Source organism: Thamnophis elegans, chromosome 13 (genome assembly GCF_009769535.1).
Source record: "Thamnophis elegans isolate rThaEle1 chromosome 13, rThaEle1.pri, whole genome shotgun sequence".
NCBI classification, from domain to species: domain Eukaryota; kingdom Metazoa; phylum Chordata; class Lepidosauria; order Squamata; family Colubridae; genus Thamnophis; species Thamnophis elegans.
In genome coordinates this window covers 13,270,421-13,403,373 of record NC_045553.1, presented here as the reverse complement: position 1 = coordinate 13,403,373, position 132,953 = coordinate 13,270,421, and the positions used below count along the sequence as shown (strand labels likewise).

The following is a 132,953-nucleotide window of genomic DNA, read 5'->3' as shown; positions in this document are numbered from 1 at the left end:
TTTTCTTTCTCGCTTTGTTTTTCCATTTTTATTTTTTCCTTTGATTTTTTTTCCTTCCTTCCTCCTCCTTCCTTTCCTCCCTCCTTCCTTCCTTCCCTCTTCCTTCCTTCCTTCCCTCCCTCCCTTCTTCCTTCTCCCTTCTTCCCTCCCTCCCTCTTCCTTCCTTCCCTCTCCCATATCTATCTATCTATCTATCTATCTATCTATCTATCTATCTATCTATCTATCTATCTATCTATCTATCTATCTATCTATTTTAGTTTCCATTGTGTTTTATCCTCTTTTTAAAGAATCCTTAATCATTGCTATGCATCAAAATTGCATGGACATAATGCATTAAATAAAATAATCTGTCTGAGTGACAGGGCACTGTTGAGGTTAGGGTAGGAAATAGTGACTATTTGCATTATTTGGGGTAATTTCACCTGCAGCTCTATACAGATACACAGATACTCAATTAGGGATATCTACCGTAGATCCGTCTAGAAAGAGTGAATTAACCATCAACCCTAACAAAATTATTTGACTCTCTGCCGCTACGGATTCCCAGCTCGTTCCCTTCACCGAACTCCAGAAGACCCAAAATCAAATTTGAACCGAGTCAGCCAGTTTTAACTCTGCAGCGTTTTTTTCCAAATGGAAAGAAAAAAAATGACGTTAAAAGGGTTTTTTTTTTTTTTTAAAGGAGTCTCTTTTCTCAGTGCAAAGAACGGGGATGAAAAAAATTTAATTTCCTCTTCTTGTCAGCTGGAGTTGCCAAGGTAGTTTTACACACACACAAACACACATACACAAGCACACACTCCATTCCCTGTGGTGAGCAACTGCATTTTTTAAAATAATAATAAAAAAAATGAATTTGACTCTATTGGTCCAAAGCAGCCAATAAAAAAGACAAATCCATCTTGAAAGCAGAACTAGATAAATGCTACCTATCGGAGAATGTCTTTTAATGATTTCCTGCCGGTAACACAGCGAGAACTCTGGCCGGGGGGAGCGAAAACAACTCAACTCATCTGTTGAGCGAAGACCCATCTTCAGACCGGCTGATCTTATTTATTTATACATTCTTGGGGAACAGTAGATACCTCAAAATAAAACAGCCGTTCAGCTGGATTTCCTAAGCAAGAATGTTCTTCCCGCAAGCTCATTTGTATTGGTTACGTAGAGCAATTTTGGCTCTTTAGTGTATTATTCCAGACTTCTAAATCCCTTAGTCATTACTGTGGTTCGATACACGTTCGTAAGATTTGTCTCTCATCCCCCACCCATCCCCCAAAAAAGCAATTAAAGGAAGACCCTTTGGCCCATAAATCTTAGAGCAAGCATGATTCATTTTTCATTCACGGTAATACTGGGTTTTTTTTCAATGCTTGCAAACAAAACCATTCTGGAGTTCTGGCTTTTAAAAAACAACAACAACAACAAAACTTGTTTTATGTTGGTTCAATAAAACCCCACTATTTTGGCTTGATTCATCTGGGCTACTCTTGGTCTTGCGTGTTTGAATATTGGTTGAAATATGCTAATGAAGAGAAGGATTATGGGGGACGTATAGCAGCCTAAGAGATGCGGTGGCTCAGTGGCTAATGAATGGAATAGAATAGAATAATGACAAAAGTAATAATGGAATGGAATAGAATATGGAACACAGTGGTTCAGTGGCTAAGACGCTGAGCTTGTTGATCAGAAAGGTTGGCAGTTTGGCGGTTCGAATCCCTAGTACCGTGTAATGGAGTGAGCTCCGGTGACTTGTCCCGGCTTCTGCCAACCTACAGTTCGAAAGCACGTAAAAAATGCAAGTAGAAAAATAGGGACCACCTTTGGTGGGAAGGTAACCGCGTTCTGTGCGCCTTCGGCATTGAGTCATGCCAGCCACATGACCACGGAGACGTCTTCGGACAGCGCTGGCTCTTCGGCTTTGAAACGGAGATGAGCACTGCCCCCTAGAGTCAGGAATGACTAGAAAATATGTGCTCTTTGATTTGGAAAAAAAAGCAATTACACCACTCTTTAAAAGAGATTGTCCCCAAGGAGGGTTTAAGGGGATGAGAATATCTTTGTTGTGTAGCTACAAGAGAAAGGGATTGGATTACGCTCTATTTCTCTTTGAGAAATACTACATTCGGCCAGTCATGGTATGACAGCCTCCTTAACTTTTGGAGCAGGTGGGGTTTTTAATGCCGGGTGGGGTGCAATGCAACGAGGATGCAAACTGGGTGAGGCTGGGTTTTGTGAACAACAGGTAATCAACTTATGGACGTGGAACCAAAATTGCCATTTTGTAAGGTGGTTTTTTTAATGGGACGCGGTGGCTCAGTGGCTAAGAGACTGAGCTTGTCAATCAGAAAGGTTGGCAGTTCAACACAAATTAATGGTCAAACACATCATGACAACCGAGGACAACGCAAGGCATCCATAAATCGCCATCAGCCTCACAGGTTCAATTAACCTCTCCACACCGTGCGTCCGTATTTCTAAAGCTCTCTGAAATGACAGCAGTCGGGGGCCAATTGAATCTCCAGATAATACAATGAAGTGGTGTCACATAATAAGACTAATATCGCTAACAAGGGGCACGGTGGCTAAGACGCTGAGCCTGTTGATCAGAAAGATCGACAGTTCGAATCCTTAGCATCGCGTAACGAAGTGAGCTCCTGTAACTTGACCCAGCTTCTGCCAAACTAGCAGTTCGAAAGCATGTTAAAAATGCAAGTAGAAAAATAGGAACCACCTTTGGTGGGAAGGGAACAGCTTTCTGTGCACCTTCGGTGTTGAGTCATGCCGATCACATGACCAGGGAGACTGTCTTCTGACAGTTTCAGCTTTGAAACAGAGATGAGCACGGCCCCTAGAGCCGGGAACAACTAGCACATATGTGCGATGGGAACCTTTACCTTTAACTATAGCAGTCCTCTGATATTTGAGGAGCTGCCACAAAGAAGAGGGGGTCAAATTATTCTCCAAAGGACCAGACAAGAAACAATGGATGGAAACGAATCAAAAATAGAAGCAATCTAGAATTAAGGAGAAACTTCCTAACAGTGAGGACAATTAACCAGGGGAACAGTGTGCCACTAGAAGTTGTGGAAGCTCCATTACTGTAATATTACAGGGGTGGGATTCAGCCAGTTCTGGTGAGCATTTTGCCCTGCCCACCCACCCCTGCGGTTTCCTGTCCTATATTTCCCTGTTTTTTTAGCTCAGCTGATTCACATGGCACAGGGGATTGCCACGCATCAGCTGTTTTACATGTGCTGACATAGAAGTTAAGTTTTGAAGCTTAAAAAGGTCCTACTCACTGAACCAGTTGTTAAACCAATTGCATCCCACCACTGTTAATGTGTGTGTATTATATCATATCCGTTTCTAAGTCAAAGAGCCAGCGCTGTCCGAAGACATTTCCGTGGTCATGTGGCCGGCATGAATCAATGCCAAAGGGGCATGGAACATTGTTCCCTTCCCACCAAAGGTGGTTCATGCTTTTGAATTGCTAGGTTGGCAGAAGCTGGGACAAGTAATGGGAGCTCACTCCGTTACGCAGCACGAGGGATTCAAACCACTGAACTGTCGATCTTTCTGATCAACAAGCTCAGCATCTTAGCCACTGAGCCACCGCGTCCATATATATATAGAGATATAGATATAGATATTTGATTTGTATCCTGGATGTTTTCGTTCATGCAGTGATGTTTTCCTTGTGCAAAATGTTTTAAACAAACAGAATAAAATTAGGTATTTAAATTCCACCTCGCCCCAAAGAGCGACCTTGAGGCAAGGCTGAAGTGAGAGCTGTCCCCCTCCCCCACCCCAACGCACATACATTTTTCAAGCTGGTTTTGTCTGCTGCAAAAATTATCATTCTGACTTGTTTGTCAGTCCACCGAGTCCCCCTTTGCTCCTCCTATTTTTAGCAAGGCCAAAAGCTCTCATAGTGTTATAATTATTCCAATCAAATCCATCACGCTAGGAGGGGGGGGGGGGAGATCTTGCTCCATTGCCTTTTCTGCAAATCGGATCCAGGTGGATGTGACTTTTTTTTTCTCTCGGGGATGGAAGAAACCAATTCCCAAATGTTTTTGGGGGGAGTAGGTAATTTTCAGGTTTTGCCAGAAGTGGGAGAAAGAGCATTGGGCATTATTTCTGGGGGAATTGGGTGAACTTCCATATATGTTCGAAAATAATGGTCTACGAGAGAAGGACTGGCTCAAAGTCACCCAGACAACTTTTATGCCTAAGATCTAACTAGAACTCCCAGACTCCTGGTGACTGGCCCAAAATCACCCAGACAACTTTCATGCCTAAGGCAGAACTATCTCTTCCAGGCTCCTGGTGATTGGCCCAAAATCACCCAGACAACTTTCATGCCTAAGGCAGAACTATCTCTTCCAGGCTCCTGGTGATTGGCCCAAAATCACCCAGACAACTTTCATGCCTAAGGCAGAACTATCTCTTCCAGGCTCCTGGTGATTGGCCCAAAATCACCCAGACAACTTTCATGCCTAAGGCAGAACTACCTCTTCCAGGCTCCTGGTGATTGGCCCAAAATCACCCAGACAACTTTCATGCCTAAGGCAGAACTACCTCTTCCAGGCTCCTGGTGATTGGCCCAAACTCACCCAGACAACTTTCATGCCTAAGGCAGAACTAGAACTCCCAGTTTCCTGGTGATTGGCCCAAAGTCACCCAGCTTTCTTTCATGCCTAAGGCATGATTAAAACTGCCAGACTCCAGGTGATTGGCCCAAAATCACCCAGACAATTTTCATGCCTAAGGCAGAACTATCTCTTCCAGGCTCCTGGTGATTGGCCCAAAATCACCCAGACAACTTTCATGCCTAAGGCAGAACTAGAACTCCCAGTTTCCTGGTGATTGGCCCAAAGTCACCCAGCTTTCTTTCATGCCTAAGGCATGATTAAAACTGCCAGACTCCTGGTGATTGGCCCAAAATCACCCAGACAATTTTCATGCCTAAGGCAGAACTAGAAATCCCCGTCTCCTGGTGATTGGCCCAAAATCACCCAAACAACTTTCATGCCTAAGGCGGAACTAGAACTCCCAGACTCCTGGTGATTGGCCCAAAATCACCCAGCTGGCTTTCATGCCTAAGGCAGGACTAGAACGCACAAACTTTGGGTGAGTGGGCTAAAGTCACTCGCCCTGTTTTCATGCCTAAAATGGGATTAGCACTCAGTTTTTAACTGAGTGCAAACTGGAACTCATCAACCCCATCCTGCAAGTCAAAAGCCCAGAGAGAGTTGGCATCCAGCAAGTCACCCAGAGACCAAACCAAAGCTGTCTCTCTTTCAACACCCGGCCAAGTTTTCACCCAATCCTTCCGAACGCCACTCCCCGCCTGCAAGCATGAATTTTAAAACTGGCAAAATCTTCAGCGTCTCTGAGGCCCCCTTTAGCCGCAACCATAGAAACAGTGAGCAGCAAAAAATGCCGAGAAATGTGGCTTGTAGGTCGGTGTTGTGAAAAGGACATTCTCTCCCCCTCTAGGGGACCCTGTTTGCAGACCATATGTTCCTCCTTCGACTGCATCCAAACGAAGCTACGAGACACTCATTCCCGAGTCATAATTTAGCATCGTAACACATAACGAACGTCGTTAGGCTGGGCTAAGGCGTATTACGCGGCAGCGTTCTTGCTTGCAAGCGGTTTTTTTGATCGCTGTTCCCTCTGTTGACGGGAGAGCGCGCATCGTTTGATGGTTACTATTTTGGGAAGCTACAGAAGCCGACGTGCTTGCAGGGCATGTATGGAGGAGGCGAGAGCTTCAACCAGGTGGTTAATTAATGGCTGCTGTCCAAATTAAGTAACGCTCGGATGATTATTATTATTATTTTTTAATAATAATCCAGCAGCCTTTTGGAATTCTTTTAACTCTCTGGTTCGAAAGGCAGGAAGGAGCTGCACGGTTCAACTCTGGAGACCTGAACGTCAGCCGAATAGATGAATAATTGCTGACGCTTATAAAAAGGGCGATTTTTCATTCTCTTTTCTTTTCCCCCTTCTCTCCATCTTATCTTTCCTGCAAAAGGAGGAGAGGCCTCTCCGTAGAACAAGTGGACATGTCAATCTGCTTTTTTGAGAAGGTGTTTGGATTCAGAATGCTGCAAGGGACGAGGGACATTAAGCTGAGGGTTTAAGGCTTTATCCTGGCAAGATTCTGTCTATGGTGTGTAAGGAAACAAAAATCCGGACACTTGAATTGTTCTATGTCCGTGATGCCGAATATATGGAGCCATATTCACTGCCACAGCAGCCCTCGGCCGCCCTCTGATCTGGCACATGTTGGCCAGCTGATTTTAGGCCTTCTGAAGGGCTGGGGGGGGGCGTTTTTGCCCTCCCCAGGCTTCAGGAAAGCCTCTAGAGCCTAAAGAGGGCAAAAAACAGCTTTCCTGTTTTTAGGCCTTCTGAAGGGGGGGGGGGCGCGAAATAAGGCCCAACGGGCAAACTGGAAGTTCGGGAATGAACTTCCGATTGGCCCATTGGGCCTGTTTTTTGCCCTTTCCAGGCTCCGGAAGTTTTCCTGAAGCCTAGAGAGGGTGAAAATGGCAGTTTTTATCCTCCCCAGGCTTTAGGGAAGCCTCCGGAGCCTGGGAGGACAAAAATCCCCCCCCCGTGCACAAACGTATGCAGGTAGGTGGGTCGCTTGCACCTGCATAGGTGGGTGGGCACACCTTTAGAAAAAGGTTAGCTATCACTGTTCTATGTAATTTTTGGGCTTTGCCCGGCACTCCTTCATGCATACAGTTCAGAGGTGGTATTCTGCCAATTCGCACCATTTTGGGCGAACAGGTTGTGGCAGCGGTGCAGGGTTCCACTCACCCTCACAGACCTTCTGCGCATGCACAGAAGGTTCTGGGCGTGCCCAGATGTGCGTTCTCCCACCAGCGAACCGGTAGTGAAGAGTATGCCATTACTGCTGCAGTTCCATAATGCAACCTCAACACGTTTAAAAAACACAATACAACACAGAGGTATTGTTTCCCTACAAAGCTTTCCTGCCTGGTCCTTTTTCCTGCATTCATGCCGGCGCACAATCCCTGTAAATTATAACACTCGGCCTAACGTTTAATTGTGGGAGATATTTAAATCTTGTCAATTAATGGCTTTGCCAATTACCTTTTTTCCCCCTCCTCCCTCAACAAGGTGACAAGGTGGTCACGATCAATAAATTAAAGGAAAGGCCCACTTTTGCCTCCCTCCCGATTAAAAAAAAGAGAGAAAGAGAAACGGTAGCTGGGTTGTTTATTACCCTTATTACATTATCTGTGGCAGCCAGGCAGAGAGGAGGGAAGGAGCGAGCAGTGTCAGGATGCTCCGAAATTTAATGAAGTGGTTCCAAATATTAATAAAGCGACTGGATAATGGAAGTGCACATTTTTCCCCGAGTCCTCTGACAATAACTATAACGAGGCCTCCCGGAAGCCGTGAGATGGATTGGCAATGAGAAAATGCCACTCTGGCATATTGCAAGGCCAGGAATACATTTGGCCGTGGTAAATGGAGATATTATTTTAATTCGGTGATTCTTTAAGTCCAGGAAGGGAAGAAGGTGGGATCAGGTGGGAAGCTTGAAATTTTGGGCTTAGACAACTTAGCCACCTTCAGTCTGAGCGTAGTACATAAAATTATCTGCTACAATGTCCTACCTGTCAGCGACTACTTCAGCTTCAACCACAACAATCACAAACACACAATAGACACAAACTTAAGGTAAACCGTACAAAACTCAATTGCAGAAAATACGTCTTCAGCAACAGAGTGGTCAACGCCTGGAATGCTCTACCTGACCCTGTGGTTTCTTCCCCAAACCCCCAAAACTTTAACCTTAAACTGTCCACTGTCGACCTCACCTCATTCCTAAGAGTCTGTAAGTGCCTACTTTCCCTGTCCTACTGTCCCCACTTATTCGTATCCATTTCATGCATTCATAATCTTGTATATAATATCTATTATTTTATACACGCCTGACAAATAAATAAATAAATACAAATAAAATACAAATAAAATAAAAATAAAATAAAAATAAAATAAAAATAAAATAAAAATAAAATAAAAATAAAATAAAAATAAAATAAAAATAAAATAAAAATAAAATAAAAATAAAATAAAAATAAAAATAAAATAAAATAAAAATAAAATAAAATAAAATAAAAATAAAATAAAATAAAATAAAATAAAAATAAAATAAAAATAAAATAAAATAAAAATAAAATAAAAATAAAATAAATAAAAATAAAATAAAAATAAAATAAAATAAAATAAAAATAAAATAAATAAAAATAAAATAAAATAAAAATAAAATAAAAATAAAATAAATAAAAATAAAATAAAAATAAAATAAAATAAAATAAAATAAAAATAAAATAAAAATAAAATAAAAATAAAATAAAATAAAATAAAATAAAAATAAAATAAAAATAAAATAAAATAAAAATAAAATAAAAATAAAATAAAAATAAAATAAATAAAATAAAAATAAAATAAATAAAATAATAAATAAATAAAATAAATAAAATAAATAAAATAAATAAAATAAATAAAATAAATAAAATAAATAAAATAAATAAAATAAATAAAATAATAAATAAAATAAATAAATAAAATAAATAAAATAAATAAAATAAATAAATACAATACATAAAACAATGCATAAAACAATACATAAAATAAATAAATTACAGTTGCTTCCGTCCTTCACGATGGGCAATCTGATTTTCGCTTACTGGGAGAAAATTGACACAAGCCAGTCCTTAATTGGTGGGATTTTTGTTAGGTCCGGCAAGACAAGAATTTGGAATCGACTGGATCACCGAATCTGGGGAACAGATCTAGGGTGGATTTTTCAAGGCTCGAGTGCTGGTTCTGAAGGTGTGGCAGTTTCGTGTAAAGTCACCTTGTGGTCCAAAGTCACCTTGTAGGGGAAATGGCAGCATAAACGAAACAAAACGAAACGAAACATAATAAAATATAATAAAACAAATAAAATAAAATAAATAAATAAATAAATAAATAAAAAATAATAAAGATAAAAATGATAAAAACTAATAAAACAAATAAAAATGATAAAAGAAAGAAAAATAATAAAATAAATAAAAATAATAAAAGAAAGAAAAAATAAAATAACAATGTGATCTATGGGTCTATGGTTGACTGAAGCACGCTCTCACCAACACTGGCAGGACAAACTACTGTATACATATTAACAAGGAACAAAACCAATACATTCTCACACTGATGATGTTCCCGAGTTGGGTCATGAAACATCTGCAAGAAAACAATCAAAATCAGAGAGCCTCAAGGACCCCACAGTCCTCCTATTTTTCTCCTTCTCCACTCCACAAAGTCCACTTCCTTCTAGCACTGATGTTGTCCCCTAGTTGGGTGATGAAATGTCTGCAAGAAAGCGACCAGGCTCAGGAGCACCAAGGACCCCTCAGTCCTCCTCTTCCTCCTCTTCTCCTTCTCCTCCTCTCCACAAATCCCACTCCCTCCTAGCGCTCATGATGTCCCCTACCAGCGTTGGGAAATGTCTGCAGGCAAACAACCCAGCTCAGAGAGCACCAAGGACTCCACAATTCAACCCTTCGGCTACAGAGACACCCTTCTATTGGAACAGAAGTCTCCCTGAGTCTTCACCTAATCCCACTCGACTTTCATACATGGTCCCTGGTGCCCCTTCCTCTCCACTGTCTTTCTAAAGAGGTTTTTTTTTTCAACAAGCATTGGGGAAATTAAACTCCTCAAGAGCTGCGGAAATCCAGCAAGCTATTTTGAGCTCAAAGTGTGTGTGAAGTGAAAAAGTTTCTGGCGATCAAACGCAGGAAGGGAGGACAAGGATGAAACAATCTCACCGGGCGAGCAAAAACCTAGCAAACTAAGTGGGGGGGGGGGGGAGAATTAAAACCAGAAACTGGCCAGCACGAATCTCTTCCCTTTCGATTCTGCGAGGCTGAGTGTCATCCCCCCCATCGGAGCCTGAATCTGGGGGAGGGGGGGGGAGAAGATGAGCTGGAATTGGAGACGGCTTCGTTGGCTTTGGAGGAAAATGGGGAAGGGCTCAGGCGAGGAGGCTCCCCTCCTCCCAATTGAATGGCAGTATCACTTTTAGAGATCTGACAACAGGGATTGAGTCTTAAGCCTAGCTCGAAGCGTCTGTCGTAGCTTCTCATTTGAAGTTTGTTATAGCCCTCACAACACAACACACACACACACACGCACGCACGCACACACACACACACACAAAACAGAACTCCACTTACAGCTGCAAATCACCGCTGGGATGCTTGACTCTTTTCTCCGCATTGCTTCATTTCTGTTTCATCCATTACCTGAACGAAGTGTGAAAGCATTTTCTGCACTTACTTACCCCGGCACTGAGAGTGTGCGAAGTCCATTCGTCTTCATCATTAGCTAGCTGGAGAAAAAAAAACTAAAGAATTACTCTGTTCCTCAAATGAATCTGTTGCTTGCCTCGAGTCCGTTCTCCAGATCAATGTAGATGATGATTAACTAGCGGTTTGGGTGAGAAATCCCCAAAAGAAAAGACTGCCTGTGCGAGAGATTCTTTCTGAAAGCATTAAGAGGTTCCCCAGGAGAGTCTCTGGAGGTACTCACTCATCCAGGTCCTTGTTGTCTCCATGGGGCTTTTTCAAAAGGCAATGGGACTGTTGGTTTCTGGAGGAGCAGGAGGAGGAGGAGGAGGAGGTGGTGGTGGTGAGGAGGAGAAAGAAGAAGAAGAAAAAGAAGGGAGAAGGAGAAGGAAGAAGAAGAAGAAGAGGAAGAAGAAGAAATTTCGCTTCTCATCCAAGACAAGATTGGGTGGTCCACCTGCATTTGAAATTTTTTTTTGAAGACAGCAAAGTCCCATATTTTGGATAGAGAGGACTGCTGGATTGAAAGAGGGGTAAAAAAAAATCCATTTATGTTAGAATTGATGGGGAGCAACATGACACCACCTATCTTGCAAGAAGATTCCACAAACAATTGCATCCCGATTTAGGTGACCCTGAGGGCACAGATAAACCCCCAAGTGGCCTCAAGAACCTGCTAAGGACCAGATGACTACAAAGAAACACAATCCTTCTATTCCGCCATCCACCCACCTCCATCCTATCAGAAGATATCCATCCACCCACCATCAGAACTCATGAGGCTTCTTGAATGAGAAGCAAACATTGTTTTTTCTTCTTCTTCCTCCTCCTCTTCCTCCTCCTCCTCCTCCTCTTCTCCTCCTCCTCCTCCTCCTCCTCCATTTCTCCTACCCCTCTTTCTTTCTTTTCTTTCTTTCTTTCTTTCCTTCCTTCCTTCCTTCCTTTCTTTCCTTCCTTCTTTCTAAAAAAAAATTGCCCAGTTGCCTTTTGCCTTTTGAAAAAGCACCTCTGAGGTCCTAGGACTTCTGAAACATTTGCTTTGGTCTACATCCTGCATTAGATTCCGTTCATATATGCAAATTCTTCACTGGTGATTAAAAACCACTAGACATATGCAAGATATTGAAACCAATCACCTACTGTATCTGAGAATTCAGCATTTTTATGAAGCATTGGAGAAACATTAACCTTCTCCCATTCTGGAACGTCCAAAATGCTGGAAGCTAATCCTGATCATTTCTACCTTGAATACAAAGACCAATCAAGCTCCAGAGTTAACATCTCTGGTTCCAAATAAAAACCAATTACAGAGAAGTCCATAACTCTCCAGCTTCCAGTCAGACCTGCTCGTGTTCCAGAGATATGGTGGTGAGTTGTTCTAACTAGTCCACCTGTCAAAATTCCCCCTCCCATATTTGGAATGACAGAGGGAATTTCAGAAATGGGGAGATAGAAAGGGGCAAAGAGAAAGGCACTTGAGAAAGTTCAGTCAATCTTTCCTTCTCTTATCACCAAAGAAGTCCATGAGGAATAGAATAGAATAACAAAGTTGGAAGGGACCTTGGAGGTCTTCTAGTCCAACCCCTTGCTTAGGCAGAAAACCCTACACCACTTCAGACAAATGGTTATCCAACATCTTCTTAAAAACTTCCAGTGTTGGAACATCCACAACTTCTGGAGGCCAGTTGTTCCACTGATTAATCGTTCTAACCGTCAGGAAATTTCTCCTGAATTCTAAGTTGCTTCTCTCTTTGATTACTTTCCACCCATTGCTTCTCATCTGCCCTCGGGTGCTTTGGAGAATAGCTTGATTCCCTCTTCTTTGGGGCAGCCCCTGAGATATTGGAAGACTGCTATCAGGTCTCCCCTAGTCCTTCTTTTCATTAAACTAGACATACTCAGTTTCTGCAACCGTTCTTCATATGTTTAACCTCCAGTCGCCTAATCATTTTTGTTGCTCTTCTCTGCACTCTGCTCTGCACTCTGCATTCAGATCTGTTGCAGAGAGCCCTGTAACACCAGATCTTTACCTTTTTTTTTTTTTTACAACTCCACTTTTTCTCCAGGGCCAAATTATTTAGTTACAAAACACATTGTATCTTGATTTTTGTGGGACATGGACCTGATCAGAACCATAACAAGACAAATCTGAGAGAAGAAGGTGAGTTCTCTAATTTTGGACGCCCCTAAATATTCTGTGGTGCTAAAATTCCGTGCTGAAGTTCTAGGGGAAAAAAAAAAGGATTCCTAAACACAGTCTGAATGTGACAAATGGCCACAGAGTTTTATTTAATTAAAAAAGGAGGACACTTTTATATTCCCCTTGATGAAGGCTCGCGTTGCGATCTTTCCTACTAAATCACTTGGTAAATCTTCTTTGGGGGGGGAAAAAGAATGAAAGAAAATAGATAAATACATTCCACATTTTTTGGCAATATTTCTGGCGAGAATTAGAGAAATGAGAAGTACCAAAGTAATCCACCTTACGATTTTGTTTCTGCTGGTCCTTGTGGCTTAGACGTTTCCTCCATCTCACGTGGATTGAGATATGGCCTTCAACTTTTCCATTTTTCCCTCTCGCCCATTGCCCCCTCCCTCCCCCAAACATAAGATCCAGGTGCCAAACCTGAAATACTGAGAATTAACCAGCTTGAAAGTGTCTAAACCAGCATTTACTTTTGGGTCTTGATTAGGAAGGAGCAGCTCAAAGAATGAGATCTTAATTTGACTTCTCCTTATTTATTTATTTTTTTAATTTTCCCTTATGTGTTGGCTTCAAACACCTCTCTATAAGTCACATTGTGTGTGTGTGTGTGTGTGTGTGTGTGTGTGTAAATAAAATACACACACACACATATATATACATACATACATACATACATACATACATACATACATATATACATACACACACACACACACACACGAAAACCCAACAAACCACAGTTGGGTTGTGCCCTAAGTTCTATTTTTTTCCTTCTCTTTCTCTCTATGCTCCTCATCTTTGACTAGTTTCTCAACGTAAAGGCAGAAAGGTGAGTGGGCGGAGGGAAAAGAAGAGATAAGAAAGAAAACCAAATCTTTTTCAGCTGTATTGTTACACTTTTTCATGGAGCTGTTCCATGTAGTTCCTTAGTTCTTTACATCCCCCCAAGTCCATGTCTTGACAAACCCATTTGATATCGTCCTCACTGCTGTTCAAAATGGAGTTGACCGTTGGGTAGCCACCATCAGAAGAGATGGTGGTGAAGGTGGTAAATTGGACTCGTTTCCGTTTGGAGGTGGGCGAGGTGGTTTGTTCGCTCTTCTGCTCCTTCCTTTCTGGGGTGGTAGCAGAATCTGTGGAAGATCGGAAGACTTGGCCATTGAGGTTCTTCTGAGGGTTGGCACTGAGGAGATATTTGCTTTCTTCTAGATCCATGCTCCGGTCAATGGCCGTAATGCATTCCTCTTGTTGGGTGGAGAAATTGAGGTGATTCTCCAGAAGTTCAGTTCTATTACTCAGTCCCACCCAGTCGTGAGAATGCCTCAAGCCTTCTTGTTCTTCAAACGGAGCCTGCTTATGCCTGTATTTCAAGGCAAAGGTGACACAGTTAATGAGGAACACCAAGATGGCCAAGCAAAAGACACCCAGCAAAGCATACATCCCAATTTCCAAGTCACTTAAGCCCCTGGGTGTCTCATCGGGATCATCTTCTTCCAAATCCCCATTGCTTCTGGGCAGGTCTACCTGAGCTGGAAAACTGGTGAAGTCTATCGGGAGATTTTGCATATGACCGTCATCATCTAGGAGACTCTCGCGATCTTCTTTCTTACTCAAGACGGACTTCTGAGTGCTAGTTGTCCTGGTTTCTTCGTGTCCCATAGAGGAGCTGTAGTAAGGTCCCTCAGGACGAGATCTCTCTTGCAGGCTTGTCTTCTGACGGCGATCAGCGGTCCGGTTCTCCAGATGGACCCCGTCTCTGCCATGCTTATTGTCACTTGGGTTGGGGACAGTGTCATTCTGGCCAAACTTGACCTTGATGTTCCCGGTACCCACTGCCAGAACGCTCTTCCTTTTCGACTTCTGGCACGATTCGCTGATCACCAGCTCGACTTTCACCAACAGACCCTGTCCTTCAGACTCGGCCACAAGGAAAGGCCATTTAAACTTGGGACTCTGGTGGATGGACACCACCTTCTCATCCAGAGATGTGGCCACCAAAGAAAAGTCCTTAGCGTCGTATATATCTAAGGGCATAACTGCTCCGTCACTGAACTGGATCCAGCAACTCATCACGGCTTCCTATTTTGGGGGGCAGAAAGGAGACAGAATGATACTGGGACAAACCCATCAAAATACATGGTCGTCCTCAACTTACAACAGTTCACTTAGTGACCGCTCAAAGTTACAACAGCATTGAAAAAAGTGACTTATGACCCTTCCAGTATCCCCATGGTTACGTGACCAAAATTCAGGCACTTGGCAACTGGTTTCATACTTATGACAGTTACACTCTCCCGGGGTAATGTGATCATCTTTTGCGACTTTCTGATGAGAAATGTCAGTGGGGAAACCAGGGTCACTTAACTTGGTTAGTGTTAGTAAGGGATTCACTTAACAACTGTGGCAAGAAAAGTCATAGAATGGGGCAAAACTCACAAGAAATGTCTCATTTAGCAACATAAATTTTGGGCTCAACTGTGGTCTTGTCAAGGACTACCTGTATATAGTCAGAATGCAGACTTTTGAATAACTTACCATGTAAATTAATAATTTATAAAATTAATAATTTATAAAATTTATTGGGCACCCATTTTACCATATATATATTTCTAGAGTCTCAACATCTTTTTTATAGGGTGGTGACCAAAACTGGATGTAGAACTCAAGGTGTGGTCTTACTAGGGCTTTATAGAGTGGTTAACGGATTAACGGAGTTGGAAGGGACCTTATAGTTCATCTAGTCCAACCCCCTGCCCAAGCAGAAGACCCTACACCATTTCTGACAGATGGCAGTCCAGTCTCTTCTTGAAAGAAGAGAACTCCCACACCTTCCGAAGATAACTTCTGTTCCATTGGTTGATTGTTCTCACTGTCAGAAAGTCCCTCCTTATTACTTAGTGGTATTTGCTCTCTCTTTGCTCTCTCTCAATCTTTCTCCCTACCCACAGCACTTTTCTATCCATCTCCCCCAAACCACCAGGCAGGCAAAATCACATCTGGATGGTTTCCATGCTGAAGGACAAACAAGGTTAAGAAGTTGCTGAAATGGCTAAATTGACTCCTTTAATCAGAGGGGGGAAAAGACAATATCTCAGTTTATTGCTGACCGAAATCCCTTCTAGCCTTTTTTTTTTTAACAGTGAAAAACAGAAACGAATGAACTTGTGATTTACGGTTAGGATGATTAGATAGGATAGATTTTAAAAAGGAGAGGGATGTTGTAACCATGGAGGAAGAGATAAATTGATAATTGGACTTATAATTGACATAAAGAATATATTACATACTACTCCTTTGTAGCTTTTCTCCTTTTTCTTTCTTTTTTCCTCTTCTTTGTCCTTTGAGCTTTCTTTTCCTTTTCTTTTTTCTGCCTACATAATTAATTTATATTGTCTTTCAATCTTACTCTCGAAAAACACCTTTAATAAAAATTATATACATAAAGAATGAAGGACAGCCAAGGTTAAGGAACAGCTAAAATTGCAGTGCAACCCAAGTGTATAGAATCCTCTTCCCCAAAACATGTATTTTTGGCAGGTGAGCAGTGCGATGTTGTATTATTTATGAGAGGTTACCAGAAGAAGAAGAAGAAGAAAATACCTATTTTTTTTTTCACCCAGGGCTTGCTCTAGTTTTACCGCCCTATTTACTGGAACAATGCTTCTCTATTTAGGAGCTTGGTGGCCTTCAGGGATGAGCACCTATAAATCTAAAATGTCCTTTTAGAATAATATTAACAATCGCACAAGGACAACAGCGGTAGTTCACCTGCTCAGCTGGCAGTAGAGATTTGGAAAATGGTGGACCATTGCCAAGGAACACTGAAGGTTTGGCATCTTCTCTCTCTCTCTCTGGTTCTCTCTCTCCCTCTCTCTCTTTCTCTTTCTCTCCCTCTCTCTGGTTCTCTCTCCCTCTCCCCCTCTTTTTTCTCTCTCCCTCTCTCTGGTTCTGTGAGTGTGTTGTTCCCATTTACCCAATTCTATTTCTCTCTTCTATTTTCTTCTGTTTGGAAACTTTGGGGGATCTTGGTGGGCATGAGTCTCTATGATGGGAAGTGTATTGTCAGAGTAAGATTATGGCAGATTATGGAAGATGTTGACGAAGAGGAGGAAGGGGGCTGAAGGAGGGGAGTTGAAGTAGGAGAATAATATTGGGAGGGGGAGAAGGGAAAAGCTAGGGAAGGAACAGAAGGGAAAGGGATTAGGTGAATGGGGAAAGGAAGAAAAGGGATGAATGGGGAAAGGAAGGGAAGGAAGAAATGGGGAAGAGAAAAAAGGGAAGGGTTCAATGGGGAAAGGAAGGAATGGGGAAAGGAAGGAGAAAAAAGTAAGGAAGGGATAGAGGAAGGAAGGGCAATGGAGGGAGGGAGGAAAGAAGGAAGGGAGGAAAGAAAGAAAGGAGGGAAAAAATGAAATGAAGTGGAAGGGGGCAAGGAAGAAATAGACATTAACACACTGCCTGATTCTCCATTTGGCTGCCTGTAGTTTCCTATGGGCCTTTGAAACACTCCCAATGAACTAGATTCTGCATTCACCTAGGGCTCTTCCAAGTATCAATGGAGAAGTAACCGCTTATGCTTTAGAAAGAAATGTGCTCAGGTGGGACACTGGAGGCCCAGCTGGAGAAAAGGAACTTCAGGTGTGAGGCTGCTACCTGTTTTTCCACTTGAAGCACTTCGTGGGCGATTGCCGTAGCGAAGATGGCTCTATTGCTCCCAGAGCTCAGCTGTAAGGAGAGTGAGAGGCCCGATACCAGCTGGACGCCCAAGTCAGTGATGGTCACCTTCTCATCCAGGACTGTCACCGTCTTCTCCGCCAAGATGGCATCGGAAAGTGGGGACAGGATCTGCAGGAGGAAACCAAAGGGACAGCTCATCTCTACACTCCGAGGAAATCCCTTTTCCAAACAGTCTATGTGTGCCTCACTTTTATCTATGTAGAGAGCCTTTATTTCTTGATTTCCCCCCAGAAATCACCACATTGTTAATCAGATTGCATCCTTCTAAAACAACAACAATATGTTACAAAGAGGGATTGACTTGGGAGTTAAGTTTCAGGAAATGGGGATTGGGAAGGAAAGAAGGAAAGGCAGGTGGGAGGGAGGGGGGTAAAGGAGGAGGAAAATGGGAGGGAAGGAAGGAAGAGAAGAAAAGAAGAGAAGAAAAAGAAGGGAAGAAAGAAAAGAAAAAGAAGGAAAGAAAAGGAAAAAGAAGGGAGGATGGGAAGAGAGCAAGAAAGGAAAAATAAGGAAAAGGGGGGGAGGAAGAAGGGAGAATGGAGAGAGAAAGAAAAAGAAGAAAAGGAAGGAAGGAGAAAAGAGTGGAAGGAGAGATTTGTTGGAAAAAAGGAGGAAAATGAGAGGGAGGGAGGAAAGGAAAGAGAAAAGGGAAAGAAGAGATAGGTTGGGAAAAAGAAGGAAAATGGGAGGGAGGGAGGGAGGGAGGGAGGGAAAAAAGGACAAAGGCCACCAGGGAACAATCTGTTCAAGGTGAGATGATCAGATGCATTCATCTTATTTTGTTTTCACACTGAAACCTCTAAAACACGTTCATCATGAATACACCTTCTCCAAAATCGCACATTTCTACTTGTATTTTTCCTCAACAGATAAATCTCTAAACACACCTTATCTCCAAAACCATCCATCTCCCCCTGCGCTCTCTCAGAATGAGAAAAAGAGAGAGAAAGAGATGGAGAAAGGGGGAGAGAGAGAATAAGAGACACAGAGAGAATGAGAAAAAGAATGAGAAAGAGAGAATAAGGTAAAAGAAGAGAATGAGAGAGAGAATAAGACAGATAGAAAGAGAGAAAATGAGAAAAGTGAGAGGGAAAGATGGAGAGGGAGGGGAAAGAGAGAGAAAGACAGTGGAAGAGAGGATGAGAAAAAGAATGAGGGAGAGAATAAGACAGAGAAAGAGAGAATGGGTAAAAAGAGAGAGAGATGGAGAGGGAGGGAGAGAGAGGGAGAAAGAATGAGAGAAAGATTGATAAACATGGAGCAATCCAGTGGACGAGATCTTGGCACTCCATATATATATATATAGATGACTTGGACGAATTCTTGGGAGACAGGTGACAGGTATTCTTCCAAGTGAATGGACCAACTATCAATTTGTCACTCACTTCCTTCCTGCATTTCTCTCCCAAATATATTCTTTGTATTTCCGGACAGAAGGCAGAGTGAAGAGTTTCTGCAACTGATAAATGTCTTTAGAAAGAGTTGCCGAGTGATGCCATTCTAACAAAGGCCCCCTTTTTAATATATATATATATAAAGACTGATAAATTGGCTCAATGAAATGCACAGGGTTGCCGAGTGCCATAAAAGCTTTTTGCAATGCAGGAGTGAGAGGGGGGGGAAAATCCACCCTCCTTATCTGTAGCTAATCCAACAGCATAAAATGAATTTTTTAGTGCTTTTCGGGACATTCTTGAAACATAAAACGCTTCTTTTGGCTTTGTGCTATCATTTCGGTTTCTTTCTAGCAGAGTTGTCTGTTCCTTCCTGTGTGTCCTCCTTCTCAAAGTAAACAAAGATCGGATTTGGACTTTTTTTTTCAAAAGAACGGTGGCTAAATATCCAGCATTTTTACTGCTTTAAGAGGCTCTTCTGGCTGTGAAATGTACCCCAATTTCCCTATCTGCTTCAGGGGTGGGTTGCTTCAGCATTACTGCCAGTTCAGTGCGCGCAAAAATTTTGCACACACACTGGCTTCACTTGCACGCATGCCTGAGGCACGCTCTGCATGCATGCACGTATACACAAAACCCAAAACATTTTAAAAAGGGAAAAAATAAAATGTGTGCAATTACAATTGTTCTGCGCATGTGCAGAACTGGAAATCAAGATGGCGGCCCCGTAGAAGAACTGGTTTGAGGGCGTGGCAGGCCTGGGTCGCTACCGGTTCCAGTGACCCAGGCCACCAAATCAGCCGAACCAGTCCGAACCGGTAGGAATCCCCCTCTTATCTGCTTTCTCTGGGATTGATCATTCAGCAAGACTCAAGAAATTGGAAGAACGGTGGCAGAATTGGGTATGTCTAGTTAATGAAAAGAAGGACTAGGGGCAATGGTAGGATTCAAATCATTTAACAACTGGTTCTCTGCCCTAATGACCAGCTGGATAGGCGGGGCTCGGTGGTCATGTGACCGTGTGGGCATGGCCAACTCAATGTCACTCAGGTCAATGGGCACTTCGCCTTAACGGTTATAATGGAACAAGGATTAAGCAGAGAGGCAGTTTCTGTAAGCAGGGCAATAAAGATTAGGCTAGAAATAACACCAGAATGTTTCCTTCCTTCCTTCCTGCCTTCCTTACAGGATTAGCCCTGTAAAGTGGAAACGATTTCTTCCAACAACCGGTTCTCTGAACTGCTTAGAAAGTTAACAACCGGTTCTCCCATATAGGTGTGAATTGGCTAAATCACACCACTGACTAGGGGTTACATGATAGCACTTTTCCAATATTTGGGGAGCTGACACAAAGAAGAGGAGGTTAACCTATTCTCCAAAGCACCCAAAGGCAGCACAAGAAGCAATGGGTGGAAACTAATCAAGAAGAGAAGCAACCTAGAACTAAGGAGAAATTTCCTGACAGTGAGAACAATTAATCAGTGGAACAGCTTGCCTCCAGAAGTTGTAAATGCTCCAACACTGGGAGTTTTTAAGAAGATATTGGATAATCATTGTCTGAAGTGGTGTAAGGTTTCCTGCCTAGGCAGGAGGTTGGATTAGAAGACCTCCAAGGCCCCTTCCAATTCTGTTATTCTATTCTATTCCATTCCATTGCATTCCCTTTGCTATCCTATCCCATCCCATCCCATCCCATGCCATATTCTGTTCTGTTCTGTTCTGTTCCATTCCCTTTCCTATCCTATCCTATCCCATCCCATCCCATCCCATCCCATCCCATCCCATCCCACCCCATCCCATCCCATCCCATCCCATATTCTATTCTATTCCATGCCATGCCATGCCATGCCATATTCTATTCTATTCTATTCTATTCTATTCTATTCTATTCTATTCCATTCCATTCCATTCCCTTTCCTAGCCTATCCCATCCCATATTCTATTCTATTCCATTCCATTCCATTCCCTTTCCAATCCCACCCCATCTCATATTCTATTCAATTCCATTCCCTTTCCTATCCCATCCCATATTCTATTCTATTCCATTCCCTTTCCCATCCCAACCCATCCCACCCCACCCCATATTCTATTCTATTCTATGCCATGCCATGCCATGCCATATTCTATTCTATTCCATTCCATTCCATATTCTATTCCATTCCATTCCATGTTCTGTTCTATTCTATTCTATTCTATTCTATAGAGGAGTGGGTCAACCTATTTTCCAAAGCTCCCGAAGGCAGGAGAAGAAGAAATGGATGGAAACTAATCAAGGAGAGAAACAACCTAGAACAAAGGAGAAACTTCCTGACAGTGGAAACAATTAACAAGAGCCAAGGTGGCGCAGTGGTTAAATGCAGCACTGCAGGCTACTGCTAGATCAGCAGGTCAGCGGTTCAAATCTCACCGGCTCAGGGTTGACTCAGCCTTCCATCCTTCCGAGGTGGGTAAAATGAGGACCCAGATTGTTGGGGGCAATATGCTGACTCTCTGTAAACCGCTTAGAGAGGCCTGAAAGGCCTATGAAGCGGTATATAAGTCTACTGCTATTGCTATTGCTATTAATGAGCAGAATGGCTACATTTCAGAAGTTGTGGGTGCTCCATCACTGGAGTTTTTAAGAAGAGATTGGACAGCCATTTGCCTTAAGTAGGGGGTTGGACTAGAGGACCTCCAGGGTCCCTTCCAACTCTTCTGTTATTCCGTTATTCAGTTGGATGGATTGTGCACTTAATGAAACACACCAATTCACGTGCCCAGTATCCCTGAGCAACATGTGGCCTTCGTGTCTTAGTTGTGAACATCTCTAGAGCCTCCAGTTCGATGAAGATAGCTATGAATCATTGGGTCTGATCTAGGAAGGAACCCGTCTTTTCACCCAGCCCTTCATTTTGCTCACCTGTAAGGTAGTCATTCCTAACTCCTGCCCCATTAGCACCTGTCCATCTTGCAGCTTGGCGATCCTTGGCTCTTCCACTTGCATGAAATTTTTTACCAGGTCGGTGATGTCCACTTGCCAGTCGGAGCCCAGCAGGTAGGTAGTTTGGCCACTAGAGTCCAAGGGCTCAGCTACAAACTGGGTAAGGACCCGCACTGTGGCATGTTGGTACTGGAGAGTGCAACCTCTCCCCTTCCTCTCATCCTCCTCTTCATCGTCGCTGTCTCTAACCGGCCTGTGAAGAGATTCAAGCCAGAGGGTCAAGCAAAACTGTCAGGCCTGCCTCTGTTCAAAACCCAAGAAAGGAAAAACCCTCGACTCCATTAAAGTAGAGAAGAGGTACTTTGACTGAGGTTGAAATGATAGCTGCGGAAGCAAGGCAAGATCTGATTCAAAAGGAACAAAAGTTGCAGGTTGAAAGTTTCCCCAAATCCCTCCCCTCAGGGGTCCCAGGCTGAATGTCCAATCCACGTCCCACAGTGACATGTGAAGCTCATCTTCAGATATTTCATCCATCTGGAGTCCTAGGACGGTTGGCCTGGACTGGGTGTAAACAACTCCACTCAGCAACCCAGTAATTCTTGAAAGCAAACCTCCCTTTCAGTTCACACAGGCCTTTACCACATCAGCTCTCTTCCCAAACCCCAATGTCATGCCTATTCTGACTGAGTCTTCCCAAGAGCACGAAGCAAACTCCATGTCCTGACAAAAACCCTTTTATTAATTGACTGTGAATTCTGCTCATTCACATCCAGTAAAATCTTTCAAGGGAGAATTTACAGTCACAGACCTTATCTGGCTTGGAGAGCTGCCAGGCCGATATCTGCAAAACTTGGCCAGGAGTCTCAGAGAGTCACAAACCAATTAAGCAAATTAATTGTCTCCTGCAAATTCCACTCCCCTTTCTCTCCTCTTTTATTTTCTCTTGGTGACGCTATTCATTGTCCACCTGTGACTTTACTCCCAAGTCGACCCCTGTTCCTTAGTGTTCCCTTCGTCTGGCAACTCTGTGCATGCGCACACTGGGACAGGATCTCTCTCTCTCTCTCTCTCTCTCTCTCTCTCTCTCTTCCATTCCCTCTTCCTTGATGCTTACCCTGACTCCCACGCCACCTCCTCCTCTTCCTCCTCCTTGGATTTGGCTTCTGGAGGGGCCGGTGGTCGACAGGCCACAATAAACAGTCACAACCACAAACAAATTAAACTATAGTGTGAACCCAGGTTAACCAGATATAATATCCTGCCTGAGCACAATTTATGTATTGTTGCTTATTGTCAATAAATGTACATTATATCTATCCACAAAAGTTGGATCTCCATTAGAATGGAAAGTATTGCCAGTTGTTCACACTTACTAGCAACCAGGGTAGACGGAGGCTGATTTCACACAACACAGAAATGCCATGTGAAAAAAGATGGTTGGCTAGTTTGAGGAACACACTGTTGTGTGAATGAAATCAATCAGTTGTTTTAAGAAAATTATGGAAGAGGAAAACAAGGCACAGCATGGTTTGATGAGAGCTCAGCTAGGAAGGTTCCAAGGGATCTCACCTCTTGTTAGAAACGATGGGGATCCTCCAGCCCTTGATCTGATTTAACTCCGTGTCAGAGACTTCAATCTGGAGTGGGAGGCGGGGAACCCACACAGTCAGTTCCAAGGGGCTGTTCAGATGTTGGTATGTAAAATGGACCACTGCGTTCACTTTGCCTTTCATTTCCTTCCCGTTGACGAATACATAGTCACATCTTTCCGACACCTGAAACAAGAAAGAGAGAAAAGAGAGAACAATTTAAAAGAAAAGAATAATGGGATAACAGAAGAAGAGAGTTGGAAGGGACCTTGGAGTTCTTCTTCTCCAACCTCCTGCTCAAGCAACAGACCCTAAACTATTCCAGATGAACGGTTGTCCAATCTCTTCCAAAAAACCTTCAGTGATTATGGTTCACTCCACAACTTCTGGAGCCAAGTCATTCCACTCACAACTTCTGAAATGAAGCTATTCCACTGATTAATTGTTCTATCACTAAGTTTCCCCTTAGTTCTAGGTTGGTTCTCTCCTTGATTAGTTTCTTTCTGTTCACCGGCAAACGGGCAACCGACAAAAGCACGCCCGCCGAAACTGCGGTGACAAAACCGCGAGTTCTAAACCGCGCCGACGAATGAGCGCTGAAGCACAATGACAACAGCGTGCCAACAGAAGAGTGCTCTAACCCTAAACCTAATCCTAAACCTGACCCTGACCCTAACCCTAACCCTTACCTTAATTTAAATCGCGCTTCTGTCGGCGCGCTGTTGTTGGCGCGCTGTTGTTGGCGCGTTGATGATGTCGCGGTTTTAGTGCCGCAGTTTTGTCGGCACGCTTTTGTCTTGCACGTATTTGTCGGATCACGGTTTCTTTCCATTGCTTCTTGATGAATTGATTCTATGAGCCAAGGTGGCGCGGTGGTTAAATGCAGCACTGCAGGCTGACTGCTAGATCAGCAGTTCAGCGGTTCAAATCTCACCGGCTCAGGGTTGACTCATCCTTCCATCCTTCCGAGGTGGGTAAAATGAGGACCCGGATTGTTGTCACCAATATGCTGACTCTGTAAACCGCTTAGAGAGGGCTGAAAGCCCTATGAAGCGGTATATAAGTCTACTGTTATTATTGCTATATTATTTTATTTTTCTTTATGTACACTGGGAGCCTATGCACCAAAGACAAATTCCTTGTGTGTCTAATCACACTTGGCCAATAAAAAATTCTATTCTATTCTACTCTATTCTATTCTACTCCATTCCATATTCTATTCTATTCTACTTTACTCTACTCTACTCCACTCCACTCCATTCTATTCTCCAGCCTTCAGGACTGCTGCTTTGGAGAATAGGTTCACCCCCTCTTCTTTGTGGCAGCCCCTCAAATATTGGGACACAGTTATCACGTGTCCCCTAGTCCTTCTTTCATTAGACTAGACATGCCCAATTCCTGCAACTGTTCTTTTATGTTTTAGTCTCCAGTCCCTGGAGAAATAATGAAGTCTCAACAAAATGAGGTACATCAGTAGAACAAAAGGGGAATGTTTGACATAAGGACTCCTAGCTGCTAGGAATTTTGGCATAGGTATTACTAGATTGTATCTTTATAAAATATATACATTTTCCCCATCCTTTCTTACACTGGTCTAAAATTATAGACATTGTGACATTCAAACGCTTGTATCAGCACAAATTAAGCCCTGAATTTCTGGTGGGAGTGGGAAATGTGGCTTTGAAATCTTTGAATAACTTTCAGAGATAAATTTCCTGAATCTACTGGAATCTCAACCAGAAGGTCTTCGGGAGAATCTTTCAAAGCTTCAGAGGGAAAGAATAAAGCCATGTCTTCCTCGTCCCGTTTTACTCACCAGGGCTTAACCTTTGGCAACTTAAGATCTAGAGGAAGATAAACTGGGCAGAGAAGAATTGGGAAACCTCTGAAGCATGACTGGAAGAGCGGAGTGGGGTTTGTTTACTGTGGGGAAGAGAAGATTAAGAGATCAACCATCTTCTAAGGGGCGAAAGGCCCTGAATATAGATGTCCCCTGTGGCTTCAGAAGTATGAAAATAGTAAGAGAAGCATCTTAACAGAAAAAGATCATAAAGGGGCACGGTTGAGTTGGCTTCACACAGTTCTTATCCTCTTGAAGGATTAAACTAGAGCCAAACACGGTGGCTCAGTGGCTAAAATGTTGAGCTTGTCAATCAGAAAGGTCAGCAGTTTGGTGGCTCGAATCCCTAGCGCTGCGTAACGGAGTGAACTCCCATTACTTGTCCCAGCTTCTGCCAACGTAGCAGTTCAAAAGCATGTAAAAATTCCAGTAGAAAAATAGGGACCACCTTTGGTGGGAAGGTAACAGCGTTCCGTGCGCCTTTGGCATTGAGTCATGCCAGCCACATGACCATGGAGACATCTTCGGACAGCGCTGGCTCTTTGGCTTTGAAACGGATATGAGCACCGCCCCCTTGAGTTGGGAACGACTAGCACATATTTGCGAGGGGAACCTTTACCTTTAAACGCTAGAGCCTGGACATCTCTTGTCAGAAATCCTTAGTTGCAAGAGGTCCATGTCAAATAAGGGAATGGGGCTAAAGAGCTCTTAAAATCCCTTTCTTAAGTCTTTGATCTTAGAATCACTGAACTGAAAGGGTTGTGTGGAAACTCTTAAGTCTAATCTCTCACCCTGGCCAAGAATTCCAGACAGAGGATCTTTGATCTTGAAGAGATCCAACAAAACGAAGCCACCACACTATCAGTTTTTGGTTCTTTGGCCTCGATCTTAACAGACTAACACAGTTGGAAAGGACTTGGAGGTCTTCTAGTCCAACTTGCTGCTCAAGAAGGAGACTCCATATCATTTCAGATAAACAATTACCCAATCTCTTCTTGAAAACCTTCAGTGAGGGAGCACTCATAACCTCTGAAGGCAAGTCGTTCCATAGCCATCTGTAACAGAATAACAGAGTTGGAAGGGACCTTGGAGGTCTTCTAGTTCAACCCCCTGTTCAGGCAGGAAAGCCTACACCACTTCAGACAAATGGTTATCTAATCTCTTCTTGAAAACTTCCAATGTTGGAGAATGTACAACTTCTGGAGGCAAATTTTTCCATTGATTAATTGTTCTAACTGTCAGTAAATTTCTCCTTAGTTCTAGGTTGCTTTTCTCCTTGATTAGTTTCCATCTGTTGCTTCTTGTCCAGCCTTCAGATGCCTTGGAGAATAGGTTGACTCTTCTTCTTTGTGGCAACCCCTTTGTGACAACCTCTTGTCAAGGTTGCTTCATTCGCTGAGCTTCTTCCCAATGTCAGTTCAATTATGACTTGGTCCCTTGGCTACTAATAAGTTTAGATGTTCATATCTATCATTTTCCAGGGCTTTTTTGTCCATCTGCCAGCAAAGATGACACACCCCTCAGTTAAACCCCAGGAGCACATATGCATATCCAATAATTTATTAACTCCCATTTTACAGTGGCGATGATTTGAAGGCACTATCTATTAAAACTCTCAGCTGCTTCACTCTTTCTGTTTTTTTAAAAAAATCGCCATCCATTACGAACTGGATTTTTTTTCCGGCGTGCTCCATTATGTTCAGTACAAGTTCATATTACTGACTTTGGAATATGCGTGATTTTGCCCCTATGCGAATTTAAGGCCCTTCCCCCCCCTTTTCTGTTTAAATGCAGATCAGATCTAAATCTTATTGAAACATCACGATCTGCAGCAGCATAATTTATGCCTCCTCCCCCCCCCCCTTCTTCCAGCCTCGCAGGCGGAAAAAGGAAATTTATGCATAGATCCTTGGTTTGTTATTAACTGCAGAAAGTCTGGTTCGATAAAATTTTCAGACTGTGTGTGTGTGTCTGTGTGTTTGTGTTACAATATTAGCTTTTATTCATTCCTAAGGATTCTCTCTACTTTCAGCACACATCACTGCTTAGTTCTCGTTTTGGAAAGAGACAAAAAAAAATAGCACTAGGTTTTCCTTCAAAGTGTGGACAGTCGCAAAAGATTATTGTACAGCCAACGCCGAATCAAGCTTTGACTAGCATCACTAAGCCAGCTCATTAATTCCCATAAATGTAATTAACCACCCTGGGGAATTTCAAGAACAGGTTTTTCCCCCACCCCTCCAACTACCCCCCTTTGGAGGGCAAAACACAAAAGCTATTTTAAATTTAGTAAGGTAAAGATTCTCCTTGCACATATGTGCTAGTCGTTCCCGAATCTAGGGGGTGTTGTTCATCTCAGTTTCAAAGCTGAAGAGCCAGCGCTGTCTGAAGACGTCTCCATGGTCATGTGGCCGGCATGACTCAATGCTGAAGGTGCATGGAACGCTGTTCCCTTCCCACCAAAGGTGGTTCCTATTTTTCTACTTGCATTTTTTTAAAAATATTTTTTGTTTTAAACATTTAAAAATAGCAACAAAGACAAACATATAACTTAAAAACAATATAGGAACCGTACGTTCCGTCTTATAGCAGTTACTTATATAGGTTAATCTATAAGATTCCAGTTTTTCCTTATTTCTTAGTCTTTTCCTTGTACAAGTCCGTGTTTGTTCATATTTGGCCGTTATTATCAGACAATCATAGTATCTATGTTATATTGTATGTATATTTCTTACATTAATCTACCCATTATATCTTAATTTTACATTTCCCAATTTCTCATTGCATTTTTTATGTGCTTTCGAACTGCTAGGTTGGAAGAAGCCGGGAGAAGTAATGGGAGCTCACTCCATTAGGCAGCGCTAGGGATTTGAACGCTGAACTGCCGACCTTTTCATAGACAAGCTCAGCATCTTAGCCACTGAGCCACTGCGTCCCTATTTAAATTTATTACCAAGGCTTAATTGTATGGCTTTGGTGGCTTAACAGAAGTAATGCAATAATACAAATGGCTTAGCGTAGGCTTTGGCTATCTCTTCCCCCTTTCCTCCCTCCTTTTTTCTTTCATGGGTCGTATGAGTTCTCAGCTTAATACTTGGCTTATTTTAATTAGGGTTCCGTATAGGCTTGGTTGTCTTGGAGGATGTTGTTTTTGGCAGGCGCGGTTAATGGATGCGGTTTATTCCAGTGTCAATATTGGCTGTTGGCGTTTCAGGTTTTATTCAGTTGGTTTTGCACTCGCGCCTTCTGAACAGTGCCACACCTTGGTAAAAGTATGAATTATGATGATGGTGATGTTAGCAATAGTCTTTAGACATATATACAGCTTCACAGGGCTATGCAGCACTCTCTAAGTGGTTGACAAAGTCAGCATATTGCCACCAACGATCTGGGTCTTTGTTTGATCAACCTTGGAAGGATGGAAGGCTGAGTAAACCTTGTGCCAGTCAGGATCGAACTGCTGGCAGGGGACAGAGAAAGAAGGAAGGAAGGAAGGAAGGAAGGAAGGAAGGAAGGAAGGAAGGAAGGGCAAAGCAATAGGAATAGCACATATACCACATCATAGTGCTTTACAGCCCTCTCTAACTGGCTTATTAAAGTCAGCCTCTTGCCCCCAACAATCTGGATCCTCATGTTATGCACATTGGAAGGATGGGAGGCTGTGTCAACCTTGAACCAGTCAGGATCGAATTCCTGGCCCTGGACAGAGTTATGAATGAACAAAGGAAGGAAGGAAGGAAGGAAGGAGAAAATGAAGATCAAAGCAATAGGAATAGTACTTGTATACCATTTCACAGTGCTTTCCAGCCCTGTCTAAGCAGTTTACAGAATCAGCCTATTGCCCCCAACAATCTGGATCCTCATTTTGCCCACCTCATAAGGCTGAAAGGCTGAGTCAACCTGGAAGGCTGAGCCTGGTGAGATTCGAACTGCCAAACTGCTTGCAGCCGGCAGTCAGCAGAAGTAGCCTGCACACTAACCACTGAACCACCTCAGCTCGGTGTGATGATCAATGACAACAGAATACAACTCAGATCCTAATCGATGCATTAAAACAAATACCTTTTAAAAAATTGTACGTGAACTATCTTGAAAGACTTTGGGGGGGGGGAAGACTTTGCTGGAGAAGAATTCACTGTAAATGAAATAAAAGGGGTTTATCGGGATGAGGACTTGGCTTCATGCTGCTGGGGAAGCCTAGGTCAGAACCCAGATGTTCTCCAAGATAGTGACATACCAAGCCATCAAGACAGGGGATCATCAACACCTTGAAATGGGATTCTTTCCCTTCACATCCAGTAATAAGAAGGCTACCAAAACGGAGATGGGCTTGGAAATCCTTAAATAAGTTCCTATATCCAAATCCTGAAAACCTTGTTGTTGAGCCTCGCTCAGCACAATAAGTCCATTAGCTAAACCTTATTTCTGAGAATGCTCAACTTTGCTCAACAACACGGTCCATAAAAATTCAGGTCCAGAGAATTGGTGTGTGTGTGTGTGTGTGTGTGTTTGTGTGAACTTCTGCCAACCTTCTTGCATGCTTGTATGCACACACACACACACACACACGCCCGTGGAAGTCAATTTAATTGGGAAGCATCAGGGCAGAAGAGGTGAGAAACTGCCACTCACCCAGTCTGTAAAAATCAGAGCGACAAAGCATCACGATGAATTATGGATGGCAGGACAGATGTGGATGAAGGAGACGGATGCCGCATTCGAGGCAGGGAAGAGCACGAGGTTTGGGAAAATACTGCAGAGAAGCAGCATCTGTCATTGTCTAGTTAGACATAAGGTAGGTGAACATGAGAGGAAATGTGCTGGATGATACATCCCAGCAACCCACAACATCTGCTTGGGGACTTCGTTCTCCTCTGTGAAAGTTGTCACCCACTGAGCCAGATTAGTGTCTTGTCTAGCCATTCCTAAACTGGTCCTGTGCAGGACCTTGGACAGCGGCCAATGACGGTTGACTCAGATTCTCAGTCATCCAGGTTATGGTTATCCCAAAGATGCTTTTCAAGAAGCAACTGGACTTTCTTTAAATATTCCTTTGCCTCTTGAAAGAGCATCTTTGGGACATGCTGGTTGGAAGCGTGGTGAGCCCCCAAAACTTACTTTGTGCCTTCTATGTAGCTTGCTCTCTCTTTAGATCAGGGGGGTTAAATTCAAGGCCCGTGGGCTGGATTCAGCCCATGGGATGTTTAAATTTGGCCCGCGGGGCTGCCCTGCAAAAATGACAAAGGACCAGCAGTGCTTCTGCCAGCACAGGAAAAAGAAAAGAAAAAGAAGGGAAGGTGGGAAGAGAGTAAGGAAGGAAAAATAAGGAAAGAGAGGAAAGGAAGAAGAAGGGAAAAGGAAGAGGGAAGGAAAAAGAAGAGAAGGAAGGAGGGAGGGAGGGAGGGAAGGAAGGAAGGAAGGAAGGAAGGAGATTATAATGAAAGTGAGAGAGAGTCTCAGGGAAGTCCTGCCTTAGCACTTGGCCATGACTGTCAGGCCTGCAACCATCTTTCCTTTTGGATCTTTGATCTGCCATACTTTCTATTATTCTAGTTAGATGCTATGTAGCCATAACAAAATTCTTTCTAGGAAGCCAAGTTCATCCTTTGTCTTTGCACCTCTGCACCTGACCAGAACTGGATAGGTAGAATTGCCAGCATGACAGTGGGAGATTGGACCATGCAATGGGCTTGTGGGTGTTGGGGGCAAGATCTTGAACTTTCAACTGAGTGGGGAAAACTGGGAAGTTTCAAAGTTTGGGTTTTCCCAGATGTGCCAATATGGCTCTCTTAATCAATTGGAACTTTGAGGAATACTTTGGCTTGGACTCTTGATTTACTTTTGGATGCTATTTGGAACCCTGACAATGACAGGTCTCCCCAACACGAGTCCTGTGTCATGCCCACCATGACCACGCCTACCATGGCCATGCCCATGTCCACCCTCTGGCCTTCCGAGGTCAAGCACAACCCTGTTGCGGCCCTTCGTGAAATCAAGTTTGACAGCCCTGCTGTGGACGGTGAAGATGTTAAAGAACTGAGGCCAAGTGGTTGTACGTCAGGAAGACACATTGCCTCCACCTTTGGAGATTCTTCTTCATCCATCACACTTTGGATGCTTACTTCCCTGCTTTAAGCTGCAACCTCATTTTTGAGACGATGCCAGGTCTGCCATGCACCGAAAAGCAGCCCATAGGAAGGGACCCAGTTGCATGCCTAAAAAGGCTCGACACATTGAGAAAACTGTCGCGCTCAGAGATTAGTTTTGGGGAAGCTCTTGATTCCAGGTCTCCTGAGAGAAAACTGCCGAGGAGAAAGATGTTGTTTCCATCAGATAACCCTGGATTTCAGGAGGGTTTTAGTGTGCCGGGGACTTTAATCACCCTGCTTGGCTCTTGAGGTCATCCTTTCCCGGCACAAGCTCTTTCTGCATCCATAATGTAGTCTCCAACAGCAATTCTCTCTCTCTCTCTCTCTCTCTCTCTCTCTCTCTCTCTTTCTCTCTCTCTCTCTCTTTGGCAGGCTTACAAGAGAGAGAGAGAGGGAGAGAGAGAGAGAGAATGAGGGAGAGAGATAGAGAAGAGATAGAGAGCCAGAGAGAGGGAAAGAGAGAGGGGGGAAGGAGGGAGAGAGAGAGAGAACCAGAGAGAGAGGGAGGGAGGGAGAGAGAAAAATAGAGAGAGAACTAGAGGGAGAAAGAGAGAGAGAGGGAGAGCGGGAGAGAGAGAGAGAATGAGGGAGAGAGAGAGAGTGAATGAGAGAGAGAGAGAAGAGAGAGAGAACCAGAGAGGGAGAAAGAGAGGGAGGGAGAGAGAGAGAGAAAGAAAGAACCAGAGAGAGGGAAAGAGAGAGAGGGGAAGGAGAGAGAGAGAAAAAGAGAGAGAGAACCAGAGAGGGAGTGAGAGGGGGGGAGAGAGAGAGAGAGAGAAAGAGAAAAAACCAGAGAGAGGGAAAGAGAGAGGGGGAAGGAGGGAGAGAGAGAGAACCAGAGAGAGGGAGGGAGAAAAATAGAGAGAGAACCAGAGAGGGAGAAAGAGAGAGGGAGAAAGAGAGAGAGAGAGAGAGAAGGAGAAGATGCCAAACCAAACAGAGTTGGAAAGGCCCTTAGAGCTCTTCTAGTCCAACCCCCTGCTCAGGCAGGAAACCCTTACAGACAAATGGTTGTCCGATCTTTTCTTAAAAACCTCTGTTGTTGGAACACCCACAACTTCTGGAGGCAAGCCGTTCCTCCAAATATTTTGATTTTTTTTTTAAAAAAAGATTTCATTTTGATATTTATTAACCTAACGGCTGTAATAAAGTTACTTGATTTGACAGCAGGATATTGTTCTGTTGGTTCTTTTTAGCAGCTGGCATCTGGTGCTCCTTTTTTGTGATTGAGAAGGTTGAGAATATGCAGCCCTCCAGGCGGTCAAGCTTTCTGTGGCTCTGCCCATCTGCTCTTAAAACTGAATGATTCCATGGCCATCATCCCAGCCAATCAGAGTGAATGCCATACCTTCAACTTCATGCTAGATGATCAAGATTTCCTTTCATTGATCCTGAATCCCCCCCCCCCCGTGCCAAAAAAGGAGAGAGAAATTCATAAATTTGCTGTGGTGACTCAGACGACTGTACGAGCCAGCCCAAAGATTCATTGTTACGGACCGACGTTTTAATGGACATCCGTTGACTCTCTTTTCTTCAAATGCAAATTTTCCTTGGATACATTCTCAGAGAGGGAAAGTGGAAGAATTGTTCTGACCCAGCCTTAGCAGAAACAAGAAACAGACTCCTTGTCACGAAAAAAACCCTCTTTATTTTACCTCTTGTGAATTCATGGCGTTAACCCACCAAAAAGTCCAGGCAATAGTCCTGCAAGGAGTTAACTTCAGTACAGATCTTATTAGTTCTTTGTGATAATTGCAAGGCCGTGAGCTCCTAGACCAAAGGCTGCAAATTAAGTTCTGGCAAGTAGTCTTTGTAGCACAAAACGCAATGAGCAAAATCTTCAGAAATACGAACTGTTGTCCCCTACGACCACCACTCTTCTTTCCTTCTATTTATTCCCCAGCTAGGGAAAGGCCATTCAGCGTCCATGTGTGCTTTGCTTCCCGAGTCAACTCCTTGTCCTCCATTGCTCACCTCTCCTAACAGCTGTGCATACACACATCTGGAACTGGCCCCAGCTGGTCTTCCTCCCCACTTATCTCAGCCTCCAAAGGCAGCTGCCTCTCCGGTGGCTGAGAAATGTTGGATGGCCCTGGCTCTATCTCTGCGTCTGATGCACAGCATCCATCAGAACCTTCCCCAGAGTCCAGAACTGGCCCAGGTTCCTCCCCAACCTCCTCATCATCCGAGTCTGCTGGCAGCTGGCAGGCCACAACAAGAAGACGGAAAGAAACTCAACTCTTCCTCTAAATTCTTGTGGCTTATTTTTAAACATTTTTTTTCTCAGCATTGTAGTTTCCATCCAACGCTTCCCCCCCCCCAATCAAATGGTCCATCCAAGTGATATATGGAGCAGCAGATGCAAATGGGCAAAATTCTGGGCGAGCGTCCAGTGTGAGCCGTTAATCCTCAAATACCTCTGGAATGGATGCTCCTGACCAAGGACTCCATTATTATCTCCAGATGAGAAGGGGACTTAATGAGTGACCATTAGTTTTTGTTGTTGTTGTTGTTGTTTTAATTCTCTTTAGGAGAACCCACTCTCTTTCTCTCTCCAGCTTCCTGAGGCTAGATCTTTGATATATTTCCACCAGAAATATTTCTACTTTGGCTTGCATTTTTATTAACGGTACGCTTCCCACTATTGATGTCCAACCTATTTGGAAGCCAAACATCTGAGGGGGAATAGAAGTAGGGCTTCACTGGCAGTTTGCGGGAATATCAAGGCTGCATCCCATCCGCACAGCTCGAGTTGAGAGGCTTGCTAACTTATTATGGGCAATTATGTTGATTGAGTCTATTTCTAGCCTAAGGAACAGGGACCTACGTGGCTTTGAAGCATGTGGGAGACAGGCTGTTGCAAAATCAGCCAATGTGGTTGATGAGGAAGAACAAGCCTTTGAGCTATGTGGAAAAGCATTCGGCAGATTCCAGATAATGACCATCCGTGTGCGTAAAATATGTCCCTGAACAATCGGAAAGCCGATGATCAAAGCCACCTTCGGTTACCCACATTCTGATCTCAGCTGCAGCCTTCAACTAAGTTCTACAAGAGAGGCCAACACGTTCCGAAATAGTCTTTTCTTCTCAAGGTTGCTTGTTACGCTAATTAGACTGTTTGGCTTCGTGGCCACGGTGGACTCAGATTAACAGAGTTGGAAGTGACCCTATAGGTCATCCAGTCCAACCCACTGCTCAAGCAGGAGACCCTACTCCATTTCTGACAAACCGCAGTCCAGTCTCTTCTTGAAAGCTTCCAGTGATGAAGCTCCCACAACTTCTGAAGGCAACTTCTGCTCCATGGGTTGATGGTTTTTACTATCAGAAAATTCCTCCTTATTTCCAGGTTGAATCTCTCCTTGTTCAATTTCCATCCATTATTCCTTGTCTGGCCTTTGGGTGCTTTGGAAAATAGCTTGACTCCCTCCTCTCTGTGACAGCCGTTCAAATATTGGAAGACTGCTATCATGTCTCCCCTGGTCCTTCTCTAGACTAGCCATACTGAGTACTTGCACTTGGAGGTTTATCTGTATGCTCAGGGTCACCTGAGTGGTGCAAATGGTTCCTGTATTCTGAATTTCCCCCCCCCTCTTGAAATCCATTCCTCCTCCCACACCATTCCAAGGGTGTTCATCCCAAATTGCATAGCTAAAAGTCTATAGAGATTCTCAGTCATCTAGGTCATGGTTGTCTCAAAGATGCTTTTTTTCAGGAAGCAACTGGGCTTTCTTGTTTTTTCTTCCATTCCATCCTTTCATTCCCCACTATCCTCTCAGAGCTGAAAAGGATTTTGTGTGTGTTGGGGGGGGGGAGGTATTAGAGAAGTCTGAGAGTTTCATGCATTGTCTATAGAGATTCTCAATCATCCAGATCATGGTTGTCCCAAAGATGCTTTTTTTTTCAAGAGGCAACTGGACTTTCTTGTTTTTTCTTTGAAGACGTTTCACTTCTCATCCAAGAAGCTTCTTCAGCTCTGACTTGGATGGTGGGAAATGGAAGGATTGATACTCCTTGCAGACTGATGGTCATTTGCATCCTTTTGGATGGTTGTTGAGGCCACTTGGAGGTTTCTCTGTGTTTTCAGGGTCACCTGAGTGATGCAAATGGTTCCTGTAGTCCACATTTTTTTCTTCTGGAAATCCATTCCTACTCCTGGCACCATTCAAAGGGTCTTCATCCCAAATTATATGGCTAAACGTCTGTTGAGATTCTCAGTCCTCCAGATCATGGTTGTCCCAAAGATGCTTTTTTTTTTCAAGAGGCAACTGGACTTTCTGGTTTTTCTTTGAAGACATTTCAGTTCTCATCCAAGAAGCAGCTCTGAGTGGATAGTTGGGAAGGGAAGGATTTATACTCCTTGCAGACAGCTGGTCATTTTCATCCTTTAGAGAGTTGTTGAGGCCACTTGGAGGTTTATGTGTGTACTTGGGGTCACCTGAGTAGCACTCCGGGGTTCAGACTACATTATAGACTACAGGAACTATTAGCACTACTCAGGTGACCCTGAGGATAGAGACAAACCAACCAACCTTCCTTCCTTCCTTCCTTCCTTCCATCCATCCATCCATCCATCCATCCATCCATCCATCCATCCATCCATCCATTCATTCATCCATCCATGTTGGCATAATGGTTAGAATGCAGTATTGCAGGCTAATTCTGCCCACTGTCAGCAGTTCGATCCTGACTGGCTCAAGCTTGACTCAACCTTCCCTCTTTCCGAGGTGGGTAAAATGAGGACCCAGATTGATGGGGGCAAGAGGCTGACTCTGTAAACCACTTGGAGAGAGCTGTAAAAATCCTGTGAAGCAGCTTGTAAATCTATGTGCTATTGCTAAAACCAAAGTTTTTAGGATCTCGCCAAAGGCCAGCAGGATCCAACTAGATCTCATTGGGTTGGTATTCCACACTAGGACACAACTTTTTTTTTTAAAAAAAAACTTCCATAGGGACAAAGTAACTAAAGTAGACAATTGTTGTCTTTCTAAGGAGACCTGGGATGAACCCCATCTCCACCACCAATCACTCACCATCCTGGACAAAAAACGTCTAATTAGAAGAACAAAGAACAAAGCCCGTGTAATTGTGTACCTCGTGTTTTCTTTTTTCCTTGACAGACGCGTGGGTAGAGCGTGAGGCACATTTCGCAAACAAGTCAAGGTGGCAATAACTTCTTTTTTTTCCCCTACACCCCCTTGGGATGATGTGCCAGACGGAGCTTTACATCATCCACAGATGACGTTTGGCTGAAGCTAAATCCAAAAGACTTTGTGGGGAAAAAAACTCTTTGGGAGGGCGTAAAAAGAAACGTTATTTGCAAACGGCTTCTGCTCCTGTTGCTAACTTGCTTTTCCAAGGGGTGAAGCAGGATAGAAACGGCCTTTGTGAATTTGAGTCAGTCCCTAGGGAGAAAATACACAAATGGTATTGACTTTGGCCTGATAAAATATCTCATTTTCGAAGCCCAGGAAAATGGGATCCCAAAAGAACTCCGGTGGAGGGAATAAGTCCTCAGCTTATTGACATTTCGTTTAGTGACCATTCAAAGTTACAACAGCACTGAGAAAAACGACTTAAGGGCTTTTTCATACTTAGGAGTGTTGCAGCATCCTTGTGGGACTTTTGCTTCTCATCCCAGAAGCTTCTTCAGCTCTGATTAGATGGTGGAGAATGGGAGGATTTATACTCCTTGCGGACAGCTGGTCATTGGCATCCTTTTAGAGGGTCCTTGAGGCCACTTGGAGGTTTATCTGTGTCCTGAGTGGTGCAAATGGTTCCTGGAGTCTGCAATTTTTTTCCTCTGGAAATCCATTCCTCCTCCCATACCATTCAAAGGGTCTTCATCCTAAATTGTATGGCTAAAAGCCTGTAGAGATTCTCCATCCTCCAGGTCATTGTTGTCCCAAAGGCGCTTTTTCAAGAGGCAACTGGGTTTTCTTTTTTTTTCTTTTGAAGACATTTCACTTCTCATCCAAGAAGCTTCTTCAGCTCTGACTGGGGGGTGGGGAATGGAAGGATTTATACTCCTTGCAGACAGCTGGTCATTTGCATCCTTTTAAAGCAGGAGTTGGCAACCCTAAACACTTAAAGTGCCATAAAGGTCCTAACTGGAAGCCTCCTGTTCAATTCTGGAGCCAACCAAAGTCCTGTTTCCCCTCCATAGAGTCTCCGCCTAGCGTGGAGTCCTTTTTCCTCTGCTGACTGGAAGTCCGGTTCCCCCACCATAGAGTCTCCTCCTAGCGCAGCATCCTTTTTCCTTTAACTTACCAGTGACAGGGAGCCACAGCAGAGGGATGAAAGAGCCACATGTGGCTCCGGAGCCGCAGGTTGCTGACCCCTGTTTTAGAGGGTCATTGAAGCACTTGTCTGGAATAGTAAAGGGTCCCCTGCTTAAAACAGGGAGTTGGACTAGAAGACCTCCAAGGTCTCTTCCAACTCTTTTCTTCTATATTCTCTGTTGGGCAATGACATTCAGATCCTTGGTTTCACTCCCAAAATTTTTGATACTCCAAGGGAAGGAAAAACCACTGAGTGTCAGATCCCTAAAAGTGATACTGCCATTCATTTGGGAGGAGGGGGGGCTCAGGGTTAAATCACTAGCTGTACCTGTAACAACTGAGTTTTACAACTTTACAACTGATTTCCTGTCACCGGAAGACTGAAGGTCCCAACACCTCTGGAGGGATGTTTATGATGGCCATGTGGGATATCTTACTTTAATGTCTAACTAGAGATAGCCATGGGAACGTGTGTTTTATTTGACTCTCAAGGCAGAAGAGTTAAAGAAACATCTTCACACTTGTGTATTGGTTAGAATCTGCATTCAGACAAAGGGGAGGGGTCATTATCAGTTTAATCCCACTTGTATTGCCTAAAGGTGTTCAGATGCTGCTTTGCCTCTAATGGTTTCCATCCTGCTTGATTAAAGGTTCCTTTTGAAATAATCCGTTTCAAGAGTCTACTTTCTTAAGTTAGGAGAAGAGCCATTATACTGAGTTTTCTCCAGTTTCGGGGTGGGGGGGATGATTATTTTTACCTTCTTTTTTCTCTAATGACAACTGTATTCTGCACTTCTTCCTGCCCAATGGTCAATGATTGCCCAGAAGGTTTTCCACCCCTTCTTTCAAATGTTTTCCCTTTTTCTTTCTTTACAGAGGGAGACTACAAATACTTAAACATGTACGTTAAAAATAGAAGAAAGATCAAATACAGCAAGCTACACATCTAATCAGAGCCATCGTGAAAGTTGCTGCCGTATTAAATGCCAAAGAACCATAGCATTATAGGAAAGTTTGGCTATTCTTCAGGAGGTCAGGAAAGATCTAAAAAGAGATAAATATTCTGGACTATTGTGGCTATTGATTAGAAAGAGGGATCTTAGGTCTGCTCACCAGACTGCATTAAAAAGGCAATTCAGGAACGAGAGAGAAATGGGCTCTATTTTTATCGGAGGGCAAAAAAATATTCTGGCATGGGAATGTTACTAAATTTGCCTCTTGTAAGGAGGAGGACGGAGCATTGAGTGGGAAGTGTGAAAACTCTCCTATGACATCAAATGTTGGCTAAGTAACTAGATTGTGGCCATGAGATTTGGACCGCAAGGAAGGCTCAGCACTGAAGAATTGATGCTTCCGGGTTGCAAGACTCTTGAGGTTCCGTTAAATGTAAGATACAATCAGTCAATCCTAATCCTAAACCCTAATCCTAAAGGAAATGAGAACCATCAACCAATGGAACAGCTTGCATTCGGCAACTTCATCACTGAAGATCAAATGATGTACTAATACCATTCTATAAATCCATAGTAAGATGACACCTAGAATACTGCATCCAATTTTGGTCACCACATTATAAAAAAGACATTGAGATTCTAGACAGAGTTCAGAGAAGAGCAACCAGGACAATGAGGGGCCTGAAGGCTAAAACCTATAATGAACAGTTGCAGGAACTGGGCATGGCTAGTCTAGTGGAGAGAAGGACCAGGGGAAACACGATAGCAGTCTTCCATTATTTGAGGGGCTGCCACAGAGAGGATGGGGGTCAAGCTATTTTCCAAAGCACCTGAAGGCCAGACAAGGAAGAATGGATGGAAACTGAACAAGGAGAGATTCAACTTGGAAATAAGGAGGAATTTTCTGACAGTGAGAACAATCAACCGATGGAACAGAAGTTGCCTTCAGAAGTTGTGGGATCTTCATCACTGGAGGCTTTCAAGAAGAGACTGGAGGACTGCCATCTGTCAAGAATGGGTGTAGGCAAGATCTCGTGCTTGAGTGGGGGATTGGACTAGATGACCTACAAGATCTCTTCCAACTCTGTTAATCTGAATCTATCTAAGATGATCAAAGGCCTGGAGGATAAAACACACGATGAACGGTTGCAGGAACTGGGCATGGCTAGTCTAATAAAGAGAAGGACCAGGGGAGACACGATAGCAGGCTTCCAATATTTGAGGGGCTGCCACAAGAGGAGGTCGCTGTTCTTCAAAGCATCTGAGGGCAGGACAAGAAGCAATGGGTGGAAACCAATCAAGGAGAGATTCAACCTGGCAATAAGAAGAAATTTTCTAACAGTGAGACCAATCAACCGATGGAACAGAAGTTGTCTTCAGAAGGTGTGGGAGCTTCATCATCAAGACCAGGGGAGACATGATAGCATCTTCCAATATCTGAGGGGCTGCCACAGAGTGGAGGGGGTCAAGCTATTCTCCAAATCCCTGGAAGGCCAGACAAGGAACTTCTGTCACACTTATGACTGTTGCAGCTTCTCCGGGGTCACATGATTTACATTCGGACACTTGGCAACTGGCTCATATTTATGACGGTTGCAGTGTCCCGGGGCTCACATGATCCCCTTTTGAGACTAATTTAACTGCAGTGATTCACTTAACAACAGTTGTAAAATGAGGGAAAACTCATTTAACAAGTCTCACTTAGCAACATATATTTTGGACTAATCATTGTAAGTTGAGGACTACAATGGTCGTTTGCGGTTTGGTCAATCTGCACAAATTCCCAGTGAGAAATAGACTCCAGATTAACAGTTGGCATTATAGCCCAGTTGTACACCGATCCGTTCCATTCTCTTCTATTCCCTATCAGGCTCTTCTCCCCAAACATCCTTCTAATATATTGATTACACTTCTAAGAATCCACAGCCAAGAGGGCCATCCAAATCCAATTCCAGTTTTGGTCACCACACTATAAAAAAAAAAGTTGAGACTCTGGAAAAAGTGCAGAGAAGAGCAAGCAGGATGATGAGGGGACTGGAGGCTAAAACCTATGATGAACGGTTGCAGGAAATGGGCATGGCTAGTCATCTGAGTTGAGGACTCCCTGTATCGCTCCCCCATTTCAAACAGCATTTGATTATGTGGCCCCTTCCTCAGGGCCTTCCCTTTCTGCCTCCAAATTACATATCCGTGGGACGATTTGCAACTGACCCAAAATAAACCAGGGAGCAGATGTCAGTCCTGCAGCCATCTTTTCTTTTGGATCCTTGGCCTGCCACACTTTCTATTATTATTTTACTATGCATTTTCTATTGTAGGAAAATGGGAGGGGGGATTGTACGGAGTTAGAGGTTATGTAGCCATAACAAAATTCTTTCTAGAAAGCCAAGGTCATCCTGTGTCTCTGCACCTCTGCACCCAGTGGTGGGTTTCAAAAATTGTTCAAACCTACTCTGTGGGTGTGGCTTCTTTGTGGGAGTGGCTTGCCACCCATGTGACCAGATATGAAGTTGCCGACGACACTTGTCAGAACCACCTTAAATTACCTCACACACAGCACTGGCATGCATAAGAATATGATGCAAACTTGTTTTTTAAAAGGCATCTTTGGTTTGCATTAAAACAACTTCAACACACACAATGTTCTGATTGCGCCACAAACGCAGTAGTCATCCTTACCTTTCACAGAGGCACTGAGTTTTATAAATATGAGCATGATCGTGTAGAATAATCATATCCAAGGACCAGTGGTGGGTTTCAAAAATTTTTGGAAGCTCTTCTGTAGGTGTGGCCTGCTTTCCGGGTCCACTGGTGGAACCTCTTCTCACCAGTTCGGTAGATTTGATGAACCGGTTCTACCGAATAGGTGCGAACTGGTAGGAACCCACCTCTCTCTGCACCTGACCGGAATTGAATGGGTGGAAGCTGCCAGCAGGGCAGTGGAAGATTGGACCATGGGATGGACTTGTGGGTGTTGGGAAAAGATCTTGAACTTTCAACTGGGTGGGAGAAACGGAAGCTTTCAGATTTGGGTTTTCCCAGATGTGCCAACATGGCTCTCTTAATAAATTGGAACTTTGAGCAATACTTTGCCTCGGACTCTGATTTACTTTTGGATCTTATTTGGAATCCTGACAATGACAGGTCTCCTTGCCAGTGGTGGCCAGTTCAGACTGGTTCAGGTGAACTGGTAGTTGTTATGCTGTCCTATTTAGCCTTGTTTTTGATGCCACACGCATGCGCGCAAAGCGCACGAGTGAGCAAAGCGCATGCGTACAAGGCAAACTAGCAAACTGGTTGTTAAGGTAAGTGCAGCAGCCCACCTCTGCCCCACCCTCTTTGCTATTCTTCTCCCCCCCCTGCATTTCTTCCCTCTTGTTTGCACAATAAAATCAGGTAGCCTGTTCCCCAAAAGGGGTGTTTAGTATTCATACAATTTTAAACAGGCTTTATCTAGTCTGAGTAGAGCTGTCTGTGCTTTGTCAGCCCAAGGGATTCCTCGACAGACGAGGAGGAGATTATCTTCTGCTCCCCCTGTCCCTCTCCCCCCTTCTTCTTCTTCTTCTAACACCTTCAGCTGCTGAATTTCATATCTGGTATTAAATCCCATCTCCCTTTCATGATATATCTTCATGTCAACGCTCCCTTCTATTACAACGTCCTCCCCTCCTCTCTTCAATTTTCTCTATTATTCATATTTTATCCAGTAATAACATCTGGGTAGATTGAGGCAGGGACTGCCACTTCATATTTATGAACTCAAAGATGCCGGATCCTTATTACTGGATGTTTATGGAAGTCCATGAACAATAATGCAAGAGGGAAAAGTAGAGAGAGATGATTCTCTTTCTCTCAGGGTCATTTCTTCTAATAGTCAACTCAGCCAGAGAGAGTTAGCAGACCTGGAGAGAAATCTGGCCAGTGAAGAACAAGGCAGAGGTATCCTTTACTCGGGGGAACATTCAGTTGCGCCACAACAGAAATAGGCATCTTTAAAGACGACCCACCAGTTGGAAAAGAAACAATAAAGCAAGCCTCATCACCTGCATTCAGAAAACTTGATTCAGATTAATAGAAGTTGGAAGGGACCTTCTAGGTCATCTAGTCCAACCCCCTACTGAAGCAGGAGACCCTACAATATTTCTGACAGATGGCAGTCCAGTCTCTTCTTGAAAGCTTCCAGTGATGAAGCTCCCATAACGTCCAAAGGCAACTTCTGTTCCATTGGTTGATTGTTCTCACTGTCAGAAAATGTCTCCTTATTTCCAGGTTGAATCTCTCCTTGGTCAGTTTCCATCCATTATTTCTTGTCTGGCCTTCAGGTGGTCTGGAAAACAGCTTAACCCCCTCCTCTCTGTGGCAGCCCCTCAAATATTGGAAGACCGCTCTCATGTCTCCCCTGGTCTTTCTCTTCTCTAGATTAGCCATGCCCAGTTCCTGCAACCTTTCATTGTATGTTTTAGCTTCCAGGCCTTTGATCATCTCAGATAGATTCAGATTGGCAGAGTTGGAAGGGACCTTGTAGGTCATCTAGTCCAACCCCCCACTCAAGCAGGAGACCCTACAGCATTTCTGACAGATGGCAGTCCAGTCTCTTGGAATTCTCAAGTGATGAAGCTCCCACAACTTCCGAAGGCAACTTCTCTTCCATGGGTTCATTGTTCTCACTATCAGAAAATTCCTCCTTATTTCCAGGTTGAATCTCTCCTTGTTCAGTTTCAATCCATTATTCCTTGTCTGGCCTTTAGGTGCTTTGGATAACAGATTGACCCCCTCCTCTCTGTGGCAGCCCCTCAAATATTGGAAGACTGCTATCCTGTCTCCCCTGGTCCTTCTCTTCACTAGACTAGAAGAATTCTGGAGGTAGGCAAAGATGGCTGCTGTTTTCCTTGCATATTATGCAATGTTGCTAGACATTAATAAAATAGATATGCAAATTTTATGAATTCATCAGCAAGATAGCTGGGAAGAAAAAGGTGGATAAATGCCACAGGGAAGAAAAGATTCAAAATTTTCCCAAAGGTGCTTTTTTTTCAAGAGGCAACTGGACTTCCTTGTTTTTTCTTTGAAGATGTTTCACTTCTCATCCAAGAAGCTTCTTCTGCTCTTCAGTTCTCCAATTTTCCAAAAGTGAAGAAGCTTCTTGGATGAGAAGCAAAATGTCTTCAAAGAAAAAAACTAGAAAGCCTACCTGGCTCTTGAAAAAAGCACCTTTGGGACCACCATGACCTGGATGACTGAGAATCTCCACCAACATTCAAGAACTTTCTTTCACTCTTTTCTGGCCTCTGTGGTTATCTGGACAATGGCAGCCCAGATATAGTAGCCTTGGCTAGACAACTTAAGAGTTGACAGCGCCGAGCTCCATAAATAACGTAGCCTTCGTAGAGCAGGTGGTAGAAAGTCCTTTGACAATCATAGCCAAGAACTGAGGCTGTGAGGACATTCAGAAAATAGAAGTTGGTTGGAGGGAGTGTAAATAAAATGTTCAGAGCCTCGACTGAAACCTAAATCAGGAAGCAAGAAGTTAGAACTGGATCTCACTATGTTTACTTTTCAGAAAATATTGCTCTTCAAGGATATACTCATGCTAATCAGGAGGACAATTCTAGGGTTATCTCAGGGACTTCCTTGCCCCAGTTTTTTTTTTTTTTTGGTCCATTCTGGCTCAGTAGAGAACCAAACTGTCAAAATATTCATGAACCGGCCGAGACATGGTAACAAGGTCAGCCAATGAATAGGGCTTAATAACAAGGTCAGCCAATGGGAGTTGAAATAGCTTGGAGCCTGGGCGTGGTTTAGCCCTGCAGCTCTGAGTGCTATGCTGATAATTGAAACTGAAACTAGTCTGTCTTCAACGCTGAACTCTGAACAGAAAAATGAAACTGTTCTCTGCTGTTGGTATTGTAGATGTGTTCTTATATATAAAGAAGTTTCTTATTTAAATGAATCCTGCTGAAGTTATCTGTGTGCTTTCTGGATTTGATTTTTGCAACAAACTCAGACACAAGACTTCTCTACTTTGAAACATGCTGTCCTCTTACAGTACATTTGGTTCTTAAGAGGGTCCCCCAAACCTTCCTTAGCAGATGAGATTCCCTTTAAAGACTACCTTGGTTAGCCATGAAAATTCTGGTCCCCATTATGGCCATAAGTCAAGGAGTATCTGTGAACATATACACATGGGGCAGGCTGCCTTCAGATGCAGCCGCAACAGCTTCCAAAGAATGTTGGATGGGGACAATCCTCTGTGTGTATTTGTGTATGTGTGTATGTGTGATGACAACATTGCAGTTGTCTGGTAGTCTGATCACTACTACCACCACCACCTCCTCCTCTCCACAAACCTAGCTCCCTTCTAGCATTGATGAGGTTTCCTAGTTGGGTCATGAAATGTCTGCAAGAAAACCACTAAGCTTAGAGAGCACCAAGGATCCCACAGTTGTCATCCTCCTCCTTCTTCATCTTCCTTCCTTCTTTCCTTCCTTCCTTCCTTCCTTCCTTCCTTCCCTCCCTCCCTCCCTCCATTCCATGGTGCACAATGATTACAGTACTGCAGGCTACTTCTGCTCACTGGCGGCTGCCTGCAATTTGGCAGTTTGAATCTCACTGGGCTCAAGGTTGACTCAGCCTTCCATCCTTCCAAGGTGGGTAAAATGAGGACCCAGATTGTTGGAGGCAAAAGGCTGGCTCTGTAAACCACTTAGAGAGGGCTGTAAGACACTGTGAAGCGGTATATAAGTCTAAGGGCTATTGCTATTGTTAAACTAGACAAAAAGAACTATAATGTCCCAGACAAGACAGAAAGAAGAGGCTTCTGGGAGCCTATGGAGGATGAGAGAGAAAGGCACTCTGGATACGGGGTTGAAGAGGCTCTCTTATTATTTATCAATCAACCCAGCAGACAAGGATAAAGAAGCTCTCAAGATGTTCTTCAGTCAGTACAGTTGAAAGCTCCAGAGGCAAAGTGTGCAACATGCTCTTCAACCCAGAGTAAATAGCAATAAGCGACAGGTAATGGGGCCCTTCAGCTACTTGAGGCTCAATGCTTGGATTTCTGTGAGGAGAGGGATGCTCAAAGAACACCTGAGACTAACTATGAGATCTTCTTTATGAAGCCATGGCTAAGCCTCATGGGGAGCCATCTCACTTCACAGTCCCAAGGAAGGAGGAAATCAAGAACCATTTTTTGAGTGGCCTTCAGTTTTCCGTCCCTTTGGGATGATCAAGAGAAACGCCTTCCTGTTTATACCTAGGTGTTCCTTGAACCCTTATCGGGGCACTCTTGGACACAAATGGAATGACAAGGAGGAATGATGCACATTGATGACCTGTCTACTGCAGAAGTCAAAAAGAGGGCTACAGACCCCTCGCATCCTGGACATAAATTGTTTCAGCTTCTACCCTCAAAATGATGCTATAGGACAACAAGACAGAAGGACAGCTTTTTCCCAAATGCCATTACTCTGCTAAACATTGTCAAATTATTTACTATTTACTATAACTTATTTACTCTTTAAGACTGTATTATTATTAAAGACTGCTCTTTAGAAGGCCAGATCCTGAAGATGAAACTGAAATAGTTTGGCCACGTAATGAGAAGGAAGGACTCCCTGGAGAAGAGTCTGACGTTGGGAAAGATGGAGGGCAAAAGAAGAAGAAGGGGACGAAAGAGAAGGAGGTGGCTGGATGGAGTCACTGAAGCAGTTGACATGAGTTTAAATGGACTCCAGAAGATGGTAGAGGACAGGAAGGCCTGGAAGAATGTTGTTCATGGGGTCCCGAGGGATCAGACACAACTTCACAACTAAGAACAACTACTGTATCTATCTATCTATCTATCTATCTATCTATCTATCTATCTATCTATCTATCTATCTATCTATCTATTGAATTGAATTGAATTGAATTGAATTGATTTTATTTGTAGGCCGCCCTTTTCCCTGAGGGGACTCAGGGCGGCTCACAGAAACCAGGGAGAGGGGAATACAAAACAATACAATACTAAAACAACAACACATAATAAAATAATACACAACATGCATACAACATTCGGGCGGGGCAATGGTCCTTATCCCCAGGCCTGACGGGCGAGCCAGTTCTTCAAGGCTATGCGGAAGGCCTGGACGGTGGAGAGGGTGCGGATCTCTACGGGGAGCTCGTTCCAAAGGGTCGGGGCCGCTACTGAGAAGGCCCTCCTCCTTGTGGTTGCCAGCCGGCATTGGCTGGCCGATGGGATGCGGAGGAGGCCTAACCTATGAGATCTTATAGGCCGTAGGGAGGTAATTGGCAGAAGGCGGTCTCTCAAGTATCCAGATCCACTGCCATGTAGGGCTTTATGGGTGGTCAATAGCACCTTGAAGCGCATCCGGAGATCGACAGGTAGCCAACGCAGCTCGCGGAGGATAGGTGTAATGCGGGTGAATCGAGGTGCACCCGCGATCACTCGCGCGGCTGCGTTTTGTACTAGCTGAAGTCGCCGGATGCTCTTCAAGGGCAGCCCCATGTAGAGCACATTGCAGTATTCCAGCCTAGAAATCACGAGGGCCCGAGTGACAGTTGTGAGCGCCTCCCGGTTCAGGTAGGGTCGCAACTGGCGCACCAGGCGTACCTGGGCGAATGCCCCCCTGGTCACAGCCGCTATATGATGGTCGAATGACAGCTGTGGATCCAGGAGGACTCCCAGGTTGCGAACCCTCTCTGAGGGGTGTAGAATTTGACCCCCCAGCCTGAGTGTTGGATTAATGGCCGAATTTTTGGGAGGAAAACACAACAGCCACTCGGTCTTTTCTGGGTTGAGCACAAGCTTGTTAATCCTCATCCAGTCCATGACGGCTTCGAGCCCCCGGTCCATTACGTCAACCGCTTCATTGATTTGGCACGGGGCGGACAGATACAATTGAGTATCGTCCGCATATTGATGGTATCTAATCCCGTGCCTACGGATGATCTCTCCCAGCGGTTTCATGTAAATGTTAAATAGTAGGGGGGATAAGACCGAACCCTGCGGCACCCCATATTTTAGGGGCCTTGGGGACGATCTCTGCCCTCCCACTAACACCGACTGCGACCTGTCCGAGAGGTAGGAGGAGAACCACCGTAACACGGTGCCTCCCACTCCCACCTCCCGCAGTCTTCGCAGAAGGATACCATGGTCGATGGTATCGAAAGCCGCTGAGAGGTCAAGGAGGACCAGGATGGAGGGATGTCCTTCATCTCTGGCTCTCCAGAGATCATCCATCAATGCGACCAAGGCGGTTTCAGTGCTGTAACCGGGTCTGAAGCCTGACTGGAAGGGGTCTAGATAGTCTGCTTCCTCCAGGGACCGTTGGAGCTGGAAGGCCACCACCTTCTCAACAACCTTCCCCAAAAAGGGGAGGTTGGAGACCGGGCGGTAGTTATTAAGGACAGCTGGATCTAGGGATGGCTTCTTCAGGAGGGGTCTCACCACCGCCGCCTTCAGTGCGGCGGGGAAGTTCCCCTCCCGAAGGGAGGCGGTTACAACCGCCTGGATCCAGCCTCGTGTCACCTCACTGCTGTTAGAAACCAGCCATGAGGGACACGGATCCAAAGCACAGGTGGAGGAACTCACAGCTCTCATGGCCTTGTCCACATCCCCGGGGGTAACCTCTTGAAACTCAACCCAGAGCTGTTGTACTTGGTCCCCCTGAGTCTCGGCTGGAACTGCAGATGTGGAGTCCAAGTCCGTCCGAAACCGAGCAATTTTGTCCGCTAAGAATTGGGCATATTCTTCAGCTCTGCCCTGCAAGGGTTCCCCCGCCTCCCTTTTGTTCAACAGGGAGCGGGTTATCCTAAACAGGGCGGCTGGCCGGGACTCTGCGGACGCAACCAGGGAGGCTATATGTGATCTTTTAGCTGCCCTAAGTGCCCTAGTATATTCCCTGGTGCAGGTGGTTACCATTGCTCGGTTCGATGCGGACTTATCGGACCTCCAACGGTGCTCTAGGCATCTCCTCCGGCGCTTCATCTCCCGGAGCTCCTCGGTGAACCAAGGTGGTCTCCGGGATCCGCCGCCTCGGAGGGGCCGCAGTGGCGCAATCCGGTCGAGGGCCTCTGACGCTGCCGAGTGCCACGCAGCAGCCAGAGTCTCCACCGGACTGTGGGTGAGAGTATCAGGAATAACCCCAAGCTCTGTCTGGAACCTTACTGGCTCCATAAGACGCCTGGGGCGGAACCACCTGGTCGGTTCCTCCTCCCTACAGTGGGGGTTGGGCTTCCGGAAGTCGAGCCTCAGTAGGCAATGGTCTGACCACGACAGGGGTATGATGTCACTCCCCCTCAGACCAAGATCACACATCCACTGCTCCGAGAGAAATACAAGGTCAAGCATGTGTCCCGCCGAATGGGTTGGGCCTCGGATTACTTGAGTCAAGCCCATGGCTGTCATGGAAGCCATGAACTCCAGCGCCCCGTCAGAGTTTTCACCGAGCGTCGGCAGATTAAAGTCCCCCAGGACCATCAGCCTAGGGAACTCAACTGCCAGCTCGGCTACTGACTCGAGGAGCGAGGGGAGGGCTGCTGCAACGCTGTTGGGAGGCAGGTACGTTAGCAGCAAACCCACTTGACCCTTGAGGTCCAACTTTAACAGCAAAGACTCACACCCGACAATCTCCGGAGCAGGGACCCTACGAGGAACTAACGACTCCCGGATGACAGCGGCCACACCCCCACCCCTTCCCTGGGCTCTCGGCTGATGCAGCACCTGAAAACCTTCTGGGCACAGTTCTACGAGGGGGACTCCTCCCTCTGGGCCCAGCCAGGTCTCAGTAATACATGCCAGGTCTGCCCTCTCGTCTAAAATTAAGTCCCGGACGAGAGGTGCTTTATGTACAACAGACCTGGCATTTAGCGACAACAGCCTGAGACCAGGGTCCTGATTACTTACACCATCTGGTCTTGGAGTGGGACTCCTAGGGCCGGAAGGAGGGATCTCTGTGATGTAGCGAACCCTCCTTCCCCGGTAATGGCCTGCCCTAGAGTCCCCGCCGTATCTGCCCCTCCCTGTCACGACCGCAATACCCCGACCCTCTCCCGTGTCTTTAGCCCCCTCAGCCACCCCCATAGCCCCCGCAATTCCCGGCAGGTCCTCCGAATCAAGCACACTCATTTATACACTCAAGCAGTCCCCACGTGATAATTAAAACACATAAAATACAAGAGTCATAGGGTAATAAAAGTGGGATCATCCAATTCACACATACAATCACATGCACTCGCCATACCATTTAAGAGTGTGCGCAGCGTGCGTAGATCTTATAAAAGAGTATATATAGAAGGGGGAGTAGCCTTCGTCCCTTCTTATGTATTTGGGAAGGTCCCAAAAAGTCCAGGCGATTAGAAGAAATCGTTAAAGCTGTTAAAGTCCGATTTATCGATAGTGTCAGTGAAGGCAAAGTCTGGGCAGTTAAGATGGTTTCCCTTGGGCGATAAAAGATAATATTGACCAGATGGATGCAGTTAGTTCGTACGTGCAGAGGCCTGGCAGATGTAATTATAGATGTAATTGTAGGTGGAGTGAGTAGGTGGTAATTAAGAAGGCGGTAGAGATGGTAAAAATGATGAAACCAGCCAAGAACTAGAGGAAGCGCCAGTAACGGCCACTGGAGGGAGTCAGAGGTCCACATATGCTGCCTTTCCGGAGTAATGGTGTCCAATACAAGATGGTCTGGTAGACCGTTTTGCCTGACGTGGCACTCCTGAGGCAGCAACAGCAGCAGATGGTACCCAACACAATAAAAAGTTTGTTGTTGCAGTCCTGGGATCACAGTCCAGGAAGGTAGATGGTGAATAAAACCTTGCAAAGCCCAGTGAAAGCAGCAGCAGAACCCAAAGGAGATGTCGTACCAAGGGGAAAGAAAGCAGTCAACAGGGCCGCAATACCAGACAGTACAATTGTGGTGGGGGTAGAAACCAAGTCCTCCGGACCAAACAGGCACTTCCATGCAGCTCCTTACCCTCTGATCAGGGCACGGAACAAGCTCCCCAGGGTAGCGGGGCAGCTTCTTGGGACAGCGGGGCCAAAGCCACCGCCGCTCATGCAACGCCGCCACCACCGCCACCCAGCTGTTCAAGAGGGAGCAGTCAACAGGGCCGTAATGCCAGGCACCAGAATTGCGGTGAGGGTAGAAAAATAATCCTCCAAACCAAGCAGGCACTTCAAAGCACGGATCCAGCCTCCCAGGATAGCGGGGCAGCCTCCTAAGGCAGCGGGGCCGAAGCCGCCGCCGCTCGCGCAACGCCGCCACCGCCGCCGCCCAGCTGATCGAGAGAAAAGTCACCGAGGGAGGTAACGCCGTCCCGGGACCACCCGCAGGCAGCCCCCTCCTCAAAAAGTTACCTTCCCTGGAAGCCTGACAGCTGATCGTTTGCGAGGACCCCTCCGTTGTCATATTCGGGGTCCTCGTCGCCTGGATCTATCTATCTATCTATCATCTATCTATCTATCTATCTATCTATCTATCTATCTATCTATCTATCTATCTATCTATCTATCTATGCCACTTACCTGGCATGATGAAGGGGCCCATGGAGACTCCTGGGTCAGGGCAGGGTGGCATTTGGGGGTTGACCGAACTGGGCAGAATCCTAGCTAGAGGATCACCTGAATGCTGTGCGAACCCCCAGCAGCCCCTGGGTGCCTTACTTGGAATGCTGACACCATAATGAGATCCCAAGGGCTAGTCTTAAACAGGAGCCAAGGTGGCGCAGTGGTTAAATGCAGCACTGCAGGCTACTGCTAGATCAGCAGTTCAGCGGTTCAAATCTCACCGGCTCAGGGTTGACTCAGCCTTCCATCCTTCCGAGGTGGGTAAAATGAGGACCCAGATTGTTGGGGGCAATATGCTGACACTCTGTAAACCGCTTAGAGAGGGCTGAAAGCCCTATGAAGCGGTATATAAGTCTACTGCTATTGCTATTGCTATTGGTCTAGCTTGGTTAGAGGGCCAGGGGGTTTATATGGATTGATTTTAAGAACTCGTCAGTGCAAACACCCACCTTTTTAAAAAAAAAACTAGATTTTAAACACATAAAGAACACAAAACATAGATTAAAACAACAAAAGAAACAAACAAAAGTCAAAATTCCATCATACAGCAGTTTGATATCTATATGGAACATTACAATTGCATTACATTACAATTGGTGTCCCCCCCCCCTATACATTCATGTCTCACATTTGTGGTCCCTTTGTTATTTACTTATTTGTGTATACTATTCCATATTTATTTATACTTAACTGTTTACATCAGAATATCACTTTACATATATTGTACATTGCATACCTGCTGTCATTGGCTACTTAACATTTCTACAACTTCATTATTTCATATATCCCTACGTCTTGTTTCTATCTTCTAACCACTTATACCATTTTTTTCCATGTCAAATAATATTCCGGTTCCTCCTTTCCTTGTATTTCTTTCGGCAGTTTGCCAACGCCTACCTTAATCACGTCTTCATCAGAGGACCTGCACTCCACAGATTCTACAAGATCCGTCACGGTCCCATCTTCTTCCACCGAGACCACCTTAACAGGGACAGCCACTGTCTTTCCCGTGAGGATGGCGGTATTTAAGATCTCTGCTTCCTGAAAGACAAAACGTTATCAGTTGAAAATTGATCTTCAACCTCTTTTTTCTTTTTTTAGTTTTTTATTTATACATTTTTCATATATAAGTGCTTTACAGAGGCATCACCCGGCCAACAAAAGTGTGTCTAGTCAAGGCAATGGTTTTCCCTGTTGCAATGGATGGTTGTGAAAGTTGAACCATAAGGAAGGTTGAGCGCCCAAGAATGGAGGCCTTTGAACTCTGGTGCTGGAGAAGACTCCTGCATTGAGTCCCTTGGACTGCAAGGCGATCCAACTGGTCAGTCCTAGAGAAGATCAACCCTGACTGCACTTTGGAAGGCCAGATCCTAAAGAGGAAAATCAAAGACTTTGGCCACCTAATGAGAAGGAAGGACTCCCTGGAGAAGAGCCTCATGCTGGGAGCGATGGAGGGCAAAAGAAGAAGGGGGCGGCAGAGAAGGAGGTGGCTGGATGGAGTCAACGAAGCAGTCCGCGTGAGCTTAAATGAACTCCAGAGGATGGCAGACAAGAAGGCCTGGAGGAACGCTGTCCATGGGGTCACGATGGGTCAGACATGACTTTGCAACTAACAACAACAGCCGCAGCAACAACAACATGCTTTATAAGCATTTTATTGTCTGAGTCAATTTGCACATAGGTAGCAATAACAATGGCCACATTCTTTACCTGTCCTTCCTTCCTTCCTTCCTTCCTTCCTTCCTTCCTTCCTTCCTTCCTTCCTTCCTTCCTTCCTTCCTTCCTTCCTTCCATGGTGTGCAATGGTTAGAATGCAGTATTTCAGGCAAACTCGGCCCACTGCCAGCAATTCGATTCTGAGCAGCTCAAGGTTGACTCAGCCTTCCATCCTTCCAAGGTGGGTAAAATGAGGACCCAGATTGTTGGCAGCAAAAGGCTGACTCTGTAAACCGCTTAGAGAGGGCTGTAAGGCACTGTGAAGTGGTATATAAATCTAAGGGCTACTGCTACTGTTATTGCCTTTCCTTCCTTCCTTCCTTCCTTCCTTCCTTCCTTCCTTCCATCCATCCATCCATCCATCCATCCATCCATCCACCCATCCATCCATCCATCCATCCATCCATAGTGCACTGTGGTTAGAATGCAGTATTACAGGTTAACTCTGCCCTACTGCCAGCAGTTTGATCCTGACCAGCTCAAGGTTGACTCAGCCTTCCGTCCTTCTGAGGTCGGTAAAATGAGAACCCAGATTGTTTGGGGCAAAAGGCTGTAAAGCACTGTGAAGTGGTATGTAAGTCTAAGTGCTATTGCTATTGCTGGTGAATATAAATCACCCAAATCACCCTCAAAGTCCTTAATTGCTCATCTAAACAGTTTTCACTTCCTGGTGTTTCAAGTTTGACCTGATTTTACTTGTAGAAGGGAACATGACATAAAAGGTTGGGAAGGAGGCAGTTGACTTTTCCTACCTTGTGTCAGTATATATATATATATATATATATATATATATATATATATATATATATATATATATATATATATATATATATATATATATATATATATATATATATATCTATCTATCAGTTTTTCTAATCTAACATGACACGGAGAGAAAGCTGTGATACTTTAAAGGAACAGAAGTTCTTTAGAGCACTTCAAAAGCATGCTGTTGCTTTCAGAGAGATACAAAGCAAGGCCTTTTTTTCCTTTCAGCTCTGTTTGCCTGTTTTGGGATTTGCTGCTTCTTCTCCTTTTTTGCAGAAATGTGACAGATTTGCTGAATTAAATGGCAAGAAAGTCTGCAAAATAAAGTGGATGCCAACGAACGCTTTAAACAGTCCAAAACTGAAAAAAACAGGTTAACATAGTTGGAAGGGACCTTGTAGATCATCTAGTCCAACCCCCCCCCCCAAGCAGGAGACCCTACACCACTTCTGATAAAAGTCTCTTCTTTAAAGACTCAAGTGATGAAGCCCCCATAACTTCCAAAGGCAACTTCTGTTCCATGGATTGATTGTTCTCCCTGTCAGAAAATTTCTCCTTATTTCAAGGTTGAATCCCTCCTTGATCAGTTTCCATCCATTATGCCTTATCTGGCCTTCGGGTGACTTGGAGAATAGCTTGACCCTCTCTGTGGCAACCCCTCAAATATTGGAAGACTGCTATCCTGTCTCCCCTGGTCCTTCTCTTCACTAGACTTGCCATGCCCAGTTCCATCAATTGTATGTTTTAGCCTCCCTCATCCTGATTGCTCTTCTCTGCACTTTTTCTAGAGTCTCAACAACTTTTTTATAGTTGATCAAAACTGGATGCAGTACTCTAGGTGTGGTCTTACTAAGGCTTTATAGAGTGGTGTTAGTACCTCCCTTGATCTTGATTGTATCCCTCTGTTAATGCAATTTAGGACTGCATTGGCTTTTTTGGCTGCTGCCGCACACAGCTGGCTCATGTTTAATTGGTTGTCCACTAAGACTCCAAGTAGTGTTACCAACAAGCTCAACATGTTATAGACATGATAAGGAACTATCTGGACATTCCTTGATGGTTTGGTAAGTTGTAACATGGCAGAATGTTTTTTACAACGAGGTTTGTGATCCGTTTTGGAATTTTAAAAAGGGAGGATTATGATACATAGTGGAGTTCAGACTGTAGTGTAACCTGGATAGAGATTGTTAGCAAACATTTTTATAAGACTTTTTTTTATTAGATAAACATTAAAAACTTTGGACATAGTGGGGACATTTCTGGCATACATAAACGTTTCCATAGAGTGATTAGATCTTACAACAATTACATTTTATATCCATCACATGGGTATGTGTAGTCAATCAGGTTACCTGTCCGTTGATCCTTTCTTTGATATAATTACTAACTGTACAAATGCATATTCAATTCCTATCACACCTTCTTAATACCATATTTTCCGATTCTTAACTTGAATGTATTTTTCTGTCCTTGCCTTTTCCCCTCATTTCTGACCATCGGTACCATTTGTCTCAGATTTCATGATATTCCGTCTCACCCTCGTCTTTGAACTCTAGAGTCAATCTGTCCATTTCTGCGCACGTCAATATCTTATTTATTATTTCCGAGGGAGTCTCTTTATTTTTCCATTTTTGTGCAAAAACTAGTCTTGCCGCCGTTAAAATATACAGCATTAAATATAGTCCAGCTTTGCCATGTTTTTCTTTTGTGATCCCTAGTAAAAATAATTCTGGCCTCAACACCATCCTTTGATTTAGCATCTCTTCCAAATACTTTCTTATCTGGTGCCAATCTGGAGATTGTTAGCAAACTTCATGCCCTTAGTTTTAGTTTTCAATTTCGGTTTTCGTAAACTGAGATAGGAAGAAGTCGAGGTACCAAATAAAGGAGAATATTTGTACGTCGGGATTGAAATGAGGGTGCTCTCTGAGCTTGGGGGTTTTCTTGCAGACGTTTCATTACCCATCTATGTACCATAACCCATTACCCATCTAGGTACCAGGGCTTTCAAACAGAAGCCCCAATTATAGGCAGTCCTTGACTTACCATGTTTCATTTAGTGACCATTCAAAGTTACAACGGCACTGAAAAAAGTGACCGGTTCACAGTCCCGACCTTTGCAGCCTCCCCAGGATCACATGATCAAAATTCAGAGGCTTGGCAACTGGCATGTACTTATGTCGGCTGCCATGTCCTGGGGTCACGTGATCCCCTGCTGCGACCTTCTGACAAGGCAAAGTTGGTGGGGGAAGCTAGATTCGCTTAACAACCATGTGACTCACTTAATGACTGCAATGATTCGCTTAACAACTGCAGCAAGGACGGTTGTAAAATGGGGCAAAACTCACTTAACCAACGTTTGGTTTACTTTATTGTCATCGCACTTCGTACAACGAAATTAAATGCCATCTTTAGTGTACATTATAACTATAAAAATTAAAACACAAGCACACATCCTTCATGTGCTATTTAATTGAAATTGAAAACCCCTGATATTCCATTCATTTTGCACTCTGCAGTAGAATCCAATATAGTTACTGCTCTGGGATAGAAGCTGTTTTTCAGCCTATTTGTCCTTGTCTTTATTGCCCTGTACCGGCTGCCAGATGGTAATAGTTAAAAAAAAAAGGGTGCCCAGGATGAGATGGATCTTTAAGAAGGTTTTGGACTTAAGAAAGTCCAAAAAAGGCAGCGGGAGCTATAAAGCTCTTCCAAAGAGGGGAGAGGGCAACCCAAGATCCTCTGGGCAATGACGTTGACCCTCTGGAGCGCTGTCCCATCTGCCCCGGTGCAATTGGCAAACCAGACACAGATGCAGTGAATTAAAATACCCTCTATGGTGCAGCGATAGGTCACCAGCAGTTTTCTATTCAGTTGTTGTTTCCTGAGAAGTCTCAGGTCATATAATCTCTGCTGGGCCCTTTTGACCAGGGCTGCAATGTGAGATGCCCCAGGTCAGCTCCTCTTTTATGACGACACCCAGAAACTTAAAACTGGCCACTTGCTCCGCTCGGTCTCCATTGATCAGCAAGGGCTGGATGTCTGATCTATTCCTTCTGTAGTCCACTATGAGCTCTTTGGTCTTGTTGGTGTTAAGGAGCAAGTTATTAGTGAAGTGTTAATACCACTTTATCAGTGACGTGCGGTGACGGTTACCGTTGGTGAGGCAAGACTGCAGCAGCGGCGAGAAGCAATGTCCCCGGCCCTGTGTCCAACAGGCGTCTCACATTTATGGCGGACATAAACGCAAGACGCCTGTCGGACACAGTGGCGGGGGTGTTGCTTCTTGCCGCCGTCGTGCTCCACCGCCTTGCCCCCCGCCTCCTCCGATGAACAATCCTGCTGCCCCGGCCTGCAGCCAGCCCACCCACCCCTCGCCCGACCTGCTCCCTGCCTGGACTTACCGCTCTTCTCCTCCTCCTCCTCCTCGTTCCCGTTCGATGCTGGGCTGGCTGCAGGCCGGGGCATCAGGATTGTTTGTCGGAGGAGGCAAGGGGGGGCAAGGCGGGGGGGCAAGGCGGTGGGGCAAGGCGGTAGAGCGCGACGGTGGCGAGAAGCATCTCAGATGGAGCCGGGACACCCGGAAGGCAAGCCGGCACTTCGGCATGCCTTTAAGTGCCGGCTTGCCTTCCGGGTGTCCTGGCTCCATCTGAGATGCTTCTCACCGCCATCGCGTTCCACCGCCTTGCCCCCCCCCCGCCTCCTCATATGAACAATCCTGCTGCCCCAGCCTGCAGCCAGCCCACCCACCCCCGCCCGACCTGCTCCCTGCCTGGACTCACCGCTCTCCTCCTCCTCCTCCTCCTCCCCCACTCGATGCTGGGCTTTAAAGGGGTCTCCCCTCCCCAGCCAGCCAGCCCACCCAGCCAATTCCTCCCACCACCACCACTGTGTCCAACAGGCCAGGTGTCTCGCGTTTATGGCGGACATAAATGCGAGATGCCTGGCCTGTTGAAACACAGCGGCGAGAACGTCCCTGCCGCTTCCGTGCTCCGCCACCTCGCCCCCCTGCCTCCTCCGACCCCACCGCTGTGAAGAAAGAAAGAAAAAACGCACACAAACCTCACAATAAAAAATTAAATTTTTTATTAAATTACAAATTACAAATTAAATTATAATAAATTTGAATCCCCCCTTCCCTCTGTCCGATCCACCTTTTCCAGCTGTGGAAACTCTCTCAATTCTCCTCTTGTCCGCCCAACGTAAGCGTGCTCAACGTAAGCGTGCTCTTAAGGCATGATTCGCTGCTCCCCGATCAGGAGGTGGGAGAATCAGTGCCTCTTTTGCATATGAAAGTGTTCAGTTTTTAACTCCTCCTTAACTTTTAAAAGGCGAACAATTCCTTAGGCAAAAGAGGCCCAGAGTTCTCTGGCCTCCTCCCATAGTTAACACTGAGAGCAGAGACCAAGCCACTGTGACTTTGAATCTGGTAGCAACTACCCTGGCTTTAATTATTTTTTAAAAATTATTTAAAATTCTTCCTTTCCCTCAGGAGACTGGTGAGGCCCCGCCTCTCTAGTGACTGCACATCCCTGCACTTTATAATGCCTTGATAAGGCCACACTTGAAATATTGCATTCAGTTTTGCTCACCACGCTGTAGAAAAGATGTGGAGACTCTAGAAAGAGTACAGAGAAGAGCAAGAAAGATGATTAGGAGACTGGAGGCTAAAACATATGAAGAATGGTTGCAGGAACTGGGTATGTCTAATCTGATGAAAAGAAGGACTAGGGGAGACATGATAGCAGTGTTCCAATATCTCAGGAGCTGCTGCAAAGAAGAGGGAGTCAAGCTATTCTTCAAAGCACCTGAGGGCAGGGCAAGAAGCAATGGGTGGAAATTAATCAAGGAGAGAAGCAACTTAGAACTGAGGAGAAATTTCATGACAGTTAGAACAATTAATCAGTGGAACAGCTTGCCTCCAGAAGTTGTGAATGCCCCAACACTGAAAGTCTTTAAGATGTTGGATAGCCATTTGTCTGAAATGGTATAGGGTTTCCTGTCTAGGCAGGGGGTTGGACTAGAAGACCTCCAAGGTCCCTTCCAACTCTGCTATTGTATTGTATTGTATTATCTCCACACCACAAAAGCAACCTGCCCAGCTCATCTCAATAGGCAGACTCATCCCTCCAGCCCCAGAGATGAGTCTCCATGAAGAGCAGAAATTTGGTTTTCAATGGTGGTCGTAAGGTGAGGACTAGCTGTTTTCTTTAAGGGGATGTTTGCTCACGCTTGCACAAAACATAAATCTCTCTTTAATTAGCCCGTGTGTTTGAAATTCTCCCCTCTCCGCTGGGGAGAAGAGAAATGACAAGCTCTCTGCCCAGATTAAACAGCAAGGGGGGGGGGAAAGATCTCCCACCAAGTCTTTTAAGGCTGAGTGGATTCCAGGATACCCCCCCCCAAGGGAAAATACTTAAGAAATTATTTCATTTGGAAGACCCAACACAGAATACTTAAGAGAGCTTCCACAGAGATTTATAGGTCACTTCCCAGCGTGTAAATGAATTCAAAAAAAAATCTAGGACGCTGCTAATTTCACAAAGAGAAAAAAAGAAAGAAAGAAAAAGGGGGGGGGGAGAGGGGGGAAGATACTTAAACTGTACCAACCCTTTTGAAAGAGGACTGCGTTTTCAGCCATAACTAATACAGGATTATTGAAATGATTCGGCTGGTAGAATGAATAGCCTTAAGTGTGATTATCCGGTAAGTGGCAAATTCTGCAAACAGTTGTATTTTTTTTTGTTGTTGTTAAAAAAAATTGAAATGACCCCGAGAGTCAAGACAGGGAAATCAATTTTGGCAGACAAAATATTATACCCATCGGCTGAACATGGAATACAGATTAATAGAATTGGAAGGGACCTTGGAGGTCTTCTAGTCCAACCTCCTGCTCATGAAGGAAACCTTATACCCGTGAAGGTGAACCTATGACACATGTGCCACAGGTGACACGCAGAGCCCTTTTGGGGAGGAAAACAGGGGGGGGGGATCTGCCTTTGCCTCCCAGCAATTTGCCTCCTTGCAGCAAACAGAAAACACCCTGTTTCAGTTTCAGTTTCATCACAGTTTGATCAGCACAAGCAGCTGGTTGTCAGTTGGATCGGACTCCCGACCATCAGTTGTTTCAGGCTGCAGAGATTGCCATAGCCTGTTGCCGCCTTCTCGCACCCTATTTTTCCCCTGTTCTGGGCAGGGAGGATCACTATGGGTGGAAAATGAGGTATGCAGAGACCAAAAACAGGGCATACAGAGGCTGAAAACATGATGTGGAGGCCGAAAATGGGGTGCACGGAAGTGGCAATAGGCAGAGGCAATCCCTGCAGCCCGAAACAGCTGATGGTCATGAGGCCGATCCAACTGACATTCAGCTGCTTGTGCTAATTAGGCTGTGCTGAAGCTGAAACTGAAACAGGCTGTTTGCTGCAAGGAGGCAAATTGCTGGGAGGCAGGGGCCAAAGGGTGGGGGCTGGCAGGTGGGCAGGGCTACATTCAATGTATGACACACCCAAATTTTCAGCCTCTTTTAGGGGAGAAAAAGGTGCATCTTATACTCCGAAAAATATGGTATACTCCAAAAAATACAGTATGTATGATTGCAGCAGAGTTATTATTAATATATTGGGGCGCCTGCAGATAAGCCTATTAGCTTTAACTACAATCTAGTGCTGCTCTTTGTTTCCTTAATTCAATACCGAATTAAAGAGACATTAAAATGCCATCAAAATGTTTCAGGACATTAGCGGCATGGTGGATTTTCAACACATAATTTGCAGGCGTTGGGGGGGGGGGTCGGGGGAACTGGTTCGGTAATATACTCCCATCAAGTGCCATGGAGGTTCTGCATGAAGCATCAAACATAGCCTGTGCCACGGAAAGAAAGAAGGCCACGTTAACATTTACCGAGAGTTGGAGTATTGCATCCAGTTTTGGTCACCACCATATGAAAAAGATGTGGAGACTCAAGAAAGAGTGAAGAGAAGAACAACCAAGATGATGAGGGGACTGGAGGCTAAAACATTCAATGAACGGTTGCAGGAACTGGGCATGGCTAGTCTAGTGAAGAGAAGGACCAGGGGAGACATGAGAGCAGTCTTCCAATATTGGAGGGGCTTCCGCAGAGAGGAAGAGATTGAGCTATTTTCCAGGGCACCCGAAGGCCAGACAAGGAATCATGGATGGAAACTGATCAAGGAGAGATTCAACCTAGAAATAAGGAGAAACTTTCTGACAGTGAGAACAATCAACACATGGAACAGAAGTTGCCTTCAGAGGTTGGGGGAGCTTCATCATCACTGGAAACTTTCAAGAAGAGACTGGACTGCCCTCTGCCAGAAATGGTGTAGGGTCCCCTGCTTTGGTGAGGGGTTGGTCTAGATGACCTACAAGGTCCCTTTTAACACTGCTAATCTGAATCTATCTAAGATGATCAAAGGCCTGGAGACTAAAGCATGAAGAACAGTTGCAGGAACTGGCATGGCTAGTCTAGTGAAGAGAAGGAGACATGATAGCAGTCTTCCAATATTTGAGGAGCTGCCACAGAGAGGAGGGGGTCAATCAGAGCTCTACTCTGCACTTTTACTAGAGTCTCAATCTCTTTTTTATAGTGTGGTGACCAAAACTGGATTGCAAAACTGGATATTTTCTTGCAGACATTTCATGACCCAGCTAGGCAACACCATCAGTGCTAGACGAGAGTGGGGTTTACAAAGAGGAGGAGGAGGAATTCTGGGAGTTGAAGTCCACTAGTCTTAAAGTTTCCCAATTTGAGAAAGATTGCTGTAGAATCTCTTAATTCCATTCATACCTCTCCCATCTTGTTCCCTTCCCTCTTGAGCTGGCAGCTATCACCCAGTGCATCAAAAGATCACGCCTCAGCCATGCAAAACTAATTTTGAATCTTATTTAGCATCAAGTCCCCGAATTAAGAAACTAAGTGACAGCTGTTTAATTAACTCCTTAAGCTGATTAGACAGCATTACCGCAATCCCCCAAGGAAGAGTTTATATCTGTCAAGAGAGCCTAAGGCTGTGTTAATGCTTCTGTTTAAATTTAGTAAGCTTCTAAACCAATATACTCTCAAATGTTTGACATCCTGAAGGAGGTGGCTACCTTCACCATTCCCATGTCCCTCTCTAGTTCTCCAGACACAGAGCCCTGGCAGGCTGGCCTCAATGAACCAAGGCATGGGTTGGCTACAGATGTTAATTGAGGATTATTAGGAATTGGGAACAGGCAAAAGTAGAGAAGAGAAGGAGGAGAGGAAAAGAAAAGGGGAAGGGGAAAGGAGGAGGGGGGAAGAAAAGGAGGAGAAAAAGAAGGAGGAGAAAAGAGAAGGAGGAGAAAAAGAGAAGGGGAAGGAGAAGGAGAAGGAACAGGAGGAGAAAAAGAATAGAGAAAAAAGAGAAGGAGGGGGGAGGGAGAGGAAGAGAAGGAGGGAAAAAGGAGGAGAAGAAGAGGAGGAGGAGGAGAAAAAGAGAAAAAGAAAAAGAAAGGGAGGAAGAGGAGGAGAAAAAGGAGGGAAAAAGAGAAAAGAAAAAGGAGGAGAAGAAGGAGAAAGAGAAAAAAGAGGAGAGGAAGAAAAGAAGAGGAAGGAGGAGGAGGAGGAGGAGGAGGAGGAGGAGGAGGAGGAGAAGGAGGAGGAAAAGAAGGAGGAGGAGGAGAAGAGGAGGAGGAGGAAGAAGAAATAATTGCCATTCCCCCAGTAAAAGCAAAAGCTGAACATTCCCCCAGGGATGACCCAAGGGCCTGGCAAGTGGTCTATCTCTGATTTACATGATGCCTCCCTACTCCCACTCTATCTATCTGGAAACCTAGGTTGATTTTTCTTCTCCAGGTGAGCAGGACATCATCTTATGCTTTATCAGTTGCAAGGCCACATGTCAGCATCAATGACAATCAGCCATGCCTGTCACTTGCTTGTCCAAATCAGAGAACTTGTCAAGTGTTTGAAGTCAAAAGGCTGTCAGGTGCTGAGTAATTAATTTCCAGGTTCTGACTGATCATTCCATAAAACTCTGCACAATCTTGACTGGTTCAAGTTTGACTCAGCCTTCTGTACTTCCGAGATCAGTAAAATGAGGACCCAGATTGTTGGGGGGGAAAGGCTGACACTGTAAACCGCTTAGAGAGGGCTGGAAAGCACTGTGAAGTGGTATATAAGTCTAAGGGCTATTGCCCTCCCTTCGTTCGTTCGTTCGTTCCTTCCTTCCTTCCCTCCCTCCCTCCCTCCCTCCTTCCTTCCTTCCTTTCTTCCTTCCTTGGTCTGCAGTGGTTAGAGTGCAGTACTGCAGGCTACTTCTGCTGACTGCTGGCTGACTGCAATTTGGCAGATAGAATCTCACTAGGGTGAAGGTTGACTCAGCCTTCTATCCTTCCAAGGTGGGTAAAATGAGGAGCCAGATGGTTGGGGGCAAAAGGCTGACTCTGTAAACTGCTTAGAGAGGGGTGGAAAGCACTGTGAAGCGGTATATAAATCTAAGAGCTATTGCTATTAAAGGGAGTGGGGAGGAGGATGGGGGAGGGGGAGGAGGAGGTGGAGGGCTATAGTGTAGCCTGTGGGCTCCTTGGTGCTTTCTGAGCTTAATGGTTTTCTTGCAGACATTTCATGATCCAACCCGGTAACATCATCAGTGCACACTGAGAATTGCTAGGGAGGAGCCTCCCAACCCCAAACTATCTAAACTTTCCTGTCTCTTGGTCCTCTGGAAGGCAGCCCCACCCTCCCTCTTGGTAATCCAGACAACAAACCACCACAGCTCCCCAGTTGCTTCCTTACCTATTGACTGCCTGAACCTTCCATGACCTGATTTCAACAGCCAAACGTTTGATGAATGGCTCACCCCTAATATTGATAAGAACCGATCAATGTTGCTAAGAATTGAGCTAAGGAGCTACCCGTGGAAAAATAAAAGCAAAATCTTTTGCAGCAACAGAGAAAGGTGGAGAGAAGAAGTACAACAGAGACAGACGCTGGAATACAGGTAGTCCTCGTCTTATGACCACAATTGAGCCCAAATTTTCAATGAGACATTTGTTGAGAGAGCTTTGCCGCATTTAAATATGAGCCAAAAAACCCAATGCAATCCTAAATTGTATTAACAGAGGGATTCAATCAAGATCAAGATGAAGACTACTTTACAAAGCCTTAGTAAGATCATACTGCATCTGATTTTGGTCACCACACTATAAAAAAGATGTTAAGACTCTAGAAAAAGTGCAGAGAAGAGCAACCGAGATGATGAGGGGACTGGAGACTAAAACATACGAAGAAAGGTTGCAGGAACCGGACAAGGCTAGTCTAGTGAAGAGAAGGACCAGGGGAGACAGGAGAGCATCTTCCAATATTTGAGGGGCTGCCACAGAGAGGAGGGGGCCAAGCTGTTTTCCAAGGCACCTGAAGGCCAGACAAGGAATACTAATGGATGGAAACTGAACAAAGGAGAGATTCAACCTGAAAATAAGGAGAAAATTTCTGACAGTGGGAACAATCAAGCGATGGAACAGAAGTTGCCTTCGGAAATTGTGGGAGCTTCATCACTGGAAGCTTTCAAGAAAAGAAGAGAAGAACAACCAAGATGATGAGGGGACTGGCGTAGGGTCTCCTGCTTGAGCGGGGGGACTGTCAGAAATGGCGTAGGGTCTCCTGCTTGAGCGGGGGGTTGGACTAGATGACCTACAAAGTCCCTTCCAATTCTGTTAATCTAATCTGATCATTTTATGACCTTTCTCACCACACGTTGTTAAGTGGATCACTGTGGCTGTTAAGTTAGTCACTGCTAAATGAATCTGGGTGATTCTCCACTGATTTTGCTCATCAGATGGTCACAGAAGGAGACCCCTGCAACCGTCACACGTGGGAGCCAATTGCCAAGCATCTGAATTTTGATCAGGGGATGTTGCCATGGTCGTAAGTGCAAAAAAAAAGATGAATAGTTCACTTGGAAGGGTCACTAAATGAAAGGCCGTAACTCAAGGACTAGTTGTAGTTTTATGCTGAAGAGCTCGGATGGAGAACGGAACAAACGATTGAACATTTTCAAACTGGAGCAGCGGTGAGCCCCTTCTGATCAGCCATTAAAGAAGGGGAAGGCTTCTTTCTGACCCAGCTCCCCAAACATGACAAACCCTCTGAAAGAAATTCAGTGGCTCTTCCGTCCCAGGGACCGGCCCATAGATTTCCACTACTCTCCTCTCCTCTGCCTTCTGTGCATCTGCGCATCAGGTACTGGAACCAGCTGTTCCTCCTATTCCTCACCAGCCACCTCCAGACCAGGGGGCTGATGACTCTCCATCTGAGGGCTGATGGATGGCCCAGGCTCCTCCTCTCCTTCTCCCTCTCCCTCTCTCCCTCTCTCTCTCCCTCTCTCTCTCTCTCTCTCACACACACACACACACACACACACATACCTCCATTCACTCTTCGCCCTCAGAGCTCTCAGGCTGCCTTGATGCTGACCCTGACTCCCATGCCCCCCTCCTCCTCTTCCTCTTCTGATTCCTCTGCTGGAGGAACCAGCAGGCGACAGGCCACAACCGAGGAATTTTCTAACAAGACCACTGGAAACCTGCAAACAGCAGCCAGGGAGCCGTGCCAAGTACAGTGTGGCATTCGGCAACAATTGCTTAATGTCTAAATCCCGCCGGAACAATTTACCCCCAGAACTTATGTTAATGTCAGCTCGCTGCACTCAGCAAATAAATCTCATCTCAATAGCAGGTTATGTCTCCAGGACATGCAACGTGATTTCCATAATCTGATGAATGGAAGGAATTACACACAAGGATATCTTCTTTTTTTCCCTTTCTTACACCTGATAACCATGTTAGGTTGTCATTTTTTATTATTATTGGCAGTTATGGAGGCAGGGCCCAGGCAGAAACGTGACAAAAATAGAAAACCGGTGGATTCATTAGCTACAGGCATTCGTAGTGGTCTTACTGATGCCAGCCAGTTTTTGCCGCATGTCACCGCTACAGACCAGTTAGGCAGTGCGAATGAAAACAAATTCAATTCTCAATCTGGAGAACGACACCCCCAATGTACACTTTGCAATTTCTTTAATCAATTCGGATGTGAGCGGATTTTTGGTTTCTTTTAAGAAAAGGAATGCATTTGCCTGCCCTGTGTTGATTTCATCCACGCCGCAGCCCCTTGGAAGGTTGTGTGTTTCCCAGGAGGAAGACAAGAATAACCACGGGGAAGGGAATAATGACCATTTGCATTTTTGATCCTTAACCAAATCATTCATAGCAGTAGTGGGATTCAACATTTTTTACTACCAGTTCTGTGGACGTGGCATGGCTTGGTGGACGTGGCTTGGTGGGTGTGGCAGGGGAAGGATACTGCAAAATCCCAATTCCCTCCCGATCAAATGGGACTCAGGAGGCAGAGAACAGATGGGAGCGGGGCCAGTCAGAGGTGGTATTTGCCGGTTCTACGAACTACTCAAAATTTCCGCTATCAGTTCTCCAGAACTGGTCAGAACTGGCTGAATACCACTTCGGATTCATAGCGTAATAGGCTCAAAGTTCAGCCTTGCCGCAAAAACATCTGCTTTTGATCTATTATTTTGGGTAGTTTTATTCAAGATTTTTCTTTAAAAGAGGAGATGAAAACATAAATGCGAACCGGTGTGAAGTGAGAAAAAGAAAAGAAGAGAGGAACCAAAGAGAAAGATAAAAGGAAAAGCTAGCACTGATTATGTTACCTAGTTGGATAATGAAACATTTGCAAGAAAACAAGCAAGTTCAGAGAGCACTAAGCTTCTGCCTCCTCCTTTTCCTCCTCCTCCTCCTCCTCCTCCTCCTCCTCCTCCTCCTCCTCCTCCTCTCCCCTCGTCCTCCTCTTCCTCTTCTCTCTCTTTTCCCCATTCCACAAACCCTCACTGCCTCATAGCACTGATGATGATATCTAGTTGTGTAATGAAACATTTGCAAGAAAATAAGCAAGCTCAGAAAGTACCAAGGATCCTACAGTCCTCCTCCTTTTCCTTCTCCTCCTCCTCCTCTTCTCTCTCTTTCCTCCATTCCACAAACCCTCCTTTCCTCTTAGCACTGATTATGTTACCTGGTTTGGTAATAAAACATCTGCAAGAAAATAACCAACCAGAGAGCATTAAGGACCCCACAAATAGGGGTGGGGGAGATGTAAGTAGCTTCTGATCTTCTTTAAAGCAGTGATAAATACAAATTTGCCTCTTTGTGATTACAACATAATTCTCACCTTTTTATCATCCGTTCTGCCCAATCATCAAAACCAGAGATTCTTTTTTCCCCTATTTCACACAAAACACATCTATTGGGCTTTCCAGGAACATCTGCTTTTAATCCAGAAGTGATGGGGACAACGCATTCAGTGTGACACCTGTTTTCTTGGAGTGCTCCATGGAGGGGCCTCTTATTTTAGAAGGTGGACATAAGATCATAAAATCCAGGTCGATTCCCATTAATCTATGATGATGATGATGATGATGATGATGATGATGATGATGATGATGATGATGATGGTGATGATGTAATCCCTTCAGCTGGGTCCAACTCTTGATGATTCCATGGACTATCGCCTCTCCACATCTTCTGATCTGGCACTACTTCTTGGACTTTTTCTATTGCTCTGGTTGGTGTCATCCTTTTGCTGCAAACTCTTCCAAACACAATTGCTTTCTCCAGTGAATACCCTCATTCTACTATCCTAACCATGCTTCTCTACTCTCAAGGAGTTCATACACCTGAATTTAGACTTAGCTTGGAAAACTCTCCTTACTATTGACTGTTAAGCACACATTGTCCTGGAAATGCCATCTAGTTGGTTTTCCATTTACAAATTTTGGAAGACTGCAGAGAAGAGTAACCAGGATGATGCGGGGACTGGAGGCTAAAACATACAATGAACGGTTGCAGGAACTGGGCATGGATAGTCTAGTGAAGAGAAGGACCAGGGGAGACATGAGAACAGTCTTCCAATATTTGAGGGGCTGCTAAAGAGAGGAGGGGTCAAGTTATTGTCCAAGGCACCCGAAGGCCAGACAAGGAATAATGGATGGAAACTGACCAAGGAGAGATTCAACCTAGAAATAAGGAGGAATTTTCTGACAGTGAGAACAGTCAACCGATGGGACAGAAGTTGCCTTCAGAACTTGTGGGAGCTTCATCCCTGGAGGCTTTCAAGAAGAGACTGGGCAGCCATCTGTCAGAAATGGTGTAGCATCTCCTGCTTGGGTAGGGGTCGGTGGGGTTGGACTAGATGACCTACAAGGTACCTTCCAACTCTGTTAATCCCTGATGGGTGGCTGAGTGAGTCAAGATGCAAAGATGGCATTGACTGAATACCCAATGGGCCAGGTTGGTGAAGAGAGCTACTTTTTGCCAAAAGAGTTTTTCTTACACCTCTGCGATAAACAGTGTTTTGTGACAGGCTTGGATATTAAATCCAGGACTTGCATCCATCAGCTCACATCTATCTGCTATATTGATTACTTTTAGACATTTCCTTTTGTAGCCATCAGGCTGATAAATGAGCACTGGAGGCTCCAGGTTTGAGAAGCTAAGACAAGTTTATTTAACAGTTAAACAAAAAGCAAAAAAACAAACAAAAAAAAACCCCAACCCCAGGAATTTAAATATAATGGAACAAATTGGGTGACAGCCTAAGAATTTTTGGATTAGCAGAAGATCCTGTTTCCTCAAGAAACAGACATTGACATGAAGAAGTGTCACAAGACATTGACATCTCTAATAAGTCCATCAGGGATATGAATCTGGCTAGAGGACTCCAATGATTTTTTTTGGCTGCAATACTGGTCATCGTGTCAGTGGCAATGGATGGCGGTGAAGGTTAGACCATAAGAAAGGCTGAGCACCCATGAAAGGAGACCTTTGAACTCTGGTGCTGGAGAAGACTCCTGCAAGTCCCTTGGACCACAAGGCGATCCAACCAGTCAATCCTAGAGGAGATCAACCCTGACTGCTCTTTAGAAGGCCAGATCCTGAAGGGGAAACTTAAAGACATTGGCCAATGAGAAGGAAGTACTCCCTGGAGAAGAACCTCATGCTGGGAAAGACTGAGGGCAAAAGAAGAAGAAGAAGGGGACAACAGAGAAGGAGGTGGCTGGATGGAGTCACCGAGCTTCAATGGACTCCAGAGGATGGTAGAGGACAGGAAGACCTAGAGGAACATTGTCCATGGGGTCACAATGGGTCGGACATGACTTCACAACTAACAACAACAAGCGGGTCTTCTGCAGCAGGAGTAAAATGAACATCTTCATAGTCCCGAGTAAATTTCTCTTTCATAAATACACACACTCCGAACCTTCTTGGGTTCTTCTCATCTAGATGTCCCCTAAGAGTTGAGATTTAGAAACAACAGAGTCTTAGAAGGTACCTTGGTGTCATCTGGCACTCCGCATACAACTGTCAGAAACCTATTTTGTCTCTCTGGTGAGAAGATTCCTGATGTCCTTCTACAAGTCATGAACATGAGTAGCCACTCAAAATGTTATGATTAGGTGGTGCAGTGGTTAGAGTGCAGTACTGCAGGCTACTTCTGCCGACTGCTGGCTGCCTGCAATTTGGCAGTTCCAATCTCACAAGGCTCAAGGTTGACTCAGCCTTCTGTCCTTCCAAGGTGGGTAAAATGAGAACCCAGACTGATGGGGGCATCAATAGTACTATGAAGTGCTATCGCTATTGCTATTCCCCCCCCCTTCCTTCCTTCCTTCCTTCCTTCCTTCCTTCCTTCCTTCATTCATTCCTTCCTTCCTTCCTTCCTTCCTTGCATCCATCCACCCATGGTGCACAGTGGTTAGAAAGCAGTATTGCAGACTAACTGCCGACTGCCAGAAGTTTGATCCTGACCGGCTCAAGGATGACTCAGCCTTCCATCCTTCTGAGGTAGGTAAAATGAGGACCCAGATTTTGGGGGGCAAGAGGCTGTAAAACGCTTAGAGGGGGCTGGAAAGCACTGTGAAGCAGCATATAAGTCTAAGTGCTATTGCTATTAAATGTCACAATAATTGCAATTGTCAGTTGGCACCTCCATATCATTACTAATAGTTTTGTCTTTTGACTTTCTTGTACCTCTAGATACAGGCACCCCCATTGTCCATCAATCCAACACGTTCCTTTTATTTTGGGAAAACCGTCTGCACCTTTGGAAGGTTCCCATCGCACCAATCCTTGAAGTGTCAGGATTTTGTGAGCAAATGGGATCACAAAAAAAAAAAAAAAAAAAAAAAAAAAAAAAAATCCTCACCTCCCTTCCAGTTCCCAATACCTTCAAAGCATTCCTTTCCCTCCTCTCTTCGTTTCCATTGTCTAGTTGTGAGTAGAGAGCTGCACTATGGGTCAGCCTTGACACATATTTTTTGCCAAATTGATTTGAATGTCCAGAGTGATCTGAATCATATATTTTTTTTAATGAGTGGAATAGGATAGACCAGGGGTCGGCAATCTTAAATATTTCAAGAGCCATTTGGACCCATTTCCCACAGAAAAGAAAACACCGGGAGCCACAAAGGTCCTAACCGGAAGCCCCCTGTTCAATTCTGGAGCTGACCGGAAGTTCAGTTCCCCCACCATAGAGTCTCCTCCTAGCGCGGCATACGTTTTTCCTCTACCTGTCATAACAAAAAGCCCTATCAATTGTGGAGACAATTGGAAAACCCTCCCCTTGCCATAGAGTCTTCTCCTGGTGCACTGTGCTTCTCTCCCCCTTCCCCCCCCACCCACTGGAAGCTCCTCTCAAAATTGTGGCGCCACCGGTGATGGAGCCGCAGCAGAGGGAGGAAAGAGCCACATGCGGCTCCAGAGCCATAGTTTGCTGACTCCTGGGATAGACAAACAGATTCACTGTTGGTGAGCTGAATCGAGACTTAGCCATATGCTTTGAGCCCTTGCTATTTTACTTCCAAGGGTGGGGATCAAAGATGGTATTCAGCTGATTCGAACCTGTTCTCCCGAACCAGTAGCAGAAATTGCAGGTGGACCTCCATACCCGCACCGGCTCTATGCCGTCCTATTTAGGAACATTTTTGAGGCTAGGCACATGTGTGGAAAGTGTGCGTGTGAGCCAAGCGCATGCGTGGAAGGCTGGGCCCATGTGGGGAAGGCATACATGCACCCACTTTGCGCAAGTGTGCACACGAAGCAGGCAGGCACGTGCGCGGCAAACCAGTGGTAACGAAATGTGCAACCCACCGCTGGTGGGGATGCACACGTGCATGCGAGAACTCCTCTGAGGGTTTCACAAAACCCTAACAAAACTTTCTAAAACACACATTTGACACCATGGTGCTGTCAGACTGGCGACAGCTGATTCCCTAGGGAAGAATCTTGATCACATGACCATAGGGATATGGCAAAGTGTGAAAAATGGCCCTCAGTCCATTTTTTTCAGTGCCATTGTAACTTTGAACGGTCACTAAATAAACTGTTGTAAGTTGAGGACTACTGTTGTGGCCTGTCAGCTGCCAGCCCCTTCAGCAGCCGAATCAGAGGAGGAGGAGGAGGAGGATGATGAAGAGAGAGAGAGGGGGGGCGTCATCCCTCAGATGGAGTCAACAGCCCCCAGGTCTGGAAATGGCTGATGAGGAAGGGGAGGAACATCTGGGTCCAATGCCTGACACACAGATGCACAGAAAACAGAGGAGAGGAGAGCAGTGGAAATCTATGGGCCAGTCCTTGGGATGGAAGAACCACCATGGCTAGCGAAGCCCCATCCTACTCTGGGGAAAAAAGGCAGGGGGCAGAGATGAATAGATGTGGCAGACAACTATTCATCTCCCTGCTGGACAGAGTTGTTAGCCTCCGGTGAGAGAGAAACTTTTTGCCGAGGCTGCTGACATTCCTAATAAAGGAATTTGTTGTGTTTGGAGAGCCGGGTCAGAACAACTACCTGTACAAATAAATCGGGCCAAATGTCTCTTCCTATTGCAGGAATTATTCGAAGGGGATGGGTGCCAATTGTATAAATGTACCCAATAAGTAAATAAACCCCCTGTGCTATAGATTCGGCAAAAAACATGGGAAAATTCGTTTGCAGGTTTTGAAGGGATTGGGACTCTCATGTTCCAAGTCAAAGAGTTCTTTAATGTTTCCCAGAAAAGACCTTGGCAATAATCACTCTCCGTTTCCATAAAACACCACATGCATATGAGATAAGTCTGATTCAGATTTACGACCTCATCAATACAGATCAAACACAACCCACCCTGCTTCCATTTGACCCAACTAAAAAAAAAAGTTATTTCCAAATGCTTTCTTTATTGTCCATAAAGGGTAACTGCTAATGGGGAGGGAGAAAGATTTGAGATTTATGCTGATGGAAACTAATTTTTTTTTTTTAGATATATGTCCGTGGCTAACAGAGCCAGTAGGTCAATCTTGCATTGGACTTTCCTTAATTGCTCAAGTGCTCCATGTTAGACATACTCAACCTTTCCTCGTTCTAGAAAGACATTTCCTTAATGAGTCAATAGGACGGACGGTTATTTCTCAGAGTGGAGCTCCATCCATTTTTAAATACCATAATACACAATATAAAAAAGATGTTGAGATTCTGGAAAGAGTGCAGAGAAGATCAACTAGGATGATGAGGGGACGGGAGGCTAAAACCTATGATGGATGGTTTCAGGAACTGTGCATGGCTAGTCTAGTGAAGAGAAGGACCAGGTGTCAGGATTCCAAATAGCATCCAAAAATAAATCAGAGTCTGAGGGAAAGGATTCCCCAAAGTTCCAATATATTAAGAGAGCCATGTTGGCAAATCTGGGGAAACCCGAATCTGAAAGCTTCCGTTTCTCTCACCCAGTTGAAAGTTCAGAACTTTGCCCCAACACCCACAAGTCCATCCCATGGTCCAATCTTCCACTGCCCTACTGGCAGCTTCCACCCATTCAATTCCGGTCAGGTGCAGAGGTGCAGAGACACAGGATGACCTTGGCTTTCTAGAAAGAATTTTGTTATGGCTACATAACCTCTAACTCCGTACAATCCCCCCTCCCATTTTCCCACAATAGAAAATAGAGCCGAGGTGGCGCAGTGGTTAAATGCAACACTGCAGGCTACTTCAGCTGACTGCAGTTCAGCAGTTCGGCTGTTCAAATCTCACCGGCTCAAGGTTGACTCAGCCTTCCATCCTTCCGAGGTGGGTAAAATGAGGACCCGGATTGTTGTTGGGGGCAATATGCTGACTCTGTAAACCGCTTAGAGAGGGCTGAAAGCCCTATGAAGCGGTATATAAGTCTAACTGAAAAAAAAATGCATAGTAAAATAATAATAGAAAGTGTGGCAGGCCAAAGACCCAAAAGAAAAGATGGCTGCAGGCCTGACATCTGCTCCCTGGTTTATTTTGGGTCAGTTGCAAATCGTCCCACGGATATGTAATTTGGAGGCAGAAGGGAAAGGCCTTGAGGAAGGGGCCACATAATCAAATGCTGTTTGAAAAGGGGGAGCGATACAGGGAGTCCTCAACTTCAGATGACTAGCCATGCCCAGTTCCTGCAACCATTCATCATAGGTTTTAGTCTCCAGTCCCCTCATCATCCTGCTTGCTCTTCTCTGCACTTTTTCCAGAGTCTCAACCTTTTTTTTTTTAATAAGATTTTATTGGTAAAACGAAAATACAACATCCATAACTTGTAAAAAACAATACAACTACATTTCGAGATATTCCCATACTATCAAACCTTTTTTTATATAATGTGGTGACCAAAACTGGAATTGGATTTGGATGGCCCTCTTGGCTGTGGATTCTTAGAAGTGTAATCAATATATTAGAAGGATGTTTGGGGAGAAGAGCCTGATAGGGAATAGAAGAGAGTGGAATGGATCGGGGTACAACTGGGCTATAATGCCAACTGTTAATCTGGAGTTTATTTCTCACTGGGAATTTGTGCAGATTGACCAAACCGCAAACGACCATTGTAGTCCTCAACTTACTATGACGATTGAGCCCAAAATATTTTTTCCCCCATTTTCTCACAATTGAAAATGCATAGTAAAATAATAATAGAAAGTGTGGCAGACCAAAGCGCCAAAAGAAAAGATGGCTGCAAGCCTGACACCAGAGACATGATAGAAGTCTTCCAATATTGGAAGGGCTGCCACAGAGAGGAAGGGGGTCAAGCTATTTTCCAAAGCACCTGAAGGCCAGAGAAGGAATAACAGATGGAAACTGGTCTGGAGGACAGATATCTTGGTGTTAAGAGGTGTAGGATACCCTGGTGCTCCATACTCAAAGGTATATTCTCCTGCAGTGACCCAACTACTATGCAAACCCATGAGAAGTTAGCAATAGCACTTAGACTTATATACCACTTCACAGTGCTTTTACAGCCTTCTCTAAGCGGTTTACAGAGTCAGCCTCTTGCCCCCAACAATCTGGGCTCTCATTTTACCCACCTCAGAAGGACGGAAGGCTGAGTCAACCTTGAGCCGGTCAGGATTGAACTCCTAACAGTGAGCTGAATTAACCTGCAATACTGCATTCTAACCACTGCGCCTCCTTTCACGCAGTACCCAATGCCCAGACCAGCTGCAGTGGATAAAGTCTGCCCCAACCAGTTTTAGTGAGGTCCATGTTATTGGTGAATATTATTAATGGATTAAAGATGTTTAGCCTGATTAATTCGCTGCATTTTAATCGATTCATCATCCAGGTTGGAATAAATGGGCTGTCTCTTACATCCCGTGATAGATGCCTTTTCGAAATACTGAAGCCATAATTGATATACTATTGAATAAACATCCCCTCAACCATCCATCCACCTTGAAACCCCATCACAAAGCTTTGAGATGGGCCATTCGTTCATTTTCAGCATTGCTGCTAATCATTTATTAATCTATTAATCTAATCTATTTAATAGGCAAGCTGCATTAATAGAGGGACAGAGTTAAGATCACATGAAGTTTTAGTACCGCTTTACAAAGCCTTAGTAAGATCATACTGCATCCAGTTTTGGTCCTCAAACTATAAAAAAGATGTGGAGACTCTAGAAAGAGTGCAGAGAAGAGCAAGCAGGATGATGAAGGGACTGGAGACTCAAACATATGAAGAACGGTAGCAGGAACTGGGCCTGGCTGGTCTTGTGGTGAAAAGGACCAGGGGAGACAGGAGAGCAGTCTTCCAATATTTGAGGGGCTGCCACAGAGAGGAGGGGATCAAGCTATTCTCCAAAACACATGAAGGCAGGAGAAGAAGCAACGGATGGAAACTCATCAAGGAGAGAAGCAACCTGTAGTTGCTTCAAGACATGGGAAAGGTTTTATGACTGGCTAGAGAAAGAAATCTAGAAAAGACAGCAAGGGGAAGATACAGAAGCCACAAGATACACTATTAAATGGAAAGGGGGGAGGGGAAGAGGGGGGAAACAGAAAAGAAAGTACTAAACGTGCAAGTATATATTCAAGAGTGAGATATAAAGGGGGAAAACATAATTAGGATAGATTAGTGAAGTAAAGGGAATAAGAAATGATACTAAACTATATTTGGGATTGCAGAAATACCATCTCAAGAAAGCATAAACTGAGATTTGAAAGAAGCCTATAACAACAGAAAAAGAAACGGAGAGAGGAAGAGGAGGGAAGGAAGAAAGAGGTAAGGAGAGGAGGGTGGGAAGGAGGGAGAGAAAGAGAAGGAGAGAGGGTAGGACAGGGAAGAGGAAGAGTAGGAGTAGGGGAGAGGTAAGGGAAGAAGGAAGGGGAAGGAGAGGAGGAAGGAAGAAAGTAGAGAAGGGAGGGAAGGAGAAAAGAAAGGGAAAAAAGGTGGTGTTAAAACAGGTGGATGAAAAACCAAATGGTATATTATAACCTTTTAAATGGAATAATAAGTTTATAAGAATGATAAATGTAAAGAAGAAGAATAACGGTATGAATGTACCATATACCTATAATTGTATGTAGGAGAATAAAAAATAAATAAAACTTAAAAAAAAAAGGAGGGAAGCATCCTGGAACTAAGGAAACATTTTCTGACAATAAACCAGTGGAACAACTGGCCACCAGGAGTTGTGAATGCTCCAACACTGGAGACTTTCAAAAAGAGATTGGACAATCATTTGTCTGCCTTATACCAGGGATAAGACAGGGATGCCTAACCTTTTTGACACTGAGTGCCAAAACTGGAGCATGCCTGTGCATGCCAGACTGCCTGAATCTGAAAGAGAGCAGCTGGCCAGTGTGTATATGTGCGGCGGCCAGCTGCTTTTCTGGGTTCTGTTGCGCCCAATGTGCGCTGGACAGCTGGTCTCTTCTGGATTCTGTTGCATGTATGCACATACATACATATGCATGCACGTGTGCACATGCATGCACATACATGCACAATCATGCATGCAACAGAACATGGAAGAGAATGGCTGTCCGGCGTACATGCGCAAGATGCAACCCAGAAGAGCAGCCGACGACGGCGCATGCACTCACGGAGAGGGCTCTGCATGCCACCGCAGGCCATAGGTTCACCATCACGGGTATACGGTCTCTTGTTCGAGAAGGGGGTTGGACTAGAAGACCTCCAAGGTCCCTTCCAACTCTGTTATTCTACATTCTATTGTTTTTTTTTAAAAAAAACTCCACCCTTCAAATCACACGGCAAACCTTTTATCCAGCAAACCTAAACCCACATTTGCAGCCCCGAGGAATTCAGAAAGTAGGAAAGAGGCTGGGGAGGCTTTAAGCATTAGCAGAGGCGCACTTTCCTTAAATGAGGAGTCGCTTCTTTGTTTCCCCCCTCTTTTTTTTAAAAAAAAGTTATTTTACTTAATAAATAAAAAAGCTGTTTTTCTCTCTTAGCCTTGAACCGATGTAAAAGACCCACAGGAGGAAAGGCGGGGGGTTGGGGGTTGGGAACAAGCAAAACCAACACAACACTTCATCAAGGACACCAGAAATTGCAATCAACAGGTACCGGCCTGCAAATATTTAAACAAATCACTTCATCGGTTGTGGTGCATTGTGTAGTTGCAGAGACGCAAAATGTAAAGGCCAAGGGGCTGGCAGATGGCGAGGCCAGTGTTCGGATAAAGGGGGGTGTTTTAGTCTGATTGAGAACTCACTGGAGTCGCATACACATTTACAGGGATTAAACAAGCCGTGGCTGATGAATAATTAAGAGTGTCGCTGAGCCAGGGTCAGCTAAGCTGGGGAGCCGTTACTCAAGAAACGGTTGCATGTTGTTAATGTTTAGTACCACGTGGAAAGGGATATTTGTAGTTGGGGGTTGAATGGTGGGATCCTTGGTGGTCTCTGAGCTTGGCTGCTTGCTTGCAGACGTTTCATTACCTGACTTGGTAACGTCATCTGTGCTAAAAAGGAGTGGGGTTTGCAGGGAGGAGGTGGAGGACTGTGGGGTTCTCTAAGCTTGGTGGTTTTCTTGCAGACGTTTCATGGCACAGCTAGGGAATAGCAATAGCAATAGCAATAGCAATAGCAGTAGACTTATATACCGCTTCATAGGCCTTTCAGGCCTCTCTAAGCGGTTTACAGAGAGTCAGCATATTGCCCCCAACAATCTGGGTCCTCATTTTACCCACCTCAGAAGGATGGAAGGCTGAGTCAACCCTGAGCCAGTGAGATTTGAACCGCTGACCTGCTGATCTAGCAGTAGCCTGCAGTGCTGCATTTAACCACTGCGCCAGTGCTAGAAGGAGTGGGATTTGCAGGGAGGAGGTGTGGTACTCTGAGCTTGGTGGTTTTCTTGCAGATGTTTCATGGCACAACTAGGGAACATCATTGTTCTTATGCCTAGTGTGGGGCACACGACACATAGGTGGCATGCAGAGCCTTCTCTGTGAGCACACGCATTGCTGCTCTTTCCGGTTTCCAGCCTGCCCCCTGGTCTTCACGGGTGCTGGAAAATGTCCCCAAAAGGCTCCCCAAAATGACCTGTTTTTGGCCACTTTTCTGGCACTCCAGCACCCACAAAGACCAGCTGGTGTGCCGGAAACCAGAAGAGCAGCTGGCGACGGCGCGCATGCCATAGATTCGCCATCACAGAGCTAGAGAAAGAAACTTAGAAAGGATCTTCCATAACCTTATCAGGCTGCAGAAAAGAGACTTGTGCTTCTCAGACTTGCGAGATTCTTTGCTCCTGCAGGTCTTACAACAAAGCAGAATTCGTTCACCTGGCCGTTATTTCCTGTCCGGTCCACCCAGGAAGGCTGACCTCTGGAAAGATAAGACTGGGAAGGAAAGAAGCTGACCGAGGATGGAGCTTTTCCAAAAGAACTGGTGATTTGTGCTCCGTTTTGTCAACAGGAGGAAGATTTGCAGCCTGCGAGAACTTACTCGCTGCTCTAAATCCTCTCGAGCTACCCAAATCGGCTCCTGAGATTAAAAAAAAAGGTCTGGTGGAGTTTGATACATTTATCAGGGCAAACAACGTCTCTCCGGAATGCCAGCTATTCTTCAAGGCTCTTTCAACACCAGATCCGCAAAGCCGAGAGACAGCAATGAATCACCACCTATCGACACCAATGGCTTAAAATAATTATCAGCCTCTTATTGTCTGTGCCGTGCACTGAAACAATAGGTGTCTCTGTGATTTAATTTCGTGAACTGGCAGTTGACTTCTCTTACTCCCCCCCCCTCCACACACACACACACGCCGCTCAAGGCAGTAATGAGACATTGTTCTTATGCCTAGTGTGGGGCACACAACAGTCATATCCTGACAGGTTCCCAGAGTGAAGCATTGTTCTTTCATTTGGCGCAATAGCCTGGGTAAATCATGCCTTATTATATCAAACGTAATCCATTCCCGCTTGATTGAATGAGCATCCAGTGGAGAAGAGAGAGAGAGGGAAATGTTGACGGGTCACCAAAACCTGTGGTAGGGAAACCATGGACCTTCTTCCCCAGATGCTGAGGCTTGACAAAGCCAACATGTGTCCGCCTTGTTGCTGAATACAATGTAAAAGAAGATCAGGCATAGCTGAGGGCGGAATTAAGCGCGTCATCAGCATAGAATCCCTATGTTCCCACAAATCTTGAATTCCACTGACCCTTATTTAGGGCTAATTCAGATTTGAACTTTAGCAGTCTCCAAACTTTCCAGCTTGGAGGCCCGCCAAACCAGTGGTGTGTGGGTGTGTGTGTGTGTGTGTGTTTGTGTGTTGCATGCACACAGCTCCATTTGTGCAAGTGGCACGTCCGTGCACTCGCTTGTGCACTCTCACAAGAATGGAGGTTTTTGTGCAAGGAAGGGTGCACAAACAGAAGGGCGCTTGTGTGGTAAGTGCTCACACGCGAAGCTCCATTTGCACCAACAGAGCCCAAACCCTCCATTCCTCCAAATGGAACTTCGTATGCATGTGCTTCCCCATTTCTCCCACAGCTCAGTTTCGAGCCAGCCATGACCTGATACTGGGCCAGGGGTTGAGGGCCCCTGGACGAGATAGAAGATTGAGACATCTGTTAAGTGAGTTTGCCCCATTTTACGACCTTTCTTGCCACAGTTGTTAAGTGAATCCCTGCAGTTGATAAATTAGCAGTTGTTAGGTGAATCTGGACTTTCCCATCGAATTTCCTCCTCCAAAGGCTGCAAAAGGGGAATCACTTCACCTTTGGACACAGCGACGGTCGTAAGTATGAACCAGTTGCCAAACATCTGAACGTCAAAAATGACCCTAAGTTACATTTTTCAGGGCTGTTGTAACTTTGAACGGCCACTAAACAAACTGTTGTAAGTCAAAGACGCCCTGTATTTATGACCGTTACAACATTAGGAAATCACCATGTTTGATTATCCCAGCCTAATGATTTGCTAAACATTCATGGCAAAAAAGATTGCAAAATTGAACACGACTCACTCTTAAAACACCTTAGGTAAAGGTAAAGGTTCCCCTCGCACATGTGTGCTAGTTGTTCCCAGCTCTAGGGGGCGGTGCTCATCTCCGTTTCAAAGCCGAAGAGACAGCGCTGTCCGAAAACATTCTCTGTGGTCATGTGGCTGAAGGCCCACGGAAGGCTGTTCCCTTCCCACCAAAGGTGGTCCCTATTTTTCTACATGCATTTTCTACGTGCTTTCGAACTGCTAGGTTGGCAGAAGCTGGGACAAGTCATGGGAGCTCACTCCGTTACGTGGCGCTAGGGATTCAAACCGCTCAACTGCTGACCTTTCTGATCGACAAGCTCAGCGTCTTAGCCTCTAAGCCACCGTGTCCCATTAAAAAAACCATCTTACAAAATGGCAATTTTGGTTCCAAGTCCGTAAGTTGATTACCTGTTATTCACAAAACCCAGCCCCACCCAGTTTGCATCCTAGTTGCATTGCCCCTGCCCACCCGGCATTAAAACCCCCACCTGCTCCAAAAGTTAAGGAGGCTGTCATACCATGACTAACTGTATGTAGTATTTCTCAAAGAGAAATAGAGCGTAATCCAATCCCTTTCTCTTGTAGCTACACAACAAAGATATTCTCATCCCCTTAAACCCTCCTTGGGAACAATCTCTTTTAAAGAGTGGTGTAATTGCTTCCCCCCCCTCAAATCAAAGAGCATGTTACAACACCCCCCCCCCCACCCACCTATTGAAGTCCTCTTAAAATCCTCTGGAAAGGATGTGCCCAAGAAATGAGTCACCGCAGGAGGTTCAGATGGACGGATAGGGATCTGTTTCTAGATGCTCACCAAAGGACCGAACAGCTGGAAATAAAATGTCACACCCTCCCACAAAGGAAACCAGAGAGCTCTCTATTTTTAAAACGTTGTAGATCCTATCTTTGTCAAAAAAAAAAATCTAACGTGGTCTCCAACTAAACATTGTCAGGAGCCTTTAAGCAGAGACGAAGTTCTTAAAGGAACATCTGCCAAATCTCTGCTTGGACTTTTCCAGGAGGACTCAGACTGAAGTTCTTAGGTGGCCTGGGATGGAAGCAGAGGTGGAGGTCAGCCGGTTCGGACTGGTTTGGGCAAACTGGTAGTGGCAACCTGTGGGTTCATGACGTCCTATGTAGCCTCATTTTCGACGCCGCGCATAAGCAAAGTCCATGCGTGGAAGGTGTGCATGCAAGGCATGGAAGGCCACGTGCATGTGCGGAAGGCATGCACATGATGCGAGCAGGCACCCACGTGACACAAGCGGAGCCCCGTGTGATGCGAGTGGGCACACATGCTTACATTTGCAAACCAGTGGTAAACTTCTGTGAATCCCATTTCTGGACAGAAAGGCATCAACCTAGGTTGGTTGGTGGGTTTATTTCTGTTTGGAGAGCAGAGCAGGGGTGGAATCCAGCAGGTTCTGACAGGTTCTGGAGAACCGGTAGTGGAAATTTTGAGTAGTTCAGAGAACCAGCAAATGCCACCTCTAGCTGGCCCCAGAGTGGGGAGGGAATGGAGATTTTGCCACGCTCGAGGAACAGGTAGTAAAAAAAAAAAAAAATGAATTTCACCAGTGGAGCAGAGAGGAGGGTGGGAGAAACCTCCAAACCTTGAGGACATCTATCACCCTGCTAGCAAAGAGGAAGAAAGTGGGAGAACGAAAAAATTGCAAATATTTTTGGGTGCCAAGAAACTAAGCATGCCCAAGGATCTAGATAACAACTTAGAAACCTTTTTATGCTAAAATGCAGTGGTGGCTGGTGGAGCCTCATGAAAACTGAAAATAAGCAACCCAAATAAGTAGTCTAAGACTGCTAGGATAGTATAGATAACTAAGAAGGAAGTCCCATCCAACTCAATGGGAACTGGGTTGGGCATATGAGTGTCTGACCCAATTTGAGAGTCGAGGTGAATTCTGGGCAGAACCACCTTCAGTATCTACAATTCTCATCTTCTTGGAAGATTAGATCGAGGTTGATGTTTCTTTAGGCCTTCCATATAGTCAACTTTTAGAGCTACTGCCGGGTACCAACAATGTGTTCCATCAATTACTATCATCCTGCCTTCCATTGAGGACCTGTACACTGCAGGAGTCAAAAAGAGGGCCGTGAAAATATCTACAGACCCCTCGCATTCTGGACATAAATTGTTTCAACTCCTAACCTCAAAACGACACTATAGAGCACTGCACACCAGAACAACTAGCCACAAGGACAGTTTTTTCCCCCGAACGCCACCACTCTGCTAAACAAATAATTCCCTCAACATTGTCAAACTATTCGCTAAAGCTGTAGTACTATTACTATTAGTCCTCTCATCGTTCCTATCACCCATCTCCTCCCACTTATGACTGCAGGACGGTAACTTTGTTGTTTGTATCCTTATGATTTATATTGATTGTTTCCTTATTGCTTATTTGTACCCTATGACTATCACTAAGTGTTGTACCTTAGGATTCTTCACAAATGTATCTTGTCTTTTATGTACACTGAAAGCATATGCACCAAAGACAAATTTCTTGTGTATCCAATCACACTTGGGCAATAAAGAATTCTATTCTATTCCTTACTTTGTTCTATTCTATTCCGTTCCATTCCAATTCCTATTCTATTCTATTCCATTCCAATTCTAATTCCATTCTATATTATATTCTATTCCATTCCATTCCAATTCTAATTCCATTCTATGTTCTATTCTATATTCTATTCTATTCTACTCTACTCTACTCTACTCTACTCTACTCTACTCTACTCTACTCTATTCCATTCCATTCCATTCCATTCCATCAGCGTTCAGCCCAAGCTTAGAACGAACGGGATCCAACAACATTCTCTTGAAGGTACATTTTCATCTTGTTGATGATTTCCAAATTATGCCATGAAAGCCCATGGAGGTCCCCAATGAGTTCATCATTTATGGTGGAGAAGGAAATTGTTAGTGGGCCTCCATCCCACATCTCCTCCTTTTGGCCCTAGGATCAGATGAGGCATCTTCTGATTTCTCCTTCATCCTTTATTTTCTTCATGGCTTCCCAAGGCTCTTCTGGCTCCTTTTCAGCTTAAGACTGAAAAGGTCGAAGCCAACAACTAGAGATGTCCCAAGGGGCAGTACGCTCTCTGAAACCCATCACTACCGCTTCATTTGACAAAGTGGCCCCAACTTACAATGGGCTTAATTGGTAGCCAAGAGGAAAGAGTCTATTTTTAGAAGATCAATGCTCCTATCTCCCAAAGAAGGAACTGAGGAGAACATCAATCGGCCAAGCAGCTGAAACCAGCCACTGGTGCATCATTATTTATATCTTTGTGGGACTCCCTTCAGTCTCTTCCCAAAAGAACATAGAGACATTCTCTGTGCTAACAATTCATCTCTGCAGGATCTGCTACCTGCTGATTTCCCAAAACAAGCTGACGTGACAGAAATAATGATTAACGGTAAAGGTTCCCATCGCATGTATGTGCTACTCGTTCCCGACTCTAGGGGGCGGTGCTCATCTCCGTTTCAAAGCCAAAGAGCCAGCGCTGTCCTAAGACGTCTCCGTGGTCATGATTAAATGGCACGACTCAATGCCGGCGAAGGCGCACGGAACGCTGTTACCTTCCCACCAAAGGTGGTTCCTATTTTACTACTTGCATTTTTTATGTGCTTTCGAACTGCTAGGTTGGCAGGAGTTGAGACAAGTAACGGGAGCTCCCTCTGTTATGCAGCACTAGGGATTCGAACCGCCGAACTGCCAACCATTCTGATCGACCAGCTCAGCGTCTTAGCCACTGAGCCACCGTGTCTCTTAAATAATAATGATTAAATGATAAATAAATAAAGATTGAATATATAATAATTCAATGAATTTAATTAATTTAAATTAAATTAAACAAATAACTAAATAATGATTAGGCAGGCTTTAAAAATCCTACCATGATCAGAGCTGAAGCTAAAAATGCAGGTAGCTCTTGACTTACAATGATTTGTTTAGTGACCACTTGGAAGTTACAACGCCCTTGACATATATGATTTATGGATGTTTTTTTGCAGTTACGTCCTTTGTGATCAAAATCCAGAGGCTTGGCAAGGGGTTGATATTTAGGACCGTCGCTGCGTCACACAATCCCCTTTTGCGACCTTTTGACAAGCAAAGTCAATGGGGGAAGCTGGGTTCATTTAACAACCGGGGATACTAATTTATCAACTGAGTGGTATGGTAGCCTGGAGGTGGAGCCTCACAATCAGGAGGCCATGAGTTCGATCCTAGGTAGAGGCAGATATTGCTCTCTCTGGGCACAATGAGAATATTTCTGCCGAAGAAAACTCTGCATTGGCAACAGGAAAGGCATCCGGCCAATAAACACTCATCTCCATTTAGTTGGCCAGACGCCACCCCACAAGGGATTATGGGGTCATTAAATGGAGATGATACATAGACTGTGAAAAGGGCAATCTATCAGGTAGAGGCCGATATTTCTCTCTCTGGGCACAATGAGAATATATCTGCCGAACAAAACTCTGCATTGGCAACAGGAACAGCATCCGGCCATCTCCGTTCAGTTGCCCAGATTCCACCCCTAGAAGATGATGATACTAACTTATCAACCACAGTGATTCATTGAATGACTGTGGCAAGAAAGGTGGTAAAATGGAGCCCTTAATCACACAACAAATGTCTCACTTCACAACATACATTTTGGGCTCGATCATGGTTGTAAATTGCGGGCTACTTGTAGATTTCTCTGCCTTTTTAATTTTTAAAAAAGTTTTTAAAGGTAGACTGACCAAGCTCCATTCCTGAGCTGAGTGCCTTTTTATGTTAGGATCAAAACACAAGCAAAGCTTAAAAAAAAATTCTTATACTTCTATCCCTCCAGGCTTTATTTATGCAGAAACCTTTAAGCCTATAAAAAGTTCCAGTGTGTTACAGCATGACTGCCTCTGTTCTCCTCAGCGACCCAAATAACTGGTAAGCGTAATCAGACTAGGTGGATTTACTTGGCCCGAACGGAATTTTTAATCTTAATTTCACCGTTTCTCGGATGGGCAAAGGAAAGGAATCGGGAAGATTTCAAGCGTGTTTCAGTGGGAAGACACAAAGATTTATGTTAACAGAGTTGGAAGGGACCCTGTAGGTCATCTAGTCCAACCCCCCCACTCAAGCAAGAGCCCCTACACCATTTCTGACAGATGGCAGTCTAGCCTCTTTTTGAAAGCCACCAGTAATGAAGCTCCCACAACTTCCGAAGGCAACTTCTGTTCCATGGGTTGATTGCTCTCACTGTCCGAAGATTTCTCCTTATTTCTAGGTTGATTCACTCTTTAATGATCTTCCACCTCTAACCTCTTCTCCTCCCCTCTGATATGAAAAAATGAACCCCCTCTTAAATATAACAGAGTTGGAAGGGATCTTATAGGTCATCTAGTCCAACCCCAACCCAAGCAGGAGACCCTACACCATTTCTGACAAATGGCAGCCCAGTCTTTGAGCCAAGGTGGCGCAGTGGTTAAATGCAGCACTGCAGGCTACTGCTAGATCAGCAGTTCAGCGGTTCAAATCTCACCGGCTCAGGGTTGACTCAGCCTTCCATCCTTCCGAGGTGGGTAAAATGAGGACCCAGATTGTTGGGGGCAATATGCTGACTCTCTGTAAACCGCTTAGAGAGGGCTGAAAGCCCTATGAAGTGGTATATAAGTCTACTGCTATTGCTATTGCTTTTCTTATAAGCCTCCAGTGATGAAGCTCCCATAACTTCTGAGGGCAACTTCTGCTCCATCGGTTGATTGTTGTCATGGTCAGAAAATTTCGTCTTATTTCCAGGTTGAATCTCTCATTGATCACTTTCCATCCATTATTTCTTTTCTGGCCTTCATGGAAAATAGCCTGACCCCCTTATCTCTGTGGCAGCCCCTTACATATTGGAAGACTGCTATCCTGTCTCCCCTGGTCCTTCTCTTCACTAGAATAGCCATGCCCAGTTCCTGCAATCGTTCATCGTATGTTTTAGCCTCCAGTCCCCCGCATCATCCTGGTTGCTCATGTCTGCACTCTTTCTAGAGTCTCCACATCTTTTCTATAGCCTGGTGCCAAAACTGGATGCAGTAATCTAGGTGTGGTCTTAATAAGGCTTTGTAGAGTAGCATTAGTACCTCCCTTGATCTTGATTGAATCCCTCTGTTAATGCAATTTAGAATTGCATTGGCTTTTTTGGTTGCTGCCGCGCACTGCTGGCTCATATTCAGCTGGTTGTTCACTAAGACTCCAAGATCCCTCTCACAGTCACTGCTATGAAGCCTGGTTTCACCCAGTCTATATGTGCACTTTGGTTTTTCTTATCTAAGTGTAGGATTTTACTTTTCCCTACACTGAATTTCATTTTGTTAGATCGGGCCCAGTGTTCAAGTCTGTCAAGATCCATCTGGCTTCTTCATGCCTTTGAAGAGGTATTTTTGGAGGATGACTTAAAGATATAACATTGCTTTCAGTGGGCGCTCCATCACTGGAGGTTTTTAAAGAAGAGACTTGAACAGTCACTTATCTGAAATCGTGTAGGATCTCCTGCTTGAGCAGGAGGCTGGACTAGAAGATCTCCAAGGTCCCTTCCAGCTCTATTCTGATTCCAAATTACTTTTTTAAATAATAATTTTATTACACTTCACACTTTTGTCATGTTTGGGAACCTGGGAGAGAACAGCTTTAACCTGTGAGCCCCATCCCATTCACCTGCGTGATCCCTTAAAGGACACACGGAGATGGATCCCCTCCATCCTCCGCTAATCCCCCTGTCTTTTAACTTTTAAGTATGTTAATGCATCTTGAATTAATTTCCATGCTGTTAAAGTACCAGCTGGACTCATAAAAGTGACAAGTTGACTTTTTCGGGGAGAATGATGTCGGGCTGATGAGCAATGGCAGCGTAAATGAAAATTAGCCACAAGACAATGTTAATTATGCTTTATCCATTAACGGGGAGGTAATTGAACCGCTCAGGTTTTTTTTTCCACTGTGAAAGGAAAACCCCGCCTGGTTCTCATAAAGGCGAACGGTGGCATTTAATGTGCTAATTAAAGTCAAGCATTGCAACGCTATTTGTGAGATAGGATGTACCTTTTCTGCGTGGAGCGGATCCAGAAAATGACTGCTGTGGTGCCTAAATCTTGAAGGACTCCTTCAAATAGAGCTTAGGCCACTAAACTCCAGGATGGATGCTGGAGAAACTGTTAGGAATAGGTTTAGAAGCTGCCCAGAGTCGTTTTGGAGGCTACTAAGCCTACTAAATAAATTTCCTGGTTTTGATTGTCCAAGAACATTGGAAAAAACATCAAGAAAACAACCTCTTTCCCCTGGTTGTCCTTAACATCTTTGGATTTAGAGATGGCTGCTCTATTTACCTGCCAGGCTAATAGCATTTATGAGACCAATCAAAGCCTTTGTCCATGGAGATTCTGAACCATCCAGGTCAGGGTTGCCTCAAACATGCTTTTTGCAAAAGGCAACTGGACTTTCTTGGGGTCCCCCCCGCCCTTTGAAACCATCTTGCTTCTCATCCGAAAAAAAAAGTTCTTCCATTCTGACACAGTTGAAGGACCTTGGATGAGAAGCGAAACATTTTCAACAAACAAACAAACAAACTGTTCTAACCGAGGCTTCCCAAGAGCATGAAACAAATTCTTTGTCCCGGCAAAAAACCCTTTTATTAATTTACTGTGAATTCTGCTCATTTGCATCCAGCAAAGTCTTTCTAGGGAGGATTTATGGTCACAGATCTTATCTGCGCCGGAGAGCTGACAGGCCGATATCTGCAGAACTTGGCAAGGAGTCTCAGAGAGTCACAAACCAATGAAGCGAACTAATTGTCTCCTGCAAACTCCACTCTCCTTTCACTCCTTTTATTTCCTCTGGGAGTGGCCATTCACCGTCCATCTGTGGCCTTACTCCCAAGTCGACCCCTATTCTTTAGCTGTTCCCTTCGTCTGGCAACTCTGCGCATGTGCACACTGGGAACAGGCTCCAGCTGTTCTTCTGCCTCACTGATGTTGGACTCTGAAGGCAGCTGATAACTGGCATATGGCTCTGGCTCCCTCTCTGCCTCTGACACAGAGCCCTCGTCAGAGCCTTCCCCAGCCTCCAGGACTGGCCCATGTTTCTCCCCAACCTCCTCACTCTCCGAATCTGCTGCCTGCTCCACTGGCAGGCCACAACACAAACAAGAAAGTCCAGTTGCCATCTGCAAAGGCACTAAAGAGAATGATTAATTCGGCACAAGAAACTATTGGTTGCCCCCTAACACCACTGGATGACATCACCAAGTCTTGCTGTTTCAGCAGAGTAAGGAAGATACTTAGGGATGATTCACACCCTGGCCAGTGTCTCTTTTCACTTTACCATCAGGCAGAAGACACAGAAGTTTAGTCAACCAGACAAACAGTTTTAAAAACAGTTTTTACCCATGGGCTGTCAGACTCCTAAACACAATAAGATAAAGGTAAAGGTTCCCCTTGCACATATGTCCTAGTCATTCCTGACTGTAGGGGGCGGTTCTCACCTCCGTTTCAAAGCGCTGTCCGAAGACGTCTCCGTGGTCATGTGGCCGGTATGACTAAACAGCAAAGGTGCACGGAATGCTGTTCCCTTCCCACCAAAGGTAGTCCCTATTTTTCTATTTGCACTTTTATGTGCTTTTGAACTGCTAGGTTGGCAGAAGCTGGGACAAATAATGGGAGCTCACTCCATTACACGGTGCTTGGGATTCAAACTGCCGAACTGCTGACCGTTCTGATCGACAAGCTTACCGTCCTAGCCACTGAGTCACCTATCTAAATATAGCACCACAAAGAGATTCATATGATGAATTTCACGGGTGCCAATGTAGTGTGTTATATGTATATACCATGATATAAGATCATACACCAGAATATACATGTTGCACAGAATATGTTGTACATATGGAAACGTATGACTAGGTTTTTTCCCCCCTAACTACTTGTATATGGATTATTTTTTATATTATTCATGTTGTCTTGCATTCTTGTATAGATTTGCACCAGTAGAGGTTAAACCAATTTCATTGTATACATGATGTACAATCACAATAAAGGCTTCGAATTGAAAAAGCACCTTTGGGATAATCAAAGCTTTTACTGAAGCTGGTAGAAACTATAAATTCAGCTATGCCAATTTGGCACTTTTGAGAGGCGTTGAGACTCGAAACTCTGGTCATTGTCTAGAAAAGGATGGACATTTGGTCCAGGACATCTACAAAGTGTTTGTGGAGATGCTCAGTCAACCAGGACATGGTTTTCCCAAAGGTGCTTTTTCAGAAGGCAACTGGAGTTTCCTTGTTTTTCCTCGAAGAGGTTTCGCTTCTCATCCAAGAAGCTTCTTCAGTTCTTTAAGCCAAGAATCACTTCTTTTTTTAAAAAAAATTCTTCTTTTTCATATTCTCTCCTGGTGGTGAATCATTTTGGAATGACCAGAGATGCTGTAATATCATGCTAGGCGCCCACAGTATAAAATGAGTGATATTCTCGTAGCTTGGCTGGTAATTCTTGGGGCTGCCACAAAGATGGTGACAGAAACATGGAAGAGAATTTGCAGAAGGCTGTGTGTGCATGCGACATTCTAATTAAAGCTTTCTAGATTGCTTTTATTTGGATTATTTAACAAAGAAAACCAGGCTACTAATTTACAGATGCAGAGATTCATCTACATATATAAAAGCCAAATACCACTCACTCATCATGAAATCTCTAGCCTACAAACTTGAAATTTGGCACATATGTTCCTCTTGGCTTCTAGGTGCTCGCTAAGAAAGAATTTGTTGAAATGATAATCAGATCATTAGTATTTCTTATACAGTCATTAACATGCTCTGATGCTAAGGAGTTCTACTCCCCCTCCCCACCTGAAAATAACTCTATTCCAACTGCCAGATGCCTTATATTAACACACTCTGATGCTAAGGAGTTAGATATTCTACTCCCCCTCCCCACCTGAAAAGAACTCTGTTCCAATTGCCAGCTGCCTCACATTCCGTTACCTCAGTTCAAATTGGCAGACGTTCCACTCCTTCACGCAGGAGCGGTCCTGGGTTCCTTACAGTACTAAACGTTGGTACCTCACCAAAATGTCTACACCTCCCACCTATGGAACTGCTTCCAGACGCAAGGCAATGGGAGTGATATTCCCTTATGTGTTTCAATCACCGACCACCATTGAGTCAATGGATTGAACCGGAGTGAACCAGATTTCTCCTGCATTGTCTGATCATATAGTTTCATCGCGAAGCATGGGTAACCAGCTAGTAGGTTTATAAAAGCTTACTTCTGAAATCCCAAAGATTTCAAAAGGCAAGTGGACTTTCTTTGTTTTTCCTTGAAGACGTTTTGTTTCTCACTCAGGAAGTTTCTTCAGTTCTATTCTTCAGTTCTCTAGAACCGAAGAAGCTTCTTGGGTGAGAAGCAAAATGTCTTCAAGGAAAAACACAAGAAAGGCCAGTTGTCTTTTAATAAAAGCACTTTTGGTGGGGGGACTTCTACAAAGCTTTAAGGGGCCAAAATCCAAACCCGAAGAAGCATTTGCCCCAAAGGGGGGGAAAAACACAATTCTGCTAATGCTTCCACTCTGAATCAGCCTTGTCTCCAGAACTGAAGAAGCTTCTTGGGTGAGAAGCGAAATGTCTTCAAGGAAAAAAAAAAGAAAGGCCAGTTGCCTTTTAATAAAAGCACTTTTTTTTGGGGGGGGACTTCTACAAAGCTTTGAGTGGCCAAAATCCAAACCTGAAGAAGCATTTGCCCCAAAGGAAAAAAAAAGACACAATTCTGCTAATGCTTCCACTCTGAATCAGCCTTGTCCTCCTTCTCTTTCGCAAATCAAAATATCAGATCAACAGCTATAATAATATTAACTGACATTCCGCCAAAAAGACCATAAAAGAAAGCTTCTTTGTATATGAAAAAGTATTATGAGCCAAATAGATTCTCGCTGTTGGTTCCTTGGGGAGATGGAAGGGAGGGGGAAAAAACCCTTAGTTATTTCACTGTGGGCAAAATTTCCATTTGCATTTAAATTGACATCAAACAGTAGATGAAGATTCTAAAAATGTATCTCCCACCTTACCTGCGAATCGCATGAACAAAATTTCATTATTTTCCCTTAATACAAATTTGGATCCCTGAGCAGCTTCAATAAAGCCATCCGTTATCAGTCAGTGGCTGAAAAATATTCATCCCCCAAATCAGGGTCTTAAAATTCTCCAAGATTCAAGAATGATTCGAAATCATTTTCTGCCCCAATTTGTTATGGCAAACATGTCAGCAGGCGAACCCCACAACTTTTACCCCCATACTAAAAAGTTGCCGAGACTCTGGAAAGAGTTCAGAGAAGAGCAACAAAGATAATGAAGGGGCTGGAGGCTAAAATGTGTCACAAACTGTTACAGGAATTGGGAATGTTTAATGAAAAGAAGGAGTAGGGATGGCGTGATAGCACCGTCCCAATATCTGAAGGGCTCCAACCAAGACGAGAGGATCAACTTATTTTCCAAAGCACCAATGGGCAAGATGAGAAACAATTGGACAGAAACTAACCGAGGAGAGAAGCAGCCAAAAACTAAGGAGACATTTCATAATGGTGAGAGCAATCAACCAGTGGAACAGAAGTTGCCTTTAGAAGTTGTGGGAGCTTCATCACTGGAGGCTTTCAAGAAGACACTGGACTATCATCTTTCAGAAATTGTGTAGGGTCTCTTGCTCGAGCAGGGCGTTGGACAAGAAGATCTCTGAGATCCCTTCATTACTCTACTCTACTCTACTCTACTCTACTCTACTCTACTCTACTCTACTCTACTCTACTCTACTCTACTCCACTCCACTCCACTCCACTCCACTCCACTCCACTCCACTCCACATTCCACTCTCCACTCCACACCACTGCACTTACCCTACCCTACCCTACTCTACTCCACTCCATTACATTACACTCTACTCTATGCCATTTCATTTCATTCCATTCCATTCTCCTTACTTCTTCTCTGCTTCTACTTCTCCCGTTCTCCTCCTTCTCTTCTCCTTTTATTTTCCTTTCTCCTTCCCCTTCCCCTTCCTGTTCTGTTCCATTCCATATTCCATTCCATTCCATTCCTCCTATTCTATTCTATTCTATTCTATTCCACTCCACCCCACCCCACCCCACCCCACCCCACCCCATCCTATTCCATTCCATTCCATATTCTATTCTATCCCATCCCATTCCATTCCCAGATCTTACAGTCTCAGAGGAGAAAGGTGGGAGGCGAAAATGACCCTGCCTTTCTTTCTTTTTTAATTGATTGGGGAAACGGATCAGAGATAATATGGATGCTCAGATTGATTGCAGCTATTGAAAAATGTCCGTGCGTAACAAAAGTGTTTCAGCGAGTCCCAGATCGATGTGCTCACTTCACGTTATTGAACCAGTTGGGTGCCCCAAATCAGCCGGAATTGCACCGCATCGATTTAGACTGGAAGGGGAGGGGGCAGAACGACACAGAAATTTGAGATGGACGAAACAAGGACCATGTGTGCCACCATCTTGCCACAATAAAAGGGAAATGCCCTGAAAACACTTTTAAACAAAGTTTAAAGCATATTTCCCTCTTTTAAAAAAAAACAAAAACCGGTCGCCAAGTGAGAAGAGGAGAAAAATAAATAAATAAGAACATTGGGTGAGATTTTCCAGCAGTCTTCATAAATAAACAGCAAAATGCAAAGTCAAGAGAGCATATTTGTTCATGGGGGGAGAACACTCATTTTTGAGCAGTTTTTGGCTCAGCCTCTAAAAGGATTAATGGTTGGAGTGAAAACCAAATGCAGATTTTTTAAAAAAAAAAATCTGTTCCCAGTTTGTCTTTTCCCTGTTATACAAGCTCTTGAGGCAAATGAATTCCAAAATCTGAACATTCAGGAGGGCAGTTTCCATCTTTCTTATTCCCTTGAGTCTTTCTTGTTCACCTGCTTATGTATGTATGTATGTATGTATCAGGGGTGGGTTTCTCGCCCCGTTCCAACCGGTTCGGTTGGAACGAGGCCGGCGGCGTCCTCGCGCACGCACGCGGCGTCCTCACACACGCACGTGGCGCACGCGTGCACGCACGTGGCGCACGCATGCGTACTAGCGTCTGTGCGATGCTCCAGCTGCTCCTGGAGGATCGCACAGGCGCTGTATGCGTTCTGCGCATGCGTGGAAAGCGCAGAATTCGTAAAAACCGGGTAAGGAGCGGGCGCGGGTGTGCGGGCGCGCGCAGGCGCGGGGGGGTGGAGTCCTTCGCTGTTCCCGGAAGTTACTTACTTCCGGGTTCGGCGACCAACCGGATCGCAGGGACTGGTGCGAACCGGTCGAAACCCACCCCTGGTATGTATGTATGTATGTATGTATGTATCTATCATCTATCTATCTATCTATCTATCTATCTATCTATCTATCTATCTATCTATCTACCTACCTATGTCTGTCTGTCCATCCATCCATCCATCCAGCTATCTAGCTATCTATCAAGTGAAGGTTGGCTACTGATTAAGGTGGTGGCCTAGAAACTGGAGAGGGTGAGTTCTAGTTCTGCCTTAGGAATGAAAGTCAGCTGGGTGACATTGGTCTAATACCTCTCTCTCATCCCAATCCACCTCACAGGATTGTAGTTATGGGGAAAAGAAGAGGAGGAGGAAGGGGTATTAGGTATGTTCACTACCTTGAGTGACTTATAAAGTAATAAAGGCAGGATAAAAATCCATCCATCATCAATCCATCGGTCCATCCCTCCACCCACCCACCCACCCACCCATCCACCTACCAACCCACCAAAGCATCCTAGCAATTGAAGTAATAAAGGCATGATAAAAATCTATGTATCATCTGTCTATGTCTGCCTGTTTGTCTGTCTGTTTCTCCGTCCATCCATCCATCCATCCATCCATCCATCCATCCATCCATCCATCCATCCATCCATCCATCTATCATCTCCTTGCTAAAGTTAGCCAGCTTACAAAGCATCCTAGCAATTAAACCCTTCAAGAACATACAAAAATTAAATACACATACTTCTGTCTGTTTTGCTAACAGTGGATATAATGATCGAACAAACTCTCAAACATTAAGCATATTCTGTCTGAAATTGTCTGCAAATATCCAGAGGGTTAAACCGAGGCCGTCGTTTGTATAGCAAGCCAGCAGATGGCACCCAGCTTTACTATTGGAGGCGAAAAACAGACTGTTGACCAACTCAATCAAAAAAGCATTTGATTGGAGTCAGAATTCCTAGCTAGGCAGAGGTTTTCTCCCCCCACCTCCTCCACTAATTATCCAGCATTTTGCTTAAGGCAATTATTTCCGAGCCACTAAGAAATATCAAGGGGGGAGAAAGATATGTTTTTTTGATATTATCAAGATTATTTTAAATTATAATCAGAAATCTTGGCTGGTGGCTATTACAGGAGAGAGAGAGGCAGCATCTCTTTTCTTCTACTGTGGATAGAATGGGAGTTAAACATGTCCCTTCTCATTAGCCTGAAAAAGCACAGACCACAGCAGGCTAAACCACGTGGAGAAGACTCAACTCACCCAAGGCTTCTTGTTCTCTCTGTCCTTTGTGTGTTGTCCTCTGTTTGATGCTCCTCAACTCCAGTTTAATTAGAAGGGCATAAAACAGATGATCTGTTTATCCCGTTCAGCATTCTCTTCTTTATATATAAATGTTTTCATTGTACATTTTCCATTTATTCTACATCACAATTTCAATTTTACAACAGCGGTATACTGTACTGGTTGTGTCAAGTTCTTTTAAAATATATACATGGTGTTATACACTTGAATCGTAACCGTTATTCTCTTAATCATATAGTATAATCTCTTTTTAAGTACATGATATTGTCAGACATAGTTATGTCCATTCTTCCCATAGTTGTGCCATAACACTATACTATTATCACTCTGTACATGTTTATCTATTGTTGCATAATAATACAATTGCTTACAATATATATATCATTCTTCTTGCTGTTGTTAGTTGTGGAGTTGTGTCAGAGCCATTGCGATTCCATGGACAATGTTCCTCTAGGCCTTCCTGCCCTCTAACATCCTCTGGAGTCCATTGAAGCTCATGCCTACTTCTTCAGTGACTCCATCCATCCACCTCCTTCTCTGCCGTCCCCTTCTTCTTTTGCCCCCAATCTTTCCCAGCATGAGGCTCTTCTCCAGGGAGTCCTTCCTTCTCATTAGGTGGCCAAAGTACTTGAGTTTCCTCTTCAGGATCTGGCCTTCTAAAGAGCAGTCAGGGTTTATCTCCTCTAGGACTGACCGGTTGGATGGCCTTGCAGTCCAAGGGACTCGCAGGAGTCTTCTCCAGCACCAGAGTTCAAAGGCCTCCATTCTTTGGCACCAATATATTCTTACGTATATTTTTTATACCTGTATTTGTTTCTAATTTGTTAATCTTCTTTCATTGTTAATTTTCTAATCTCTTTACCTATTATCTAGCCATTTATACCATGTCCCATATTGAGTAATATTCTGTTTATCTTTAAGTTCCATCGTATACCTGTCCATTTTAGCACACTCTAATATTTTCTTTATTACCATTTCATCTGTAGGTGTACTTCCATTTTTCCAATTTTGTCATATGTAACCCTAGCTTTCTAGCTCAGGGATGTTGTGGCTCAGTGGCTAAGACGCTGAGCTTGTTGAATCAGGAAGGTCAGCAGTTCAAATCCCTAGCGTAGTGTAACGGAGTGAGCTCCCGTTACTTGTCCCAGCTTCTGCCAACTTAGCAGTTCAAAAGCACGTAAAAAATGCAAGTAGAAAAATAGGAATCAACTTTGGTGGGAAGGTAACAGCGTTCCGTGTGCCTTTGGTGTTCAGTCATGCTGGCCACATGGCCATGGAGACGTCTTCAGACAGCTCTGGCTCTTCAGCTTTGAAATGGAGATGGGCATCGCCCCCTAGAGTCAGGAACAACTAGCACATATGTGCGAGGAGAACCTTTACCTTTATCTTTAATTCTAGCTCAGTTCGTCATTCTCCACTCTCTTGAACCTCTCTGGTATTCCAGGAGGTGAAATTTCTCCCATTCTGCTCAGAGTTGCCCCGAATGAAATTTGGGACTTTGGGCCACTTGTTCGACTGACTTCCTGCCCAGCCATGCAGAATCCTTTCTCTCTTCCTCCCCCAGGGCCACATTGTAGATTTAATTGACTTGCACAATTGGATTAATTCATCCAATACAATCAGTTAGTTATTTGGGAATCACCAAATTAAATCACTGGACTCAACTCAATTAACTTCTCAAAAGATAAAATAACAGAGTTGGAAGGGACCTTGGAGGTCTTCTAGCCCAACCCCCTGCTTAGGGAGGAAATCTTACACCACATCAGAGAAATAGTTATCCAACATCTTCTTAAAAAGTTCTAGTGTTGGAGCATCCACAACTTCTGGAGGCAAGTTGTTCCACTGATTAATTGTTCTCACTGTCAGGAAATTTCTTCCTAGTTCTAGGTTGCTTCTCTCCTTGATTAGTTTCCACCCATTGCTTCTTGTGTTGCCCTTGAGTGCTTTGGAGAATAGCTTGACCCCCTCCTCTCTGTGGCAGCCCCTGAGATATTGTAAAACTGCTATCGTGTCTCTCCTAGTCCTTCTTTTCATTGAACTAGATGTACCCAATTCCAGCAACCGTTCTTTATATGTTTTAGGCTCCAGTCCCCTAATCATCTTTGTTGCTCTTCTCTGCACTCTTTCTAGAGTCTCCACATCTTTGTAACATTGTGGTGACTAAAACTGAATACAGTACTCCAAGTGTGGCCTTATCAAGGCATTATAAAGTGGTATCAACACTTCACCTGATCTTGATTCTATCCCTCTGTTTATGCAGCCTAGAACTGTGCTGGCTTTTTTGGCAGCCGCTGCACACGGCTGGCTCCTATTTAAATGGTTGTCCACTAGGACTCCAAGATTCCTCTCACAGTTTCTAATATCAAGCAAGGTACCACATATAAACCAGTCGCTTGTTCGACTGACTTCCTGCCCAGCCATGCAGAATCCTTTCTCTCTTCCTTCCCCCAGGGCCACATTGTAGAGTTAATTGACTTGCGCAATTGGATTAATTCATCCAATCCAATCTGTGAGTGGTTTGGGAATCACCAAATTAAATCACTGGACTCAATTCCTCGTTAATTCTCAGGAGATGCACGAGGGCCCTCTCAAAAAAACCCACTGCAAATATGAAACACTTTTTGGCTGACTTGGTCCTTTCTTTCTCTTTTTCTTTTGTCTTTACCTTTCTCCTTCTATTAAAGTGGTAGGAAAAAGACATCTTAATCAGATTCCAGAAATAAAAAGAAGGCCACTATCTTAGGAAAGGCAACAGAGTCAACCAATCCCTTCTGGATAATTCAAGTTTCCTAAATCAGTACCACCCCTTTCATAGATTACTGCCTTGTCATGGCGAAGGGGCTTGCGTAGCTCAATGAAGCTATGAGCTATGCTGTGCAGGGCAGTGGTGGGATTCAAACAAATGTAATTCCTATTTTGTGTGCATGGCTTGGTGGGTGTGGCAGGGGAAGGTTACTGCAAAATCCCCATTCCCTTTTGATCAGCTGGGACTCGGGAGGCAGAGAATAGATGGGGATAGAGATGCTATTTACCAGTTGTCCAAACTATTCAAAATTTCTGCTACCGGTTCTCCAGAACTGGTCAGAACCTGCTGAATGCCACCTTTGGTGCACGGCCACCCAAGATGGACAGGTCATAGCTGAGAGCTCTGATAAAACATGATCCACTGGAGAAGGAAATGGCAACCCACTCCAGTATCTTTGCCATGAAAACCCCATGGACAGTATCCAAAAGGCAAAAAGATAGGAGGCTGTGAGATGAGCCCCTCAGGTTGGAAGGTGTCCAATATGCTACTGGGGAAGAACAGAGGGCTAGTAATACTAGCAGCGCCAGAGTGAACTAGCTGGGCCAAAACTGAAAGGACACTCAGGATGTATCTGGTGGTGAAAGGAAAGTCTGATGCTGTAAAGATCTATACTCCGTATAAAGGTATACATATATTAACACCAAAGAAAGGAGGTGCTGGAGAAGACTCCTGTGAGTCCCTTGGACTGTAAGACCATCCAGCCGGTCAGTCCTAGAGGAGATCAACCCTGTCTGCTCTTTAGAAGGCCAGATCCTGAAGAGGAAACTCAAGTACTTTGGCCACCTAATGAGAAGGAAGGACTCCCTGGAGAACAGCCTCATGCTGGGAACGATGGAGGGCAAAAGAAAATGGGAACGACAGAGAAGGAAGAGGCTGGATGGAGTCACCGAAGCAGTAGGCATGAGATTAAATGGACTCCAGAGGATGGTAGAGGACAGGAAGGTCTGGAGGAACATTGTCCATGGGGTCGCGATGGGTCGGACACGACTTCGCGACTAACAACAACAAATCAGCACCAAAGAGATGGACATTTCCACGATCTACTACAACTAAAGATGTATATTATTTCATCTTTAGTTCTGTGACCCAGAAATGTTTCTCCCGGGGATAATTGGGATGAATTACAATAGAAAGTTGAAGTACTTGATGTTACGTATAATAACAGTGGCAAGGATTGTGTTTGTGCAATATGGGAAAAAAGTTAGTAGCCAGAGGGATTAGTAATTAGTACTCCAACAAATATTTGATTGTGCAGAAATGGACCAACTCACATTAGAGTTAAAGGGAAAAGATGATTCGGTATGGAAGAAATGGTATGAATGGATAGACAATAGAAATAAAATGCAAATATACATAGGGTTAGAATGTTTTGAAACAGAATGTACAGTATATATTGTATTAAATATTGATTCTAATTGTATGAATAATGTCACAGACCTGTTAAATATGTGACAGATTTTATTTTCCTGGGCTCCAAGATCACCGCAGATGGGGACTGCAGCCAAGAAATTAAAAGATGCTTGCTCCTGGGGAGGAAAGCTATGGCAAATCTAGACAGCATCCTAAAAAGCAGAGACTTCACCCTGCCAACACAAGTGTATGTAGTCAAGCCTATAGTTTTTCCAGTTGCAATGGATGGCTGTGAAGGTTGGACCATAAGGAAAGCTGAGAGCCAAAGATTGGAGGCCTTTGAATTCTGGTGCTGGAGAAGACTCCCTTGAGTCCCTTGGATGATCCAACCAGTCAGTCCTAGAGGAGATCAACCCTGACTGCTCTTTAGAAGGTCAGATCCTGAAGAGGAAACTCAAAGACTTTGGCCATTTAATGAGAAGGAAGGAGGATTCACTGGAGGAGAGCCTCATGCTGGGAACGATGGAGGGCAAAAGAAGAAAGGGACAACAGAGAATGAGGTGGCTGGATGGAGTCATTGAAGCAGTCACTGTGAGCTTAAATGGACTCCAGAGGATGGTAGAGGACGGGAAGACTGGAGGAACATTGTCCATGGGGTCGCGATGGGTCAGACATGACTTTGTAACTAACAACAACAACAAATCAGGACAAAAGAGATGGACATTTCCACGCCCTACTACAACTAAAGATGTATGTTGCTTCATCTTTAGTTCTGTGACCCATAAAAATCATACAAGACTATATCTTCACAACACATGTAACCAGTACTGCTCAGTTATGGCAATAAATAAACAAGCAACAGGCTTCAGATAACACATTGGGTTCTGAATGATGGTTTACAAAGTAAACGGGTTGGGTTTGTATAATGTGGGAAGCCCCAAAGGAACCATTATGTTGAAATCACATTAAGCCAACTCTGTCTTAGGTTGATAAAGCCTCTGATATGATAGCCTATAAGAAGAGGATGACCAACAGCAATGGATGGACTCAGTGACAATGGCAATGGATGAACCATTGGAAACATTGAAAGGACCAAATTAGAACTAGGTCATCATGGAGAACATCTAGCTCTGTGGAAGCGAGAAGTCAAAACCAACCGGAAGGCCAGACAAGGAATAATGGATGGAAATTAACCAAGGAGAGATTCAACTTGGAAATAAGGAGGAATTTTCTGACAGTGAGAACAATCAATTGTTGGAACAGAAGTTGCCTTCAGAAGTTGTGGGAGCTTCATCCCTGGAAGCTTTCAAGAAGAGACTGGACTGCCATCTTTCAGAAATACTGCTTGAGCGGCGGGTTGGACTAGATGACCTATAAGGTCCCTTCCAACTCTGTAAATCTGATCTTATTTCCTTCTTAAATAAGAGAGCGTGTCACTTAAAAAAAAAAAAGAACAATGCGAACCAACTGCCCTGAGGTCAAGACAGCAAACATAAAAACTCCAGAAAACCATTTTTTACATTTAATTATACTGTTTTGGTTATACATGAATGATATCACTGCGCTAATGTAAACCACTGGGAGCCCAACTGGCTGCGGAAAATGATAAAAATACTTTCCGCAAACCCACAAAAAAAAAATTATGTGCAGTAATCCAATTTCTTTCTTTTTCCTTTGGTGCACTTTCTGGATCTCAATACGTTTCTTGATACAACCGGGTGATAAATGGAACTTGCCATTGGATCCATCCTTCACCAAAGTGTGCCTACGTGTCAGTGACGATGGGCTGGTTGTTGTGTGTATTAATTTGCGAATGTTTGTGTGAGAGATGGAAGATGATAAATTACATCCCAGCCAGGTTTCAGGTGGGAACAGACACAAAGATGGATTTTAAAGCATTAATAACTCCCTCATTACGTCTGTGTCTTTCAGAATCCCCAATTCCCTGATGACAGTTGGAGGGAGAGGAAGAATAATTTGTCCGCAGTTTGCAACGTGACAAAATTGCATTTCTTTCTTTGCATCTTAAGCTTCAGGAACACCAGGCTCAAAATTTTGGGCTTGGAAAACCTAGAACTAAGGTTGACCTAAGGTCTGACCTAAGTGTAGCACACAAAATTGTCTGCTACAATGTCCTACCTGTCAACAACTACTTCTGCTTCAACCGCAACAACACACAAGCACACAGTAGATACAAACTCAAGGTAAACCGCTCCAAACTTGATTGCAGAAAATACGACTTCAGCCACAGAGTGGTCGATGCCTGGAATGCTCTACCTGACTCCATTGTTACAGCCCCAAACCCCCACAGCTTCAACCTCAAACTCTCTACTGTGGACCTCACCCCATTCCTTCCCATCCATATCCATATCCATATCCATATCCATATCCATATCCATACACACACACACACACACACATATTTAGTGTCACAACCCCTGGTAAGCCCCAATTATGGGAGGAAGCTAACAGCTTCCATTATTTGTCAATCGGCTCGTCACAAGAGTCCATCACGACAGAAACCCAATATTTTTATTGTTGCCTTTGTTACACATTTTCTGTTATATTTGTGCTGATAAATAAATAAAGGGAGACTAGTATAGATCTATTTCAAGCTATTTAGCTCTCATCAGCTAGCCATACCCTTACTGGGATTCGAACCTGTGCTATATTACATATTTGGCAAACGTCTTAGCCATTAAGCCACAAGTTCTCCTCCTTATCAGCTGAAGCCAGGGAGGAAGGTATATATTTAGTGTCACAACCCCTGGTAAGCCCCAATTATGGGAGGAAGCTGTTAGCACAAGAGTCCATCACGACAGAAAACCCAATGATGAGAGCTAAATAGCTTGAAATAGATCTATACTAAATAGCTAAATAGAACTTGTGGCTTAATGGCTAAGATGTTTGCCAAAGATGTAATATAGCACAGGTTCGAATTTCAGTAAGGGTATGGCTAGCTGATGAGAGCTAAATAGCTTGAAATAGATCTATACTAGTCTCCCTTTATTTATTTATCAGCACAAATATAACACACACACACACACACACACACACATATATATCTTTATTTTTTCGTTTCCATATACATTCATAAATATACATTCTCACAAGTACTATTAATATTTCTCTGTTGTCTTCTGGCATTTATCGCAATCTGTTTAAAAATATCAAAAGCATAATCGGGGTCGCTTTCTTGCCATCCATCTTATTTCACTCCTTCTTTCTTCCCAACCTCCCTTCTCTACCTTCTTCTTTCCTCCTGTCCTTCCTCTTTTCTTCTTCCCCTCCCTCTCCCCCAATCCTTCTCTCACCTTCTCCTTCTTGCCCTCTCTCCTACTCTTCCTACCCCTCCCTTACTCCCTCGCCTTTACCCATTCTTCTTTTCCCTCCTCTTCCTCCCTCCTTCCGTTGTTGCCCCGGCTTATTTTCTCCTTCAGGCTGACAGATTTTCGGGGACCTCACCCCATTCCTAAGAGGTCCATAAAGGGGGCGTGCATAAGTGCACCAGCGTGCCTACCTTCCCTGTCCTACTGTCCCCATTTATTTGTACCCATTTCCTGTGCTCTTATTCATGTTTATTCTTATTCCTGTTATCTTGCACATGAGTGACAAACTAAATAAATAAACAAGTAAAATAAATAAACAACTACCGAAGCTAAGCTTGCTGGTTAGAAAATTATGGCTGTGTAATGAACATACCTCCCAGGCGAACTACAAAGAGGAGGGCTGATTTATAAGGATGCCATGGAGGTCTCTCCCCTTGCAAATATCTAGCCTTGATTCACACACACACCCCTTTGTTTCTGGCGCAGGGAAGGAAAACATTAGCTTACCTCCCCGAATCCCTGTATATCTGTGGTTTAATTCTTTCCTTGACAGAACGTTTCCCTTGGGAAAACACACACAAACACACACACAATCATAAAAATCAGACCTTCTCTCTCTCTCTCTCTCTCTCATTGCTCTTGTGAGCAAAACTCAGATGGAGAGAGAAGCCCCTGCATGGAAAACAGCCTCCCCCACCACTTCAAAATGCACCTGGTGGGGCTCTTGTCTCACAATCAGGAGGTTGGGAGTTCAATCCTAGGTAGAGGCAGATGTAGGGTCTCTTGCTTGGGCAACGGGTTGGACTAGATGACCCGCAAGGTACCTTCCAACTCTGTTAACCCCTGGAAAGCAGGGGTGGCCTTCAAAAATTTCAGCGACGGATTCTATGCTTGGTTGCTGGATGGGCGTAACCAATGGTGGGTGTGGCCCAGTTGGTTGCGGGGTGGGCGTGACCATGCTGGGCATGGCCTAGTTGGCCTCCTGCACCATGGGGGGGGGCAGCATTTTCATCTCCCCCGGGCTATGGAGGGCCTCCAGAACTTCCGGGGCCCGCCTCCCCGAGCCTCCATGTGGGCTCTCGCATCCAAAATGGGCCGCATGGAGATTCCTGGGAGGGTTGGGGTGGGCGGGGCGGGGCCAGCCAGGGGGTGGGATTTGGAGGTTCCCGAACCAGCCATAACATTAGCTATGGGTCTTCCCATGCAAACCCATAGCAGCCCACCCCTGCAAAGTGACTTTACACTGGATCAGATTAATCCAGGATTGACCAACCTATATGCCTGGGATTGAACACGAGGCTAATGACAATTTATAACCCAGTTGCCGATGGCCCAAGAAGCATCATCTGAACCATGCCAAAGGTTCTTGCAGTGACCCACCCTGAGTCCCATCTCTCCAGTAGTCTGCAATTTTTAAAATTAAAATAACCTGCTCTCACCTTGGAATTTAAAAGTTTAAAGCTATAATGCAGTGTGAAATACATCATCCACACCTATGCACCTGCATTCCCTCAAATCCATCCTCTGCTGGATGAAGGTTGTGGGCCGTACTTCAAATGGCAAACATTGGTAGGTAGATATTTTGGGATTTCTGAAAGGGAAGGACTAGCCCAAAGTCCTTTAGAGAACTTCTGTACCTAGGAGTGGACTTCAACTTGGATGACTCCCAGGCCAATCCAGCAACAACTCTTAGAGGTAGACTGAGCAGAGGAAGGGGGGGGGACAAACCCCTCTGCATATGCAAGCTGAACAAAACCGGAAGGGCAGCCTCAGCGCTCCTGCCCCTTTGCTGTCTCCAGGCGAGATGTTTGGATCAAGGCCCCCAGAAAGCTTCCATGACCTTGGATCATTCAATTCTTCATCTAGCCAAGAGCCAAGGTGGCGCAGTGGTTAAAAGCAGCACTGCAGGCTACTGCTAGATCAGCAGGTCAGCGGTTCAAATCTCACCGGCTCAGGGTTGACTCAGCCTTCCATCCTTCCGAGGTGGGTAAAATGAGGACCCAGATTGTTGGGGGCAATATGCTGACTCTCTGTAAACCGCTTAGAGAGGCCTGAAAGGCCTATGAAGCGGTATATAAGTCTACTGCTATTGCTATTGCTATTGCTAGTACCTTCACCATTACAACATAATATACCAGCTCTACGTTTATAGAATAACAAAGTTGGAAGGGACCTTGGAGGTCTTCTAGTCCAACCCTCAGGAAACCCTACACCACTTCAGACAAATGGTTGTCCAACATCTGCTTAAGAACTTCCAGTGTTGGAGCATTGACAACTTCTGGAGGCAAGTTCTTCCACTGGTTAATTGTTCTCATTGTCAGGAAATTTCTCAGTTCTAGGTTGCTTCTCTCCTTGATTACTTTCCACCCATTGCTTCTTGTTCTACATATGGATAGATGCATGATGACAGACAGACAAACAGACAGAGATACAAAAATATAGGTAGATAAAGATAGACAATAGATAGATATAGATCGATAGATGGATCGATAGATCGATAGATCGATAGATAGATAGATGATAGAGATAGATAGATAGATAGATAGATAGATAGATAGATAGATAGATAGATAGACAGACAGACAGACAGACAGACAGACAGACAGACAGACACACACACACACACACACACACACACACACACACACTGATGGACTGACTGACTGACTGACTTCAGGAATGATGGAGGAGGTGCTCGCTTTGGCAGCACATATACTAAAATTGGAACGATACAGGAATGATGGAGGAGGATAAATTAGGCTGAGGGACAATGCCCACTAGTTAAGAACACAGCTGCTTGCTAAAGATTTTTGGAACAAACAGAATAACAGAGTTGGAAGGGACCTTGGAGGTCTTCTAGTCCAACCCCCTGCTGAAGCAGGAGACCCTCTACCATTTCAGACAGGTGGCTGTCCAATCTGCTTGAAAACCTCCAGTGATGGAGCACCCACAACTTCTGAAGGCAACTTCTGCTCCACTGGTTAATTGTTTTCCTTGTTAGGAAGTTTCTCCTTAATTCCAGGTTGCTCCTCTCCTTGATCAGTTCCCATCCCTTGCTTCTTGTCTTGCTTGCTGGTGCTTTTGCATACATTCCACATATTTTTAGACATAACCATTTCCTTTCGAAAAACCCTCAGTTATACATGCAAAGCTCGGCTTACTTAATGGTTTTTGCGCACAGTCTGAAGTCGGCAGATTTAGATGTGCTGCGTAGCAGGGGTGAAAAAAACTGGCTGCATCTCAGGGTAGTAAGTTTTGCAGAATTTTACTGCGCGTTGGGGATTCTCTACTATTTCAACATAGCTACCAGGGAGAAAAAAATGCTAGGGAAAAAGTAGTATTTTTCCCCCTTCCCTGCTTTCTCTCCAAATTTACATTTTTATCGGTGCCTACCATTTTGTCTCGTGAAATGTCAGTGCTTTAAATCCAGTGTTCTCTGTTGCTCGGGTGCTGGATTGTGACTTAACCTCCCCTCTCCTCGCCTCACCTCAACCGACTCCTTGCAAAACGAGGTGGCTGAATATTCAGCAGCCAACCCAGCTGGAAGACAAGGTGCAAGACTGCTCAGAAGAGAAGGAAGGAGGAGAGAGGAAGTGGGGAGAGACAAAAATTGACAAAAGAACAAAGGCGGAGAGCGATCGTTGGTTGGCCTGAATTCTGCTTTCCTGGTGATAGAAGAATAGATTTTATAGTTTGAAGAGGCCGTTAGATCCAGGGTCCTTCGTGTTCTCTGAGCTTGGTTTTTTTTGCAGACATTTCATTACCCAACTAGTTAACATTATCAGTGCTAGAAGGGAGGGGGAGGCCACTGATGACTATGGGGTACTTGGTGCTCTCTGAGATTGGTGTTTTTCTTACAGTTGTTTCATTACCCAACTAGGCAACATTACCAGTGCTAGAAGAGAGTGGGGTTTGTGAAGTGGAGAAGGAGACGGGAGGAGGAGGCCACTGATGACTGTGGGGTCCTTGGGGCTCTCTGAGCTTGGTGGTTTTCTTGCAGACATTTCATGACCCAACTAAGGAACAACATCAGTGCTAGAAGGGAGTGGGGTATGTGGAGAGGAGGAGGATTGTGGGGTCCTTGGTGATCTCTGAGCTTGGTTGTTTCATTGGTTGTTTGCAGCCATTTCAATACCAAACTAGACAACATCATTGGTGCTAGAAGGAAGAGTGGGATTTGTTTAATGTTTATACGGGCGGCGAAATGTGCGCATTTTGCCGCTCTTATTGCGTCCGCTGAATCGCACCCATTCCCCTTGTTTAGAATAACCCGCTCCCTCTTGAAAGGGAGGGAAGCGGATGACCCTTTACAAGGTAGAGCTGAGGAGTTTGTTCAGTTTCTAGCGGATAAAGTCACTCGGATTCGGACAGACCTGGACTCCAATTGCTCAGAGCCAGCTGAGGTACCGGGGGAAGTCTTGAGCAGAATTTATGGATTGAGTTTCAACTTGTCACGCCTGAGGAAGTGGACAAGGCCATGGGAGCAGTGAGCACCTCCACTTGTATACTGGACCCGTGCCCCTCCTGGCTGGTCGCGAACAGCGGGGAGGTGACACGTGGCTGGATCCGGACGATAGTTAACACCTCTCTCCGGGAGGGATCCTTCCCGCTCCTTTTAAAGGCTGCGGTAGTGAGACCCCTCCTGAAGAAGCCGCCTTGGATCCAGCCATCTTGAGTAACTACCGTCCAGTGTCCAACCTCCCCTTCGTTGGGAAGGTTGTTGAGAAAGTGGTGGCCTTTCAACTCCGGCGGTCCTTGGAGGAAACCGATTATCTGGATTCCTTTCAGTCTGGATTCAGGCCTGGCTACAGCACAGAAACTGCTTTGGTCGCGCTGATCGATGATCTCTGAAGGGCATGGGATAGGGGCCACGACTCTATCCTAGTGCTCCTTGACCTCTCAGTGGCCTTCGATACCATCGACCATGGTATCCTTCTGCGGCGGTTGCGGGAGGTGGGAGTGGGAGGCACCGTTCTTCGGTGGTTCTCCTCTTACCTCTCGGACAGGTCGCGGTCGGTGTTGGTCGGAGGGCAGAGATCAACCCCTAGGCCCCTTAATTATGGGGTGCCACAGGGTTCGGTCCTGTCCCCCCTCCTATTTAACATCTACATGAAGCCACTGGGTGAGATCATTTGTCGGCATGGGATAAAATACCACCAATATGCGGATGATACACAGCTGTATCTGTCCGCCCCGTGCCAAATCAGTGAAGTGGTTGAAGTGATGTGTCAGTGCCTGGAGGCTGTCGGGATCTGGATGGGAATGAACAAGCTTGCACTCAATCCCGACAAGACTGAGTGGCTATTGATGCTCCCTCCCAAAGATTGGCTATGTACTCCAACTCTCAGACTGAGGGGCTATTGATGCTCCCTCCCAAAGATTGGCTATGTACTCCAACTCTCAGACTGAGGGGCTATTGATGCTCCCTCCCAAAGATTGGCTATGTACTCCATCTCTCAGACTGAGGGGTGAAATTATATGCCCCTCAGAAAGGGTTGGCAATTTGGGAGTCCTCCTGGACCCACAGCTGACTTTAGAACAGCATTTGTCGGCTATGACCAGGGGGGCATTTGCCCAGGTCCACCTGGTGCACCAATTGCGACCCTACCTGGATTAGGAGGCCCTTCAAATAGTCACTCACGCCCTTGTGACCTCAAGACTGAACTACTGTAACGCGCTCTACATGGGGCTGCCCTTGAAGAGTGTTCTAAGACTTCAGCTTGTCCAGAATGCAGCCGCGTGAGCGATTGTGGGTGCACCTCGGTACACCCACGTTACACCTATCCTCCGTGAGCTGCACTGGCTGCCTTTTGGGCTCCGGACACGCTTCAAGGTGCTAGTCGTTACTTTTAAAGCCCTACATGGTATCGGACCTGGGTACTTGAGAGACCGCCTCCTGCCAATTACCTCCCTAAAACCAATTAGATCCCACAGATTAGGCCTCCTCCGAATTTCATCTGCCAGCCAGTGCCAACTGGCAAACCCCCGGGGGAGGGCCTTCTCTGTGGCTGCTCCAGCCCTCTGGAATGATCTCCCCATGCAGATCCGGACCCTCACCACCCTCCAGGCTTTCCGTAAAGCCACGAAGACCCGGTTGTTCCGGCAGGCCAGGGGCTGATGGATTTCCAGCCCCACTTGAAAGGTTGTGATTGTTGTTGTTTTTTACTTTGTTTGTCTTTTGTCCTACTTGTACCCCCTTCCCACCTTTGGTTGTTAGCCGCCCCGAGTCCCTTGGGAGTGGGGCGGCATACAAATCAAATAAACATTCCAACATAAACATTCCAAACATATACTAGTGGCTTGCCTTGGCAGTGTTGTATTTGTTGATTCCATGATTAGGCTGTTTACTGAGTTGGTATTTCCTTGATTGAGGTATTGTACCCCACAAACTGATGATGTTGCCTAGTTGGGTAATAAAACATCTCCAAGCTTGGAGAGCACCCAGACCCATGGGTCTCCTCCTCCTCTCTCCCTTTCCTCCATTTCACAAATCCTCATTCTCTTCTAGTACTGATGATGTTACCTAGTTGGGTAATGAAACGTCTGCAAAAAAACCCAGCCAAGCTCAGAGAGCACCACGGACTCCACAGTCTTCCTCCTTCTCCTCCTCTCCACAAACTCCCTTCCCTTCTAGCACTGATGATGTTACCTACTTGGGTCATGAAACATCTGCAAGAAAACCACCAAGCTCTGAGAGCGCCAAGGACCCCTGGGTCCAATTTCTTTTTTGAGGGGGCAACTGATTTAATTGCATTCTTTCAAACAATTTTGCAGGTGAAAGAGTGCCTTTGTTTTTTAAATAGCCTTTTACTGCTCTTTTTGCCTACCGATTAAAGGATGATTTTTCACCCCTGCTGTTTACAAGCGCTTGTAAACATGGTCGCAACGGTTCAAACACCACATCTGCAAGCTATCTTAAGAGAGCTAGATTTACTGAGAAAGGCAGCGAAGAAGCTGGAAAGCGATGAAATGCATAAATACAAGCAACGAACCCTTCCCCTTTCCCCCCCTCCAACCCCCGGCAATTAGAAAAGGAAAAAAAAATTGGATGCTACGAGTTAAAACAATAATCCACTCTCTAGACTACTCTGGTTGCCACTTGTAATGGAGAGAAAATCAAATTAATTCTACATGAAGGACAGCCCTATGCTTCCACCAAGTGTAATTCCAGTCCTCCAGAGCCTGCCTTACATGTTGCCAAATTATCCAATTACAAGCTTGTTCAAACCCATCTGGGGGAAGTTTGCCGTGGATCGTAAATCGATAATTTTAAAGGGATTATAATCCTTCCGGAAAACTGGAGAGGGGAAGCACCCACCCTATCCACCCGAGATAAAATGTCTGTCATGAAACGAAGGAGAAGACCCTCAAATTGTCTGTGGAAAGGAGGTACTTTATCAGACATGATGAGGGCCGAAGGAGACAGCTCCAATGGAGCCTTCTTCACTCTGATGGTTGAGACAGGTCCTTGGAGTCTCTGAGGAAAAATACCTCTGTAGTTTGAGTTTAAAAATGAATGCAGCCCATCCTGGAAAAACCCAGAACCATTTGCGTACCAGCTCTCCGTTTCCCCAAAGATGGAGGTAGGTATATAATAACTTTAATTTAATTTATTCATTGTATATTTAGACATGGCCCATCTCCCTCACCCGATGTTCTGACCGAGGCTTCGAGGGAGGATTGACAGTCACAGACCTTATCTGGCTTGGAGAGCTGCCAGGCCAATATCTGCAAAACCTGGCAAGGAGTCTCGGAGAATCACGAACCAATGAACCAATGAAGCAAACTAATGGTCTCCTACTCCCCTTTTGCTCCTCTTTTATTTCCTCTGGGAGGGGCCATTCATCGTCCACCTGTGGCCTTACTCCCAAGTCGACCCCTGTTCTTTAGCTCTTCCCTTCGTCTGGCAACTCTGCACATGCGCACACTGGGAACAGGCTCCACCTGTTCTTCTGCCTCACTGATGTCTGACTCTGAAGGCAGCTGATAACTGGCATACGGCCTCTGAAGACAAGCTCTTCCACTGATTAATTGTTCTAACTAGAAAACAATCAGATAGTAGGAGAAGGGGCCTCAGCTGATAATGGGAAGGAAAAGAAACTTAGGAAGGATCTTTCCTAACTTATCAGAATGTAAAAAGAGACAGTGAGAGATTCGTATTTTCAGACTTGTAAGATTCTGCTAATAGAGCCTTGCAATAAAACAGCCACCAATCTTAACAGATTAACAGAGTTGAAAGGGAACTTGTAGGTCATCTAGTCCAACCCCTACCCAAGCAAGAGACCCTACACCATTTCTGACAAAAGTCTCTTCTTTAAAGTCTCAAGTGATGAAGCCTCCATAACTTCCAAAGGCATTTTCTGTTCCATTGATTGATTGATCTCACTGTCAGAAAATTCCTCCTTATTTCCAGGTTGAATCTCTCCTTGTTCAGTTTCCATCCATTATTCCTTGTCTGGCCTTCGGGTGCTTTTTTGCTTTTTTGGCTGCCGCTGCACTGCTGGCTCATATTTAGCTGGTTGTCCACTAAGACTCCAAGATCCCTCTAGCAGTTACTACTATTAAGCCTGGTTTCACCCAGTCTATATGGGCATTTTTGGTTTTCCTTGCCTAAGTGGAAGACTTTACTTTTCAGAAATGCAAAAATTACATGCTTTGCCTCTTCTCTAGAGGCAGGGAGGGCCAGAGATGACTCCACGCATCTCGGCCGTGCCGGAAATCTTCACCCCAGCCGAGCTTTAATTCATTAGTCAAGAGGTTAATTTTCCATTTGGTTTGATTGCACTGTAAGCAGACCTCCCTGGTGCTCTCAGCAGAAAGGAATGGGGAGGACAGAAAAAGAGGTGATCAATAGGAACTTTGCCACATAAGAGGGAGAGAGAGACAGAGAGAGACAGAAAGAGACAGAGAGACAAAAAGAGACAGACCGAGACACACACAGAGAGAACGAGGGAGTGACAGAGAGAAGACAGACAGAGAGACAGAGAGACAGAGAGACAGACCCACAGAGAGAGAGAGAGAGAGAGACAGAGAGAAGACAGACAGAAAGAGACACACAGAGAGAGAAGACAGAGAGAAAGACAGAGAGAGAGACAGAGAGAGAGACAAAGAGAGAGAGAGAGAGAGAGACAAAGAGACAGACAGAGAGAAAGAAACAGAGAGACACATAGAATGAGAGAGAGAGAGAGAGAGAGAGACAAAGAGGAGATAGATAGAAAGAGAGAGACACAGAGAAAGAGAGGACAGAGAGACAGAAAGATATAGAGAGACAGAGATAAAAGAGAGAGATAGAAAGAGACAGAGAGAAATACAGAGAGAGACAAAGAGAGAACAAGAGACAGACAGAGAAAGAGACAAAGAGACAGAGAGAAAGAGACAGAGAGAGAGAGAGGACAGAGAGACAGAGAGAGACAGAGAGACAGAAAGAGGGACAGAGAGAGACAGACAGACAGATACACACACAGAGGGAGACAGAGAGACAGAGAGAAGGCAGAAAGAGAGAGACACAGAGCGAGAGAAGACAGAGAGAGAGACAGGGAGGGAGAGACAGAGACAGAGAGAGACAGAGAGAAGACAGAGACAAGACAGACAGAAAGAGAGAGACACACAGAGAGAAGACACAGAGAGAGACAGAGAGAGAGACGCACACAGACAGACAGAGAGACAGAGAGAAGAGAGAGGGAGAGAGGGGGGAGAGAGAGACAGAAAGAGACAGAGAGACAGTGAGAAGAGCGAGAGGGGGGGAGAGGGAGAGAGGGAGGGAGAGAGACAGAAAGAGACAGAGAGACAGAGAAGAAAGAGAGACAGAAAGCGAGACAGAGAGAGACAAGACAGACAGAGAGAGACACAGAGAGAGAAGACACAGAAAGAGACAGAGAGAGAGACAGAGACAGACAGAGAGACAGAGAGAAGAGAGAGAGGGGGGGAGAGAGAGACAGAAAGAGACAGAGAGACAGTGAGAAGAGAGAGAAAGAGAGAGAGGGAGAGAGGGAGAGAGGGAGGGAGAGAGACAGAAAGAGACAGAGAGACAGAGAAGAAAGAGAGAGAGAAAGCGAGACAGAGAGAGACAAGACAGACAGAGAGAGACACAGAGAGAGAAGACACAGAGAGAGACAGAGAGAGAGACACAGACAGACAGAGAGACAGAGAGAAGAGAGGGGGGGAGAGAGAGACAGAAAGAGACAGAGAGACAGTGAGAAGAGAGAGAAAGAGAGAGAGGGGGAGAGGGAGGGAGAGAGACAGAAAGAGACAGAGAGACAGAGAAGAGAGAGAGAGAGAAAGCGAGACAGAGAGAAGACAGACAGAGACACACAGAGAGAGAAGACACAGAGAGAGAGAGAGAGACAGAAAGAGAGAGAGAGATAGCGAGACAGAGACAGAGAGAGACAGAGAAACAGACAGACAGACAGAGTAGACAATACAGGGCGGGGCATAACCTTTTCCTAGGGGGTCACAGCAAGATCGACAGCAGTTTACAACTTCCGCGACACCTCATTTTAAAGCCCATAAAAAACTGAATTGAATGAGCTATTAAATGTTAAATTTGCTTTAAGAATGGCTGGAAAATTCGATTCGGAAGAACAAAGGATCATTGACAGAATAAAATGCATTGCCTTTCGAGAGGCTCACGATGCTGGAGCGACGTTTATCAATCGAAAATGGATTGCAAACAAATTGAAACGTCATCCGGATTGGGTTACTGATAATTGGAACAAAACAGCCCAAGAATGTTTCACAAAATTTGGAGAAGGGCGTCCTCTGCAACTGTCCCAAGAAAGCAAAGCCATCATTGCAACTGGCAGTCGCAAACAACGAAAAGGAAACCGAAAAGTGGCCCAAGAAATCCTTCATATTCGTGGAAAACGAGTTGATCAAAGGACAATCAGCCGATATCGAGAACGAGAAGGTTTGAAGCCATTCCATGTCATTTGCAAACCATTGAAAACTCAAACACACGTTCAAGATCGGCTTTGGTTGTGCGATTGGTTGTCTGAATGGACCGAGGAAGATTTTCTTCATTTGGCGCCATCTGACGAATTCTTCGTTTATGCCATTCGAAAACCGAATTTCCAGAACGATCGAATTTGGGCTAAAGACGTCGACGACATCGCCAAACATGAACGATATCGACAAATCGTTCGCAATCCGACTTGCATCGGGATTTTCGTCATTTTCACAGCCAAGAAACTGCATTGGGTTTTGAAGGATAAAGGGGAATCCTGGGATGGCAGTTATTTCCGTGAGAAAATTTTATTGGAGAATGTCATTCCATTTCTCAGTGATCCAGACAATGTCTTGGTGGTTGGTGAGGCTGTCTTTCTTCATGACAAAGCTCCTTGCATGCGTGCAAATGCGACTCAGCAATTGTTAAAGGAAAACAATGTCGAATTTTGGGGCAATGACGTCTGGCCGGGAAATTCGCCAGATCTCAATCCGGCAGAGAACATTGGGGCCATAATTAAGGATGAAGTGGAAGCTCTGATGATTCAGGAGCAAGGTCAAAATCGATATTCGGTTGAAACTTTGAGAATGAATTTGGAAACTGTGTTGAAAAATCTGGAAAATCGAACGGAACTGTTTGAAGATTTGTTGTGTTCTTATCCACCTCGTTTGAATGCTGTTCGAAGGGCTAATGGTGGTCATACTGACTATTAAATCGTGTCAATAAACTCAGTTTTTGATGGGCTTTCGAATGGTGTATGAATTATTTGTGTTGTTATTACAAGTGTTGCTGTGACCCCCTAGGAAAAGGTTATGCCCCGCCCTGTATAATGTGGGGGGAACCCACCCAGAAAACACACTGAAAAGAGTTCTGCTTGCTTGGAAGAAAAGAGAGGCAGGACCAGAGAGAGAGAGAGAGAGACCTCTTAATTTTGTTGGGAGACCAGCTAGCTCAGCCCTTGTTTGCCAGTAATCCTAATTACCCTAGAAATACAAAGCTGGCTTATCGAGTTTGAATGGCGAATTACACAACGCTTGCCAGGGAACTGGAAAGAGAAGCACATCCAAAGGATAATAAATGTCCTATTTCCAACATGGATTGGAAAGGCAGCACACACAGTGGAGAATCTGTCTCTAAGTCCTGGACAAACTCAGGTCGCTATTTATGATTAGTATTGCTAACAGTCGGGCTGTGACTTGGAAAAATTCCCCGGTTCAAATTATTGTGGGGTTATAGACCAGTTCTTTCTCCCCTCTTCACCCAATTGTTCAACCTCACATGGACTTTCTAAAATCATCGAAGATTATAGGAAACTCTTATGCTCCGTGTTCCTTGGAGGGCCAGAATTTGGCTGAAGTACTCCAGTGGCTGTTAAGGACGAATAGGCCATAACTACAGAGCAAGTGGCCAGATTCTGTGCAGCAGCACTGGGGATTTGTCGCAAAAACATGTCTTCTCCACCATAGCGATGTTATATAACAATTGTGGCAAGCAATTAATTCTTGTCCAGTAATATTGAATTGCAAACTAGGGCATACAAAATCTTTGCTAGACCAATTCTCGAATACAGCTCGTCTGTCTGCAACCCGCACTGCATATCAGACATTAATACAATCGAGATATTTCACGAGAAGAGTCCTCCACTCCTCTGCTCGCAACAGAATCCCTTATGCCACCAGACTTGACATTTTGGGCTTAGACAACTTAGAACTACACTGTCTTCAATCCGACTTAAGCGTAGTACACAAAATTGCCTGCTACAATGTCCTGCCTGTCAATGACTACTTCAGCTTCAACCACAACAACACACGAGTACACAATAGACCCAAACGTAAGATAAACTGCTCCAAACTCGATTGCAGAAAATACGACTTCAGTAACGGAGTGGTCAACACCTGGAATGCACTACCTGACTCTGTGGTTTCTTCCCCAAATCCCCAAAACTTCAACCTACTGTCAACCTCATCCCATTCCTAAGAGGTCTTTAAGGGGCCTGCATAACTGCACCAGCACGCCTACCGTCCCTGTCCTAATATTCCCTTGTATTCATATTCATTTCAATACTTATATCTGTTTGTCTAGTTCATGCTTGATGAAAGAAATAAATATATAAAACCCTTTGCACTGTTTAGTCACTTCCTTTTTAGCATTGAACCTACAAATGGGCCACACACTTTAGGGATTGCAACTATCAGACCATGCATAACTGATACTGGATTTTATTATAGATTTTGGTTGTTATTTATTATTTTATACTAGAAGTTTTCAGTGTATATATACTGAGTGCTTTTATTTGTTCTGGTCGCTGGTCTAAGACTGTAATAATAAATTGTTGTTGTTTTCGATTGAAGTAAAACTTAAGAAGAATAACAGAATAACCAAGTGGGAAGGGACCTTGGAGGTCTTCTAGTCCAACTCCCGGCTCAGGAAACCTGCTGTTCCACAGCTCAGGAAACCCTATACTATTTCAGACAAATGTTTGTCCAATCTCTTCTTAAAAACTTCCAGTGTTGGAGCATTCACAACTTCTGGAGGCAAGTTGTTCCACTGGTTAATTGTTCTCACTGTCAAAAAATTTCTTCTTAATTCTAGGTTGCGTCTCTCCTTGATTAGTTTCCATCCATTGCTTTTTGTCATACCCTTAGGTGCTTTGGAAAATAGCTTGACTCCCTCTTCTTTGTGGCAGACCCTGAGATATTGAAAGACTGCTATCGTGTCTCCCCTAGTCCTTCTTTTCATTAAACTAGACATACCCAATTCCAGCTTGCATCAAAGGGATAACAAACAAATAGAACCAATAATAACTTAAAATAGTAAAAAGCTTAAAACTATTTCTTGTCCTTGGGGCAATTTATTGAAGTTCCTCCATCATGCTGCTTCTTCTTCTTCTTCTTCTTCTTCTTCTTCTTCTTCTTCTTCTTCTTCTTCTTCTTCTTCTTCTTCTTCTTCTTCTTCTTTTTGCAGGATGGGGCCTACTCATTGGTAAAATGAGGACCCAGATTGTTGGGGGCAAGAGGCTGACTCTGTAAATTGTTTAGAGCAGGCTATAAAGCACTGTGAAGCAGTATAGAAGTCTAAGTACTATTGTTATTGCTCTTCCTTTTGTCCTTCCTTCCTTCCTTCCCTCCCTCCCTCCTTGGTGGTGCAGTGGTTAGTATTACAGGCTAATTCTGCCCACAGCCTGGAGTTCGATCCTGATGGACTCCAGGTTGACTCAGCCTCCCATCCTTCCAAAGTGGGTAAAATGAGGACACAGTTTGTTGGGGGAAAGAGGCTGACTCTGTAAATTGCTTAGAGAGGGCTGGAAAGCACTGTGAAGCGGTCTATGAGTCTAAGGCCTATTGCTAATGCTACTCTGTTGTAGCCCTAGGAGTGTGTAGTAGCCTTCCCTAAGAAATCTGCCTAACTCTTTCCTGTTAGTGTTCAGCCTCTAAATAAAAGCTCACTCTATAGATACAATAAATAGGATCTTCTATAATCCTATCTCTCCTGGATATGTATCCCAGCAGAGATGATTTTACCAACAGGAGAGAATATTTGTAGCTCAGGGTTGAACTGTGGGGCTCTTGGTGTTCTCTGAACCTGGTTGTTTTCTTACAGAGCACTGAAGATGTTACCTAGAATGGTAATGAAATTTCTGCAAGAAAACCACCAAACTCAGAGAGCACCAAAGACCCCGCCCCCGAGTTTGTTCAATGGGTTGCATAGAAATCACCTCTATTGCTTCACTCCGGCAAATTCTATGATATGGTTGAATTAACTGCAAGTTATTTAATGATTCAATGAGTTTATGCATTTGAATAACTGGCTTATACAACGTGCCACGATGCAAAGCAAGGTTTATAGGATTTGAAATCTCAATGGCTAGGTCTGCCCAACACTGTAAGTCTAGCGTGATATGTGAGTCATGTTAATGTAAAATGATTGTCTTAATCTTTCAGCTTCACCAGGTAAACTCTCAGTTTCAACTAAGAGAAGATGAATATTATTACATTAAAGAAGAGGGGGCCAGGAAGATTAGAATAAAAGAATAACAGAATTGGAAGGGACCTTGGAGATCTTCTAGTCCAACCCTCTACCATTTCAGACAAATTGTTGTCTAACCTCTTCTTAAAAACCTTCTGGTGATGAAGCACCCACAACTTCTGGAGGCAAGCTGTTCCAGTGATTAATTGTTCCAATTATTATGAAATTTCTCCTTAGTTCCAGGTTGCTTCACTCCTTGATTCGTTTCCATCTGTTGCTTCTTGTCTTACCTTCAAGTGCTTTAGAGAATAGGTTGACTCCCTTTTCTTTGTGGCAACCCCATAAGTATTGGAAAACTGCTATCATGTCACCCCTAATCCTTCTTTTCACTGTTGTTAGTTGCAAAGTTGTGTCCAACCCATTGTGACCCTATAGGCAACATTCCTCCAGGCCTTTCTGTCCTCTGCCATCCTCCTGAGTCCATTTAAACTCAATGACTCCATCCAGCCACCTCATTCTCCAGCCACCTCATTCTCTCTCATTGATTGCCCTCAATCTTTCCCAGCATTAGGCTCTTCTCTAGGGAGTCCTTCCTTCTTATTAGGGGGCCAAAGTATTTGATAGGTAGCCAAAGTATTAAACTAGATTAAAAAAAACCCATTAAACTAGATCAAAAGGAAGGCAACTTTGGACAACTCGGGGGTGAGAACATTTCAATGCCCATCAATCTTCATCAACATCTCTTACTGAAAATGAACCAACCCAGCTGCAAGTTATAAGGTTCCCTCGGACACTTTTTTTCAACTAGCAAAGTTAGATTTGAGGTTACAACTGATCAGGACCTTGGACAGAGATTTCACTCAGGAGGGAGGGCAATTATAGTAGAGGGTGAATTAATGATGCCTTCGTTTTCTCACTTTAAATATATATATTATTATTTTCTCCTTTTGAAGCTTTGTTCCTAGCCACGTCGGACATCACTGTCACAAAACAGACAGCAAGGGGTTTAAATATTTAATGAGCTCCTGTACTATTGCTAGTCACAATAGCTCGTTATTTACATACACATATACGTATCTATTAAGTGTGTGTGTGTGTGTGTGTGTGTGTGTGTGTGTGTGTGTGTGTGTGTGAAAGAGCATTTTGATACTTGTTTTCATTGCAAGTAGCCCTGGGGCTATCTGAGAAGAGGGGCGATAACTCCTTACTGCAAGTAAATACATGAATATTAACTAAATGTGCATTGTTAAAACCTGCTTTTTTATGCTTCCGTTCTACCCAGAAGTGATGGTTATGACTGGAATTCTGCCCGCGTTAACTCCGACTGTTGAACTGGTTTTAACTTGAACAAGTGTTGAGTGTACATAGGAAGAGACACCAATTAATCTGAGTACCAGAATGATCAAAGAGAACAGTAAATGAAGTATTGAATTGATAATATAAGCTTCAAAGCGAACATGTTCTTCAACTAGCCTTGTAATTTCTTCTTTTTCATGTACATAAAATTGGACATTAACCATTGTGGGTAGGAAATGGATATTGTTCAATGTTTGCTTGTTTTTTTGGGGGGGGGGAGTCTGATCCTCTGCATTGCAGCTGCATTGAAATAAGGCCATGAAACTCAATGGGAATTCTTCTTGGTCTCCTGGGGTTGGACTAGATGATATATATGGTGTCATGACCCCCGTCGGAGCCTGAATCTGTGGGGAAAGAGGAGCTGGAACAAGAGCTGACCAGAGATCAAGAGGGCAGCTCCATTGGCCTTGGAAGAAACTGGGGAAGGGCAGAGCCAGTCTGGGAAGAGTTTGTCAGGATTAAAAAGGCTTGCAGACAGGGAGGATCAGGAGATGCAGAGCTCAGGCAAAGACCACCCTCTCCTGATCCTAGAGCATGGAGAGAAGAGAAAAGGCGAGAACAACGCAGACTGAGCCAGCTGCAAGGGAGGACTGCCCCGCCCCCTTTCACAAGGCACACCTGGGGACTGAGATGTAAGGAGGTTCCAGTGGGAGGAGCATTTGAGGGGAACAAGCATTGAATCTGTGCAGCCTCGTGTGCTCTTGCCGACACCTGGAGTTCACTGTGCTTTGTCTGTGGGGCTAGTCCTGTTTACCTGCTTCACTGAACTTCTTGCTCTGGTTACTCTTTTGCTAACCTGGCTTACTGGACTGCTGGCCCTGGTTGCTATTTGGCTAACCTGGTTTACGGGACTAGCAGCCAGAGGCTTCTAAAGATGCATGTGAGAGCTTTGCTCCAGGATAAATGTGGGAATGTTTGGAGCAGTGATAACATCTAATTCCCCCGTCCCCGGGTTCTGTGGGTGTGGCTTGGTGGTTGTGGGGGGTGGGGGTCATGTGACTGGGTGGGCATGGCCAAGTTTTTTTCACTTTTTACAGCATTTTTCCCCCTGCCGGTTCAGGTGAATAGTCAGGAAAAAAATGCTTTAAAATTGTGTGTGGGGGGGAGGGGGGAAGCTTCCGATAATTGTGCAGCTCACAGCAGATCCGTACAATCATAGGAAGCTTTTTTTTTCACTTTTCAAAGCATTTTTCCCCTGACTATTCACCCAAACCGGCAGGAAAAAATGCTTTAAAAAGCGGAAAAAAGAGCTTTCAACGATCACACAACTCACAGCTGATTCGCGCGATCGTCCGACGTTTTTCCCCCCAGCTTTTTAAAGCATTTTTTTTAACTATCGGTTCACAGAACTGACGACAATTGTCCCTATTGGCTGGTCTGAACCAGGCCAAACTGGAAGGATTTCACCCCTGGTTTGAGGGCACAGTTGGAGCAATAAAGGGGAGTTAGACAATAACTCTGTTATTCTGAAATGGATAAACCGTAGGATAAATGGGACTTTTTAAATAACAAAAAATTAAAAAAGGACAGAGGACTATCCTGTTAATAAACAGCTGAGCAACACTGTTAGGAAAATGGTAGTGTTGTTGCACAAAAATCACTGCAGATAACCCAATTTTTGTGTCAAGATGTCTTCTGTTTAGAATGGCACTCAGCAGCTATTCCTAATTCAAGGAGGCCGCCAGATGCTGACAATAATTTATCTGAGCAGAGCCTACTTTTGATGACAGGGATTCTCAGCAAGATGTCCCTACCTGGGTGAGTTTATCAGCTCTTTAATTTTGTAGAGCTTGCAAAAACATGCAATTCTTTTTTTTTTTAATAAGAAATCCAGGCCAGTGATCTTGGCAGGGATCAGCTAAGCTTTGGAAAATTAAGAACAGCTGACAGTTGATTCCAGCTTTTTGCACATCAATAACTTCTAAGTGCAAAGTAAAAAAGAAGGCAAACTCCCAAAAGGAGGGCTACAGATTTTGAGAAACAATAAGGACTAATTTGTTCCTTCAACAAAACAACATAATGGGGAGAAAAAAGCAAATGTGAAGCCAATGAGGTAGCCAGTTTTGAACCACGGGTAGATGTCAGAAGGAAAGCAGGAACGGGGAGGCAGAAATCAAAGTCCAGTTGCCTTTTGTTATACAGTTATACAGATGTACAGATTAACAGAGTTAGAAGGAACCTTGTAGGTCATCTAGTCCAACCCTTACCCAAGCAGGAGATCCTACACAATTTCTGACAGATGGCAGTCCAGTCTCTTCCTGAAACCCTTTAGGCTCCCACAACTTCTGAAGGCAATTTCTGTTCCATGGGTTGATTGTTCTCACTGTCAGAAAAATGTCTCCTTATTTCTAGGTTGAATCTCTGGTTGGTTAGTTTCCATCCATTATTCCTTGTCTGGCCTTTGGGTGCCTTGGAAAATAGCTTGAGAACAATCATGGAACAGAAGTTGACTTCAGATGTTGTGGGAGCTTCATCACTTGAGACTTTCAAGAAGAGATTGGACTGCCCTCTGTCAGACATGGTGTAGGGTCTCCTGCTTGGGCAGGGGAAGTTGGACTAGACTACCTACAAGGTCCCTTCCAACTCTGTTAATCTAATCTAAAGGACTCATCCTGGAATAGCTCACAAGGACAGCCATCTCACTCTCCATTACTGGAGTCTTAAAGACTAGACTGGACAACCATTTGACTGGGATCCTATAGATTTTCCTGCTTGAGCAGGGGGTTGGACTAGAAGACCTCCCTTCCAACTCTATTATTCTATGCTCTTTATTCTAAATGCAAACTCTGCTTGTTTTCTCATCACTACAAACACACCATAAACACACCAGAGCCTTCTCCATGAGTCTCTCTAAGTCTCAAAAAAGATCTGTGAATGCCTGTAAAACCTATTGGAATAGTCTACTACAGTCTGCTACTTGAGCAGGGGGTTGGACTAGAAGACCTCCAAGGTATCTTTCAGCCCTGTGATTCTATGTTCTATGCCAGGGGTGTCAAAGTCTATTTCATTGAAGGCCGCATCAAGATTCTGCTTGACCTTGCGGGTGGGGGCATGGCCAGCTCGACGTAACTCATGTCAGGAGCGCCTGGGGTGGGCCGAGCACTCTGCCAGTGAAAATGGGCTCCTGAACTCCGTTTCGGCTGCAATGGCCTCCTGCAATCCTCTGCCAGTGACAATGGAGCTCGGGAGGGCCACATGCTCTCAAATGCCATTTTTACTGGCAGAGGCACTGCAGCCCAGTCCTTGGCTGTTTCCAGGGTGGCCCTCCCTCCCTCTCATTATAATTTCTTCCCTCCCTCCCTCCATCCCTTCCTTCCTTCCTTCCTTTCCTTCCTTCCTTCCTTCCTTCCTTCCTTTCTCCCTCCCTCCCTTGGTGGTGCAGTAATTAGAATGCAGTATTGCAGGCTAATTCTGCCCACAGCCTGGGGTTCAATCCTGACCGGCTCAAGGTTGACTCAGCCTTCCATCCTTCCAAGGTGGGTAAAATGAGGACTCCAATTGTTGGAGGCAAGAGGCTGACTCTGTAAAACCACTTAGAGAGGGCTGTAAACCATTGTGAAGCGGTATAGAAGTCTAAGTTATTGTTCTTTCTTTTCCCTTTAATTCCTTCCTTCCTTTTCTTTTTCCTTCTCTCTTCCTTCCCCTTTCTTCTTCCTTACCCTCTTTCCTTATTTTTCCTTCCTTGCTCTCTTCCGATCTTCCCTTCTTTTTCTTTGTCTTTCCTTTTTCCCTTTCTTCTTTCCTGTCCCTTCCCGCATGCTCAAACGCAAAAGGGGAAACATTTCTCCTTTTGTTTTCTTTTTAGTTTGCTTTGCTAGGCCTCTGCCAGCCAAAAAGCAGCCCCCTTCTCATGCCTTATTTTCGGCCCCGCGCGCGGGCTGGTCCTTTGCTATTTCCAGACCAGATCAGACCAGCAGACCAGATCTAAGCCTCCTGCAGGCTGGATCCAGCCCCTGGGCCCTGGGTTTGACACCCCTGTTCTACGCCTTACAGAATTGAACACCCCAATTGCCCAAATCCCTTGCTGCAGTTAGAATAATTCAACCAATCCAGCATGATAAATGTTTTGTTTGGCTTAGTTTTTAAGTAAGAATATAATCAACCCTCACTATAATTGTCTCGGTCATTAAAGCCCAAAGGCGACCTCCTTGTTTTAAAGTTGGTAAATTCCATCGGTGGTCTCCAAGAACAGCATAAACATTTTCCCCACCTTCACTAGCAGCATAATAATTAACAGCCCGTTGCTAGGCAACCACCCGGTTCCTATTATAATCTCTCCCCTCCCCCCCAAAAAAACCTCATATACATATGTACCTAATAGATGTTCACTCCTTAAGTGCATGCTACAGTCATTTAAAAATTTGGCTTCTCCGGAGTTTTCATGGGAAGGAGGCCCAATTCAGCTGTTTATCCAAGTAATCCAAGGTCAATTGTTGTAAAATTCTAATTTGAGCCCTCCGTGACTACCAAGTTATATTTATATTTGGATAATATACAAGCTAAGAATGGGAAGTCAGCTATTCATTGCTTTCCTTCCCTCCAATATCAGCGTTTATTGAAGCAATGAAGTTAATACTGTTGTGGCCCACCAGCAGAGCTGGTAGCAGATTTGGACAGTGAGGAGGTTGGGAAGGAAAATGGGCCAGTCCTGGAGTCTGGGGAAGGCTCTGATGAGGGCTCTGTATCGGAGGCAAATATGGGGCCAGAGCCATATGCCAGCTATCAGCTGCCTTCAGAGTCAGACATCAGTGGGGCAGAAGAACAGCTGGAGCCTGTTCCCAGTGAGCGCATGCACAGAGTTGCCAGATGCAGGAAACAGCTAAAGAACAGGAATTGACTTGGGAGTAAGGCCACAGGTGGACGATGAATGGCCCCTCCCAGAGGAAATAAAAGAGGAGCGAAAGGGGAGTGGAGTTTGTAGGAGACAAGTAGTTCGCTTAATTGGTTTGTGACTTTCCAAGACTCCTGGCCAAGTTCTGCAGATATCGGCCTGGCAGCTCTCCAAGCCAGATGAGGTCTGTGACTGTCAATCCTCCCTTGAAAGACTTTTCTGGATGTGAATGAGCAGAATTAATAAAAGGGGTTTTTGTTGGGACAAGGAGTTTGCTTCATACTCTTGGGAAACCTCGGTCAAAACAACTTCAATATTTGGAAGATTCTGTCAATGCCACCTTACAATAAGGTAGAATTAGCTCATTTGGTTGCAATTTCTAACTGGTTTACTTCAGGAGGCTGACAGGAGGAAGATCCTTCTAAATATTAAATTAATGCAGGTGTATCCAACTCAAGGCCCAGGGGCTGGATGCAACCCACAGGGTGCTTAGGTCTGGCTCGTGAGGCTGCCCTGGAAACAGCCAAGAATCTGGCCCACGGTGTCCCTGCCAGTGAAAACAGAGCTCGGGAGGGCTGCCCTCCTGAGCTCCATTTTTGCTGGCAGAAAGTTGCAGGAGGCTGTCGCAGCTGAAAACGGAGCTTGGAAGCCCGTTTTCACTGGTAGAGTGCTCAGGCCACCTCAGGCGCCCCCACATGAGTGATGTTGAGGTGGCCACACCCACCCAGCCACACCCACCCCGATTTCCCGAGGTCAAACACAACCCTGATGCGGCCCTCAATGAAATTGAGTTTGACACCCTGGATTAATGCAAAAAATCCAGCTAGCTCAACCCCTAAACATTCCTTGAAAGAATATGGTCAGTAGATTATCTCCTAGGGTTAATAAATTCAGGGACAGTTGAGCTGATGTCCTAACAAAAGATACCGAAAAGGAAAGGTCAGGGTAAGGCAAAGGCATTTGTTGCCAATCAATGAATGGATTAGAAGCTTGTAACTCTGGTGGATCAGGGATCATGTAGATTTGGACAACATTTATTTAACAGATTTAACAGATTAACAGAGTTGGAAAGAACCTTATGGGTCATCTTGTCCAATCTCCCCCCACCACTCAATCAGGAGACCTTACACCATTTGTGACAAATGCCAGCCCAATCTCTTCTTGAAAGCATCAAGTGATGAAGCTCCAACAACTTCCAAAGGCAACTTCTGTTCCATTGGTTGATTGTTCTCACTGTCAGAAAGTTCCTCCTTATTTCTAGGTTGAATCTCTCCTTGGTCAGTCTCCATCCACTATTCCTTGTCTGGCCTTCGGGTGCTTGGAAAAATAGCTTAGCCCCCTCCTCTCTGTGTCAGCCCCCCAAATATTGGAAGACTGTTCTCCTGTCTCCCTGGTCCTTCTCTTCACTAGACTAGCTATGCCCAGTTCCTGCAACCGTTTTTCATATGTTTTGTCTTTAATCTATGGACCATTCCATTCACCAACAGAAGGGAGGACAGCCAAGTGCTTATTTTGGGGGTCAGAAGAAAATAAGACCCTGTCTTATTTTCGGGGAAACACAGAACATGTTCTGCAGAACATTAACTTAAACAGGGAAAATCCAAAATAATTTCCAATATCCTGAATCCAAGAAGAAAAGCCTTCCCCCTACTCTTCTGAATTCCCCTGCTCTTCCAAAGCATTGTAAGCAGTGGTGGGTTCCAGCCGGTACGGCCCAGTACAGCCATACCGGTAGTAGTTGGGAGCAGTGACCACCGTACCAGTATGGTGGCTCATTTGGCCCACGTGTCCACCTACGTTCCTTACCTGTTTTTAAGATAACCGGGGCAATTGAGCATGCACGCACAGCGTGCGACACCTGCGCAGCCTCTGACGAGCAGCTGGGTGTCGCAGGGGCGGTGGAGTGGGCATGTGTGCACAGTGCATATCAGGCGAATGTACAAAGCACATCTGATGTGTGCACAAACGGACCACGAGCAGCATACCAGTAGCAAAAGTAAGAGCAACCCACCACTGATCGTAAGGTAACGGAAATAACCTGGAGCACACCTGAATTTCAACCTTCACATTCAGGGACTGGGAAGGCAAGAGCATATCTGTTGCATTCCACTCTGGTCTACTCACATGGTGGAGGAGCTACTACGGTTGAGATCAGTGGTGGGATTCAAATAATTTAACAACTGGTTCTCTGCCCTAATGACCAGCAGGGTAGGTGGGGCTTGGTAGTCATGTGACTGGGTGGGCATGGCCAATTCACCGTCACTCATATCGATGGGCTTGTAATGGAATAAGGGTTAAGCGGAGATGCAGTTTCTGTAAGCAGGGCAATAAAGATTAGGCTAGAAACAACAGTAGAATGTTTCCTTCCTGCCTTCCTTACAGGATTAGCCCTGTAAAGTGGGGAAAAACAAAATGAGATTTCTTCCAACAACCGGTTCTCTGAACTGCTTAGAAAGTTAACAACCGGTTCTCCTGGATAGGTGCGAACTGGCTAAATCCCGCCACTGGTTGAGATCCCCAACCCAAAAGCAGAAATAATTCATCATACCATAGCTAAGGGAAGAATGCCAACGAGATCCTTCTGGCTGACATAAATCTTGGAGATGCTGAGGTCAGATGTCTTTCCTCCGGGATATTCAACCTGCCACGTAACAAACTGCATTCCTTGCAATTCGCTGAGAGCTTCCATCTCAAAATCCATCTGCAGGATCTCGGAGGAAAAAGGAGACGTGCTGGGGAGAGAGGGAGAGAGAGAGAGAAAGAGAGGGAAAAATGCACAGAGTCAGCAAACACGATTAGTCATTCATTAGACAGTGCCATCCTGGTCTCCAGAATCAACTCTTGACTTAACCCATTTTACATGGGAAGAAGTGCCCATTCAGAGCCCCTTTGCTATTTATTTTTAATAGTCTTGACTATTGCAATGCGCTCTACATGGGGCTGTCCTTGAAGAGCATCAAACATTGCCCAGATTGGTTTGGCAAACAACGGACTTTGTCCATTGCTTGGCTGAAGTGCATCTTTTGCTGTAATTCAGATATTCCTCTGGTCTACCTCAATCTAGATCTGCAGAATCAAAGATTTACTATAATAAAGTATTACACTGCTTCTTCATTTTATACAGATTATAATTCCTGTGATAATCTTCAGAGGTAAGCATCTATGGAGATTCTCATTCATCCAAGTCTTGATTGTCCCAAAAGTGTCTTTTTTTTCCAGGAGGCAACTGGACTTTGCTTTTCCTTGAAGAGGTTTCGCTTCTCATCCAAGAAGCTTCTTCACTTCTGGAGAACTGGAGAACTGAAGAACAGAACTGAAGAAGCTTCTTGGATGAGAAGCGAAACCTCTTCAAGGAAAAACAAAGAAAGTCCAATTGCCTTTTAAAAGCATCTTTAGGACTTCAAAGGTAAGCTTCTGTAAACCTACGAAGTAACTCCTGCACCTGTAAATTAGTAGGCTGTTTTTTTCTTCATATATATATCTCAATCCGGATAAGACCGAGTGGCTGGTGTGTTTCCCTCCTACTAATTGGCCAAGTGTTCCATCTCTCAGGCTGGGGGGTCAAACAGTACGCCCCTCAGACAGGGTTCGCAATTTGGGAGTCCTCCTGGACCCACAGCTGACTTTTGAACACCACTTGTCGGCTGTGACCAGGGGGGCATTTGCCCAGGTTCGCCTGGTGCACCAGTTGCATCCCTACCTGGATTAGGAGGCCCTCACAACAGTCACTCGCGCCCTTGTGACCTCTAGACTGGACTACTGCAATGTGCTCTACATGGGGCAGCCCTTGAAGAGCATTCGGAGACTTCAGCTTGTCCAGAATGCAGCCGCGCGAGCGATCGTGGGTGCACCTCGGTTCACCCACGTAACACCTATCCTCCGCGAGCTGCACTGGCTGCCTATTGGGCTCCGGATACGCTTCAAGGCGCTAGTCGTCACTTATAAAGCCCTTCATTGTATTGGACCTGGGTACTTGAGAGACCGCCTGCTGCCAATCACCTCCACTAGACCAATTAGATCCCACAGATTAGGCCTCCTCCGAATTCCATCCGCCGGCCAGTGTCGACTGGCGACTACCCGGAGGAGAGCCTTCTCTGTGGCTGCTCCGACCCTCTGGAACGAACTCCCCATGGAGATTCGAACCCTCACCACCCTCCAGGCCTTCCGCAAAGCCCTTAAAACCTGGCTGTTCCGACAGGCCTGGGGCTAAAGAGCTGTTGCCCCCGTCTCGAATGGTATGACTGTTGTGGAATTTCAACCAAACTGGGTACACAGATGACTTACTCTCTGGGAAAAATATTGTGGGGGTAAGACATCCCTAATACCCCTTGGAGTGTGTGCTCTGTTAAGATACAGCCTGTTGTGCCTTAAATGGCTTCTACTGTACTGCCGCAAAATGGCTTCTACTGTGCAGGGCAATGCATTGCCATGGTAACGGCTCCACAGTACTCCACAAGGGGGCTCATTCTGGTAAGGGGGAAAATCCAACCTTAGAAATTACGTTTGGTCCAGACATTTCCCCTCTATAAATAAATACCCGGGCAACGCCCGGCTTATCGGTTAGTTGTTAAATACAACCCAAATAAAAGGAAGCAAGAAAGCTTTAATTAGAACATTGCAGGTGCACCCAGCCTTCTGCAAATTCCCTTCCATGTTTCTGTCTCCATCTTCATGGCAGCTCCAAGAATTACCAGCTAAGCTACGAGAATATCACTCATTTTTATATCGTGTCCTACCCAGGCGTGATATTACAACTGTCTCTGGTCATTCCGAAATGATTCACCACCAGGAGAGAGTATGAAAAAGAGGAAATTTAAAGGAAAGAAAGTGATCCTTAGCTTAAAGGACCCAATGTTGTAAACCTCCCATTAAAAGCAGCCACTGTGCTGGAAGCAAAACCATAAAAGATTAAACGGTGCCTCCTTCATGAAGTGACTCTAATCTGCTTATGACTTTTAGAGAAAGTGATAGTGGGTTGGCCCTTTGTCTTTTGTTGTTAGTTGCGAAGTCGTGTCTGACCCATCATGACACCATGGACAATGTTCCTCCAGGCCTTCCTGTCTGTCTGTCTGTCCATCCATCCATCCATCCATCCATCCATCTATCCATCCTCTCCACCCATCTCTCTCTCTATTTCTCTGTTTATCTATCTCCATCTATTTCCAGCCATATCTATCTAGTTCCAACCATGTATCTTCTGTCTGTCTGTCTTATCTCTCTATCTAACTCTCTTTCTCTCTCTCTCTCTCCCTCATGTCCCTATACAGCTTACAAAGCATCCTAACAAATAAACCCCTCAAGAGCGTACAAAATTAAATATACATGCTTCTGTCTGTTTTGCTAACAATGGATATAATGATTGAACAAACTCTCAAACATTAAGCATCTATCTCTCCTTCCTTCCTTCCTTCCTTCCTTCCTTCCTTCCTTCCTACCTACCTACCTACCTACCTACCTACCTACCACTAGTGGGTTCCGGATCCCGTTGCAACTGGTACGGTTGCAATGGGGCCCGGCATCCTCCACATGAATGTGTGCAGCATTCATGCATCGCACGCATGCGTCATACCTTCCAGCGACACCTCCGTGAGCCTCCGCGATGCTCCAGCTGCTCAGCGGAGCATCGTACTGGTGCTATACGCGCCATGGGCATGCGCAGAAGCACCAAAGAGTTTAAAGACAGGTAAGAACAACAGACAGGCGGATGAGGTCTCCGGAGCACCATACTGGAACGGTACCTGGTGCTCTGGGCAGGCACCGGTCTGCCCGTACCGCCTGCAATCCACCACTGCTATCTACCCACCCTTTTGCCCATCCATCCATCCATCCCTAGAGCTTGGATCATGCAGCGCCACACAAACAAGCTGGCTTTATCATTTTTGCTTTCATCTCAAAAATGCTATTTGGGATTCAGAGTTCTGTCTCTGGTTTTCAGGGGATGAAAGGAATGCGAATATTCACCGTTACCATTATTTTCCTTTTTTTTAAAAAAAGGAAATCTTGTCATAGGCTCCCCTGTTGAATTAATGACACAGAATGAATTCCCTTCCTTTCCTTTTAACATCGTATTTATTTTTTTGCCTCTTGGTGTCAAAGCCGACAAACGGGCAATTTGCAAACGACAAATCGGGGCCCACGTTATCTGTGACCTGAGAAGTGGTGGGAAGCGGGGTTTTGAGGAGGTTGCAGGATGAAACCTAACCAGCTTTCGGTATGCAAAGAGAAGCGTGCTCTGGACTGGACCAAGATGTCTGAGACACATAACATAGAATAACAGAATTGGAAAGGGACCCTGGAGGTCTTGTAGTCCAACCCCTGCTCAAGCAGGAGATACTATACCCCTTCCAGAGACCTATTCTCCAAAGCCACTGAGGACAAAACAAGAAATAACCCATGGAAAGTTATCAAAGAAAGATCCAACCTAGAACTAAGGAGAAATTTCCCATCAGTGAGAACAATTAATCAGTGGAATGGCTTGTCTGCTGAACTTGTGGGTGCTCCAACACTGAAGATTTTCAAGAGAAGATTTGACCTTTGTCGAACCCTTTGTCCAGAATAGTATAAGGACTTCTGTTTGAGTTGGACTAGAAGACCTCCAAGGTCCCTGTGATTCAATCAATCAGGATAGAGCAGAAGGGACCTTGGAGGTCTTCTAGTTCAACCTCCTGCTCAAGCAGGAGAGCTTACACCATTTCTGACAAATGCCAGCCAAATCTCTTCTTGAAAGCATCAAGTGATGAAGCTCCCACAACTTCCAAAGCAACTTCTGTTCCATCAGTTGATTGCTCTCACTGTCAGAAAATTACTTCTTATTTCTTGGTTGAATCTCTCCTTGTTCAGTTTCCATCCATGATTCCTTGTCTGGCCTTCAGGTGTGCCTTGAAAAATAGGTTGACCCTCCCTCCTCTCTCTGGCAGCCCCTCAAATATTGGAAGATTGCTATCATGTCTCCTCTGGTCCTTTTCTTCCCTAGACTAGCCATGCCCAGTTCCTGCAACCATTCATCGTATTTCTTTTAATTTCCAGTCCTTTGATCGTCTGAGAGAGATTCAGATTAACAGAGTTGGAAGGGACCTTGTAGGTCATCTAGTCCAACCCTCTGCCCAAGCAGGAGTCCCTTCACCATTTCTGACAGATGGCAGTCCAGTCTCTTCTTGAAAGCTTCCAGTGATGAAGCTCCCACAACTTCGGAAAGCAACTTCTTTTCCATTGGTTGATTGTTCTCACTGTCAGGAAATTCTTCCTTATTTCCAGGTAGAATCTCTCCTGGTTCTCTTTCCATCCATTATTCCTTCTCTGGCCTTCATGGAAAATAGCTTGGCCCCCTCCTCTCTGTGGCAGCCCCTCAAATATTGGAAGACTCCTCTCCTGTCTCCCCTGGTCCTTCTCTTTGCTAGACTAGCCACGCCCAGTTCCTGCAACCGTTCATTGTATGTTTTAGCCTCCAGTCCCCTCATCATTCTTGTTGCTTTTCTCTGCACTCTTTCAAGGATCTGAGATTTTTCTGGGTTCGTGCTGGCTTGTTCATTCCAGAAATGAAAACCAAAACTAGCAATGAATGAAAGGGTTCCTTTTCATCCTGTATCTATGCATTCATCCATTTTAGGTGGTGGGTGCGACTACAGTAGAATGGCTTCTATCTGGAAATTGTGGGTGCTTCATCACTAGAGATTTTCAAGAAAAGATTAGCCAGACATTTGTCTGGAAAGGTACAAAGAGACTATTGCAATATGATCGTGTGATCAAAATTCAGATGCCTGGCAATGATTCATATTTATGACGGATGCTGTGTCCCAAGGTCACATGATCTGCTTTTGCAACCTTCTGACGAGCAAAGTTGACAGCGTTGACAACCAGATTACTAACTTGAACCAATGCAGTGATTCATTTAACAACAGCATCAAGAAAAGTAATAAAATAGGGCAAAACTCATTAGCAAATGTTTCACTGAGCAACATAAATTTAGGGGCTCAACTGTGGTTATATCTTGAGCACTACCAGTACGTTGAAATTTCTTAAACCTCTGCTCCAAAGGATCAGAATAAAGGTAAAGGTATATATGTGCTAGTCGTTCATGACTCTAGGGGGCGATGCTCATCTCCGTTTCAAAGCCAAAGAGCCAGCGCTGTCCGAAGACATCTCTGTGGTCATGTGGCTGGCATGACTAAAACGCCGAAGGCGCATAGAACGCTGTTCCCTTCCCACCAAAGGTGGCCCCTATTTTTCTACTGGCATTTTTATGTGCTTTCGGACTGCAAGGTCGGCAGAAGTTGGGACAAGTAATGGGAGCTCACTCTCTTACGCCACGCTAGGGATTCGAACCACCGAACTGCTGACCTTTCTGGTTGACAAGCTCAGTGGCTTGTCAACGCCCCTTTACACCTAAAAGAATCAGACTAGGAAGCACATTTTTTTGGAGGTGGGGTTCCCCCCATAAAACACCAATTTATAAAGGCATTTTCTCTCTCCAAACATGCAACTTTTCTTCCCTTCTCTGAGTGAGTGGGATTGAAAACCGTGACCGTTGAGATTTGCAAAGCTTTAATGTGCTCAGCCCTTCAACAAATACAATCAACATCTCCAACAGGTATAATCAACACCAGTGCACACATTGTACAATGCTGAAACTTGGGGACAGAACTGGAAGTACTGCACATCCATACAGGCGACAGCGGTAAAATTGGATTTTTGCCATTCCTCTTATTGGTGAGTACAGTCAAGATCAAGGGAGGTAGTAATACCACTCTGTAAAGCCTTAGTAAGTCCACACTTAGAATCCTGCATCCAGTTTTGGTCACCAGACTATAAAAAAGATGTTGAGACTCTAGAAAGAGTGAAGAGAAGAACAACCAGGAGGATGAGGGGATTGGAGGCTCAAACATATAAAGAACAGTTACAGGAATTGGGCCTGGCTAGTCTAGTGAAGAGAAGGACCAAGGGAGACAGGATAGCAGACTTCCAGTATTTGAGGGGCTGCCACAGAGAGGAGGGTGTCAAGCTATTTCCAAAGCACCCGAAGGCCAGACAAGGAATAATGGATGGAAACTGACCAAGGAGAGATTCAACCTGGAAATAAGGAGACAGTGAGAACAATCAACCCAATGAGCAGAAGTTGTCTTCGGAAGTTGTGGGAGCTTCATCACTAGAAGCTTTCAAGAAGAGACTGGACTTCCATTTGTCAGAAATAGTGTAGGGTCTCCTGCTTGGGCAGGGGGTTGGACTAGATGACCTATAAGGTCCCTTCCAACTCTGTTAATCTGTTTTATTTACAAGATTCAAGTCTTTGATTTAACAGTCATTAGTTTAATGACAATTCAAAGTTACAATGACACTAGGGGAAAAAATCAGTTGTGAACTTGCACTTACACTTGTTGATGTTGACACGTTGCTCAATAATTATGTCCTGGGCAATACACTGGAAATAATTTTTTAAAAAATTCATGGCTAATCATGTTTGTGATCCAAAAAATGGGTCTAATATTTATAAAAATATGTCCACTATAAGACTATAATGAAACAGAGAGAAGAGATACTATCAAGAGAAGAGTCAGATAAGAGACTGTAGAGCCCAGAGCTGCATAACAGATGGAGAAAGATGCTCAGAAGGGACCCTCCCTAGTTCCTCAGCCTGTAAAGGAGGTGGCTGTAATGCTATGTGAGAAAGACCTTGGGATATGGGGAGAAGAGATACTGCCAAGGCTGTAGTCAAGTAAGAGACTGCATAGCCCAGAGGTGCAAAATGGTTGGAGAAAGACACTCAGAAGGGACCCTCCCTAGTTTCTCAGGCTGTAAAGGAAAGGGGAAAGACAACTGTACTTCTGTTGTGTCCCGCCAGTAGGCAGTGGAGCTGGTAGCAGATTCGGACAGTGAGGAGGTTGGGAAGGAAAATGGGCCAGTCCTGGAGTCTGGGGAAGGCTCTGATGAGGGCTCTGTGCTGAAGGCAGAGAGGGGGCCAGGGCCGTCTGACAGTTATCAGCTGCCTTCAGAGTCGGACATCAGTGGGGCAAAAGAACAGCTGGAGCCTGTTCCCAGTGAGCGCATGCACAGAGTTGCCAGATGAAGGAAACAACTAAAGAACAGGGGTTGACTTGGGAGTAAGGCCACAGGTGGACGATGAATGGCCCCTCCCAGAGGAAATAAAAGAGGAGCGAAAGGGGAGTGGAATTTGCAGGAGATAATTAGTTCGCTTAATTGGTTCGTGACTCTCCAAGACTCCTTGCCAACTTTTACGGATATCAGCCTGGCAGCTCTCTAAGCCAGATAAAGTCTGTGACTGTAAATCCTCCCTTGAAAGACTTTGTTGGATGTGAATGAGCAGAATTCACAGTCAATTAATAAAAGAGGTTTTTGTCGGGACAAGGAGTTTGCTTCAGGCTCTTGGGAAGCCTCGCTCAGAACACCTTCCATATTTGGAAGATTTTGTCAATGCA

General features: G+C 44.8%; 1 protein-coding gene across 1 annotated transcript; it reads right to left on the bottom strand.

Annotated features, from left to right (window-relative positions):
• Positions 1-13,485: 13,485 nt before the first annotated feature.
• Positions 13,486-125,236, bottom strand: TMEM132D (transmembrane protein 132D). The gene is made up of 6 exons (XM_032229521.1): positions 125,072-125,236; positions 51,920-52,063; positions 23,215-23,420; positions 21,625-21,898; positions 17,248-17,439; positions 13,486-14,673 (listed from the first exon to the last, which is right to left on the bottom strand). Exons 1-6 carry the CDS (start codon positions 125,222-125,224, stop codon positions 13,486-13,488), a joined length of 2,157 nt encoding a protein of 718 aa, XP_032085412.1. The 5' UTR covers positions 125,225-125,236.
• Positions 125,237-132,953: the final 7,717 nt, after the last annotated feature.

Coding starts and splice junctions, on each gene's coding strand:
- TMEM132D (XM_032229521.1), bottom strand. CDS start 125,224: ATGGATTTTGAGATGGAAGCTCTCAGCGAATTGCAAGGAATGCAGTTT. Junction 23,421..51,919: donor CTGATGAAGACGTGATTAAG/GTAGGCGTTGGC, acceptor TTCTTGTTTCAG/GTGTCGGAAAGATGTGACTA. Junction 14,674..17,247: donor TGCTTCAAGTGGAAAAACAG/GTAGCAGCCTCA, acceptor CCCCCAAAATAG/GAAGCCGTGATGAGTTGCTG.